The 140130-nt window shown below is 41.1% G+C and overlaps 2 protein-coding genes across 3 annotated transcripts in view; one reads left to right on the plus strand and one right to left on the minus strand.

Moving 5' to 3' along the window:
• Positions 1-10343: 10343 nt before the first annotated feature.
• Positions 10344-120114, plus strand: LOC137625924 (GRIP1-associated protein 1-like). Of its 2 annotated transcripts, none has more exons than XM_068356934.1 (16): positions 10344-10423; positions 21178-21244; positions 29174-29370; positions 40164-40274; positions 52523-52683; positions 72560-72663; positions 87843-87993; positions 88685-88887; positions 92018-92175; positions 92940-93086; positions 93300-93515; positions 93638-93715; positions 94547-94709; positions 100310-100419; positions 112134-112323; positions 117427-120114. In XM_068356934.1, exons 1-16 carry the CDS (start codon positions 10385-10387, stop codon positions 117669-117671), a joined length of 2340 nt encoding a protein of 779 aa, XP_068213035.1. In that variant the 5' UTR covers positions 10344-10384; the 3' UTR covers positions 117672-120114. The 2 variants fall into 2 exon arrangements, with proteins under 2 accessions (XP_068213035.1, XP_068213036.1); XM_068356935.1 differs by having other exon boundaries at positions 117430-120114.
• Positions 120115-130355: 10241 nt separating this feature from the next.
• HLH3B (Helix loop helix protein 3B) overlaps positions 130356-140130 on the minus strand; it is a 31543-nt gene continuing 21768 nt past the window's right edge. Inside the window, exons 2-3 of the mRNA XM_068357221.1 lie at positions 135266-135500; positions 130356-131410 (exon numbers count right to left, since the gene is read on the minus strand). Of these exons, the coding sequence (XP_068213322.1) occupies positions 130557-131410; positions 135266-135500 (1089 nt within the window). The 3' untranslated portion in view covers positions 130356-130556. The remainder of the gene's footprint in view (positions 131411-135265; positions 135501-140130) is intronic.

Raw genomic sequence — 140130 nt, forward strand, 5'->3', positions numbered from 1 at the left:
GGGTCAGTTAGGGATAAAGATAGGCGGAAAACTACGCCGATTCCTAGCTGGCCTCTGTGACCTAATTAACAAAAAATTACTAACAATGGAAAGTACTCTACGAGTCTAAGTCGCCTCTTACTTTATTTCCAGCTTTTTAAATCTCTTGTGTCCGGGTCAGTTAGGCTTAAAGGAAAGACTTGCAAAAGTATGCCGATTCCTAGCTGACCTCTGTGACGTAATGTGCTGATTCCTGGCTGAGCCTGTCTGGGCTCAGTGAGGTGTAAAGGCACATCATAGCGCTCATGCGCGATTCACGCTGATTCCTGGCTTACTTCTGTGACTCTGTCACGGGTTGGTTACAGTGTTAAAGGCGTGTTTTGGAATATCCGGTTTCTGGCAAAAGTCGGAAACCGGCTAGTAAACGGTTCCTTTACCTTATGGCGAGGGACTTAGAACCCCCTTCAAAATAAGGTTTCAGGATGTCGGGGTAGTCTCAATGTTGGGGTGATCACAAGCCTCTTGATTGTTACTACTTTGATCCGCTCTGGTTTGGGGTTCCAGAGACGCTCAAGTGTTGGTGACATGTGCTCCCAAAATGTGCTCGCAACACATGGAGGTGGGTGCATGGTACCGATCTTGTACAGTGGACGTCCCCCCTGTCTCGAAGGTCATGACCTCATCGTGGTGAGACAGTGGCAACATGCTTCATACATGGTGTGCTTCAATACACTACAAAATTTTATAAGCATGGCTAACTATGACCATAACACCATTGGTTTAAAGTCTCCTGCTTGTACTGAAAGGGAAAAGCACCTTTAGAACTTAATGATAATATTTCCTAGGGTTGAAATAGTTTCAACATATTACATTAGTATCAATAGCTCTAAAAAAAATGCAAAGGGGGATAATACAGGAATGGTGATACAGTAGATTAAGTGGTACTTTTTTGTTGGTTTATCTTGAAATGAAATAAATTTTGCAATTTTAAGTCAAATGACTTGATAGAACTTTGGACTTGATGGTATTTAGGTAGGTCTTAATGTGTCAGGTATTTTGGGGGTAAAAAACTTGATTGCATAGAAGTATATCTTAAGGTACAAATTGCTGTATAGTGGTCAGGTTCATAGAAAATTTCGGTAGGCTAATTCTGAAATCCTGGTTAAAGTAAGTTGTGAAATATCAAAGTTTTTATATAATTATCGAATGTGTAGTAGTTTTTAGGTACTTATAAAAAAGGGATTGTTTTAAAGAGTTTGGGAATGTCTTCTACCCCGTATATATTTGTAAAATAGTTTATTATTTTTCCTGTTTTTGTAAGTTTGGACCTTTATGATAACTTAAATATGATAATTATTTTTTTTAATTGTTAAATAATCTATAAACTGCATACTAGCTGTCATAATATTTCTATGCAAATCCTCTAACAATTATATAAGTAAATAACTCGCTGATATTGACATATCTTTCTCCCTTTCAGGTAACAGATTTGGCCTTACAAGGTGGTGTGGTTGGCAGCCATTTTGAGATTCTTTTACACTTTTGCTGTAAGATGATGATAATATCCTGTAAAAATTTCAGCCATTAACTGTTATTTATCTACTGCAAATAAATGTTGAAAAGAGTATTGACTTTTTTTTGGCCAAAAAAACATTTACTTTTTTTTCTCATTTTAGGAAAAGTTACTTTGTTGTTCCTCCACCCCCCCCCCCCACCCCCCCCCACCCCCCCCCCCCTCCCCCCCAACCGTTCTGGATCTGACCAAAGGGTGCTCAATTATTGTAGAATAAGTACTTAGAATAGTTTGTTTATTTTTATATTTAGATTTTAGTTGAATATTTTTGTGGTCATTTTTTTATACTTTTTTTTAATCTATTTGTAATAAATATCTATTTTGGACTTGGCCTTTATCTATTCTTTTTTTATATTAAACAGTCTTTGAATTTTTGTTTTATTTTAGAAGGTATTGAATTGGCTTCAAAATTAATTTTTAATGAATTTTTTTTGGAGCGGGTCAAAATCGACCCATCGAAACCTATCCAAGGTGGTGAAATAACAATACTTATCCAGGGTTATTGAATTGTTATTTCTAATAATTATAAGGTTGTTTAATTGATTCGTATAATTAATTCTAATATGAAATACTTCTTGTTGTACTGTAAGGAAACCTTAATTTTAGGAAATACGTTATTCAAGTTTTAGTGATAAATTTTGTATCCATTTTAGCACTTTTTGAAAAGGATGTTTATGGCACAACAATTTATTTTTGTTCTGATTTCAGAGATAAACCTGATTACTTAAAAGACATAGCAGCTCTTCGAATAAAAGGTATGTCAAAAAAATACTACAGTATATTATTTTAATATTAATTTACTACTTGCCATGACTAGCATAAAGATAGAAAGTCAAGCCTATTGCATGATTACTTGTTGGGGTTTGGTAGATTTAACCCTAGAAGACTGTTGTGGGTAATTTTTACCTTACACCCATTTTTTTCATGGACGCACAGACTTATGGGTGGATGCATCCCAGTGGGTCTTTGTGTAGCTTCATATGGCTGTTAGCTCTCATGCTGGAAGGTAGTGTATCCGCATTCGTGCCATCTTAGGCCTGTGTATGTTTTGCTTTGGTTAAATTTTATCCCATAACATACAAACTTGTATGGTTAATATTTACCCAATATCCGTGATACCATACAAACTTGTGTGGATAATATTTACCCCAAAACCGTATTAAAATACTAACATACGAACTTATGTGGGTAATATTTTTCCCCAAACTGTTCTTTGTTGCCAAGTGAAATTGAAAATTAAGATGATAATGTTGAAAGAGATTTTGAATAGCTCTGAAACCCTCTAAATGTGATGTGGACAGTGATGAGTTTGATGAAATGGAGTTACAAAGAAGTGCGTGCAACAGACACACCTACAAAAACACCTCGCAAGACATGGGGTGTCCAGTGTGTAGGCCAACATCACCAATCTTCCACCAGTAACCCGCAAGATCCATGCCTGCCTTCTCCCTCTGCTAGCTCGGCTGTGAAGGCTGTTGCTAGGTACCGTAAAAGGCTCCAGAGTGTGGCTGTTCAATGTTAGAAAACTAGTCACTCCTGCTGCTTGTGATGTCTTTGCTGCTGTCCGCGCTGTCTCTGCTGCTGCCCGGGATGTCTCTCCTGCTGCAAGTTTTTAATCTTTCACTTTTTTTTTTTTTAATTTAACATTAGTTTTTTTTTTATTTTTCAAATGTTCTCACTGGACTATCAGAACATAAGACTAGTAATTTATGGTCATTCTATGTTCTTAGACAGTTTGTGATGTAAGCAGGCAAACTTTCATTGATTCCTAATAGAACTTTATTCAGCAGCCTTCAATATTGCCAAAGTTTTTTTCAACTTTATAGGGTATTTTGATTTCAGTCTTTAATTAATGAAAAGAAAACAGGTGACTGTACTACCCAGAGTAGCCCTTCATGGAAGAAAAGTTAAATATATTGACAGAGTAGCCTAGTCCTCTGGGGAAGAAAATAGGCATAAGGACCCAAAGTAGACGGAGATATATATAAAGAAAGTATTGATAGTGATAGTCAAAAAGTAGTCCTCTATATAGAAAGGAAGCAACAGCCAAAGCAACGAATTAGATATAATGAGTTAGGTATCATTGCTAATTTATGAAGGTATGCTAATGGTCAATTGCAGGAGACTTTAGCCAAATCCTTTACTAACATTCTCTAAGAGTCTATATCACTTATTACTTTACTTCCCACTTTTTATCTCCAAGGTCCGGGTCAGTTAGGGATAAAGATAGGCGGAAAACTACGCCGATTCCTAGCTGGCCTCTGTGACCTAATTAACAAAAAATTACTAACAATGGAAAGTACTCTACGAGTCTAAGTCGCCTCTTACTTTATTTCCAGCAATTTATCTCCAAGGTCCGGGTCAGTTAGGGATAAAGATAGGCGGAAAACTACGCCGATTCCTAGCTGGCCTCTGTGACCTAATTAACAAAAAATTACTAACAATGGAAAGTACTCTACGAGTCTAAGTCGCCTCTTACTTTATTTCCAGCTTTTTAAATCTCTTGTGTCCGGGTCAGTTAGGCTTAAAGGAAAGACTTGCAAAAGTATGCCGATTCCTAGCTGACCTCTGTGACGTAATGTGCTGATTCCTGGCTGAGCCTGTCTGGGCTCAGTGAGGTGTAAAGGCACATCATAGCGCTCATGCGCGATTCACGCTGATTCCTGGCTTACTTCTGTGACTCTGTCACGGGTTGGTTACAGTGTTAAAGGCGTGTTTTGGAATATCCGGTTTCTGGCAAAAGTCGGAAACCGGCTAGTAAACGGTTCCTTTACCTTATGGCGAGGGACTTAGAACCCCCCTCAAAATAAGGTTTCAGGATGTCGGGGTAGTCTCAATGTTGGGGTGATCACAAGCCTCTTGATTGTTACTACTTTGATCCGCTCTGGTTTGGGGTTCCAGAGACGCTCAAGTGTTGGTGACATGTGCTCCCAAAATGTGCTCGCAACACATGGAGGTGGGTGCATGGTACCGATCTTGTACAGTGGACGTCCCCCCTGTCTCGAAGGTCATGACCTCATCGTGGTGAGACAGTGGCAACATGCTTCATACATGGTGTGCTTCAATACACTACAAAATTTTATAAGCATGGCTAACTATGACCATAACACCATTGGTTTAAAGTCTCCTGCTTGTACTGAAAGGGAAAAGCACCTTTAGAACTTAATGATAATATTTCCTAGGGTTGAAAGAGTTTTAACATATTACATTAGTATCAATAGCTCTAAAAAATGCAAAGGGAGATAATACAGGAATGGTGATACAGTAGATTAAGTGGTACTTCTTTTGTTGGTTTAACTTGAAATGAAATACATTTTGCAATTTTAAGTCAAATCACTTTATAGAACTTTGGACTTTATTGTATTTAGGTAGGTCTTAATGTGTCAGGTATTTTGGGGGTAAAAAACTTGATTGCATAGAAGTATATCTTAAGGTACAAATTGCTGTATAGTGGTCAGGTTCATAGCACATTTCTGTAAGGTAATTCTGAAAGCCTGGTTAAGGTAAGTTGGGAAATATCAGTTTTTATATAATTATCGAATGTGTAGTATTTTTTAGGCGCGTATAAAAAATAGGTTTGTTGTAAAGTGTTTGTGAATGTCTTCTGCCCCCTATGTTTTTATGAAATAGTTTATTATTTTTCAGGTTTTTATAAGTTTGTACCTATATAATAATTCAATTATGATCATTATTCTATTTCTAAATGCTAAATAAACTGCATACTAGCTGCCATAATATTTCTATGCAAATCTTCTAACAATTATATAAGTAAATAACTCGCTGACATTGACATATCTTTCTCCCTTTCAGGTAACAGATTTGGCCTTACAAGGTGGTGTGGTTGGCAGCCATTTTGAGATTCTTTTACACATTTTTGTTGTAAGATATAAAACAATATCCTGTAAAAAATTCAGTAAACTGTTATTTACCTACCACAAATAAATGTTGAAAAGAGGATTGATTTTTTTTGGCCAAAAAAACATTTACTTTTTTTTCTCATTTTAAGAAAACTTACCTTGTTTCCCACCCCCATCCCCCTTCCGCCCTGGATCTTACCAAAGGGTGCTCAATTATCGTAGAAAAAGTGCTTAGAATATTTTCAGTATTTCCATATTTAGATTTTAGGTGAATATTTTTGTAGTAATTTTTTTATACTCATTATTTTTAATTTGTTTTTAATAAATATTTATTTCGGACTTGGCTTTTATTTATTATTTTTGAGTATTAGAACATTCTTTGATTTTTTTTTTTTATTTTAGGTATTGAATTGGCTTCATAATTAATTTTTAATGAATTTTTTGGGACCAGGTCGAGGTTGACCCATCGAAACCTATCCAAGGTGGGGAAATAACAATACCCATCCAGTGTTATTAAATTGTTATTTCTAATTATTATAAGGTTGTTTAACTGATTTTTGAATAATTAATTCTTAATATGAAATACTTCTTGTTATACTGTAAGGAAACCTTAATTTTAGGAAATACAATATTCAAGTTTTAGTGATAAATTTCGTATCCATTTAAGCACTTTTTGAAAAGGGTTTTTATGGCGCAACAATTTATTTTTGTTCTGATTTCAGAGAGAACCCCGATCACTGAAAAGACATAGCAGCTCTTCGAATAAAAGGAATGTCAAAAAAATACTACAGTATATTATGTTAAGGTTAATTTACTACTTGCCATGACTAGCATAAAGATAGAAAGTCAAGACTATTGCATAATTACTTGTTGGGGTCGGGTAGGTTTTACCCTAGAGAAAAAAAAAAGTTGAAATTTTTCAGGAATATGCCAACATTAACGCCACTAATCCTTTGATAAGATTTTTCATTATTGCTGTTGTAAATTCTAAATTTTCAACTTTTTATCAAAATGATACTATAAAGTACCCTTGACAGAAAATGCTAAGAAAGCTTCTGCCTGGATCATATCTGTAGTTAATTTCAATACTATTCTTCCCTTTGAAATGACAAATGCTGTTGAAACCTTAACATCTTTAATGTTCTGTTTCAGATGAGAAATGTTGCCTTTGATGACATTGGTCCACGATAGTACTTGGAAAGAACATTAAACGAATGTTAGACCTGTTTCTTGGCCTTAGAAAAGACTTGGCAGAAAACTACTATTGGGAAAAGTTTTTTAACTTGGGTTATCGATGTCGGGAGCGGAATGATTGCACCCAAGTATGATAGTTGCATGCATCATATTATTGCCTACTCCTATAAACAAGGCAGTACAGATCTTATTACAAGGTTCTGTCCGAACTCTTCAGAAGTTGCTGTGCCTCTGATTAATATCGCCAGCCCTAAGACTGATGCCAGTGGACAGATCATCAACGTGCCTTTGAAGCTATCAAAGTTTTGTCTTGAAGTCTTCGTTTTGAAGAAATCTGAATCGGACAAGTGGTTTATCAAAGGAGAAGCTAGTGATGTGGCTGAAGGAGCAGTTTTGATGCGGACCAGTGACTATAATGTACTACACCAGATTTCTTATTCAAGTAAAGTGAAGCCGCCTCAGTTCCTAGAGTACAGTGGAAAAGGAAGCTTGGGTTCTCCTTCATGCTCTTGAAAAATATTGATTCGTATATAAATCATCTAATTATTTCTTGTATACAAAATTAATAGATAATCCATCTCTTGTATAGTTTTTTTTCTGACCGTAATCCATTGTCTTTTGTAAGTAAAATAAAAAAAAAATTCAAAATTAACTCTTGGTCCTGCAGCAGTATAACATTGGGGTATTTCATATCAAATTTAAGATTAATCTCTTTGCTGATATGCTTTCCAGATGTTGATATCTGCTTCTGTATTCAAAAATTCTAACCTATTAGTTTGTTACTTGGATCTACAATGTTGTCTCCCCTTAAGGGGAGGGACATGTTAAGAAGTATCTTGATATTTGTCTCTTTTTGTGTTCAATATGTACTTTCATGAAATTTATGTCATTGTATTGAACTGTTATTGTTTGCTTTTGGTTATTCTTGCTGTTATACTTTAATAGTTTTAAGTTTGAATTTGTTTTAAGAGTAGATTCACTGAGTCTGTGTAACTGTAAAGGTTTAATTCAATCATCTCCAAAGTATTTCGTAATTTGCTCTAGCAGGAATTGGTTTTTATGTCATCACTTTATTCTATTAGTTGTGCATTAAAGTTTTCATGTGGTGATTTGAGTATTCAAAGATAAACCTAGATTTATGTAAAGTATTTCTACATACAAAGTCTTATTCAAATATAAGTTAGGTTGAGTTTTCCTTTAGTTTTTGTCTCCATTATCATATATTAAATCTTATCATTGCAGTCTCTTTTTAGACAGATACAGCATTGTTACCAGTAGTGTAATAACATATATATATATATATATATATATATATATATATATATATATATATATATATATATATATATATATATGTATGTATATATATATATGTATGTATATGTATATGTATATATACATAAATTATTTGTATGTGTATGTATATTTCTATACAAACTTAATTCTTTCTTTACTTGAAAAAGCGCATAACTCTTGAGGTTTTCAGCAAGGTAGAGGGAGAAAGATCATTGGCCTTTAGTGAACTCTCAAATGGTAGAAATGTCCCTTGGTCCAGTGCAACCCTTTCAAGTAGGAGAAGGGTGCGAAGTATCTCACGATAATAAGTAAATAAAGCTCTTGAGTTTAAAAATCCAGAGTACAGCTTGACATCATGGAAACTTAGTGTCCAAAATGGAACTAGGATGGCAAATTAGAGCAGCCTCTGTCAGTTCTTGTAATATATGGCCTGGATATGTGTATTCACTGAAAGAAGACTGACTGGATTAAAAAAAAAAAAAAGCCTTGGATGGAGGAACGTAGTTTCTACATTCTGGGAGAGAGCAAGGCACTCCATATCAGCAAGTAGGTTTTTTTATTTTCTTCATTTTTCTCTTGAACTGATAATAGGGAACACACTGCTTGAATACAGATATACAAAAGCATACTTGGACATCTTCCTGTGGAAAATATCGCAACCAAATTGACCATTTTAGCAATAAATAGATAATGTAAAAAGTGACTACTGGATGACAGATCAAGACCGAGACCTGATATAGGAAGCAACGACAAATTTTGGTCTCGACACTTGAGACACTAAGTTGAAGACCAGGAAACGTAATGCAAACCTACCTCATAATTCCCAGATATGACATTGAAAAACTATGATAATACAAGTAGTGAAAGGGATTATGTTATAGTGCTGACATTGTTATAGAGTGCTGAAACAGATTTGCAGTCTTAGAAATATTAACTGACGATGACGTAGAGATAGATTTGAATATTTATTATATAAAAAAAAAAGTTGAAATCTTTCAGGAATCTGCCAACATCACAATCAGACAGTTGGAGTGAAGTAAAACGAAAGAAATGGTTGAGTTGTGAAACATGGAAACTGATAAAGAAGAGAAGAATAGAAAAACTTTACTTTGAATCATTAAAGGAAAACAACCGATATTTGACCTGATTAAGAACTTAATATATGTACCTTGATAGTGAAGTAAAGAGATGATTTAGAAGAGAGAAAAGAAGGTTCATAGATTCTACTGCAGATAAGACAGAATATAATAATAATAATAATAATAATAATAATAATAATAATAATAATAATAATAATAATAATAATAATAATAATAATAATAATAATGATAAAATCAGTACAGTATATGATTCAAGCTCCTTTAGTAACCAAAGTGTCTGTCATTATTAAGTCTATCTGAACTTATGTCTTCTTCTTTGTCTACAGCCTTTACCCTAAGTGGGTGTCACTGTTTCGTATAAGCCTTCTCCACCCTCTTCTATCTTTTAATACTTTTCCCCGCATGTCATTTGCTACTTCATTTTAACATCGGAACTTTTACTATGTAGGGATCGTCGGGTTTATATGAAATACTGCCATCTGAAGCAATCTTGTCTCAAGACGCTTTGCGTAGAAAATAAAATAATTCATTTTGTTTTTGCACAAGAATGAAAATAGCAATCTGCTGACTTATGGAACCTGTTTTAGATATCTTAGACATATAATAATGTATGAAGGACAGCAAATTCATTAATGTATACTCTACTACAAATGTGTTTTTATATGATTATGTATATACGTATCAACATAAATGTTTCCTATTGTAATGTAATAACTAAATCCTTATATATGGACCGTACATCTTATTTTAATGTTCTATTTGTCATTTATTCTTCTTTCAAAGACATTGCCCTATTTATGAATGCAACCAGATCCTTGCTAGGATTTTACAACGTACCTTCACTTATGTCTAGTTTCATTAACCATCCTAATTTTAGGCATTAAAATAAATAATCAGTAGTATCTCCTTCATCTTTGCAAAGGTCACACAAATTATCTGCATATTTCCCAATATATTTGCATTTAAATTGAACATATTTAATCTTGTCTTCATTATAAGGGATTGCCTTATCCAGAAATCCTTAAAGACCCATTTCTCTGTTATTTTAGCGACTGCAAATTCTCCCCAGATTGACAAGAAGAAGAAGAAGATATGACAGTCACAGATGCAGGGTTGCCATTCCTACGATAATTATCGTACATGTACGATTATTTTAGGTCCAGTACGATGTACGATACATACCTTAGGCATATACAAATGTGTGTTTAATTAAACAATTATACTAAAATCTTTTGAAATAAGTCAATCATGTAACACCCTAATAATTATATTGAAACTGTGTACGATAATTTTAGTTGAAAAACGACAATTTCAAGGCTCGTGTACGATAATCCTGTCGAAATAATCTGGCAACCCTGCACAGATGATCGCAGGAAAACATAACAATGGCGCAACTGGACCCCGAAGATTTTGGAAAACTACAAGTAATATATGATGTAATTCACTGTTTTATATTGCATGAAATGAAATAACGTTAATACCGTAGTTACTTTACGTTTTTCTCTTGATTTTGATGAAATGGCAGTTGGTCAGTGCTATGGGAACCTTCGTAATTAGTAGGTTAAGCTTACTAAGCTTTCTCGGACTCGACGGCTCAAGCTTGGCAAGTACACAGATTACATTAGGTGCATGAGTATGTTCAATACTTTCCGTGGTCAAAGTAAGCTAGAATGTCCAAAAATAACTGTTAATCGTGACATGTCACGATAATTGGGGAATTCATGATAGCGACGAACCTTGTATAAGTAATATTCATAGGCATTATATATTACCTGTCAAATATTTTTTCTTATGTTAAATCTTGTTCTTTATGGGGAAAATTTTCTGGCATTATGAGAGAAGAAATATTTTTAATAAAAAACGGACCTTTATTTCCATTGAAGTTGAATTAGTAAAACTTCAAAAGTTTCGGTAGCATGTACCGTAGGGAGCCTTTGTATGTCAGCGGCCAGTTCCTCCCTTCTGGAGTAAAGGGTATTATTGTATTGTATTACAGGGCAATGTAACCTAGGGAAAAAACTACTTGTTTTTTATAGAAAAGGGTCCGTTCTCTTCGAAAATGACAGTCCCTGTTGTAAATGAATAGTTTCAGAAAAAAAAAAATATATATATATATTTATATATATATATATACTGTATATATATATTCATCGATAATGGGGGACCCCCAGTGGGAACTCGAGGTTTTGGGTGGGGAAAACACACTGGGGAAACATTATATAATGGTAAAACAAGCCTTTTCTTCTCTATACATTACCACCTTGGATGTATAATAAACCGATGAAAAAATATGCTAATTATCTATATCCTATACTAACGGTAAATTAAAATTTTTGGATATTAGGACAGAAAAATATTCCTGGGGTGTATGTACGATAGCGGCGACCTGTATGTATTATTATGTCTAACTTAAATACGGCAGTGTAAGGGGGGTCGTATGGGGCCGTTAGCCCCCCAACCCCCCGTTAGGTAACTAGGTAAGGAAATGGCTTGTAGGTTAGGTTAGGGGGAAAGTTTAGGTTAGTTGGTGTCCATATTTTACGCTAGCTGGAGGAACTGGCCGCTGATATACAAAGGCTCAGATAGAACTTCAAAAGTTTGGGTAGAATGTACCGTAGTTTGTTGGGTAGGCAATATCTTTCTTACTTCTTGTCAAATCTTTTTTCTTTTTGGAGAAAATGTTCCGAGCCTTTGTATACCAGCGGCCAGTTCCTCCAGTGAGCTTAGAATATGGACACCATCTAAACTAATCTTCCCTAACCTAACCTAAAAGCTGTGTCCTTACCTACTTATCTAACGGGGGGACGGGCGACCCCCCTTACACTGCTGTATTCTTAGTCAGCCGTCATCATATTGTACTTACAGGTGGCCCCTATCATGCATACACCCCAAGTGTTCTTTATTAAATTCTGATATACCATAACATGAAGTTATTTTATAATTTTACATATTATGATTTGCCTTTATCACGACAATATTTTTTGAGTCCAGCCTGGTCCGCAAGTTACGGGTAGCTCCTGCTTAGTTTAAAACTTAACTGATAGATAGAGCCCGTGTGATCCCAGGATATAAAGCGTTCATTTAAACTATTAATGCTGCCTCATCCATATACATTCTTATTTCTCGGTTAAGTTTGCAGTTGGTTGGGACATGTCCTGTCCAGTTGCATTTAATAATACTGTAATGATGATTATGAAATGTTAGGTAGGGAATAGGTCGTTATAATGCATCAGTTGCCTAAGCCATCGCCAGGTTACTCGATCGTAAAATTTCCCCCAACCATTGCTTCCTGACTGACTAAGAAACACCCGATGGGCAGCGCTCCATTCGCCTATCAGCTGGGTGGCGCAAGCTGGAAAAGTTACTGATGCTCGGACTTATGTTTCCGCTAATCCCAACAATCTTCATTCCTAACCCCTGGTTAAGATTGGATTTCGTTATACAATATGTATAACCAAATGTTAAGTTAGGCAACATCTGGTTAAAATGTTTAGGATGTCAATCAGCCAACCCGAACTAACCATCCTTTTCCTCGCGCTTGTAGGTTTGCTTTTGTTTGCTGCGTGATTTTAAAAATCTTAAACCCCCCCCCCCCCCTCCGCAACTCAAGATTGACCTGACCAACATCGGCTTTAACAATGCTAATCACTATGATGGACAGAAGCATGCCCTATAGTTTTTCTTTGACCGATTTCGTTGAATTTATTACTCGTATTGATCAGCTTGATGCTTTGAGGACGATAAGGTTTTTAGACTTACGGTACTTTACACGAGTTACCCCAAATTTTTTCTTTTTGAATTTCGTGAAGAACTGTTAGGGGATTTTAGTGGTCCCTGTGAAGTGTGTAACATAGATAATGGCTTAAGCGACTACAAATAATAACCTAATTCTGAGTAACATTTTTATTATTACAGTGTGGTAAAGATATAGTTTAGAGTGGTGCCCATTGCTTTTATTGTGTAGGAGAGAGATTTATTTGTGAATCACTTTTATCATAATGTAAGGATTTATTTGTTATTTCGTTTTAGTTTGTGACCTAGGAAAGGAGTCCGGGGTCCTGGGACTTGCTCTCGGCTAGGGGTTGTGACCTGGGAAGGTTTGTGTCCGGGAAGGTGATCTGGGGGCTTGACCCTCGGCTAGGGGTTGTGACCTGGGAAGGTTTGTGTCCGGGAAGGTGATCTGGGGGCTTGACCCTCGGCTAGGGGTTGTGACCTGGGAAGGTTTGTGTCCTGGGAAGGGGTCTGGGGCTTGCTCCCGGCTAGGTGTTGTGACCTTGGAACTACTAGGTTAGGTGGGTTTAGGGTTTATGTATGATAGCGGCCACCTTTGTGTATGATGGCAACTGACTAAAAATACGGCAGTGTTAGGGGGGTTGCAGGGGCCCCCATGTTTGGTAAGTACGTAAAGACACGGCTTGTAGGTTAGGTTAGGGGGGAAAGTAAGTTTAGGTTAGTTGTTGTCAATTTTTTATGCATGCGGAAGGAACTGGCCGCTGATATTCAAAGTCTCTGTTGGTTTGTTAGGTTCTGGGGCCCTTTACAAATCTCATCAGTGTTTAATAATCACGTTTTGTCCTGTTTTCGCACACCCAAAGTCCCAGGTTCCCATCTGTGTCCGTTGGGAAGGTGGGGTTCCAACATGTTATACATCGAGTGTTCCGAGTATGTAAAACATTGGGAAAAAAGAGCGTAATTTCAGTTGATTTGATATCTTATGAAATGCCATGCACAAAACTAGGTAATTACCAGTCGGTTGTTTACACCTTGTTAAAGGTTTTAACTGTCTTGTTCCAGCTCCACCGTTATCCGCTTTCCTATAGCAAAGGACTTAGGTTTGATTAAAAGGAAAAAAGCAAATTAAATTTTAAACTTTTGATATTCTTATGCTATTATCATAATTTTCTTATTGAGAGTTATAACTTTTTTACAAGATACTGCTTATAGTGAATGGTGGTGAAGATTCTTTGTAATATCCCTTTTGACCCCTCCTGCTTTCATTTTGTACCTTTTATATATCATTTGTTACATTTCCTCACCTCCCATCTAGCCATCCAGCTTTTTCAACTCTGCATCGCTCCTTTTTAATTCCATTTTCTTTATGCAAGTTTTTTTAATTTCTTGTTAAACTAATTCTTTACAGTAATAATTGTCTAGTATTCTATGATAATAGGGACATCAGTAATCATTCTAGTTTGTATTACAGTAATTTTCAATATTAAACTTACCCGATAATCATGTAGCTGTCAACTCCGTTGCCCGACAGAATTCTACGGAAGGGATACGCCAGCGATCGCTATACAAGAGGGGGGTGTACTCACAAGCGCCACCTGTGGCCAGGTACTGCAGTACTTCTTGTTGACACCACCTCAATTTTTCCTCTGTCGTGCTTCCGGCAAGACGTTCATGGATACGCTTATAATTTTGGAGTCTTGTTCACGGTTTTTGGTGAAGTATTGCTCTAAGATTTCAGCTTTCGCTATTCAGGAAGTTTTATTATTAGCTTAGCTAGCTTTTGGAATTAATTTGATTAATTATGGTGACGAAGAGAGTATGAACTCTCTTTCACCTTTTAATGGCCGACCCTTCCCTTAGACGGAAGTGTTGGTGTCTAAGAGAGTATAGACTCTCTTTCTTAATTTTGCTTAACAAAAGTTATAGATTTATTTTTTTTATCTCTCCGCCTTTTATAGGCCTCTTCGATTAACTTCCTTTTATTATAAACTTATTAAAATTAATTTTTATATTTGTTTATATTCGACCTTTCCTAATAGTAGGCGGTCTTTTCTTGGTACCGAAGTTAATTAACATTGAGCCCGTCATTTCGGTTTTACCTGTTTACATATTATGCTATTTTAATGTTTTTGAAAGAATTTCTTTGATAGTCTCGTACTGTTTTCAAAGTTGAACTAACGTTTTGTTTTGTCTCTGCAGTTGTTGACGTTCAGAACGTTCAACTTGCGCTCTATCGTTACGATAGAGAGAGAATTTTCACGGTGTCACGTTGCAGTAAGAGTAACCGTTTCTAGCGTTTTGTTCATTCTTTCTTAGCTTAATGGTTTTAATTCTAATAAAGGAACTTTTTATTTGGGAAATATTTCAGTTTTTTTCCTTTAACAATAATATGTTTTAACGATATATATGATTGGGCTCTTCTCTCAGGTTCTAAGTCAAGAGGGAGAGAGAGAGAGAGATAGAGACGGAGGGAGAGAGAGCTGGATAAACGTTTCGTTCAAGCGAGTAACGTTGTTATCGTTTTTGCCCTTCTCCCTAGTCTCTTTAGGGGAAGAAGGTAAACGTTTCATGAGTTTTATTCTTGTTCTCAAGCTTTATGCGGTGAGAGATTTTATACGTAGTTTATTTGATCTAGTGTTTAGTCTCTTTCCAGCCACTGAATTATTTATCTTTCATTAGATTTTTCTGTTACATTGTAATTCTGTTTTCGCAATTACTAACTTTTAAGGAAGGATAGAATTGCGTGTTTCAGGTACAAACCACTTAAAGTTTCGAGTTCAGTGAAATAAGTGCAAACAGAAAATCAAAAGTGATAAGTGATTAGCGCAAAGTGTGTCAGTGTTGTGCGTGAGGGTACTTCTGTGCGTGCCAGTCGTCCTCCCAGTCCGGGACCTCTTGCAAGCTCCCAAGCCCAGGGGAGAAGCAATGTCGAAGGGCAAAAGGGTTCGGCAGGCCTTGATCGGCGCACAGAAGTATCCTCGGTGGTTGCGGGCGTGTCTTACAGAGACCGTCACTCCCACCCGCAGACGATTGAGCCCTTATTTTGCTCGTCTGCAGAAGAAATTTCGGGGAGAAAACGCTGGACTCAGGTCTCAAGACCTCTTAAACGTAAAGTCCAGACCTCTAGAGTTCAACAACCCGGATACAGTCATTGGGTTAGCTCTGACTCTCCGCAGTCATCAGGTGACTGCACACCTCCTAAGAGAGGTAAGGCGATGCCTCAACAGACCTCATCTTCTGTTAAGGCTTTGCCTCAACAGACCTTATCGTCTGTTGATCCCAAGATGACTTTGCTGCAGTCCATGCAGTCGCAGCTTGCGGTCTTAATGCGTGAGTTTCAGGCTGAGAAGGTTACACCTCCTCCTGCGAGCGCTCCGCCTCACCGCAGTCCAGTCTGCCAGGCGTACGAAGTTGAGGTTCCTCAAGCTACCTTACCGCGTTCAGAGTTGCCAGTTACCAGCGTTGTGCAGCAACCTTAACCTTCCTTAAGGCAACCTCAACAATGGGAGCAGGAGTCTTATGCCTTGAGGCAAGATATTCTTGCAGTTAGACCATCTTTGAGGCTACAACCTTTTGAGGTACGACAACCTCTACCATCCTTGAGGCAGCCACCTCAGCTCTCGCAGCTGCTACCTCAACTTTCCTCAAGGCGAGAGCCTCAACTCTTGAGGCTAGCTCCTCAGGAACCTCAACTCGTGAGACAGGAACTGCGTTCTGCGCAGCCGCTACCTCAACTCTCGCAGCTCACACCTCAAGAACCTCAACTCGTGAGTCAAGAGCCTCTCTCTGCGCAGCCACCTCAACCCTTGAGGCAAGCGCAACTCTTGAGGCAAGAACCTCATGCTATGAGTCAGCCACCTCAACGCATGCATCTGCCACTTTCTCCTCAACTTGAGCCTCTTCCCATTCAACTTTGAAATAACAAATGACAATAATAACACCTCATTACTTTCATAACTTGCATTTGTAATCATATACATGTATGCCTACACAAACATTATGATAATGGAGGTTATTCGTATTACTTTAAAAAAAAAAAAAAAAAAAAATATATATGTATTCCTTGCAATATATTTTTAACAAATCGCAAATATGGCAAAATATCTTCAAAACAAAAATGAATCATGAGTTATGAATGTAATGTAAATATTATGTTGATATTAAAACCCCATGCAAGCATGCATGAAGTAATGCAGTGTTGCCAACAGGGCGAGTTTCCCTGTCCTGAGGTGAAGTAGATTATAGATCGTATATTTGGTGCAGCTTAATTCTACGATTATCATGCCGGCTATCAAATTCATCAACAAAACAGTCTAAATCAATTCCCTCGGCACGTGCACTTTCAATGGACAGTAATGCGATATTACTCAATCTAGCACTGGTCATGGAATTTCTGAGAAATGTTACACGCCATGCAACATGCTCTGCTTCTCTTACAGCATGCTCTACATACAGCATGCTCTGCATACAGCATGCTCTACATACAGCATGCTCTGCATACAGCATGCTCTACATACAGCATGCTCTGCATATCTTACCGCATGCTTCTCAGTCACACATCTTTGGTTGTTGCCAACTCACTAGACTGTCAAGCAGTTTCATAACGTTGCCTTCTAGTCTGCTGCTTTTGCACCAGTGAAACCCTCACTGAGAGAACTTAGCTTTTCTCGGATATGGTCCCTGTAGATGAGAAAGTGCTTTTCTCCCTCCTTCTGATATTCCCTTGAGGACTCTGTCATTTGGAGAGGAGCCTTTAGCTGCGTAGCCTCCTATGAACTTTTATTTAAGCATAACATGCTTCCAGGGAAGGTAATGGTTCCACTTCAGTCGCTAACCCCGTCTGTTACCACACCTGCTCCCATAGACCTTGAGCTGTGTTGCAAGACATGCAGTCCAAGCTTAGTCCTTGTTAGAGGATTTTTTGTTTACGGAGTCAGTGTGTCACTGGGAAGACGTTCAACAACCAGCAGAAGTGACTTGTTGTGACGCAGTGCGGCAACCTCAGCAACCCGATAAGGAGTTGTCTATACGACCCAGACAGTCTAGACAGCTTCGGGTTGTCACTGTACTTCCTCGCTTCCCCATGGTTGACAGTTCACAGACTGTGCAGCAGTACCATGATCTTGTGTCCGGCTCCGTCAGACGACTGGCTTTTAAGAGCTCCCACAAGTCGTCGCTGTCTGGAGATTCTCAGATGGACTATGGATCTGACCAAGGAACTGGGCCTCCTGGTCAATTTTGAGGAGTCTCAGCTCGTCCCATCCCAGACCATTGTCTACCTGGGTATGGATCTTCAGAGTCGAGCTTTTCGGGCTTTTCCGTCGGCCCCAAGGATCTTCCAAGCCCTAGAATGCATCCAGAGCATGCTGAGAAGGAACCGATGCTCAGTCAGGTAGTGGATGAGTCTAACAGGGACACTTTCATCGCTGGCCCTGTTCATCGTGTTAGGGAGACTCCACCTCCCCCCCCTTCAGTATCATCTAGCTGCTCACTGGATAAAGGACATGACGCTAGAGACGGTCTCAGTTCTTGTTTCCGAAGAGAGGAGGTCTTCTCTCGCGTGGTGTAAAACAGCTTTCTTCTCAAGGAAGTCTACATTTGGCTGTTCAGAAACCCGACCGCCGTCTCCTCTCGGACGCATCAGACACGGGCTGGGGTGCGACTTTGGACGGACAGGAATGCTCGGGAACATGGAATCAGGAGCAAAGGACACTTCACATCAATTGCAAGGAGTTGTTGGCGGTTCTTCTGGCCTTGATAAACTTCAAGTCCCTCCAGCTTAACAAGGTGGTGGAGGTGGACTCTGACAACACCACAGCCCTGGCTTACATCTTCAAGCAGGGAGGGACTCTTTCGTGGAAGTTGTTCTAGATCGCAAGGGACCTCCTCATCTGGTCAAAAGATCGAAAGCTCACGCTGGTAACAAGGTTCATTCAGGGCGGTATGAATGTCATGGCAGATCGCCTCAGCCGGAAGGGTCAGGTCATCCCCACAGAGTGGACCCTTCACAAGAGTGTTTGCAGCAGACTTTGGGCCCTGTGGGGTCAGCCAACCATAGATCTGTTCGCTACCTCGATAACCTAGAGACTCCTGTTGTATTGTTCTCCGATTCCAGACCCAGCAGCAGTTCACGTGGATGCTTTTCTGCTGGATTGGTCCCATCTCGACCTGTATGCATTCCCGCCATTCAAGATTGTCAACAGGGTACTTCAGAAGTTCTCCTCTCGCAAAGGGACACGGCTGACGTGGATTGGCTCCGCTCTGGCCCGCGAGAGAATGGTTCATAGAGGTACTGCAATGGCTGGTCGACATTCCCAGGACTCTTCCTCTAGGAGTGAACCTTCTACGTCAACCTCACGTAAAGAAGGTACACCCAAACCTCCACGCTCTTCGTCTGACTGCCTTCAGACTTTCGAAAGACTCTCAAGAGCTAGGGGCTTTTCGAAGGAGGCAGCCAGAGCGTTTGCCAGAGCAAGGAGAACATCCACTCTCAGAATCTATCAGTCTCAAGGGGAAGTCTTCCGTAGCTGGTACAAGACCAATGCAGTTTCCTCAACCAGTACCACTGTAACCCAGATTGCTGACTTCCTGTTACATCTAAGGAAAGTAAGATCCCTTTCAGCTCCTACGATCAAGGGTTACAGAAGTATGTTGGCAGCGGTTTTTCGCCACAGAGGCTTGGATCTTTCCACCAACAAAGATCTACAGGACCTCCCTAGGTCTTTTGAGACCTCAAAGGAACGTCGGTTGTCCACTCCAGGCTGGAATCTAGACGTGGTCCTAAGGTTCCTTATGTCATCAAGATTTGAACCTCTCCAATCAGCCTCTTTTTAGGACCTCACATTAAAAACTCTTTTCCTCGTGTGCTTGACAACAGCTAAAAGAGTAAGTGAGATCCACGCCTTCAGCAGGATCATTGTTTTCACATCTGAAACGGCTACATGTTCCTTGCAGCTCGGTTTTTGCTAAACGAGCTTCCTTCACGTCCTTGGCCTAAGTCGTTCGAGATCCCAAGCCTGTCCAACTTGGTGGGGAATGAACTGGAGAGAGTACTTTGCCCAGTTAGAGCTCTTAGGTACTATCTAAAAAGGTCTTAACCTTTACGAGGACAATCAGAAGCCTTATGGTGTGCTATCAAGAAACCTTCTTTCCCAAGTTCTAAGAACTCAGTTTCTTACTATTCAGGCTTCTGATTAGGGAATCACATTCTCATGTGAAGGAAGAAGACCTTGCTTTGCTGAAGGTAAGGACACATGAAGTGGGAGCTGTGGCTACTTCAGTGGCCTTCAAACAGAACCATTCTCTGCAGAGTGTTATGGATGCAACCTATTGGAGAAGCAAGTCAGTGTTCGCATCATTCTATCTCAAAGATGTCCAGTCTCTTTACGAGTACTGCTACACCCTGGGACCATTCGTAGCAACGAATGCAGTAGTAGGCGAGGGCTCAGCCACTACATTCCCATAATCCCATAACCTTTTAACCTTTCTCTTGAATACTTTTTATGGGTTGTACGGTCGGCTAAGAAGCCTTCCACATCCTTGTTGATTTGGCGGGTGGTCAATTCTTTCTTGAGAAGCGCCGAGGTTAAAGGTTGTGATGAGGTCCTTTAGTATGGGTTGCAGCCCTTGATACTTCAGCACCTTAGAGTTGTTCAGCCTCCTAAGAGGAACGCTGCGCTCAGTAAGGAAGACGAACTTATTTAAGGCAGAGTAATGGCTCAAGTCGACTTCCTTACCAGGTACTTGTAATTTCATTGTTATTTTGAATAACTGATAATATGAAATACGGGATACTTAGCTTCTTGATATACATGTACACTGGTTTTCACCCACCTCCCTGGGTGTGAATCAGCTACATGATTATCGGGTAAGTTTAATATTGAAAAATGTTATTTTCATTAGTAAAATAAATTTTTGAATATACTTACCCGATAATCATGATTTAATTGACCCACCCTTCCTCCCCATAGAACCAGTGGACCGAGGAAAAATTGAGGTGGTGTCAACAAGAAGTACTGCAGTACCTGGCCACAGGTGGCGCTTGTGAGTACACCCCCCTCTTGTATAGCGATCGCTGGCGTATCCCTTCCGTAGAATTCTGTCGGGCAACGGAGTTGACAGCTACATGATTATCGGGTAAGTATATTCAAAAATTTATTTTACTAATGAAAATAACATCTTTCAAGTTTCGAGCTGCTCCTACTTATTTATATCTAATCCCAGATGTAATATTATGATATATGTTTTATTCTTTGTGTGGAGTAATAACAGCTAGTACTTTTGAGTGTTGTGACATGTAGGTTTATGTTTTTTTTTACCCGGTATATACACTAGTGAGTGTCAATTAGACTTTATAGGATTGAGTATGAGATTGTAATAGGTTTATTCTATTAATAGACTTTTTTTTTGCAACTATTAGTGACAAAATTGCTCCATTTATTTACAGAACCAGCTTCTTGAGCTAAGAGAAAAGAACTATACCTTGGAGGATGCGCTTCGCAAGAGTAAAAAGGGTATGTTACTTCTTTTATTGTGGTTAACAATTTGCTCCTACATTTATACAAACCCTTGTTCTTTGGTAGCAATATGATTTTAGCAAACTTAAATGCGGCTGTTAAACATTTATAACCAGTCGTCGATAGTAACTGGTGGGTGGCAGGGCATCCCTATCCCCCCTGCTAGTTCACTGAATAGCCACTTTGATTTCTGTTGCAGAGAAGTACTGTACACCAGATTCTCTTACCTTGACCAGAGCATGGCTGCTATTAATATTTTATCTTAAGCTTTTCAGATTGTTATGGAGGCACCTCGTGTAGGCACACTGTCCGGAGTTTGTAAACCTGTCCATAATTGCGGTAGGGTTATGTGAGTTGGACCCCTATTCTTTATACCCTTTTAGCAAGGGCAGGACTGTTTGCAGTCATATCCCCTGTGACGAGTGCAGGGCCTGGCCACCTTTGCAATTGACGAAGTATAGCAGAAGGAAGAAGTTCAAGAGGGATTCTTCGGCTTTGGAGTCTTCCCCCAAGCCGAAAAAGTTCTTGGTCTCTCTTTTTTCATCCTCTGGTGCTCTGAACTCGGCCCTTTCTTCTGTTTCTCCTGCTGGGGAAAGACAGAAGGAAGGTTAATCGACTCTTCCCTCGGCGCAAACTTCGGGATAGCTGGACTTTTTCCCTTCCCACATCAGAGGTATGGGGCTCCACCCTTTCTCTTGTATAGATCATTACATTGGTACTCTGATGACAACTCCTGTAGGCACCAATCCATGTGCATGTCTTGGCTTTCGTTGAGTATAGAGGGTGTTCCTTCAACAGAGAAGCTTCTTTAGGCCTTAGCTGTTTCTAGAGTGCCCAAGCCTACTACTTGATGTCCCCCTGTATAAGGAACCCTTGATGTCAAGGAAGTCGCTGTTAATGTTTGTTACGGTGCATATACAAACCTTCTTTCTTTACCTAGGATAGATGACAGCAAAGCTAAAGTACACGGCCGTTAAAATTTTATGATGTGTAAACAACCATCCGGGAGTTATTAGTCGGTAGTGGGGGAAACAACTGTGCCAGCTAGCAGTAAGGAATCGAATGGGCAGAGCTGAACTTGATTACGATGTTGGCTCGTTTCATCCCGGGCTACAGGAACGTAGTAGCAGATAAATTGAGGAGGAAGACTCGGTTAGTTGTTGTCAGAATGGTCTTTATGTTCTCGGATGGGGACAGAGATCCTGACTTAGTGTGGTTCTCCGACAGTGGATCTCTTCATGATCTCCCTGATCCACAAGCTCCGGATTTATTGCTCTCCAGTTCCAGACCGAAAATCATAGTTCGAGAATGCGTTTCAGCATCTGTGGGATGACGACCCGGACGTATATGCCTTAACTCTGTTTTGCCTGTTCAGGGTTGTAAATTGAGTTCGAATAACACCAAACCTACTGATAACTCTCGTATCACCGTAGTGACTGTAGAGGGATTGGTATTCGAACCTAATGCTCCTCCTAACAGAAATCCCAAGAGAATTTCTTACTTTCCCCAACCTGCTACACCAGATCTTCCACAGTGTAGCAGAATCCTTCCAACTTCATGCGTGGATGTTATCCAGCATCTCATCTCAGAGAAAGGGTTTTCATGAGAGACTGTGCAACACATGTCTGGATACATCCGCAGATCCTCGGTATTAGTTTACCAGGCCAAGTAGACCATCTTCCTTGGTTGGTATCATGGGAGGGGTGTCTCCCCTTTCAGAGACTGTGTTTCGTTAATCACTGATTTTTGTTCTATCAGCAAGGAGAGACTCTGCTCCATTTCAGTGGTAAAAGAATATTGCTCAGCCTTGAGCGAAATCTATTGATTAAAGGGAGTAAAAATTTCTTCTGAGGAATTTTCAATGCTCATACAAAGTTTTGAGCAGACCTATTCAGTTGAAGCGAGTCCGTCATCGTGGAACGTTGTTAAGATTTCACGTTCCTTGAAGAGGGCACCCTATGAATCATTGAGGCAAGCCTCTGACAGAGACCTTCCCCTGAAATGGTTTTCCAGCTCGCTTTAGCTTTGGCTAAATGAGTCGGTGAGCTCCATGGTCTTTCATACATCATTCATTCAAGGAAATGTAGGCAGGTCTTGCTGTCTTTCATTCCTTTGGAGCTAAAAGTGTATGTAACCAAAGGTCCTGATCAGCTGTTATTGTGTCCTGTGTGAGCACTGACATGCTATCTCAAGCAGCAGATGAAGACCGTTAGACCGCTCCTGCAACATCTCTTCATGCGCATGGGGAGAGTGAAGAAGACGATCTCATGTTGGCTATAAGAGGTTATCGCTCTGACTCTCACTTCCACTTTCACGGAAGAGACGCATGTTACCTCTTTAGCTTTAAAGAGGAATTTCTCTGTGATGCAGGTTCTTCCGGCAGGTGTTTGGAAGCGTCGGATGACGTTCACTACTTACTACGGGATGTGACCCACTGGTCCTTAGATATATTCTCTTTAGGACCTGTTTTAGCTGCCTAGCAGGTGGTATAGCGGCCTCAGCCCCTCTCGCAGGACCAGTAACTGTGAGTTGAGTGGTGAGGTTGCGAGTAAGACAGGAATGCAAGTAAAGAATAATTGGCCTTTTCTTTTCCTTTCAATCTTCCCCCTCTCTTGGTGTAACAGGTTCAAAAGACCTTGCCAGCTGGACTTGATCTGATAGTTAGATAAGCCCAGAGGGTTTGTAGCTATTCTGTGCTCAAGCAGGAAGAGGGTTTTCCCCATACTCCTTACGATGGGAAGTGTGATGTAGCCAGGCAAACCCATGCATAATCTTAAAATGGCCGACAAGTTACAACATCAGCAAACCCATTTTTTTTCCAGGTTTACGACACAGGATTCTGGCTTGAGAACAACCCTCAAAATCCAGGACCATAAAACCCTCTGGTATCTCCTGGGTTCACGAGGTGTGAGGAACCCTTACTCTTACAGTATCCCAGATGCTCGGGTTAAGTTTCCAGCCATTTGGAACTGGGACTTCTTCCCGCCTAAGTATGAGTCTCCTATATATGTGTAGGAACAAATTGAATATTTGTAAAAGTAATTTGTATATTTCTTAACTATACAAACTTGAGTCCTTTACTCAAACTTTCCTGCCAACACCAACCCTCCACAAAAGTCCTGGCTGCCTCCCTGCTAGCTATGGACAGGTAACTACCTTCTGATTTACACTTTGTTATAATTTAATCTGCCATGCTTCATCTTTGTTGCTATCTATTCTCCTACAGTAAAGGACTTCAGTTTGTATAGTTAGGAAAAATACAAATTACTTGAAAGAAAAACTTTGTGGTTTTTCTGTTTTCTCTTTTCAGTGTTTACGAGTGATTATCTTTGGCGGGGATGCCTGAGATGCAGACTTGCAGGGGGTTGTCTGGCTGTAAGTGCAGCACCTTCATGTTGAAAAGGGAGACATATCCCCACCTTTTATGCCTGGCTTACAGTGGACACTCCTGTAGCAAGGCCTCACTCTGCAATGAGTGGCAGGAGTGGCCAACCTCCCAGTGGGAGGCATACAGCAGAAGGAGGAAGAAGAAGTTGAAAAGGGATTCTTAGCCCTCAGGGTCTTCTTCGAGGTCGAAGAAGTCCAGACTTCTCTCCCAGTCCCCCAGTATGCTCCCTTCTAACCCTTTCGTGATGGTTTCCTCTGGAGGCTGCTCAGCAAGAGTGATATTCCTTTTAACTTTTAAGGTAAACCTTGAAGCAGGTAGACCCTCCCGTTCTCCCAAGAGAAACTGGGTGGCCTGCCCCTCGAGGGAAGAGACATATCGAATGTGTTTCTCAAAAGTAGATTTGCTATGAGGAGTCACACCTAAAATTTTGAAAGAATCATACAGGGTTAAAGAAACATTATCAATGCTGAGATCCGGATGTTGAGGAGCCACTGTCCTCGACCTACTTGCAATTATACTTTGATGTTTGTTAGAGTTTAACTTAATACCCCATAATTTGCTCCATACACTTGATTTTAGTTAAATCTCTATTAAGGAATTCAGCAACCCCAGATCTACATTCAGGAGATAGAGTTGATGCAAAGAGTAGAGTAGCATCATTTGCATACGCAACAAGCTTGTTTTCTAGGCCAAACCATATATCGTGTATATAGCATAAAAAATAATGGGCCAAGAACACTACCCTGAAGAAAGCATGTATCACATTCCTATACTCACTATGGTGTCCATCAGTAACAAATGTTTGCCATCTATTACTTAAAACTTCAATAATGATGCTTAGAAAAGACGCAAGCACTCCCATCTGTTTGAGTTTGTAAACAAGGGCCTCATGATTAACACAGTTAAAGGCAGCACTAAAATCAAGGTCAATCGTACAAACTTTCTGACCACAATCCAGGGATTTCTGTACAGCATTTGAGATTGTAAGAAAGGCATCACATGCTCCAAGACCCTTATAAAACCAAATTGCAAACTATGGAACAGATGATTACCTTCAGCAAACCTATTTAGATGTTTTGCCAAAAGATTTTCAAAGATTATATATAATATGGAAGTTATGGAAATTGGCCGATAATCAGGTGGACGTGAGCTACCACAAGCACATTTACATAATGGAGTAACATTGCCAATTTTCCATCAAGTGCTAACTTGCAGAAAATAATGGGTAACTTAGGAGCTGAGAAATCTGCCCTTTTTATAAGAAATAAAGGAAAATACCATTACATTTGAAGTGTAGCTACTTCTCATATATGCTTTAGTTTACTTATTATTTCTTTACTTGCTTTTCCTGTTGCAGCCCTTGGGCTTGTAGCATCCTGCATCTTTATCTAGTGTTGTAGTTTGGGTAATCATAGTTATACAGTAGGGTCCCGAATTATGCGAGAATTTGGTCGATTAATGACCTCGTGTAAATGGAAAATCGCGAATTTCGAAACACACAACTAACAGAAATAATTCCATTGCGGCCATGGCAACCAGCAATTTGCCTATTCAAATGTGTTTACTACTCATTTCCAATACTTTCTTTGTACTATACTGTATTTCTTTATAATATCAAATTGTTTTTGTAAATAAATAAAACATTTAATATACTTTAAAGTTCTAATAACTTGAAAAATGGTTAAAATTACAACCAGGATAGGTGTAAACACCATATATTTCCCGTTATAACACAACCCAAAATACAGACAAATTTTAATGTTTGTCATATCTATTGTATAATACAACTGGTGAATAGCAAAACCATCACTCTATAGACTAGCTTGTTGTATGATTGAAAATTCAGAATTATAAAAATAAAGGCGATTTTATATCATGCGTTTCCTAAACACGCTAAAAAGACAATAGAAAACGACAACCAATGTTTTGTTTACGTTTATCTCTGATCACAACGAAGAAACAGACGCATTTATACATCTGTGTTTTTGAATTGACAGCAATTTTACCAAGTATAGATTATATGTTGAATTTGTTATTACCAATGTTCTAATTATTTTTTATTAGAACTTTCAAATAAATGAAATGAATGCCATTTATGAAATGTTTTTCTTTATGATGCCACCTGAAACGGAAACCTTCCATTTGTTTACGATCCATCTTCGATCATAATAAACAAACGAATGCATTAAACACACATGATCTAAGTCATAACTAATGATATTACAAACATTTAGTAAACATTATGTTATTAAAAATATTTTACTTACCGTATCCATATAAATTCCTAAATTCGTAGCAAAGCTGGAAATTTTTTTTTCCTTATGCGTTTAATCCACAATAGCAAACTGCCGCTAATGACAGAGTGATAACTTACGATAATTCTAAACTGTTACGAAAGATAATTGTCCTTTCCATATCCAAAATACTTTTCCTAACTTCAGTTATAAGTCAACTTGTACCCACCTCAATTATGGATCCATATGCAAAAAAGGTAAAAGAAGAAAGTACTAGGCCTATTTTTAAAGTCACCGAACAATTAGGTTACCGCTATAACGTTCGATGTGAGAGAGAGAGAGAGAGAGAGAGAGAGAGAGAGAGAGAGAGAGAGAGAGAGAGAGAGAGAGAGAGAGGGATGGTTTTAAAGTACTAAACAATAAATATGATAGGTTATAACACATTGGTGTTTATGTAATATTAACTGTATAGATGGTTTGAATAAGTTAAGAAATGGTGTAAACAATTCTTTGTTATTGTATTCGCGCGGAAGCTAGACATCAGCTGATGTGATCACAGCCAAAAGTAAAACAAAAATAAGTTAGCAATACTCGATTTTTAAAACACACCCGAAATTTAACAACATAAGTACATGTTTTATTATAGCGCAATTAACATTTAAAGAGTAAAAATTTTCTGGAATAGAATGGTGTTTCCTAAAAAATAGTGGTTTGCGGACGAAATCGGTTACCGTATTTTAAGCTATGATTGAAATGGATGTATACACGGTATAATTTTTTCGTTTTGTATTTAATTGACACTTCAAGAAAACCGATTTTGGTTTCTTCATCTATTTGTAAGTATTGTATAACGAGAGAGAGAGAGAGAGAGAGAGAGAGAGAGAGAGAGAGAGAGAGAGAGAGAGAGAGAGAGAGAGATATGACGCAGAAGGTTACAGACCTAGAACAGGGGAGGATGAAGGTGGGGGGGAGTGATGAGATAGGCTGGGTGGACTCGCAGGGGAGACGGGGGAAGGGGGGATTTGGTTGCCAGTGGCTAAAAATAGATTCTGAAAGACGGTAAAGGGAAAAACGAATCCCATCGAATAAACAGAATAAGGAAAGGGAATAAGATCCAGAGGAATAATAGATATAATGGAATGAAAATGACTAGATGGTGTTAGTTGTGATAAGAATAATTTAGATATTTGAAATAAGAGTGTCTGAGGAGGTATAGAAGGAATTCGTGATAAATACAGAGGAATATCAAAGGATACAGTTAGTTTGCATTAAAGGGTTTGTTATCGTTTATCGGCAGTGAATAGCCTAAACTTCGGTAACGAGTCGTCAATATTTTGTCATATTTTAAACAGTATACATTTGATTTGCAAACATTGGTTTTGTAGAGTAGACGGTAAAATAAAATCTAGAGAGAGAGAGAGAGAGAGAGAGAGAGAGAGATTTGATGGCAGAAATCTCTCTCTCTCTCTCTCTCTCTCTCTCTCTCTCTCTCTCTAGAGTAGACGATAAAATAAAATCTAGAGAGAGAGAGAGAGAGAGAGAGAGAGAGAGAGAGAGAGAGAGAGAGAGAGATTTGATGGCAGAAATCTCTCTCTCTCTCTCTCTCTCTCTCTAGATTTTATTTTACCGTCTACTCTACAAAACTAATCTTTGCAAATCAAATGTATACTGTTTAAAATATGACAAAATATTGACGACTCGTTACCGAAGTTTAGGCTATTCACTGCCGATAAACGGAACCCAGTCAACTCGTGAAAACCTTGAACGCCCAGAGGGAAAAATAAGGCTTTTAAATATACTGTACTAAACAAAAATAATGCTTTAATATACCATCATTAACACTACCATTACAATTATCGTAAGGTTGGAGAAAGATAAAGATTGCCGAGAACGTAACCACATTTCTGTTTACATTTTGTCAGCTGGACTCGCACAGTTAACAGTTGATTTCATTGTTGATGTGGAATTTTATCCTTAAATAGGCTATTCATTATGAAATTATGTTAATGAAATGTAATGTTGTTATTGTTTTGTAACATTTATTATAAATCACCGTATTTAGGGCTACCAATATACTTAAAAAGACAATAGATTTGATACATTTTGTAGTGCTTGACTCGCGAACTTTGAACAGCCTCGCAGATACAGAAAATTTATTTTTGAAAAATAGCGATCGCGGAAAAGGGGAATCGTGGAATTCGAACACGCTTAATTCGGGACCCTACTGTAGTAATAATGATAGTAATATTGTAATGATATTTGAAGAAAACAGCTTTAAGAATTTAAAATTTTTGTTATTTCCAGGGTTGGTTGATGCTGAAACAAGGGTTCGTAACTTAGAAGATGAGAACAGTCGATACCAAAAAGTCATCCAAGCGTCAAAGAAACACTCCGAAGCCGAGCTAATGGTTAGGGATAATTGCTACCTCCGGAATAAACTTCGTGACCAAGAGGAGGATTTTAGATTACAAAACAATACACTACTTCAAGAACTCTCAAGGGTAAGTACTTTATCAATTGTATTTTTCATGATTTCATGTTATTAATTGATGTTAAGTCATGTAAGATTTCAAATATTAAGGGTTAAAGGTAAAATATTTAGTTTGGTAGAAAAATGTTGTTGCCCCAAAAATAATTGCGGTAGAAAAATGTTGTTGCCCCAAAAATAATTGCATTACACCAAGCCATCCCGTCTGCTGTTATTCTGCTTTATACTATAATGTAGTGGTCTATTCATTAAAAGAAAGTTACAATATAAGAATAAATGGGACAAGAAATTCTCTAGACAAATAGATTCATACAATCAGTCCTCTTTATTCATGAATTTTATCTTCGTGTGTTCGGTTTTTTACAGTACAGAGCACCGTAGACAGTAGGGTCCCGAATTATGTGAGAATTTAGTCGATTAATGGCCCAGCATAAATGGAAAATCGCATTTTTCGAAACACATAACAGGAATAATTCCATTAAGGCCATGGCAAACAGCATCTTGCCGATTCAAACGTGTTTACAACTCATTTTCAATACTTTTTATGTACTATACTGTATTATTATAGTATTAAATTGTTCTTACAAATAAATAAAACATCTAAAATGTTTTAAAATTTTAATAACTTAAAAAAGGTAAATCAGTTGTTGTTTGCGGATGATACTGTACTGGTAGCAGACACAGAAGAGAAGCTTGACCGACTAGTGACAGAATTTGGAAAGGTGTGTGAGAGAAGGAAGTTGAGAGTTAATGTGGGTAAGAGTAAGGTTATGAGATGTACGAGAAGGGAAGGTGGTGCAAGGTTGAATGTCATGTTGAATGGAGAGTTACTTGAGGAGGTGGATCAGTTTAAGTACTTGGGGTCTATTGTTGCAGCAAATGGTGGAGTGGAAGCAGATGTACGTCAGAGAGTGAATGAAGGTTGCAAAGTGTTGGGGGCAGTTAAGGGAGTAGTAAAAAATAGAGGGTTGGGCATGAATGTAAAGAGAGTTCTATATGAGAAAGTGATTGTACCAACTGTGATGTATGGATCGGAGTTGTGGGGAATGAAAGTGATGGAGAGACAGAAATTGAATGTGTTTGAGATGAAGTGTCTAAGGAGTATGGCTGGTGTATCTCGAGTAGATAGGGTTAGGAACGAAGTGGTGAGGGAGAGAACGGGTGTAAGAAATGAGTTAGCGGCTAGAGTGGATATGAATGTGTTGAGGTGGTTTGGCCATGTTGAGAGAATGGAAAATGGTTGTCTGCTAAAGAAGGTGATGAATGCAAGAGTTGATGGGAGAAGTACAAGAGGAAGGCCAAGGTTTGGGTGGATGGATGGTGTGAAGAAAGCTCTGGGTGATAGGAGGATAGATGTGAGAGAGGCAAGAGAGCGTGCTAGAAATAGGAATGAATGGCGAGCGATTGTGACGCAGTTCCAGTAGGCCCTGCTGCTTCCTCCGGTGCCTTAGATGACCGCGGAGGTGGCAGCAGTAGGGGAGTCAGCATTATGAAGCTTCATCTGTGGTGGAAATGTGGGAGGTTGGGCTGTGGCACCCTAGCAGTACCAGCTGAACTCGGTTGAGTCCCTGATTAGGCTGAAGGAACATAGAGAGTAGAGGTCCCCTTTTTGTTTTGTTTCATTGTTGGTGTCGGCTACCCCCCAAAATTGGGGGAAGTGCCTTGGTATATGGATGGATGGAAAAAAGGTTAGAATTACTACCAGGATGGGTGTAAATACTGTATATTTCCCCTTGTAACACAATCAAAAATTAGTACTAAAGTTAATAAGTTTGTCATATTTGTTGTATAAGACAACTGGGGAATAGCAAAATCATCACTGTATTGACTAGCTTTTATTTTATCATTGAAAATCCAAAAATAACGAAATAAAGGCGATTTGATATCATGCGTTTCCTTAGCACGCCAAAAAGCACAATAAAAACGGAAACCATTGTTTTGTTTACGTTCATCTCTGATCATAAGAAGAAACGAACGTATTTACACATCTGCGTTTAGGTTAGCTATTGCAGCAACAGCTATCTTATATGATTATATCATGATTTTGTTATCACCAATGTTGTTTTCCTTAATTTTCTCAGAATTTTGAAATAGATTAAATGAATGCGATTTATATAAAACAGAAACCTTCCGTTTGTTTACTGTAAGCTCCATCGTCGATCATAATGAACAAACGAATGCATTAAACATGTTATCAAGGTGATAACTAATGATATTAAGAGCTTTTAGTAAATATTTACACCCTGTTAAAGTTTTAACTGCCCTGTTCCAAATTTCACTGTTATCCATAACCTATAGGTAAAGGACTTATGTTTATATACATACATATACCAAGGCACTTCCCCCAATTTTGGGGGGTAGCCGACATCAAACAATGAAACGAAAAAGGGGACCGCTCCTCTCTACATTCCTCCCAGCCTGACAAGGGACTCAACCGAGTTCGGCTTGTACTGCTAGGTTGCTACAGTCCACCCTCCCCCGTTATCCACCACAGATGAAGCTTCATAACGCTGAATCCCCTACTGCTGCTACCTTCGCGGTCATCCAACTATATGTTTATATAGTTAGGAAAAATAAATTACTCTAAAAATTATCATTTTTATTTAAGTAAAGAATATGTTTTCCTTGCCTTTTAACCCTGAAATCTCATAATGGGGGAAGGGACGTTCCTGTATAAGTTAATCTATGTGCTTAATTTTCTAAATTAGTACCAGTGGTCAACTTTGTTTAAGTGAATCAGTGTGTAAGGAAGTCAAATTGTCATGTTAAGGGTCGAAAATAGTTCTTAAAATGTCTTGATTTTAAAAACAAAAGGCCATAAAATGAATTTGCTTTTACCTTTCACCCAATTATGTCATTTACTTACGTGTCCTTTTACTGTATAAAATCTGTATTTGTTCCGTAACCGAAATACAAACCACGCTATTTACAAAGGGTTATTACTTTTAGCGTAGCTGAAATGGCGAGCCATTAGAATTTAACGAGGGTGTATTACCCCCGCGCTAGTTAGCGGGGGGGTAGGGGAGTGGTAGCTAGCTACCCCTCCTCCCCCTCACACACAGGTGAATACTCACTTTCACTTTTGGCTCGGACTGTGACAGACGTCTCTGTCTTGGTCCTCGCTTGGCAGCCATTGTCTGTTTTGTCTTTACTTAATCGCTTACTTTTCTTTTACTCAATATATATGTAAACATGTTTTCATGTTTGTATATATATTTGAGTATAGAAATAAGTAAGTTTCCTTTTCAGATGTGTGTGTGTAGTGTACGATATCTACGTGGAGGCCTCGGCAGTTAGGCCACCACGGCCTAATTTTATGGGTTGCGATCGAGTTTGACTTCGGTCTTTCTCTCTCTCTCTCTCTTGAGGTCGTTCACCCTTTTACTATGTTTTACTACGCCCTTGTAGCTTCCTTCCCGTGTGGGTGGGGTTGCTACGCCGTACATTTTGTTTCAATTAGTTTATGAATCTAATTGTAGTTGTTAATTTTTCAGCTTGTAGAACGATTCCTTTCGGGGTTTTCGTTTTTTTCTTTAGTGTTCATTCATTTTTAAATTACATAATTACATAGTTACATAATTATAATTGTTATAATTCTGTTTTGGTTACAGCTCTCCTTCCGCGAGTGTAAGTGGTTGTGAGGGCACGTGCCTGTTGTGTAATTCTTGTTCCTTTTCCTCGGGATTCCTCTTCGGAGCCTTCCCGGGGGAATGAATGTGTACTAATATTATTTGTTTTTATTTTTTTACAGTTACCGATCTAGTTCGTTTCTGTAATAGAGCAACGGTGTGAGCTGTCTGGTTGAGTCCTGGGGATTCGGCTGTTGCTGCCTCCCCCCTTGTATTGTCGTCAGGGGCGTGTCTCCTTCTACTGGTAGTACTCCCGTGTCGACGGACAGCTCTCCAGTTCATTTTAGAACAGTCAGGAGGCTTGCCTCCTTGGGCGGATAACTTTCCTTCCGAGGGAAGTTTTTTCCTGTCCAGGCTTGAGCTTTTCCTCTTTTGGGGGGTTCTTCTCTTGCCTTTTTTTCGTGCGACTATGCTCTTGGTGCTGAGCGGTCGCACCTGCAGTTTCGCTCAAGGGGCTGGGCAACTGCAGGAGCTCCTCTTCGGAGGATTGCCCCTTTTAGGTCACTGGCTGACCAGTCTCTTCCACGAAGTGTTTCTCTTTCGTTCGCGAGAGAGTACACTCATAGAGACTCCTCTTCGGAGGTTTCTTCTGTTGCTGTTGCTGTTGGCCTCCCTCGCCGTAAGGCCCTCCGTCCGCCTCGTCGTAAGGGCCTCTCATCTCCCTATAAGGGTGCTTGAGGCGCCTTTTTGAATCTCCGTTTGCAGCCTACAACTTCTTTTTCTCGATCTTCCGTCTTGGTGCAGATGGACAGCAGTCTAATCTCGTCTTCCGACGGGCAACGGTCTTCCCGACGGACAACGGTCTTCCCGACGGACAGCGGTCTTCCGACGGACATCAGTCTCCCGGCGGACAACGATCCCTTCGGGGCTAAGGGTTGCCCCCACGGGGGTTCTTCCCTTGCGTGTCAGGGTTTCCCTGCGCGCCCTTCTGTTCGTCAGCGCTCTCCTGTTCGTCAGCGCTTTCAAGATGATCTTCCCTGCGGTTCCTGTTACGTGCCCTGTGCGCCCACGTTCGCCCTCGCGATCTAGAACTTCGGTTCAGGTCGGGGTCAAGGACTCTTCTTCTTTGCACAGGCTTCCACGCGTAGCCTTCTGCTCGTCAGCGATCATCAGCTCGTCAGCGATCATCAGCTCGTCAGCGATCATCAGCTCGCCAGCGATCGTCAGCTCGTCAGCGATCATCAGCTCGCCAGCGATCTCCGGATCGCCCACGTGTGTTACAGCTGGCACGCCAACGTTCTCCAACACTTCTGAAGGAACATGGTTCGCCAGCTACTAGCTCAACTGCGGATGCTGATCGCCATCGCGCGACCCTCAACTGCAGATGCTGATCGCCATCGCGCGACCCTCAACTGCGGATGCTGATCGCCATCGCGCGACCCTCAACTGCAGATGCTGATCGCCATCGCGCGACCCTCAACTGCGGATGCTGATCGCCATCGCCCGACCCTCAACTGCAGATGATGATCGCCATCGCGCGACCCTCAACTGCGGATGCTGATCGCCATCGCGCGACCCTCAACTGCGGATGCTGATCGCCATCGCGCGACCCTCAACTGCGGATGCTGATCGTTATCGCGCCATCGCACAACCCTGAACGATTGCCCGCTTACGCATGCTGCTCCTCATCGCACAACCCTGAACGATCGCCCTCTTGCGGATGCTGATCACCATCGCACCCTTTCACGCGATCATTCACCTGCGCATGCTGCTCGCCATCGCACAACCCTGAACGATTGCCCGCTTACGCATGCTGCTCCTCATCGCACCACCCTGAACGATCGCCCTCTTGCGGATGCTGATCACCATCGCACCCTTTCACGCGATCATTCACCTGCGCATGCTGCTCGCCATCGCACAACCCTGAACGATTGCCCGCTTACGCATGCTGCTCCTCATCGCACCACCCTGAACGATCGCCCTCTTGCGGATGCTGATCACCATCGCACCCTTTCACGCGATCATTCACCTGCGCATGCTGCTCGCCATCGCACAACCCTGCACGATTGCCCGCTTACGCATGCTGCTCCTCATCGCACAACCCTGAACGCTCGCCCTCTTGCGGATGCTGATCACCATCGCACCCTATCACGCGATCATTCACCTACACATGCTGCTCGCCATCGCTTACCGCCAGCGATCTTCTTCACCTACGCGGCAGCACGATCCCTCGCCGTCACGCCCATTCGCCTGCGCGCCCGCGCGATCGCTCGCCCGCGCGATCGCTCGCCTGCGCGCCCGCGCGATCGCTCGCCTGCGCGCCCGCGCGATCGCTCGCCTGCGCGCCCTCGCGACCGCTCGCCTGCGCGCCCGCGCGACCACTCGCCTGTGCGCCCGCGCGACCATTCGCCTTTGCGCGACTGTTCGCCCTCGCGCGACCATAGTTCGCGGCGAATTCCACAGCCGGTGGTAGCAGCAGGGACGCGTGCTCCTAGGCGGCACTCGGGATCACCTCCATCCAAGCACAGGTTGGTAGTGCAGGACGAAGACAGGTCAGTACAGCATTCTTCCCACCTTCTTTTCAGGCAGGAACCGTCGTGTCCTCTCCAAAGGATCGCCCGATCCCTTTCACCTTAGCGAGGATTTCGGACTCTGTGTCCTTGGAGCAGCAGACATGGTTTGATCCGCTGGCACGGGCGTTAATGAGGTTTATGAAACCAGCACTCACCGGCCAGGGTAACAAACCAGCGGCTGTCTCTCCTACGCTGAAGAGAAAGAGAGGAGTGGACTTCGTGGTGACTTCCCCAAGGGCGAAGTTGGTTCCCAAGAGGTCGGTCTCGAGGGTCCCCTCTCCTGCACGAGTACTCTCTCCTTCTCCCGCCCTGGAAGGATTTTTGGCGGGGGGGCTTTCCGTTGAAGATTTCTCCATCGGACAAGGGGTGACTGCTTACCTCTTCCTCTGGGAGCTTACCAGGTTCTTTCCCTCCTCGGTTACGGCCCGAGGTTTGGTTCAAGGAAGCTACAGGAAGATCAAGGGTACTTTCCTCCTCTCGAGCTCAGGCACCTTGGCCTTTCGTCGTTAAGTATCTACTTGCGGACAAGCTCGATGTTGTACCATCTGGACGCGCTGACTGAAGGCTTCATTCGGGTGTCTCATCTGTGGAGGTCAACGACCTCAGACACCCTTCCATCCTTGAGAAGAGTTTTGTCTTTGCCCAAGGACAGAGACTTAGACGTCTGCTGTGCGGAGTAAATCGACTTCCGGTTTCACTCCTCCAAGGCGCTTTCTTCCAGACTCTGCAGGGCTCCAGCTCCCTTTTCTTTCAACCACGTCGGCCCAAGTTATCGGCTACGACAACTGGGACAAGGTGTCCAATTGCAGTTTCCTCCTGTCAGGAACAGATGGCACGGGAGACTCCCCCGGGGGGGCATAGTCCTAAAAGGAGTTCACGAACTCTAGGATTGCAGGTTTTTTCGCTGGGAGGATGCTTAAGGTTACTCATCCGAATGACAGCTTCCCGATGCCCATTCCCGCACAATCTCTGTGAGTAGCCAAGGATATCGCGCCTGCCGTCTCTGTCAGCGAATTCAGTGTCTCTGAACCTCTATGCCATAGCATCAGCAGAGTTGCCCGGTTGGGCAGAATGATCCATACCTTAGGCGAAGGTCTTCCTTAGGATCATCGACGGCTTCACCCCCGGCCCCCTCAGTCGATCCTTTCTTGTAAGGAAGGATCTGAGAGGGGATGTCCATAGTCGACCTCTCAGCCCTGATCAAGTTTGTCGAACAAACTTCGGCCAGCGTAGACCAGCAGAATCGATCAGACTGGTAACGAGGCGACAGGACTCCTTTAACCCTGGATCGGAAGGACGGGTACTTTCAGTTTCCATTCCATCCATCTTCCAGGGTGCTCGTCGAATTCAGCCTAAACTGCAAGTATTCCTGCTTATGATGCAGTGTGGCTATCCCGCCGTGGCATAGCAGGTTTGTTTCCCCAGAGAACTCTCCCTGCCTTCCTCTTGGCCGCTCAGGTGCAGACTTCCGCCTCCTCTGCTGTTTGGAGGGCTGGTCAACTCCGGTAGGCTCGGGTTTCGACCTTCTTCAGCGCCGGGAAAAGCTTCCGAATGCTGACCATGAGTGTGGGCTCATGGTATTTTGCTTGGAGCCTTCTCTTCCTCTGCCTCAACATCTGGAGTATCTGGCCATGATATTGAGTCAACCGCCTTACCACGTTGGAAACCCCGCTTCTCGTCCGTCCAGCGAGGTTAAGCAACGTCGGTACTTGGATGGGTGACCACCTGGGGACGCCAGATTCTGTTACCACATCCTCCGAGCCTTCCTTTCGGTTCACCGTGGCAAGACTGAGGAGAGTCGCAGTACCTGTTCTCAGTCAAGCAGAGTTTTCAGCCCTACCTTGGAACGTTTCCTAGTTCTTCTTTCCTCATTGACCCGTTTATAGTCCGAACGGTCGCCTCAGGATAAGTTCCATGTGGGGCGATCCAAGTTCCGGTGGCTTCAGGCAATGTTTAACCGGACTCCCTGGCCCTATGGGACCAGCGGAACTATTAAACCTACAATGGGTGTTGACCTATGGAGCCTCTTGATGGTAGTGAATATTCTCGTCCTTTCCCCACATTCTTGATGCGGTTCTCGGACTCGTCAAAGGAAAGGGGGGGGGGCATGTTCCGGTCCAGGCCTATGGTCAAGACCTGAAGGATACCTCTCCATCATTCAGGCAGGCTTAAGGGCCTTAGTCTGGCCCCTCTTCAGATCCTACCGCTCCTGCCAAGTCGCCCCGTTGCGTGTCGACTTCATGCTAACCAGCAGGGGACGCATTTTCACACCTTCACATCTTGCAGTAGAGATATCGGGATGATTGAGATTCTCTCAATTCCACCATCGGCTCTCTCATTCCAGGCAGGGGAATGTTTCTCTCAGACTATCCGAGCAGAGCCTCATAGAGAGAGTGTACCTAGGGGTCTTTGACCTTGGGTAACCAGCAAGTGCTGGTCTGGGGGACCTGATCGCGACAGCTTGGAACCTCAAGCTTCCGCTAGTTTTCCCCCCAGTCTCAGACCCCGAGACTCTGGCAAGATGCATTCCGGTGATGGTGGGACAACTTCGACGCCTGCGTCTTCCCTCCTTTTTGTCTGCGGACAATGGGTCTCAACAAAACCAGGTTGTCTGTCAACCTTTCAATGGGAGAGCTCCACTGGGACTATGTGCAGAACGGTTTCTGGACCCTCTGCTTCCCCTGACGGAACTCCCGGGAGAGCTTCTCCCACGGCGCAGACTACTCAAGCAACCACACTGCGACATCTCTCCCGAACCGGGGCGTCGCTTCGGCTTCATGCCTGGAGACACTACGCTTCCTCCTCTAGAAGAGACAACCCGCTACAGTCGCGGTACGGAGGTCGCGTCATCTGCGATAGTCATCCACAGGGGTCTCCCAGGCAAAGTGAAGAGTCTAAGGTGGTTGGTGCCGTGGGAGATATACCTCTTCCCGTGAGGCCTCTTCTCCAGCAATAACGGTCTTATTGCCTTTCGGCGGGAGGAAACTCCTTTCCGCTCTTGGCAATGAAGCCTGTCGCTCAGCCTTTCCCTGACCTTCAGGCTTAAAGGAATAACTTTTTCCTGCCCGCTGGATCTATCCTCGCTCATGCGAAGCTACGATCGTCCCTGCCCTAGTCGGAGGAAGACCTCCAACTTGGAGCATGGCTCGGACTTTTAGTCCTTTAAGAGATCTTCTCAAGACCCTTTTACGACAGGCCTCGGATTGTATTCCGCCCTGGGTCTTCTGCTCACTCTGGCCACGGCCAGTGTGTAAGCAATCTTCTTGGTCTCTTACTACTCCCCCCCTTTCTAAGGAAGAGGGGAAGGCAACATTCAGGCTCGCTCCTGAGTTGTTGGCTAGACTCAGAATCTGTGGGTCCCGACCCTTCGGTCCGATTCATTCAAGATTTTGAGTCTCCATTCTGTGTCTGATGTCCCAAGACCTTCTCTTTCTTGCCAGTACAGGAATCGAGAGGTTAGCGCTGGGAACAGCTGCAGTTTGGCCTCAGTTGCAGCCGATTTGGGAACACAAGGAGGACATGGGGGGAGAGTCACCAGTATACCTCTTCAGCCCGGACTCAAGGACATTCATCTCGACCTGTCTTCAGACCCTCCCCCGTCACGTCGCCCTACAGCACGATGTTGGATACATCGCAACGTCCCTCGCCTTCGAGTAATACTACTCTGTGACGCAGGTGCTACAAGCTGGAGTCTGGAAGCGTCTGATGACCTTCGCAGCCCGCTTCCTGCAGGGCGTGACCCACAGGAGTCTCGATACGTTTTCTATCGCTCTGTGGTGGCTACACAACAGCTGGTCTAACCTCAGGCTCCTTTTTGGACAGGTAGCAGAAGGTTGAGGGCATTGTTATCAGGTTTTAGTCTGCATGAACGAAAGAAGTATGTCTGGCCCTTACTTCTTTCTTCATCATCCCCTCTACGGGGAAGCAGCATCCTGGTCTCTGCATAGCTGACCTCGAACCTCTGCAGGTAAACCATGCTTCCTTGTGTTCCGAGTATTGAGTCAATACTGTCGCGTCCCCCATACCCTGACGAGGTGGTATTGGGAACGTCTTAACCCAGAGTTCCTTCTGGAACTCCAGGTCAACTGCCTAAGACGGGTCACACTTCTTCCTTCACACACAAGCTTACATAGGCCACATGGTTCCTTGTGGTGCAAGGAACTTGTGAGGTGCAGGGACTCCTTTTCTCGAGTGCGACTCACTCGGATTCTGAGTCCCCGGGTAAAGCCAAAGCCAGTATGGCTGGGGACTTTCCACCCTTCCTAAGGGATAAGTCACCCTTTGTAAATAGCGTGGTTTGTATTTCGGTTACGGAACAAATGACAAATTCGAAGATAATTTGTATTTTTCCTAACCATACAAACCTTAGCTATTTACACATATTTGCCCGCCAGCCCTGTCCCCCAAGACAAGTCCTACCTCTAAGTGAAAGTGAGTATTCACCTGTGTGTGAGGGGGAGGAGGGGTAGCTAGCTACCACTCCCCTACCCCCCCGCTAACTAGCGCGGGGGTAATACACCCTCGTTAAATTCTAATGGCTCGCCATTTCAGCTACGCTAAAAGTAATAACCCTTTGTAAATAGCTAAGGTTTGTATGGTTAGGAAAAATACAAATTATCTTCGAATTTGTCATGTTTCTTTTCTGATTTTTCGTTTTTCCTTAGCTGGTCGGAGAAAATGAGAGATACGAAAGGCAAGTGAAACTGTTGTGTGGTAACCAGACCATCGAAGATACTCCAGATGGTGATCATGGATGCACGGATGATTCTAAAGAGGTAAGTTCTAACGGATGATTCTAAAGGGGTAATTGTTCCGTAACCGAAATACAAACCACGCTATTTACATTGGGTTTACCTTTTAGCGCAGCTGAAATGGCGAGCCATTAGAATTTAACGAGGGTGTATTACCCCCGCGCTAGTTAGCGGGGGGGTAGGGGAGTGGTAGCTAGCTACCCCTCCCCCCCCCCCTCACACACAGGTGAATGCTCACTTTCACTTTTGGCTCGGACTGGGACAGACGTCTCTGTCTTGGTCCTCGCTTGGCAGCCATTGTTTGTTTTGTCTTTACTTAATCGCTTACTTTTCTTTTACTCAATATATATGTAAACATGTTTTCATGTTTGTATATATATTTGAGTATAGAAATCAGTAAGTTTCCTTTTCAGAGTTGTGTGTGTAGTGTATGATATCTCCGTGGAGTCCTCGGCAGTTAGGCCACCATGGCGTAATTTTATGGGTTGCGATCGAGTTTGACTTCGGTCTTTCTCTCTCTCTCTCTCTCTTGAGGTCGTTCACCCTTTTACTACGTTTTACTACGCCCTTGTAGCTTCCTTCTTGTGTGGGGGGGTTGCTACGCCATACGTTTTGTCTCAATTAGTTTATGAATCTAATTGTAGTTGTTAATTTTTCAGCTTAGAACGATTCCTTTCGGGGTTTTCGTTCTTTCTTTAGTGTTCATTCATTTTTAAATTACATAATTACATAGTTTCATAATTATAATTGTTATAATTCTGTTTTGGTTACAGCTCTCCTTCCGTGAGTGTAAGTGGTTGTGAGGGCACGTGCCTGTTGTGTAATTCTTGTTCCTTTCCCTCGGGATTCCTCCTCGGAGCCTTCCCCGGGGAATGAATGTGTACTAATGTTTTTTGTTTTTATTTTTTTACAGTTACCGATTTAGTTCGTTTCTGTAATATGGCTACGGTGTGAGCTGTCTTGTGGAGGCCTGGGGATTCAGCAGTTGCTGCCTCCCCTTTGGATTTTCGTCAGGGGCGTGTCTCCTTCTACTGGTAGTACTCCCGTGACGATTGACCGCTCTCCAGTTCATTTTAGAACTCGGGAGGCTTGCCTCCTTGGGTGGGTAACTTTCCTTCCGAGGGAAGATTTTCCTGTCCAGTCTTGAGTTTTTCCCCTTTTGGGGGGCTCTTCTCTTGCATTTTTTTTCGTGCGACTATGCTCTTGGTGCTGAGCGGTCACACCTGCAGTTTCGCTCAAGGGGCTGGGCAACTGCAGGAGCCCCTCTTCGTAGGATTGCTCCTTTTAGGTCACTGGCTGACCAGTCTCTTCTACGAAGTGTTTCTCTTTCGTTCGCAAGAGAGTACACTCATAGAGACTCCTCTTCGGAGGATTCTGCTGCTGCTGTTACTGTTGGCCTCCTTCGCCGTAAGGTTCACCATCCGCCTCGTCGTAAGGGCCTCTCATCTCCCTATAAGGGTCCTAAGAGGCGCCTTTTTGAATCTACGTTTGCAGCCTACCAACTCCTTCATCCGCCCTGGTGCGGGCAACGGTCTTCCCGACTGACAACGGTCTTCCCGACGGACAACGGTCTTCCGACGGACATGTCTCCCGGCGGACAGGCAACGGTCTTCCGGCCTGCTCCTGCTCAGTGTTAGCGCACAGGCGCTCTCCTGCTCATCAGCGCTTCCTGATCGCTAGCGCTCTCCTGTTCGCCAACACTCTCCTGTTCGTCAGCGCTCTCATGATGATCATCTCTGCTGTTCCGGTTGGTTCCTGTTACGCGCCCTGTGCGCCCACGTTCGCCCTCGCGATCTAGAACTTCGGTTCAGGTCTGGGTCAAGGACTCTTCTTCTATGCGCAGGCTTCCACGCGTTGCCTTCTGCTCGTCAGCGATCATCAGCTCGCCAGCGACCTTAGACGCGTCAACGTTCACCTGCTCGCCAGCGATCTCCTACCTTGTCAACGATCGCCATCGATCTGCCACGCGTGTCAGTTCCCCTGACCACCATCAGTAGCGATCTAGCGCTCGCCTGCTGTGTACCACTATCTCCGGTAGCTGAGTCTTGCCGTAGATCTTCCTCCTGCTCGCCAGCGCTCACCTTTTCTTCTGTCCTTATGTGCGCCAGCTTTCTTCAATCGCCAGCGCACATCTGCGCGCCCTTCTTTGCCGCGCACCAATGGGCGCCAACGGGTTTCTGACCGTCTAGGATCGCCTGATTAACAGCTGGCTTCAGCGCTCACCTTTCTGATGCACCTGCGCGCCTTCTGTTAGCGCGATGCGCGCTAACCATCACTAGTCTCTCTCACGTTGGCAATCGCCTATGCACCCGCGCGATTCTTCAGCTGCTCGCTAGTGTTTTGTTAACGCACCACCGCTCGCCAACGCGCCGTCGCTTGCCGACGAGCCATCGCTTGCCAACGCTCCGTCACTCTCCTGCGGGCTATTGCCTCGCCAGAACGCGCCATCGCTCGTCAACGCGCCATCGCTTGCCGACGCGCCATCGGTCTCCCGACCGCCTGTGCTCACACGCACGGCCACACGCCCACGTTCCTGCGCGACCGCACGCCTGCGTGCCTGCACGTCTACTCTCATGCGCGACCGCGCACATGCTCTCCAATGTTCTCCCGCGCGCGAACCAACGGTATTCCACCGCGCGAACGGACGGTTTCCGTCGCGCGGACGGACGGTGTTCTGTCGCGCGAACCGACGGTGTTCCGTCGCGCGAACCGACGGTGTTCCGTCGCGCGAACCGACGGTGTTCCGTCGCGCGAACCGACGGTGTTCCGTCGCGCGAACCGACGGTGTTCCGTCGCGCGAACCGACGGGGTTCCGTCGCGCGAACCGACGGGGTTCCGTCGCGCGAACCGACGGGGTTCCGTCGCGCGAACCGACGGGGTTCCGTCGCGCGAACCGACGGGGTTCCGTCGCGCGAACCGACGGGGGTTCCGTCGCGCGAACCGACGGGGTTCCGTCGCGCGAACCGACAGTGTTTTTTCGCACGAACGTCGGCTTAATTCTTGCAGTATCCATTGCTCGCCTATGGGTTATCACTCGCCGACCACCAGCTCTCGCCCTTCCTTCCACTCTCGCCCTCCTTCTGCGCTCCTTCGCTCACCTTCGTTTGCGTTCCTGCGTGACCGCGCATGGGCGCTTCCACGTTCGCTCACGCGCATGGGCGCTTCCACGTTCGCTCACGCGCAAATCATTGATTTACCATCGCGCGAGCTCCAGGGCGATTGCGACCACGATTCCCATTGGGGTTTTCGCAGCATGGCCAGCCTGGCGAGTTCCAGAACACGGCCTCACCCCGTAAACGCAGAGCATGGCACTTGCAAGAATAGGAAGAATCTTCAGGGAGGTCTGAGCAACACTCCTCTTTCCAGAACCTGGGTTAGCCCTTCCCCGTCATTCCCTGGAAGGATTTTTGGCGGGGGGCTTTCCGTTCGAGATTTCTCCATCGACCAAGGGGTGACTGCTTACCCTTCCTCTTCTCCACCTCGTGTAGGGGGCTTACCAGGTCCTTTCCCTCCTCGGTTACGGCCCGAGGTTTGGTTCAAGGAAGCTACAGGAAGGTCATGGTTACTTTCCTCCTCTCGGGCTCAGGCACCTTGGCGTTTCGTCGTTAAGTATCTAACTTGCGGGCAAGCTCGATGTTGGACCATCTGGACGCGCTGACCGAGGGCTTCCTTTCGGGTGTCTCATCCGTGGATGTCGACAATCTCAGACACCCTTCCATCCTTAAGAAGAGTTTGTTTGTTCCCAAGGACAGAGACTTAGACAGCGGCTGTGCGGAGGAAGGCGACTTCCGTTTTCACTCCTCCAAGGCGCTTTCTTCCAGACTCTGCGGGGCTCCAGCGCCTTTTTCTTTCAACCACGTCGGCCTAAGTTATCGGCTACGACATCTGAGACAAGGTGTCCAATTGCAGTTTCCTCCTGTCAGGAACAGATGTCACGGGAGGCTCCCCGGGGGGGGGGGGGGGGGGGGGGGGGGGGGGGGGCATAGTCCTAAAGAGAGCGGCAGAGTTAACGAACTTTAGGATTGGCACCCCCCCCTTGCAGGTTTCACACTGAGAGGATGCTTAAGGTTACTCATCCGGATGACAGCTTCCCGATGCCCATTCCCGCACAATCTCTGTGATCAGCCAAGGATATCGCGCCTCCCGTCTCTGTCAGCGAATTCAGTGTCTCTGAACCTCTATGCCATAGGGTCGGCAAGAGTTGCCCGTTTGGGCAGAATGATCCATACCTTAGGAGAAGGTCCTCCATAGGATCATCGACGGCTTCACCCCCGGCTTCTTCAGTCGATCCTTTCTTGTAAGGAAGTATCTGAGACGGGAGTTCCGTAGTCGACCTCTCAGCCCTGATCAAGTTTGTCGAACAAACTTCGTCCAGCGTAGAACAGCAGAATCGATCAGACTGGTAACGAGGCGACAGGACTCCTTAAACCCTGGATCGGAAGGACGGGTACTTTCAGTTTCCATTCCATCCATCTTTCAGGGAGCTCGTGGAATTCAGCCTAGACTGCAGGTATTCCTGCTTATGATGCAGTGTGGCGATCCCGCCGTGGCATCGCAGGTTTTTTTTCCCCAGAGAACTCTCCCTGCTTTCCTCATGGCCGCTCAGGTGCAGGCTTCCTCCTCCTTCGTTTTTTGGAGGGCTGGTCAACCCCGGTAGGCTCGGGTTCGACCTTCTTCAGCGCCGGGTCAAGCTTCCGGATGCTTACCATGAGTGGGGGTTCATGGTATTTTGCTAGAAGCCTTCTCTTCTTCTGCCTCAACATCTGGAGTATCTGGCCATGATATTGAGTCAACGGCCTTACCATGTTGGAAACCCCGCTTCTCGTCCGTCCAGCGAGGTTAAGCAACGTCGGTTCTGGTCGGTACTTGGATGAGTGACCACCTGGGGACGCCAGATTCTGTTGCCACCTCCTCCGAGCCTTCCCTTCAGTTGACTGTGGCAAGGCTGAGGAGAGTCGCAGTACCTGTTCTCTGTCAAGCAGAGCTTTCAGCCCTACCTTGGAACGTTTCCTAGTTCTCCTTTCCTCATTGACCCGTCTATAGTTCCGAACGGTCGCCTCAGGATAAGTTCCATGTGGGGTGGTCCAAGTTCCGGTGGTTTCAGGCAACGATTAACCGGACTTCCTGGCCCCTATGGGACCAGCGGAACTATTAGACCTGCAATGGGTGTTGACCTATGGAACCTCTTGATGGGAGTGGATATTCTCGTCCTTTCCCCACATTCCTGATGCTGTTCTCGGACTCGTCAAAGAAAAGGGGGGGGGGGGGGGGGGCATGTTCCGGTCCAGGCCTATGGTCAGGACCTGAAGGATACCTCTCCATCATTCAGGCAGGCTTAGGGGCCGTAGTCTGGCCCCTCTACAGATCCTACAGCTCCTGCCGAGTCGCTCCGTGCGCGTCGACTTCATGTTTCTGGCGTGTTCTAACCAGCAGAGGACCCAATTTCACACCTTCACATCTTGCAGTAGAGATACCGAGATGATTAAGATACTCTCAATACCACCATCGGCTCTCTCATTCCAGGCAGAGGAATGTTCTCTCCGACTATCCGAGCAGAGCCTCGTAGAGAGAGTGTACCTGGGGGTCTTTGGCCTTGAGTAACCAGCAAGTCCTGGTCTGGGGGACCTGATCGCGACAGCTTGGAACCTCAAGCTTCCGCTGTTCTTCCCCCCAGTCTCAGACCCCGAGACTCTGGCAAGATGCATTCCGGTGATGGTGGGACAACTTTGACGCCTGCGTCTTCCCTCCTTTTTGTCTGTGGAGAATGGGTCTCAACAAGACCAGGTTGTCTGTCAACCTTTCAATGGGAGAGCTCCACTGGGACTATGAGCAGAACGGTTTCTGGACCCTCTGCTTCCCCTGACTGAACTCCCGGGAGAGCTTCTCCCACGGCACAGACTACTCAAACAACCACACTGCAACATCTTTCACGAACCGGGGCGTCGCTTCGGCTTCATGCCTGGAGACACTACGCCTCCTCCTCAAGAAGAGACAACCCGCTACAGTCGCGGGACGGAGGTCGCGTCATCTGCGATAGTCATCCGCAGGGTTCTTCCAGGCGAAGTGAAGAGTCTTCGGTGGTTGGTGCCGTGGGAGATATACCTCTTCCCTTGAGGCCTCTTCTCCAGCAATAACGATCTTATTGCCTTTCGGCGGGAGGAAACTCCTTTCCGCTCTCGGCAATGAAGCCTGTCGCTCAGCCTTTCCCTGACCTTCAGGCTTAAAGGAATAACTTTTTCCTGCCCGCTGGATCTTTTCTCGCTCATGCGAAGCTACGATCGTCCCTGCCCTAGTCGGAGTGAGACCTCCAACTTGGAGCATGGCTCGGACTTTTTAGTCCCTTAAGAGATCTTCTCAAGACCCTTTACGACAGGCCTTGGATTGTATTCCGTCTTGGGTCTCCTGCTCACTCTGGCCGCGGCCAGTGTGTAAGCAATCATCTTGGTCTCGTACGACTCCGCCCTTTCTAAGGAAGAGGGGAAGGCAACATTCAGGTTCGCTCCTGAGTTGTTGGCTAGACTCAGAATCTTGGGGTCCCGGCCCTTCTCTCCAATTCCTTCAAGATTTCGAGTCTCCATTCTGTATCAGATGTCCCAAAACCTTCTCTTTCTTGCCAGTAAAGGAATCGAGAGGTTAGCTTTGGGAACAGCTGCAGTTTGTCCTCAGTTGCAGCCGATTTGGGAGCACAAGGATGACACGGGGGAGAGTCACCAGTATACCTCTTCAGCTCGGACTCAAGGACATTCATCTCGACCTGTCTCCAGACCCTCCCCCGTCACGTCGCCCTACAGCACGATGTTGGATACATCGCAACGTCCCTCGCCTTCGAGTAATACTACTCTGTGACGCAGGTGCTACAAGCCGGAGTCTGGAAGCGTCTAATGACCTTCGCAGCCCGCTGCCTGCAGGGCGTGACCCACAGGAGTTTCGATACGTTTTCTATCGCTCTGTGGTGGCTACACAACAGCTGGTCTAACCTCAGGCTCCTTTTTGGACAGGTAGCAGAAGGTTGAGGGCATTGTTATCAGGTTTTAGTCTGCATGAACGAAAGAAGTATGTCTGGCCCTTATTTCTTTCTTCATCATCCCCTCTATGGGGAAGCAGCATCCTGGTCTCTGCATAGCTGACCTCGAACTTCTGCAGGTAAACCATGCTTCCTTGTGTTCCGAGTATTGAGTCAATACTGTCGCGTCCCCCATACCCTGACGAGGTGGTATTGGGAACGTCCTAACCCAGAGTTCCTTCTGGAACTCCAGGTCAACTGCCTAGGACGGGTCACACTTCTTCCTTCACAAACAAGCTTATGTAGGCCACACGGTTCCTTGCTGAGCAAGGAACTTGTGAGGTGCAGGGACTCCCTTTATTGAGTGCGACTCACTCGGATTCTGAGTCCCCGGGTAAAGCCAAAGCCAGTATGGCTGGGGACTTTCCACCCTACCTAAGGGTAAGTCACCCAATGTAAATAGCGTGGTTTGTATTTTGGTTACGGAACAAATGACAAATTCGAAGATAATTTGTATTTTTCCTAACCATACAAACCTTAGCTATTTACACATATTTGCCCGCCAGCCCTGTCCCCCAAGACAAGTCCTACCTCTAAGTGAAAGTGAGCATTCACCTGTGTGTGAGGGGGAGGAGGGGTAGCTAGTTACCACTCCCCTACCCCCCCCGCTAACTAGCGCGGGGGGTAATACGCCCTCGTTAAATTCTAATGGCTCGCCATTTCAGCTGCGCTAAAAGGTAAACCCAATGTAAATAGCTAAGGTTTGTATGGTTAGGAAAAATATAAATTATCTTCGAATTTGTCATGTTTTAACGGATGATTCTAAAGAAAAAGTTTTAACTGATGATTCTGAAGAGATAAGTTTTAACAGAGGATTCCAAAGAAAAAGTTTTAACTGATGATTCTGAAGAGATAAGTTTTAACGGATGATTCTAAAGAAAAAGTTTTAACTGATGATTCTGAAGAGATAAGTTTTAACAGAGGATTCTAAAGAAAAAGTTTTAACTGATGATTCTGAAGAGATAAGTTTTAACAGAGGATTCTAAAGAAAAAGTTTTAACTGATGATTCTAAAGAGATAAGTTTTAACAGAGGATTCTAAAGAAAAAGTTTTAACTGATGATTCTAAAGAGATAAGTTTTAACGGATGTTTCTAAAGAGGTAACTTGATGATTCTAAAGAGATAAGTTTTAACGTATGATTCTCAAAGGGTAAGTTTTAGAGATAATTGTTTAGGAACAGCAGATAATATGTTAGTTTATGAAGTTTTGGAAATTAATATTTGAAGATATCAGTGTTCTACTGTATGGGTAGAAGGAATTATTTGCAAGATTTGCTGTTTTTTTTTTTATCAAACTTTATCCCTTTGTTCTTATTATCACTTGTAATTGGTAAATAATTGATCAAGAACAGTCTGAGAAGTCTCGTTTCATTGTTTGTATGTGACTTACCTATTTGAAGTTGTTATCGATCTTAACCCTCTCATGATACTGGGTACAGTATGACAATATTGCTGTTAGGGCAAAATTTACACATCCGCAGAAAAATTAGTTTCTGCTACTCGGTGTGGCCAAACTATAATAGATACCGTATTAACTTCCAGTTTCTTGCATTATATCAAGGAATGATTAAACATTTTAATGACGTAAGCAACCAGAATATCTTTGCAATGATAAGAGATATTAAAAATTAAACATGAAAATTTTATGAAAAACATAAGATAATTTTATAAAATTTTCATAAAAAATAGATTTATTTGTTCCTACTCTAATACAAACCTTCGTCCTTTACTTAGAATAGATAATAGCAAAGCTGAAACACGGCAGTTAGAATAATAACAATGTGTAAACAACCGGCAGGTTGTTATTTTTGATAGCGAGGAGGCAACTGTCCCCCAACAGCTTCCTGACAACTCGCTTAGATTTCAGCCATCGGTGAATGCACAGGTTCTTGCTGGCTGGAACTTTTGTAGCAGGATTTTTTAACAGTTCTATTTTTCTCTTTCCAGTGTGTTTGGTGTGAGTGACTGTTAATTGAGGATGGTTCCTGTTACGCGGGAATGTCTGGGGGTGTCGCCAAAGACCTGTGACACTTTTATAAGTGCTCCCTTACAGATCCTCATTGGTTATGCCCTTCATGCCAAGGGCATTCATGTTCTCAAGTGTCACCGTGTTCTGAATATTGGGAGTGGCCATCCTCCCAGTGGGAGAAGAAACCTAGGAGGGATTCTTCGCCTTCGGGGTCATCTGCAGAGTCGAAGAAGGCCTGGGCAGCTTCTTCCAACCCCGCTTTCAGGTAGTAGGTTGGCCAAGGCACCACCTGCCTGTAGAGATACTATTGTGAGAGTTATTGGGTCCTTTGACTGGCCAGACAGTACTATTTTGGATCCCTCTCTATCTGGTTACGGCTAATTTATCCTTTGCCTACATATGCACCAAATAGTCTGGTTTATTCTTTCCACATTCTCCTCTGTCCTCATGCACATGACAACATTGAGATTACCAAACAATTCTTCTTTGCTCAAGGCTTTAACCACTGCACTATAATAGTTCAATGGCTACTTTCCTCTTGGTGAGTGTAGAAGAAACTGTAGAATGAACTTTTCTAGGAGACAACCACTCCGAAATCAAACCAATGTTCAGTAGTCTTGGATAGTGCCTTAGCCTCTGTACCATGGTATTCTACTGTCTTGGGTTAGTTCTCTAGCTTGAGGGTACACTTGCACAAATTACTGCACTGTAATTGTTCAGTGGCTACTTTTCTCATGGTAAAGGTAGAAGAGACTATATCTATGGTAAGCAACTCTTGTAGGAGACGGTCGCTCGGAAATCAAACCAATGTTCTCTAGTCTTGGGTAGTGCCAAATCATCTGTACCATGGTCTTCCACTTATGAGGGAGAGTTGGAACATTGTTTATGCATTGCCTTGACAGTCAGTCATGTTCTTACGCTCATTTTCACTTTTACATGGGCTGTCAACCCGCTGGCATTGACAGGCCACTGATTTACAAAGTATCAGGATGCTCGTCCTCTACATTATCGTGCTCGGATGCAGCAATCCCAGTTTTAAAGTTTCATCCAGTTGAAGTGACTTCCACTCTCCTATGTAAAGAACTTAAGGTTTGTATTTTGTGTAGGAAATAATGACAAATTTGGAAATAATTTGTATCCTAACAGTACAAATCTAGAGTTCTTTACACATACCTTACCTGCCATCACCTACCACCGGAGAAAATCCCAGCTACAATCAAAGTGAAGAAGGTATGAGTGAGGGAAGAGCCGGTTCTTCTCCTCGATACCTCTGGTAACAACTGTAACGATTGTTGATATTTTGTTAGAAGTTTCATAGCCGTATGACAGCTTGCGCTGATCTCTTCACCCATTTAAAAACTCCAGGTTTGTATTGTTAGGAAAAATACAAATTACTTCCATGTTTGTTATTTTTATGTAACAAAATTTACTATAAAGTTTTTTATATGGAAACGTTGATTTGTTCTGACATGAATACAAACCCTTGTTCTTTACATAACAGAAGATAACAGTACAAGCTGGAACATGGCCATAAAAACTTTTAATGTGGTGTCAAAGACATCACCGGTTGTTACCAATGGGTAGCTGGAAAACAGCGCTCCCCTGCTCACTCACTACAACTCGACCCTAATTTCAGCCATGGTTGAGAGCGGACGTTCTTTTCCATGTTCCTGGAACTGGCTTGCCTAATATTTTTTTATTTTCCTTTTACAGACATGTGCAGTGTGAGTGCTTGAGGATGGACGACGTGCAGATTTGTCCTGTCGTTGTGGATTCTCACTGGCTTTGCCCTACATGCAGAGGACACTCTTGCATATAGGCTTCTCCATGCCAAGATTGTTGGGAGTGGCTATCCTCCCAGTGGGAGCGGTATGGCAGGGGGAGGAAGAAGTCTAAAAGGGATTCTTTGCCTTCAGTGTCTTCCTCAAAGTCAGAAAATTTCTGACTTCCTTCCTCTCTTGGTACCCTGCCCTCGACCTCTTCTTGTTTGACTTCCACCGGTGGTCGATTGCACAAGAGAGGTGGCCGTTTAACCCTTGGGTGACCGTCGGGTCAGGAAGCTCTTCCCGTCTCCCTTAGTGAAGCAGTAAAACCTTCCTCCCTTGGGGAGTTTGCATCCTAAGACGCATTTCTTATGTCTTTCCTTGGGACTTTCGGGTCCCCAATCGAATGATAGGCTACTGGAGGTGTTGGTTTGTAAGGCTTAGCAGGACAGTGTTTGCATTCCTGCAGGCATTGGCTTCAGCCCTTCTCCTTATAGAGGCGACAGGAGGGAGCCCCCTCCTGCCAGGTCTCTTCCCCCCAGACCTGCGTCCTCTGCAGCAGATCCTCTCCCATTGTAGGATCTGCGAGGTAGCGCTCAGGCGAACACTCCCCCAGCTGGTGGGCAACTGAAGACCTTTAGGTCTCAGGGCAGGGATTTCCTGGAATGAGGAGAGAGCGAGCGGAAGAAATACATTGACTCCAACCTTCATCACAGGCGTAAAATTACTTCCAAATTTGTAATTTTTCCTGACCATACAAATCTGAGTCCTTTATTCATACTTTCCCACCATCACCAACCCTCTAGAAAGTCCCACTGCAATCGAAGTGACTACTCAGTGAGCTACCCACCCTTGGCAGTTAACTACTGACCAACTACCTATACCTTGCTATAAAATTTTTACTGCCATATTCCAACTTTGCTGTTATCATTCTCCTAGATAAAGAACTCAGATTTATATAGTTAGGAAAAATGAAAATTAATTCCAAATTTGTTTTATATATATCCAATTTGTGCATGTGATTGTTAAATTTAAATTCTATTTCTAACATCTTTAAATTACTAATTTCTCAACTATAATAGCAAGTAGGCAAAATCAGTAGTGATTCAGACATTTTGAAAGTGGAGTAAAGTGGGCATTTGGGGGAGACTAACAATACAGCATTCTTGTTTTTTATTTTATAAGTTTAACTATGTATTATTCTATAGGTATAAAAGTTCCCTGAACCTTAGGAGTTTAACAAATAACAGAGCCTATGGTAAACCAAACTAATTAGTATTTGTTATTAATAAGAAGAAAAATAATACATTGTTTATTTTATGTATATGGAGCATTTGAGTAAGTGCAGTACAGTATATAGTTTACTTATGTATGGTAGTTAGTTTTGCAATATTGGGAGTGGTCATCTCTTTATTTCACTTTTATTTTCGTGAGAGAGTAGAGCCTTTCTGACAAGTAATTATGTCTATTATTTCAGGTTCTACGGTTAAGGCTGGAACTAACAGATATGGAGAAGAAACTGCATGAAAGTGAAACTCGCTTACAGGCTGAAACATCAAGCCTTAAGGAAAAGATATCGGCTCTTAATATCCAGGTCACTCAGTTGAGAAATGTTTTGAAAACACATTCTATACCAATGTAAGTTAGATTAGAGTCACTGGTGCTCACAATGTAAGATATTTAACCCATCAAAATTCAGCTGTATTACAATTATATTTATTGAATGCCTTGTACAGTAATTAGGTTTGCTTCAACGTAGATACAAACCCTCCTCTATTTATAGGGTATACTTCCGGCGCAGCTGAAAGACAAGCCATGATCATTTTAGTGAGGGATAACTACCCCATCCGCTAGTTAGCGGGTGGGGCGTGGGGTAGACTGGCTATCCCGCTCACTCACACCTCTCGGCTGAGTAACCACTTTACTTTATGGCTCGGTAGAGGACGGACATGCTGCCCTTCTCTCCCGCAAAGACTTGCCTTGAGTGTTTTTCTGTTTTTTTTGTTTTCTTGTGTGTTTTTGTTTATCTTACATATATATGAGTATATGCAGAAGAACCATACGTTGTTAGATACTTGTAACTTTGCTGTTGACAACCTATCCGACTGCCTCCGCCGTAAGGGAGTTGTCATTGCCGCCCTCCCTGCGACTGTTGGTCGGCAGGTTCTCAACACTGCCGTGTGTTTGTTTCATTACTGAATTAAAGTGTATAACAGTTCAGCTCCCTTTCGAGGAATTATCGTACAAAGAAGGTGACTTATTCCCCGAATAGTGTTTTTTGCGCATCAGAACATGAATTGTAATTGATCACAACTTCCTTTTTTCACATGTAGCAGCGACGTAGAACACAAGGCCGAGTGCTATGGCTGCTCTGTTCGTTATCCTGCGCTCCATGTGGTAGCTCGTGAGCTGTCCTCGTTACGAGGTAGCATTCGCTGTCAACCTACAACTTGATGTTACTCCTTTGAGGGGAAAGACAGAGTGATTTTTTTTACGCCTATGCTTTTTTCCCATAGAGCTGGGAGAAAGCTTTACTTAGGCTATTTCCTCTTGCAGGAGGACTTCTCTCTCGTTCGCGAGAGAGATTTTTACGCCTACGCTTTTTTCCCATAGAGCTGGGAGAAAGCTTGCCTTAGGCGATGTCCTCCTTTGGGATGACTTCTCTTTCGTTCGTGAGAGAGAGTTTCTTATGCCTATGCTTTTTTCCCGTAGAGCTGGGAAAAAGCTTATTTTAGGCGATGTCCTTCTTCGAGAGGACTTCACTCTCGTTCGCGAGAGATATATTATTACTGTATGCCTATGCTTTTTTCCCATAGAGCTGGGAGAAAGCTTGTCTTTGACGATGTCCTCCTTCGGGAGGACTTCTCCCTCGTTCGCGAGAGAGATATTTTACGCCTACGCTTTATTCCCATAGAGCTGGAAGAAAGCTTGTCTTAGGCGATCTTCTTCGGGAGAACTTTCCTCTCGTTCGCGAGAAATAACTTGTCGGAGCATGCTGATCCACCAGGGGCGGTGGCAGAGCTTTCTCCAAAGCAGGTTATCCCTTCAGGGAAACCTGTCTCTCGTCCTCGAGAGAAGACCGCCTCTGGGCATCGGTGGTCCCCCGTTACGCTTATGGTTTTCCTTCAGGGGCGGAGTGAGAGCCTTATCTTAAGCGACATTCTCCTTCGGGAGAACAAACCTCTTATGCGGAGGTGTTATCTTTGAACCTGCTGGTTCTCCTTGATCCTTCAGGTTCTGGTTACGATCACCCTTTGGGGTCTCGTTACGATCACCCTTTGGGCTGGCGTGATCGTTGAGCCTTCGCACTCTCGTTATGTTGATCCTGCGGGTTCTCATGACAGTAGGCTCCGCTCGAAACCTTCGGGTTTCAGTTACGCTGAGCCTTCGGGAACTTGTGCCATCAATCACGCTCACCTTTAGGGGTCTCGTGACAGAGGAACCTCGGTTCCTCGTTATGCTGATCCTTCGGGGTCTCGTAACATTAGTTATGCAGAACCCTTGGGCTCGCGTAAATTTAGTCACTCTGACGCTTTGGTGTTTTGTGACAGGAAAACTTCGGTTTCTTGTTGCGCTGACCCTTCGGGGTTTCGTAACATTAGTTACGCTGAACCCTTTGGCTCTCGTAACTTTAGTCACTCTGACACCTTGGTGTTTTGTGACAGGGAAACTTCGGTTTCTCGTTGGGCTGATCCTTCGGGGTCTTGTAACATTAGTTACGCTGAACCCTTTGGCTCTCGTAACTTTAGTCACTCTGACACCTTGGTGTTTTGTGACAGGGAAACTTCGGTTTCTCGTTGGGCTGATCCTTCGGGGTCTTGTAACATTAGTTACGCTGAACCCTTGGGCTCTCCTAACTTTAGTCACTCTGACACTTCGGTGTTTTGTGACAGGGAAACTTTGGTTTCTCGTTACGCTGACCCTTCGGGGGCTCGTAACATTAGTTACGTTGAACCCTAGGGCTCTCGTAACTTTAGTCACTGACACTTCGGTGTTTTGTGACAGGGAATCTTCGGTTTCTCGTTACGCTGACCCTTCGGAGTCTCGTAACGTTAGTTACGCAGAACCCTAGGGCTCTCGTAACTTTAGTCACTACAACACTTCAGTGTTTAGTGACAGGGAAACTTCGGTTTTTCGTTGCGCTGACCCTTCGGGGTCTCGCAACACAGGCTACGTTAGGCTTATGGTCTCTCGTGCCCTTTATCATGCTGATCCTTCGGGGCCTCGTGACAGAGAAACTTCCTTTTCGTTTGCGCTGATCTTTCGGGGTTTCACAACGCTGTTCACGCCGAACCTTTGAGTTCTCATGATCATAGCCATACTTATATGACAGAGTTTGGGGACTCTTGTTGCGTTGACCGGTCGCGCTCACACAACACAGGCTATCGTGAACCTTCGGGTGAACGTAGTAGTGAGTACTCTCGCCACACTGAGAGCTCTCGCGTGCAAATTGGCGTGCACAACCAACCTTTTGCGCGCACGACCTGTTTGGCGTGCACAACCAACCTTATGCGCACACAACCAACCTTATGCGCGCATGGACGATCTGGCACGCACGATCGGTTTGGCGTACACAACCAAATTGGCGCGCATGATCGAATTTGTGTGCACGACCAAATTGGCGCGCACGATCGGATTTGCGCGCACGGCCGATGTGGCGTGTGCATCCAATTTGGCGCTCACAACCAAATTGGTGCTCTCGACCTTTTGGGGCACGCACGGCCGATCTGGCGCGCGCAATTGGATTGGCTCGCACAGCCGATGTGGCGCGCTCGCACGACCAACTTGGCGCGAACAACTCTTATGACAGAGGTGTACACGAGTGCACAAGAGTTTTGCTCTCATGACATGAGTTTTCGAGCTCTCGTCCCGTGAATTGTTCGCGCGCGCTCATCGTCATTAAGAGTTTTGCTCTTATGACAGAGGGATGCCTGCTGCCTGGGGGTTTGCGAATCTCTACAGGTAACTGTGAAACAGTTCCTTTGGGTCCTGGTCACGTAGCACGATTCCTGAAAATTCCATCAGGAATGGGTGATGGAGTTCCTGCTGGTTCTCGGCACAACATCCCTTAAGGTCGTGGGAGGGGAATTTGCAAATGGATTCTGAACCCCTGGGCTCTGATCCGAATCTCTCGGTTTCCGCGATCCAGAGTTTTTTCTGGGCACTCTGTGGTCGACCTCCCCTCCCCTGCGGGATGGGTCTTCCAAAGGTGGGACTTGATGCGTCACTCTGCACTCCCAGCTGATTACTATATCAGCTGGTCTGGTTTTGCCAGCACCGATTCTTTCGTTTTTTGAGCAAACCACCGTCATCTTTCCTCCACCTTCTCACTTCGGGTGGTTTGGTTAGCAGACGGAAATGAGCGAGGAATGAAAAATTCTTTACATTCCAGTTCATTTCCCCTGACAGGCCTTGCCTGATTTAGACGGTAGTTTTCTCACTAGTGAGAAAGCGTTCGATGGCAACCCTTTCGGGTAAGCGGTCGATGGCAACCCTTTCGGGTAAGCGGTCGATGGCAATTATGTCTGGCCTTCTTGAAGCAAACCCTGACATACGAGACTTCACCCTTTTTGGGAGACTCGTTCCTGAGAAGTTTCTACAGAACTTCAGTGGGTATTGTTAAAACTTCATGAAGGCTGTAGGCCGTCCCGGAGCATGCGCTCTAGCCAAGACAAAACCGTGAGGTTATTGTCTTAAACTCGGTCCTACCGTTTGATGGAGGCAGCCTCCCCCGTCATTGTACCGAGGGTATAACGACTTGCCTTTTACACGATAGGCTTCCGAGACTTTTATTCTATCCTTACAGGGTTATTGTTTCGAACAATTAGTCCCGAAGGAACATTGTTAGCTGACCTTAAAAGAACGATAGCAACAGCGTGGGCAACTTTTCGTTACGTTTACGAACGTTTCAAACCCCACCCACAGATAACCAGACATTCGTTTCTGTGTAATGAACACTGGCTAGCCCCTCACATAAAGAGGAGTGGTAAACCAAAGGGGAAATGATTGCCTCTATAACTGTATATTTTGTTTGAGAACATGTTCGCTCTCATTCAAGAAAATATTACAGTTAGTCAACTATCAAAATTCTTTTGACAATAATGTTGCGATTCGTCGCTCATACATTATTCCCGCAACCGGATTTGTTGCAAACGTTTTCCTGGAGTCAGAGAATACGCATGCTCTAGCGCAAATGGACAAGTACATACAGTGAACCCTCGCTACTTCGCGGTTCGACCATCGCGGATTCACCACTTCGCGGATTTTTTCCATAACCCATATATATACAGTAATATATATATATATATATATATATATATATATATATATATATATATATATATATATATATATATGTATGCATGTATTTATGTATATATGTAATTATGTATATGTGTATACATATAAATATATATATATATATATACACACACACACACATATATATATATATATATATATATATATTTATATATATATATATATATATATATATATATATATATATATATATATATATATATATCTAAAGTAGGAAGATGTGATGTAGTTCTAAGGGAAAAGTATGGGAAATATGTCTGGGTAATAAGCAAAGCTCTACCTCCAGTTTGTTTCTACATTATGATCAGAGATAAATGTAAACAAAACATTGGTTGCCATTTTTTATCGTGCTTTTTAGCATGTTTAGGAAATGCATGATATAAAATCACCTTTAATATTTGTGCCTGGCCTGTTTTAGTTTAGGGTACTGTAGTACATGCATTAAGTGTTCTGTACATTAAAGGGTAGTTTGTTAACAGTACTACGTACAAGGGAAGGTTTTAAAAGTCTGAATATACATGTTGAATAAATAGGTAAATATGGTGTCACTACTTCGCGGATTTTCACCTATCGCGGCCGCGACTGGAACCTATCTACCGCGATAAACGAGGGTTCACTGTATATGCGTACAAGCGATCTTTCTGCCAATAAGGGCTATGTACATCTTGCAATTAGAACTCCGTTCTATTAAGTTGTATATTTACAGTAGGGTCCAAGAATTATGCGAGAATTTGGTCGATGAAAGGCCTCGTGTAATTGGAAATTCGTGTATTTCGAAACACATCATGGCGGCAAACAGCAACCTACCCGTCAATTTTTTTTCACTCCATTTCTAGCTTTCTAGCTATATTTATACTGTATATACACTGTGTGTGTGTATGTATGTGTATGTATGTATGTATGTATATATTATATATATATATACATATATATATATATATATATATATATATATATATATATATATATATATATATATACACATATATATATATATATATATATATATATATATATATATATATATATATATATATATACTGTAGCTTTTATCTTAACAATACTGTAAGAAATCCTTCTTATAGATTTTTTTTATAAAATACTGTACAAAATTTCTTTTATGGATAAATAAAACAATAAAAAGTTGTTAAAGTTTTGATAATTTTCTATGACTGTAGTATTTACTACTGTACTATGCATAGCTTACTGTTTTCAGTATTTTCCGAATAATGTAGAATTATTTCCTATAGATACAAAAAACAAAAAAGGGTTTTCAAGGTTTGATACAGTATCTAGCAATAGTTATAAATTACAGTATAGTACTGTATATCCATGATGACACTCCCACACGTAAACACGGCCACTAGGCGCAAGTGTGCACTAGGCTGCTGTACGATAATCTACCGTAATTTTCTGCCAGAAAACATCTAAGCGTCCCCCCTGGACCAGGTTGCCGCTAACGTACCGTCACGCTTTTTTGCCCTGAGCGGTCATTTCACTAATGATAATTTTTCAAAGTTAATATCATTTCTTTATGCTTATAATTCGTAATTATAGTTAAAAGTAGGGATATTAATTAAATGGTTGAGTAAAAAACAATTAATACTACTATTATTTCATTTCAAATGGCTACATAATACTGAATATTCTAATGGGTTCTTTTTATCTTCAATCGTAAATCTTACGCCTGGATAAGCAACAAAAGGAAAGGGATAAGTCTCTCTCTCTCTCTCTCTCTCTCTCTCTCTCTCTCTCTCTCTCTCTCTCTCTCTCTCTCTCTCTCTCTCTCTCTTCATATCGTTTCCTGTATAGTTTTCAAATATGTTCGTCATACATTTGTACATTATTTATCCACTTTATTCTCTCTCTCTCTCTCTCTCTCTCTCTCTCTCTCTCTCTCTCTCTCTCTCTCTCTCTCTCTCTGCGTTTCCTTTCCCTTTATAGTTTTGTGAAATTTCGTTGTCCAGTCATTCGGTAATGAGAAGTCATTTTCGCTTTCGGCATCGAAAGAAAACTTTGTTTCTTCAATATACTCATCACTGGAGGATTCAGAACTTGTGCTCTCATTATCAAACAGGTTATCATTATCAAATTCCTCAACAAGAATATCATTTATTTCATCTAAAGAAATAACCTTCCTCTTTAGACCGTTCATTACAAAAGGAACAACAAATAACCACTTATGCATGAACGCCCGAGCGCACAGATAGGAAACCAGTTTCTAACATCAAGCTACTTTCAGAAAAATAGTTGCCAGACATCATATAAGTTTCTATTCACAGTCCCCATATGCTGAGAGTGTTGCCAAGTGGTGATCCTATACTTACTATACGAGTAAACGTAATATCACGAGACTGACGGCTTGTAAAAGGCAATTAAAGTCATGAACGGAATATACAGTTGAAGGCGGTACCGAGTAGATCGTGGTGAACGGTTTATCACGTGGGTGACGCTTAACAGGTTAAAAAAACATTTTATATAGTTCGGTATTTTCTCTATCCATCCTCTCCCAGAAAACCTTCAAATGTGAATTATCGGAATGTGTGCAGATCTTGACAGTGCGATAACTAGTTAGCGACTGAGAATAAAAAAAATAAAAAGCCCGATTGACGATGCTGATGAAGAGGATATCGAATACCGATTTTTCCCTAATTGATTTTTTCTACGTTCTGTCTAATCCAATGTACAGTACATTCTTATGTAAAGGGCGAACCCCAACATTTCTTGATGCTGCTACACTTTAATTATAGATATTTTACCACCTATTTATAATCTTTATTTATAATAACATCTTTAGTAAAAGCTCTTCAATATCACTTTCAGAAGTAAATGCGTTTATGATCGACGATGAAACGTAAAAAAAACATTTTCCTTTTAAGGAGGCGTTTTTTAGGAAAAAAAACACGAAACAAAATTGCTCATATTTAATTTATTTTGATTTTCTAAGGATAAATAAAACAACATTAATTATAACATTATTATTACATAGTACCTGGTAAGATATCTTTTGCCGCAAAAGTTAACCTATAGACAGATGTTAAAATTGGTTAGCGAGTTCGTTATGATTGGCGATGGAACGTACTAAACAAAGTAATGGGTTTGGTTGTACAGTAGTGACATGTTTGGCAGTAGCATGATATAAAATAGTCTTTATTTAATTTAATTTTTGGTTTCAGAAGTACTATATAAAAGAATTTCAAACAATTTAGATGAAACGGAGCACAACGCACTACTACTGGATGATAGCGGTAGTCTTGCACACGAAAGCAATAAAGGTGTTCCCATGACGATGCTGTTCTGTTGATTTTTTTTTTGGAAACTTTTCAATATTTCAAATGGCACTGTTGATTTTGATGGTTTTTAATTTAAAGTTTAATGAATAAGAATTTTTCACCATAATCACAACGGAAGTATAAAAATTAATTAGTACAAATATGGAATATTATACATATAGGTGTTGGACAGTTAGGCTAGCCTAGCGACAAGTTCACACAACAGATGGGCAAACCTTAAAATTTTTTCATCCAAAACTAGTCTTAAAATGTTTGAACAGAAATCTTTCTCTCACATTCTCCCCCTCCCCTTCTCAGACATCGGGAAACCATCCCCCCCCCCCAATACAATTAAGAAAACAATAGATTTCCTACGGTTCGCGGTGCTTGACTCGCGGATTTAGAATGCTCCTCGCAGATACAGGAAATTTAATTTTTAAAAACTATCGATCGTGTAATTGAGGAATCGCGTAATTAGAACACGTGTAATTCGGGACCCTACTGTATATCCCTTACTGAAACCAGGTTATTCAGTACATTACTTGGCTACTTTCCTGTAACCAGACATACGGCATGTATGATCCGCCTCCTTATAGGCATTTTTTCCTTTCCCCCGATCGGAAGTCTTAGTCTCCTACAAAGGCTCTGGCTGGAAATTTCTCATAAGCATATCTGTTCCCTAGTAGGGAACATTTAATATAAATGCTAGGTTACTGATCGGAGACGGGGAAGTACGAACGTTTTTTTCCTAAGTAGGAGAAACCTCCGTTACGAACGTTTTCAACGTTCTCCAACTGAGTTCCAGACACGACTTTTATGTCAAACTACACATGTATGCTTGTCATGCTCACAGTTCGGTGTTACTACTCCGTAGTAGGCTTATGCTCTTTACCCACCCAACAATAGATTGAAGATACGTCTCAATCTCCTCTTGGGTTTGGTTGGACGAGTTCGGTGATTGCCGTACAGTCTCTTGTCCGAAAAGCGATCTCTATGGAGTACTGATTAACTGGTTTTCCGTTTGGTATTGGTCTTATTCGGCCAACCACACTGGTTTAGTGGCAGTTGGAGGGAGAACAGGCTGTTCCCCTTCGTTGCAAGAACGTGCAATTAGTTACATGTCTCGACATCATCTAAAGATGTGTTTATTGCTATGCACTCCCCCCCCTCACCGCTGGACAATCCGCGGATGATGGGTGGCAGACGAGAGCTTCTGTAAAGAGGCCTTTCTTCTCGTCTTCCCTCTGGATCTGATGCCCTCTTTTATGCATCAAAAGAGGGGGGGGGGGGGATATGCCGCACCATTTTAGCCTCGTCCGTTGGCCCGATTCTGAAAGGTACCAGCATTCACCTCTCTTAGAGAACCATCTAGCAGTACAAAGCCTCAGATGGACAGAGGATAACTAGTTGCCCCATCTGCTCGCGTCATTCCTGGTACAGGAATGTGCTTGCAAAACCACCCAGATAGTGGGCTTCTAGTGTCTTGGAATCATCTTGTATCCAACAAAGTCTTAACTTTGTGAGGTCCCCGACTGTGGTTATGCTTGCAGCAGCCCTGATCTTCAGGCTCCCACTTGACCGTTCCCCAGTCGCAGAACACCAGGCCCTCAAACAAGATGTATTCCAAGATCGGTGGGGCGGCCTAGAGGTGTGCCTTGTTTTTTTTCCCCCCATTCGGTCTGGTGAAAAAGTCCTCAGCCAAGTCAGGATCGTCGTCGGCGCCCACTCGTGTCCGAGTATTGGGTTCTGTCGTTAGCCATCAGCTTCTTATCTTTGGGGTGGGTGCTTATGTCTGATGTGGCTGTTAAGTCCTAGTCTGTGGTGGAAGAGTCGCGGACAGTGTTCATAAGGGAGGGTAGGTGGTGGGCGGGGCTGTTCTAATCGCTCTCTCCTTCTTCTCTTCCTAGCCTCCTCATTTTGTCTCCTCCTCTCCTCGAAGTCCACGGTGTACTGTACTCCTCCAGGTTTTCCTGTCCCTGGCTGTTTCTTCCCATGAGGAAGGATCGATGTCAGTTAGAGCCAGGGTGCGCTTTAGTTGATCTTTATAGCGCATTTTCAGGGCTCCTCGTGGTCTGGTGCCCTGGGTCAGTTCTCCGTAGAATATCTTCTTTGGGAGCCTAGATGGATCCATCCTATGCACATGTCCTATCCAGCGGAGGCGGTGGTGGATGATGTTGGCCTCCACGCTGGTCAGCGAGGCACGTTCTTAGACTTCAATGTTGGTGGTGTGGCTCTCCCAGGGGATTTTCAAGATCTGCCTCAGTTTCATTTGTTGGAAGCGTTCTAGGTTTTTAATATCGCTTCTATATAGCGTCCATGTTTCACATGCATACAGGAGCGTGGAGAGGACTACTGCCCTGAACACCATTATTTTGGTGGTCATTGTCAGTGCGTGGTTGTTAAATACGCGGCAGTTGAGTCGGCCAAAGGCGGAGTGGGCTGCCCTGATCCTGTTCTCCACGTCCTTTTTGCTTGTGGGAGCTGATGTTAGGATGCTCCCTAGGTAGGAGAACTAGTCCACCTGTTCTAACGGTTGGTCATTCACTGTGGTATTGAAGTTCGGGAGCATCAGTCCTGGTGGATGACAGACGAGGGTCTTGGTTTTGTCTGTATTGACTTGCATCCCAAAACGTCCGTAGGCAGAGTTGTATGCATCAGCTAACGACTGCAGGTCCTCTGCCGTCTGACCTGGAGTGGCATTGTCGTCAGCATACTGCAGTTCTCGCACTGCACACAAGGTGGTCTTGGTTCTGGCACGGAGTCTAGCGAGGTTGAAAACGCCTCCATCCATGCGGAAACGTAGGTCGACTGAGGGTGTGTCTGGGGGAATCTCGTTGAGCATTGCTGCGGTGTATAGCGAGAAACATGTTGGGGCCAGAACACAGCCCTGCTTCAGGCCGCCGTTGATGGGGAATGGGCCTGAAAGAAAGTTCTGGAGGGCACGCACCAGCTTGACAAAATCGGGTGGGCAGCCATATCTTTTGAGGACAGCCCACATGGCAGGTCGAGGTACTTTGTCGAAGGCCTTTTTCAAATCCCAGAAGATGAACATTATGGGCTGTTGTTGTTCGAGGCTCTTCTCTTGTAGTTGTCGCGCGCAGAAGATCATGTCTATGGTCCCGCGGGAAGGTCGAAAGCCGCACTGGGACTCTGGCAGGACGTCTTCTGCGAGAATAAGGAGGCGGTCAAGGAGAATCCGAGCGAAAATCTTACTCGCGATGCTTAGTAGTGATATTCCCCGGTAGTTGTTACAGTTCTCCCTGTCTCCCCTCTTGAAGATGGTAAGGATGTTTGCATCGCGGAAGTCACTGGGGAGGGTCTTGGTCTCCCATATTTTCAGTATAAGGAGCATCAAACGGTTCCTCAACCCGGGGCCACTGTGAGTGAGGAGCTCCAACGGGATGTTGTCTGGCCCTAGGGCTTTGCCGGGCTTCATGCACTGCAGGGCCTTGTTGAAGTCCTGGATGGAGGGTGGTAGTGCCATCCAGTGACGGACGGGATGCTGCGGGGTCATTCGCAGGAGATCGTCTGGGGTGTCTGCTTGGTCATTGAGGAGGTTCTCAAAGTGAGACCTCCACCTGGCCAGGATGCCCTCACTGTCGGTGATGGTCGTGGCCCCATCCGCGTCCTTCAGGCCGCCCACTGATGACCGTGTGGGACCTAATATTTCCTTTGTTGCTGCATAGAAGCTGCGCAGGTCACGTTGGTCAGCGAAACTCTGTATTTCTGCAGCTTTTCTTTGCCACCAGGTGTACTGGGCTTCACGGATCCCTCTTTGGCAATCGGCTTCAGCCACCTTGTGAGCACATTTGTTAGCTGCTGTTGGTTGGTTTTCTAAAGTCAGGCGTGCTTGTCGTTTGGTTTCAATGAGAAGAGCGATGGTAGCATCATTCTCATCGAACCGATCCTGCCGTTTCTTGGTGGTGTAGCCTAGTGTTTCCTCTGCGGCACGGGCCATGGCGTTTCTGAGGGTGGTCCAGCGGTGCTCAACAGTGGCCTGACCCACGGGGTCTGCGGGGTCTGCGAGGTGACGTTCGCAGGCCTCCTTGTAGTTCTGTGCCACCTGTGGGTTGCGGAGCTTGCTACAATCAAAGCGTTGGTTTGGTACGCTGTCAGGTGCCCTTCTGGGTGGTCGTAGGGTCATCACGGAGAGTCGGGAGATGAGGAGTCTGTGGTCCGTCCAGCAGTCGTCTGCTCCGGGCATGGATCGGGTGATGCGGACGTCTCCTCAGTCTCTGGCTCTGGTCAGGACGTAGTCCAGGGTGTGCCAGTGTTTAGACCGTGGGTGTCTCCATGTGGTCTTTTGTCGCTTTGGTAACTGGAAGATGGTGTTGGTTACAAGTTGGTGTTCTGCACACAGACCCAGTAGGAGTTGGCCATTGGCGTTGCAATTTCCAATGCCATGGCGGCCGATGATTCCCTCCCACAGGCGATGGTCTTTGCCTACTCGGGCATTAAAGTCGCCAAGCACAAGCTTGTCGTTGGCGGGCACTGCCTGGATGGTGCGGTCGAGCTGGGTGTAGAAGGCAGCTTTGTCATCATCGGTTGAGGTCATAGTCGGGGCGTAGACTGAGATCAAGGTGAGGTGTCTGTCCCACGTGATGGGGATGCGGACAGTCATCAGGCGCTCACTGATGGCCTTGGGAGTGAGGTTGTGCTGCTGCACCAGCTGGGAACGGATGGCGAAACCAACACCGTGGATGCGAGGCTCCTCTAGGGCCTTGCCTTTCCAGAAGATGGTGTAGCCTGTTCCAGCTTCCCTGATGTTGCCCTCTTCGGGTAGTCTGGTCTCGCTAAGAGCCGCCACATCAACATTGAAGCAGGCTAGCTCCTTGCAGATGAGGGCTGTACGTCGTTCCGGGTGGTTGGTGTTCGTCACGTCTTGGAGGGTGCGGATGTTCCACGCACCTAAGGTTAATATTTTTTCCTTGTTGTTTCGACCGCATTAGTGGGATGTCCGCCAGCCGCAGTGAGCTGACCAGACGGGTTTGCCGTGTCCGATGTTTACCCCACCTTTTCTAGGGGCCTCCCCAGTTGGGCTGGGCTGCGGTGTCCTCAATAGGCCAGCCCAGTCACGGGTCCAGCTGCCGAACTCTGGTGTCACGGCACCGTCACCAGAGAGCGGCTGAATCTTAGACTCACCGCCTGAGTGCAGTCGTGGGCTAAGGGCTTCCAGCTATCCAGGCCTGCCCCCTTCACCCACGGTGCTGTCGCCTCAGGACTTGGTGGTGGTGATGATGATGATGTTGGTGAGAAAGAGATGAAGAAGGGTGGAGGAATCGACAGAATGCCAGTAGCTGGGTATATTGTTTTGGGTGGTCGTGGCTTTGCAACGGCTACGCACACACACTTGGCCCACATCGTTTTCACCGCGGCTCAGGACATATGAGACAGGTGGCTTCTCCGATGTTGGTTGCATCGGGCTGCCGGGTTCTTGTTATGTCAAGGCCTGCCTTGTTGCCTGCCCGACAGGCATTGCCCTCTTCCGCCGGCTCTGGGTAGCTCCGCCGTTGGGGTCTTATTTGGTTTGATTTTGGAGTTTTCTTTCTCCTAGCCTTTGCCTATCTGAAATAAAGGAAAAGGCCTATAGGGGTCCAGTCTTGGTCTGGTCTCTCAGAACTGGCCTTAGCGGTATGGTTGAGCCTGCCAGGGTGGATAAACTACCCCACCGCCATTGCCCAGCCCATCATTGAGACACTCAAGCCCCTCTACTACAGCAAAGTGCTGGACCATCAGAGGGGCAAGTCAGGATAAGCAAGGTCTTATCAATGACTCCAATAGCTTCGCTATGGCATCCCGCAGAATGGTTCCCAGACCTTCTGCAGCCCCTGACGGAGCTCCAATAGCTTCGCTAGGGCAACCTGCAGAATGGTTCCCGGACCTTCAACAGCTCCTGACGGAGTTCCGAGGGATCTTCCTCTGCGGAACGATCTTCCAAGCAGCCACATGTTAACACTTTCCTAAGCCGTAGCTTTACTTCGACTTCACGCCTGGGACATTTCTACACTACCCCTCTCAGAGAGGCATTTCGCAACAAGTTACGGAAAAGATGTCTAGGCTCCTCAGACACTTTTCAGCGGTGGTCTTCCAGGCGAAGTGTTCGGTCCTTTGTGACTGATGTTGTGGAAGGGGATTCTCTCCCATCGATGCCTTTACTTATACAAGTGTGAAATAACTTGTCCCCCGTCGGATCTCAACCTCCTCCTGGAATCGCGGTTCGGGTCCTTCAGTCTCTGAAGGCCCCTCTCTATGAACCTTATGCCCAGCAGCAGATCGATTCCTTACACGGAAGACGGTCTTTCTACTCACTTGGGCTTTTGACCAAGATAGTTAGTGTGTTGTATGATCCATCTTCTGATGTCTCCTACCCTAGGAGACGGGAAGAAGTAATCCTCAGCGGCGTCCCTGAGTGGATTGCCAAGACTTAAAATCCGAGTGGGCTGTACCCTAGGTGCAGCCCATTTCGAATAAAGTGTCTTTGTTCGGTAACCAGAAACCCCTCAACTGGGGTTTTACCCAGTGAGGAGTCTGTGAGGTTACCTTAGAAGAACGATACCAGCTCGCCCCCGTGTGTCGGCACTGTTAACCAGCACGGGGAAGGTCAAGAGGAGGACCTCAAGTATTTCCTTCCCCTCTGGGATCGGAAGGCAATTGAGGTTACTCTCAGTCTAGACTCTCCTCCATCCTAAGACCCAGAGCTTGTAACGTCAGTGGCGTTGCTACGTCCCTGGCGTTCAAGAAACTACTCTGTGGTGCAGATATCTGTCTGTATAGATTGCCTTACCTTGTGTAAGACCCGGGCTCTTGCCTGTGGGCAGCCCGGAATGTGCAGATACTTTAAGTGGGCATGTGGAAGCGTCAATCGACCTTCACGGCCCACTACCTGCAAAGACGTAACCCACAAGAACATGGAGACCTTTTCCATTGGTCCTGTGGTGGTTGCACAACAAATGGTGTAAACACCTCAGGCTCCTTGATGGACAAGTAGCAGAGGGTTGAGGGCTGAGGCTACCCGGGTTAGTCTGGGGTGAATGAGTAAGAATGCCTGGCTCCTTTTTTTCCTTTCACCTTCTCCCCTCTGGGGAAAACAGCTCCGCAAGCCTCAGTATAGCTGACCTCACCTCGCTGCAGGTAAGACCCATTTCCCTTGTGCCTCCTAAGTATAGAAGAATACTTTATTACATCCCCAATACCTTTTAGAGGGAGGGTATTGGGTAAGTCTTTAAGAACAATAGGTTTTGTACTCGAGTTCCTATGCTAAAGACAAGCCACACTGTTAGTTCCACTCACACACAAGCTTCTGCAGGCCGCTATCAGTGCATTACCTCATATCGGCACTTTATTTTAGCGAGGGTAAGGTCCCATCTACTATCGATTACAGATCGAAATAGAGAGGACCCCGGGTCATGACCAAGGCCAGTTGGTGAGGACTTCCTCCCTCCTAAGAGTAAGTCACCCTATAAATAGCGGAGGGTTTGCATCTACGTCGGAACAAATAACAAATTTGTAAGTAATTTGTATTTTTCCTAGTATACAAACCTGGAGCTATTTATACAAATTGGCCCGCCACCCTGTCCCCCGAGAAGTCCTGCCATAATGCAAAGTGGTTACTCAGCCGAGAGGTGTGAGTGAGCGGGGTAGCCAGTCTACTCCACCCCCCACCCGCTAACTAGCGGATGGGGTACCCACCCACTAACTAGCGGATGGGGCAGTTATCCCTAACTAAAATTATCATGGCTCGTCTTTCAGCTGCGCCGAAAGTATACCCTATAAATAGCTCCAGGTTTGTATATTAGGAAAATTACAAATTACTTACAAATTTGTTATTTTGAATGGGAATTATGGGAGTTTACATTAATTATTATTTTTCCATATCTCACAAAGTATAGCTGAATCCTATTACCATTATCTTTAGTATTTTAAGGGGCCATTGTTCTTTACCTTATTTTGACTGTAGAAAATATTTAAGTGGTGTAGCCAGTATATACAGAGGCTGAAGTTAAGACCTAATTTGTCAGTTAATGTCGCACAGTACTCCTGATTCATGGTTCCCTTTGCAATTTTTCTGAATATTTGAACATCATTGGTGTTACTTTGACCCCAAGCTATTCTGAATATTTGTACATTATTTGTGTTACTTTGACCCCAAGCTATTCTGAATATTTAAACATCATTGGTGTTACTTTAACCCCAAGCTATTCTGAAAACTACATTAGAACATTATTAGTGTTACTTTGACCCCAAGCTATTCTGAATATTTAAACATTATTTGTGTTACTTTGACCCCAAGCTTTCATTACTACATCACTTGAAGAACGTATTATCAAAGGTAGCCTGGAAGGTAGGTTTTGCTTGTAAGGCTGCTGCTTCCTAATATGGAGATTTTTGGGCTCGAGCCATGTCGTCCTGATGGAAGTTCCTTCTGGCAACTTATACAGTATAATATTTCTGCGATTGATATTACAAGAGAATTACCGTCAGGTATCATGGGGTTCCAACCCCCGGAAACGACTATCCGAAGATATCGTGTATAATCAGGGACGTATCCTAAGATAACCATAGATATCTGCACCCTAAACAGACCTTACCCAGTCTAATCCACTAAGGGGAAGGATAAATAAGGACCCGTAACACATCCTATCATCTTCAAGTGCCCCTATTCGTTCCTGTCTTCCATTCCTTTGATCGCAGCTTATGGCTACAGTTCGGTTGATTTTGTAGGCCCTTTTTTCGCAGTTTTTGTGAAAATTTTTCATATGGAATGGCTTCCTCTTTTTCGTCAAAGGCGTAATCTTCGAAGAAGATACATGTTGAGTTCGCTGGAATATACTGTTATGCAGCATCTTGTCTGTTGGACACAATGGCTCACAGTGTTGGTTTTTTTTCTCAACAGTAGTTATGATTCCTCTTTTGTTCTTACGCAAATACAAACCTTCGTCCTTTATTATTATTACTATCCAAGCTACAACCATATTCGGAAAAGCAAGATGCTATAAGCCCAAGGGCTCCAATAGGGAAAAATAGCCCAGCGAGGAAAGAAAATAAGGAAATAGATAAACAATGAGAAAAAATTAACAACAAATTATTCTAAAACAGTAACAACATCAAAACAGATGTCATAAATAAACTATAAAAAGACTTATGTCGTGCCTGTTCAACACAAAAACATTTGGTGCAAGTTTGAACTTTTGAAGTTCTACTGATTCAACTTCCTGATTAGGAAGATCATTCCACAACTTGGTCACAGCTGGAATAAAACTTCTAGAATACTCAAAGAGTTGGGAGTGGGTGGGTGGTTTCTTAGCATTATTATTGAATATTTAAGTAATAGATTGCAAAGAGTTGTTGTTTGTGGGCACCATAGTGAGTATAGGAATATGATATCTGGTGTTGCAATAGTCAAGGGCTCACCTCTGAGGCAGCCGCTGAAGAGAGATCGAGACAACACGATAATAAACCCTCAACCTACAAAGGGGCGGCGGAGCAGACCCAGCCCTTTCGTTGCAGTCGACCCAACAACAGGAGAGGATCACCCTAGAAGTGGAAGTCCCCTCATTGCACCACTAGTGGGAGGATGCACAAGTTGGCGGATGAGGTTGTAATTCCACGTGACAGAGCCTTGTACGGTAGAGGTCCTACATTTAGTATACTACCTCCCGTTCACAGACTCACCCTGCTCTTACCCTGTCCCTGATGTATTTGAGCGGCTCCGACTAATACATGGTTTTTCAGAAAGAGGTTGCAGAGATGTTGGGAAAGAAAGCAATTGAAGAGATGAAGGACTCGTCTCCAGGGTTTTACAGCAACCTGTTTCTGGTTTAGAAATTCTGGAGGCTGGAAGTCATTGACCTGTCCCATCTGGACAAGTTTGTCCTGCAGATGAAGTTCAGAATGGAGATGCCCAACGTGTTCCTGCAGGCAATACTATGGTACAGCTTCTTACTCTCCATATATCTAAAGGATACTTATTTCAAGATTCCAGGCCACCGGAACTCCAGAAAGCACCTTTGGTTCTTCTTGGAAAAGAGGAGATTCCAGTTTCGCATCCTTCGTTTGTCTGTCCACGGCTCCAATGGGGGGTTCACAAGTGTTCACGCTGGTGTTATCTTGATTACACGTGATGGAGATAAAACTTCTTCGCTATCACAATGACTGGCTTCTGTTAGAAGAGTCAAGAGGCCCATCTTCTAACCTGCCGGAACTTATTTCTTGAGTTTTGTCAGGATAGGGGGATCATGATAAACCAGAAGTCTTATCTCACCTCAACCCAACGGATTGTTTATTATTATTACTAGCTAAGCTACAACCCTATAGTCAATTCTTTTTAGTGAGCCAGATTTGCACTGACTCGCAGGGATGCCCTTTTAGCTCGGAAAAGTTTCCAGATCGCTGATTGGTTGGACAAGATAATTCTAACCAATCAGATGGCAGGAAAATTTCCGAGCTAAAAGGGCACCGCTGTGAGTCAGTGCAAATGTGCCTCATTAAAAAAAATTGAGTATAGTTGGTAAAGCAATATGCTATAAGCCCAAGGCTCCAACCGGAAAAAATAGCCCAGTGAGGAAAGGAAATAAATAAAGGATATAAGAAGTAATGAATAATTGAAATAAAATATTTTAAAAACATTAACAATAAAATATATTTCATAAATAAGCTATAAAAGGACTATGACAGTGGAATGAGAATAGAGACAGTCCAAGCAAAAGTCTTTCCATCACAGGACAGGTGCAGAGGTTGAGAATGGTGTCAATTCCCTTCTTAACCCCCAATTGCTTACTAGCCAAGCAGTGGCAGAGACTGCTAGGACACCTAACCTCATTAGAGCATCTAGTCCTGCACGGTCGGTTACATCTACGTTCAGTGCAGTGGGCCTTTAACCCTTTTACCCCCAAAGGACGTACTGGTACGTTTCACAAAACTCATCCCTTTACCCCCATGGATGTACCGGTACGTCCTTGCAAAAAAATGCTATAAAATTTTTTTTTTTCCTATTTTTGATAATTTTTTGAGAAAATTCAGGCATTTTCCAAGAGAATGAGACCAACCTGACCTCTCTATGACAAAAATTAAGGCTGTTAGAGCAATTTAAAAGAAATATACTGCAAAACATGCTGGGGAAAAAATAACCCCTTGGGGGTTAAGGGTTGGAAATTTCCAAAGAGCCTGGGGGTAAAAGGGTTAAGACTGTAATGTTTAATTTCTATATGGAAAATTACTCTTGAATAGAGTTATAAAGCTTTCAGTTTGTTCCTCTTTCTTGTCAACATTATCCGGTTTATTTACATTCCTAGCATACACCTTCTGTAGGTTCTCAAATTCTCAGTTTTTTTCTTGTCATGCTTGTGTCACCCATTTCATATTCATTCTTTTCATTTGCAAATTTTTTATCTGTTGCCTTCATTTTAACTTTCATTTTCCCAATTTTTTATCTGTTGCCTTCATTTTAACTTACATTTTCCCAATATTTTATCTGTTGCCTTCATTTTAACTTTCATTTTCCCAATTTTTTATCTGTTGCCTTCATTTTAACTTTCATTTTCCCAATTTTTTATCTGTTGCCTTCATTTTAACTTACATTTTCCCAATATTTTATCTGTTGCCTTCATTTTAACTTTCATTTTCCCAATTTTTTATCTGTTGCCTTCATTTTAACTTTCATTTTCCCAATTTTTTATCTGTTGCCTTCATTTTAACTTACATTTTCCCAATATTTTATCTGTTGCCTTCATTTTAACTTTCATTTTCCCAATTTTTTATCTGTTGCCTTCATTTTAACTTTCATTTTCCCAATATTTTATTGGTTTCCTTCATTTTAACATAATTTCCTTGTTTGATTTTTATTTCTCAAAGTTATCTTCTTAAAGTGTAATTTCAGGGTCTTTGAGTAATTTAATCAGATCCCGTTTTCTCCTTTTATTCAGAGACGAAGGGGAAATAAATATCGGCTGTGGCGATGGAGTGAGCTTCAAAAAGCTCTCCCTGCATGATGATGATGGCCTGGAAAGTGACATGGAGAGGCCAAATGGTAAGGAGGAAGTTGTATTAATTTTTTTTCTATTTTATATAACAGGTGTACCAGAGTATAATAAGTACAGTGTCCCGATATTTGAAGGACATAATTTCAAAAAGTAAATATAATGTCATACCTTGCCATGCACAAACTACTCGTACTCATTTTTTATGTGTGAATGCAAAATATGTAAGAAAAACTGTTTAAGAAAAAATCCTCAGTGCAAATTCAAAATTCTTATGGCATGAAACATATTTGTTCTTAAGCATATACTGTACAAAGCTTCATCCCTTAAAATATGGATATCTTTTCATTGGGTCTGGAATGGCCATTGAATTGTTAACAGGGTAGTTAGTACACTAATTGGAAAAGCTGCAGAGGTAGAGAGTTGAGGTTTAGGTGCAGGCCTCTCTACCTTTTTAAAGTACATGCACAGGTTTATTTGCTAGGATTCCATCCACTTTTCTTCCAAGATCTCCTTGTAACAGCTCACAAGATCCATGCCACCTCCTGAACACCTTCATAAACCTTTCCATGCTGAGATTCTGTTCCTCAAACTTTGCCATTGCTCCCTCTAGCAGGGCAGAGCATTCTGCCTAGGGCTTGGCTGTAAATGTTTTGGGCTCCAGGATCGAGGTGTCTTCCTCTTCTACAGTCATCTGGCTCAATGAGCCCCTCAGCAGACATGCCTCACCATGAGATGCCAAGAGCTCAGTGACATCATCAGCATCCACCTCAAGATCCAGCTGCTTACTAAGGTCAAGAACCTTCTTGGTGACAGCCTCAACTGTCCTTTCAAAGTCAAATGAATTACAGTGAACCCTCGCTACTTCGCGGTTCGACCATCGCGGATTCACCACTTCGCGGATTTTTTCCATAACCCATATATATACAGTAATATATATATATATATATATATATATATATATATATATATATATATGTATGCATGTATTTATGTATATATGTAGGTATGTATATGTGTATACATATAAATATATATATATATATATATACACACACACACACACATATATATATATATATATATATATATATATATATATATATATATATATATATATATATATCTATATATCTAAAGTAGGAAGATGTGATGTAGTTCTAAGGGAAAAGTATGGGAAATATGTCTGGGTAATAAGCAAAGCTCTACCACCAGTTTGTTTCTACATTATGATCAGAGATAAATGTAAACAAAACATTGGTTGCCATTTTTTATCGTGCTTTTTAGCATGTTTAGGAAATGCATGATATAAAATCACCTTTAATATTTGTGCCTGTTTTAGTTTAGGGTACTGTAGTACATGCATTAAGTGTTCTGTACATTAAAGGGTAGTTTGTTAACAGTACTACGTACAAGGGAAGGTGTTAAAAGTCTGAATATACATGTTGAATAAATAGGTAAATATGGTGTCACTACTTCGCGGATTTTCACCTATCGCGGCCGCGACTGGAACCTATCTACCGCGATAAACGAGGGTTCACTGTATCGGCAAACTGAGAGTAAAGCCTCTTCCAGTCGCTATTCATGACACTATCCATGTTGGTTTGCTTCACCTTATCCCAAGCTTCTCGGATGTAGTAGGATTTCCAGAACATCTTGAGGGTCATGTCTTCTGTTGGCTCCAAATCCATAGCAATTGTCTTACAGAGGTAGTAGGCCTTGAAGGAAACAATTACCTCTTGGTTCGTAGGCTGTAATATTGTAGTAGTGTTTGGGGGTAAGTAATCCACCTTGACATCTCTATGAAAGTCAGCTGCTAAGTTGGCAGGGTGACCAGGCCATGGTCCAGCAATAGCAGCATCTTAAGGGGTAGGCCTTTCTTAGCACAATACTACTCAACCTCAAGCACAAAGTGGTTGAAGAACCAGTCCTCAAATAGCAAGATGGTCATCCATGCCTTCTTATTAGACTTCCAGATGACCGTAGCTGACTTTTCTAAACCCTCTTGAAAGCCCTGGGACTCTCAGCTTGACACAAGCATAGACTTCAGCTTGCAGTCACCAGAAGCATTACCCCTAAAAAGCAAAGTCAGTCTTTCCTTGCAAAATTTGTGTCCTGGTGCCATCTTCTCCTTAATGATGTAGGTCCTGTTTGGCTTACACTTGCGAAATAAGCATGTCTCATTCACATTGAAGACTTGTGCCACACAAAACCCACGTTCCATAATATTCTCAGCCAATGCATCAGGGAATTCACATGCTGCTTCATTATCAGCACTAGCAGCTCCACCTTGTACTTTGAGGTTATGCAAATTAGCACGAGCCTTAAGTCTCATAAACCACACCTTACTAACCACAAGCTCATCACTTTCATTCCCTTCTTCCTTTTTACTTTTCAAGGTCTTGAATCACCATAAGGCTCACTGATACGCCACTGATTCTAGTTGTCCATCAAGATCACTAATAACCTCAACATCTCAGTTATGAGACCACAGCATTGTTATGTACTGTAATAATGGTCTACTTCATAGTCACAGATCCTTTCCCATGCTCAAAAATGCAATGTTCATCTTTGATGATAGTCACAGTGGTAGAACAACTAAGGCCTAATGCACGACCTATGTTTGTAAGGGTCTCCCCTTTTTTGTTTCACTTCATTATAGCCACTTTTATTTCCATTGTAATGGCTTTCCTTGTCTTGGATGCACTGCCATCGGGAGAGTCTTCCTTATGCTTTCCATACATAATGTAAAGCAAAAGAAGGGTACAAAAACATGAAAAAAGAATATCATTACCAAAATTTGTAAGCTGAGACAGCAAACTGATGCTAAAGTGATGCAAATTGCACTACTAAGTGGTCAGGCAACGTCATTAGCTGCTCTGCATGGGCAAATAGTTTGGCCTATTGTATTAACGAATCAAACATAGTTGCTCGAAAGTGAGTTACTCTGAGTTTTTTAGCACCTTATGGAAACCCGTTCATAAGAGCAAATCATCGTAACTCAAGACCGCCATAACCCATGGACCTCCTGTAATTTATGTCCTTTTGGAAATATTTATGAACCACACAAATAAAACCACTTGTTCCTATGCAAATACAAATTATTGTCCTTTATGTAGGGAGCAGTCTTCAGAGTGTGAGCCAAACAGCTGTTAGTTAACGAGAGGTGAGAGCGAGGGCAACAAGCTCTGCCCCCTTACCTGCCAAAGTCTCTTTACAGTACTTAAGTTCTCAGCTACACTGAGTACGAATATACGGATACCCCCTCAAGCTAAGTTTTCATTTTCTTCATGAAATGAATACTGGAGATGTTTGAGGGAGTCGTTACCAGAAAAGTATGTCAAAATTATTCAGATGTACAAGAATGTGCATACTAGATTGAGAAGCAGTGTTGAAGAGACACATGGATTTGAGGTAGGAGTTGGCTTACACCAGGGGTTAGCATTTACTTTTACTTTGATGGCTGCTTTTCCGGTCCCATACAGCAGGGGAACCCCACTCTCTACAGGACCTCCACTGTCGTTTTACCTTGTTCGTTCAGAGAATTTAACATTTCATATCACATATTGTTCATTTACTGTTAAATTGTAGCTGTCAAAAGACTCATGAAATAAGAAAGTCTTCAGTGTCCTCTTGAAAGTTTTAATGTCTTCAATCATTCGAATGTTTCGTGGGAGCTTATTATATAGTCTCGGGGCTGCATATTTAAAGGCTCTGGAGCCTAAAGTAGACATATATCTAGGTTCCAACAGTTTGAATCCATCTGTAACTATTCTCGTGTCGACACGATTTGTTAGCTGCGCAATGTGTAGCAATTCTCTTAGGTATTTTGGACGCCCGGTTCTGATAACTTGGTGGGTTATTGTACATATTTTAAATTCAGTTCTCGCTTTAATCGGCAGCCAGTGCAAATCGATTAGTATAGGGGTGATCCTTTCTCTAGGTGCTACACCTTTTATCAGTCTTACTCCTCTGTTTATTATGTTTTGTAATTTCTTAAGTTGCAATTTTGGTAAATTGTAGTAGTCAATCCTGGTAATAACACAGTTTATCACAAGTTTCTTTACAGAATTTTCGTCCAGGTACTTTTTTGTAAACGCAATATTTCTTAGATGATAACGAGCCGTTTTTATTATATTATTTATAAGGCATTTAGAGACAGGTTACAGTCAAGAAATACACCTAGATCTCGAACTTTACTAGATATCGGCACCGAGTCATTATTTATTTTCATTTGAATATCACCTAAGTTTCTCACGCTGTTTCTCTTGCCCACCGCCATGAATTCAGTTTTGTTCTCATTTAATTTTAGTTGTTTAAATGTCATCCATTCTCTAACACTATCAAGGATTGTTTAGAGTTTCAGTAGTGTCATGTATATCATTTATGGAGAAGTAAAATTATGTGTCATCTGCAAATAGTTTAAACTTCACGTCCTGCCTTTGTAGCATTTTCGATAGACCAATAGTATAGATGCAGAATAAGATTGGGCCAAGTACACTCCCCTGGGGTACCCCTCTGTTTAAGGGTTCATATGATAAGAGTTTCCAATTTGTACACAGTAATTTCTACCAACCAAGTAGTCTTTTAGGTATTCGAAGGCTTGATCTTCAACGTTGATGGACCGTAGATCATTTAGTAGCAGTTCATGCACCACTGTATCAAAAGCAGCACTGAAATCGAGCAGTATTAAGATACCACATTTATTTTCATCCATCATTTCTAGCATATCATTTACAACAGAGCAGATGGCTGTCTCCTTAGAGTATAGTTTTCTGTAAGCAGATTGGTTGTCAGGCAAAGCTTCTATTACTTCTAAGTGGCTGACTAGTTGTTCAAGAATTACATATTCAAGTACTTTTGAGACAAAGGATTGATTTGAAATAGGTCTATATGAGCTTAATTCCTGGTAGTCCAGTGCATTTTTCAGAACTGGTGTGACTATAGCCATTTTCTCAGATTTAGGAAACTTACATTCATCAATGCTTGCCTTTGCTATTATCATTATTTCGGCTAGACTAGAAAAGTCTCTCTCTCAATTACTTCAGATATTGGCATAGGATCGATCGCGCAGTTTGTTTTCTTTGCTCTCTTGATAATTCTGGTGATCTTATCTTGTGTTAATCCATCTGGTAGCTTCTTTTCTTTTACATTTCCCATTATACCATTCTGGAGACGATATAACTTATTTATGTCTGTTGCTGCTTTGGGGATCTTTCTCTTATAGTATTCACATTTTTCCTTCTTAGTTGGTAGTTATATTGATACGCAGCAGTTTTGTATTCTAACTAAGTACTTTCAGTTTTTAACCTATTTCCCTTTCTTTCTTTACATCTTTTTTTCTCTCTTTTTTACCAAAGTCACTCCATCAAACCAAGGAGATTGGTCTTTTACGGTTATAGTCTTTTCAATCGGTAGGCACATGGTATCATATTCACTTTTACTCACTTTATTGTAAGTGGTCATAAGACAGTTAGCACCCTTAGCTCCTAACAGACGTTGGTCATCATGATCACAGGGAATGTTGATAGCATCATTTATTATCTTTGTAACTTCTTCTATAAATACGGTAGGAGAAAAATTTGATTCATGTCTAAAGTTTATTTTCTTTACTAATGCATGTTTCTGTAGAGGTCGACTAAACGTTATAAGTTTGTGTACTGGGGGGATAGTACATTTCTCTTCGACTTTTATATCAGATACAATATTATTCATGTCATCACTTATAACTAAGTCTAGCGTATGCCCAGTTAAAGTAGTCGTGCAGTCGACATTATTCAACAGTCGATATGATTCTAGTAACTCACTTAATCCCAAAGCGTCAGGATTTGATGTGTCATCCATCCAAAAATTGAAATCTCCACAGATAACTAATTCATTTTTCTCCATGATAATCATGTCAATGAGAGCACCGAATTCTTCAAAAAAGATACTAGAGTTTGTTCTAGGAGGTTTGTAGATTGTTACAAAGGATATTCTTCTATTTTTTGGCGTAAATTTTATTTCTATATATTCAAAGCTTGTTACACTAATTCTTTTCAACGTTTTGAGATTTGAGTACCTTTTATGAATAAAGAGTTCGACACCCCCATCAGACCTACCTTCTCTCGGTATGTGAAAGAAGGCATGTGTGGGGGTTGGGGGGGGGGGGGGGGCGTCATTTCAGTGATCTTTGCCTTGTCAAAGTTATTTAGCCATGTTTCAGATAATAGTAGCATATCTAAATATTTCTCGTTAATCAATTCTCGAATTTGAGCAGTCTTATTACCTACAGATTGTATATTTACATAGCCACAGTTTATGATAATCATGATCAGTATTTTCCGCTAGTCTTTTCAATTCCAAGTCAAAAGCATTGCAGTCTTTAGAATTTACTGTATAGTCACTAGGTCTGTTTAACTTTGTGCAGTTTATACACTTTGACACTTCCGAATTACACTCCCTGGTGGAGTGTCTCCCTGAACATTTCACGCAGACTTTATCTTCATTCTTAGACTTGCAATCTTTTTCAAAATATCCATACCTCTGACAGTGGTAGCAGGTGATCACGTGGTACCTATCACTGTGTTATAGATACCCCATTGTAACGAAACTTTGTCCCCATTATCATGAATAGCCCTCCAAACTTCGGGATCACATTCCAGCACATGGTGGGTCCCCCCCCCCAGGCATTTTTCTTCAGGACTACACTTATCTAATCTATATTTTGGATATGGGTTTTAGTTTAACGAGTTTTATCGTTTCAGTGTCAGCCACCAATGTCTGAGTTTTGTTTGCTGCCTCCTCTTTGATCATATTGTTTGCAAAGTTTACAACAACATTTCCATTTGTAGTTGATCTTGTGTTAAGTATAGGAATGTCTTTTAAGTGCTTGTTCAACCTAATGTTTTCATTCAGTAATTTTAGTTGTTGTATTAGTTGATTTAATTATAAACAGATTTTTTTCCTTAACTTTGTCAGCAAATGTCAGTTTCTCCGGTTTTGGGTCTATCAATGTTTGAAGTGTTATTTTGATTGATTCCATATTCATGGCAAGAATGTTAACTTTCTCAGTGAGGTCGGTGATCTGGGTGGAATATGCTGCGTCTGCGCCAAGGTTCGCAAATTTGTTTTCCAAGTCGTCTATTTTCGCATCTTGTTCGTTCAGGGCCAGATTACTCATGTTTACATCTTCCTTTAATTTTGATATTACTAAATTGTTTTGTCTGGCATCACATACGCAGTGAGGGCATAACCAATCTAGCCCATTCATCTTCAGCATCGTGATGGATGTAAGGGCCAAAGATCTTAGAGAAGCAGTTCCATGGTTATATGCAGATGACATAGTTATCTTCGCAGAGAGGAGTTGGAGAGGTGGAGATCAGCACCTGAGATAAGAGGAATGAGAGTAAGTAGGTCAAAGACTGAATACATATGCTCGTATTACTGAGGAGGGTGGATATAACATAAGAATGGATGGGGAAGAAATGAAGGGAGTACAGAAATTCAAGTACAGTACATGGGGTCCATAGTAGAGGCTAGTGGAAGAAATCAGATCCAGGCAGGACAAAACAACTGGTGGTCTGCATCTGGGGTCCTGTGTGACAAGAAGGCTCCCCTGAGATTGAAGGGAAAGTTTTATAGGACATTTGTAAGACCAGCTATGTAATATGGAATAGAAACAACAAGAATGAGGAAGACTGAGAAAAAGCTGGTTGTAGCAGAAATGAGAATGCTGAGGTAGATGTCTGGAGTAATAAGGAAGGATAGGATTAAAAATAAGTTTGCAAGATGATCAACAAAATTAGTTGAAGTATCAAAGAAAATACAGGAAGGAAGGCTTAGATTTTATGGACATTTGTTACGAAGAGATGAACATCATGTTGGAAGACATGGGGGAAGATTTGCTATGGAAAGGTATTGACGAAAACGAAGAACAGAACAGAAATTGATGGAGATTACTCATTCATGATGGCAACCCCACCTAGAAATTGGTTAAAGCTGAGAAGAACTTCTTGATTGTGTGAAGCAAGAACTCAGTGTGGGAGAATGGATTTACACCCAGTGTTTTTGTTAAACTTGCTCTAAATTCACACTGTGTTCCTGCTGAGAGTATGCCTGTTCTCGATTGTCCCTATGTGCCGAGTGTAGGTTGTGGCCTCCTTGCCATGGCAGGCGTATGTTTTGGTAGGGTGAAAGAGAGCTTTGCTTCGCCCTTCCACTTACCAGGTGCTTCTGCTTTTGGTGCCCCTTTATATTAAACTTCCCTCATCAACCATCCTTCTCAGTCCAGAGCTGAAGGGTCATAAGTGAAGAGACTCTGACAGTTAAGGGGATGGGATTTCTCGCCCTCACTCCCAACTGTTGGTAACTACCTCGTTAATTATTTTAACGGCCATCCAGCTAGCATGTCGAAGGCTGTTATCTACATAAAGGACTCAGGTTTGTATAGCTAGGAAAAATGCAAACTGCTTAATAGATTGATATGTGATTATCCCCATGTTTCCCAAAGTAAAATAAAACCTCGTTGGTGTGTAATCTCAAAAATTATTATATTTGTGAGATGAGGGGTTAGGATTAAGTTGGTAGATGTACGTAACTCACTTGCAGAGTTTTATTATTATTAAATTTTAAATATTAAACTTAGCCGGTGAATATATAAATAGCTGACGTCTCCGACGGCCCGACAGATTCCAAAAAACTCGCGAGCGATCGCCATGAAGGTTGCGGGTGTGCCCACCAGCGCCGACTATCGGCCAGATACCGCATATACTTCTCAACCACTCCAGTTCTTCTCTGTCGGTGTCACCGACAACATTGGTTCCGCTCTAGACCTCGAGTTTTCTACCGAATTGGTGAAGTACTTTGTTTTGGGTTTTATTGGCTTTCACTGTGTTGGTGTGTTCCTTCAATAAAACTCTTGAAACCTTATTTGCTTTTTGTTTTTTGTTGATGAACTTGGCTTTACTTTGGATTTTCTCTGGTTTTTCATAATGGCTGACCCTTCTCCTGTATATTGCAAATGTGCGAAAGATTGTAACAAACGTCTTCCGAAAGCCTCTATCGACCCTCATACTGTTTGTGCTAATTGCCGGGGTAAATCCTGCCAATTAGGAGATCGGTGTGAGGAGTGCGTGGTTTTGTCGGAATTCGAGTGGTTAGAGTATGAAAAGTATACTCGTAAGCTCGAAAGAGATAGGGTGAGGAGAAGCTCATCTAGATCTTTAGAATTTTCCTCCTCCCATGCCCCTGAACCTAATCCTTCCCCCGTAGTGGTAGTTTCTGAACCCCCTATTAGCACTCATGAACCTTCAATGCGCGATATGTTTTTAGCTATTCAAGCATTAGGTGAGAAGGTTGAAACCTTAGCCTCGGACAGGAACCAGCTTATGTCCGATGTTAAGTTGTTAAAGAGTCAAAGTGGTAAAGTAGAAAATCAAAGTGGTAAAGTGGAAAGTACGCAAAATGTGTTTAGTGTTGCGACCGAGGGTTCGTCTGTTCGTGCTTGTCGCTCCCCTAGTCCGAGACCTCTTTCAGGCTCCCCTGCACCAGGGAGAAGGAATGTCGTAGGACTTAAGGGAGCGAGAGGTGCAAACCGACGTACAGACGTTCCCTCTATGGTATCAGACGTTTCTCATCAAGAACGTCCTTACCATAAGACGGGGGAGACTAAGTTCTCCTCGTCTTCCGACGACTTGCCGCATAAGAAACCTTGGCGTAAGGTTTCTAGACCCTTAAAGCGCAAGTCAGTCCCTTCAGGACAGGTCCAGCGTCCTGGCTGTAGCCATTGAGGCAGCTCTGACCACTTTCAGTCATCGGATGGCTGTTCGCCTGTTAAGCGAAAGCGTGACACGGAGTCTGAGGGTCTCGGTAGGTGCGATGATTTGCATGCACAGACGTTACCGACGTCACGGCCCATTCCGACTCCCGTTGACCCGAAGTGGGTTGTCCTGCGGGACATGCAGTCTAAACTTTCCTCTTTAATGGAGGTTTACGAGCATGAGCAGGTTCGTAAAGATCCTTTGCTTGCGGTTCGCCAGTCCGACAAGCGTGACTCTGGCCTTCAGCCGCCTAAACGAGTGTTTTCTCGTCCTTATGATGTTAGCGCTAACGTTTCTAGTGCTGTTAAACGCGATTCTGATCGTGTTCCTCGTCATTCACGTCAGTCACGTGACGTGGAACCCCTTTTGCCGCAGTCTCAAGGTGACGTTCAGCAGCTGTCGCCGCAGCCCCGCACTGACGTTCGTCGGCCAACTCCGTTGCCCCGACGTGACGTTGAACGTCTGTCACCGCAGTCGGGTGTTGTTTTTCCTGCGCAGACCCTGCAGTCAATGCAGTCTCGACGTGATGTCGAACGGCAATCGACTCAGGCTGTTGTTGTTTGTCAGTCACAAGACTTTCAGTCTTTGCAGCCTCGGCGTGACGTCGTTACCGCAGCTGTTGCTGCGGCTCCGTCGCATGTTGACATAGCCTGTCAAGCGTTGCCGCCTCGGCATGTCTCTCCGTATCGCGAGACTCGGCAGTTGTCGGACGAAGTTCCGTCGGATGAGGAAGTCGTTGATCCCCTTCCAACTGATATTCCTTTGGGGACTCTTTCGGATGGAGAGGAGCCTAAGGTTGCTCAGCCCTCTCTTGATTTTAAGAAGATCATGCTCATTTTTAAGGACCTTTTTCCTGATCATTTTGTGTCTGCTGCTCCTCGTTCGCCCCCATCGGAGTTCACGCTGGGCCTAGCTTCTTCGACTCCGTCGTTCACAAAGTTAGTGCTCTCTCGCTCTTCTAAGAGAGCTTTGCGTTTGTTGGGCGACTGGTTAATGACCAGGAGGAATTTGGGGAAGTCAGCTTTTGCTTTTCCCCCTTTCAAACTGGCTTCTCGTGCGAGCGTCTGGTATGACACGGGAGAAGTTCTCGGCTTGGGAGTGCCTGCCTCTGCCCAGGGAGACTTCTCAAGCCTCGTAGACTCTCCTCGTCGTCTGGCCATGAGACGCTCGAAAGTTTGCTGGTCCTCTTCAGACCTAGATCATCTCCTCAAAGGGATTTATCGGGCCTTTGAAGTTTTCAACTTTTTGGATTGGTCGCTGGGAGCCTTGAGTAGGAAGATCTCGTCAGCAGACCGTGATGTCTCTGTTCAAATTATGTCCTGCATGGACAAGGCTATTAGAGATGGCTCGAATGAACTCGCTGCTACTTTTACAGCAGGAGTTCTTAAGAAGAGAGAGACTCTTTGTTCTTTCCTGTCTGCAGGTGTCACTCCTTGTTAAAGGTCAGAACTACTCTTTGCGCCATTGTCCTCTGCCCTGTTCCCGCAGCAGCTGATTAGAGATATCGCAGCGTCTCTTGTACAGAAGGATACTCATGATTTGATGGCCACGTCTGCGCGTAAGGCTGTACCTTCGTCCTCTTATGTCAACAGACCTAAATTTGATACTCCAGCGAAAAGGTTTATCCCGCCCTTTCGTGGCAGAGCTCCCAGTAAGGGAGGCTCTCGTGCCGATAGTAAAAGGGGTAAGAAGCGAGGATCTAAATCCTCCCGTGGCAGAGTCTGACTGCCCACGTCCTCAGACAGCAGTAGGGGCCAGATTGACCAACTTCTGGCAGGCCTGGGAGAAGAGGGGTGCAGACCGGGAGTCTGTTTTGTTGCTAAAGGAGGGTTACAAAATCCCTTTTGTACGGAGACCTCCTCTAGTAAACGATCCGATAGACCTCTCTCCCAGGTATCGAGAGGAGTCAAAGAGACAGGCATTACATCTGCAGGTGTCTCAGTTGTTAGAGAAGGGGGCGGTGGTGAAAGTCTCGGACCTTCAATCCCCAGGTTTTTACAACCGTCTCTTCCTAGTTCCAAAGCACACAGGAGGTTGGAGGCCAGTGCTGGATGTCAGTGCTCTCAACGTTTTTGTTGTCAAAACAAAGTTTACGATGGAGACCACCATATCCGTTCTAGCAGCAGTCAGAGAGGGAGACTGGATGGTATCTCTCGACTTGCAGGATGCGTACTTCCACATTCCGATACATCCAGAAGCTCAGCCGTATCTAAAGTTTGTATACAGGAATGGGGTGTACCAATTCCGAGCACTGTGCTTCGGCCTCAGCCCTGCTCCTCTTGTTTTTACGAGGCTCATGAGAAATGTAGCAAAGTTCCTACATTTGTCGGGGATCAGAGCCTCCCTGTACCTGGACGACTGGTTACTCAGAGCGTCGTCCCGTCATCGCTGTCTGCAGGACCTACAGTGGACTTTGGATCTTGCGAAGGAGTTGGGCCTATTGGTGAACATAAGAGAAGTCTCAGCTGACTCCCTCCCAAACGATTCTCTATTTGGGGATGGAGATACAGAGTCTAGTTTTTCGGGCTTTCCGTCTGCCAACAGGATCGAGCAAGCTTTGCTCAAAGTCCGTCTCATGCTAGAAAAAGACCGTTGCTCTGTGAGAAGCTGGATGAGCCTCCTAGGGACGCTTTCATCCCTGGAACAGTTTATCTCTCTAGGGAGACTTCACCTACGCCCTCTCCAGTTCCATTTAGACTCCCATTGGAACAAGGAGAAAACTTTGGAGGCGGTCTCAATTCCGATCTCCGAACCAGTCAAGACTTGCCTGGCCTGGTGGGACAGCAATATAAGACTTCAAGAAGGTCTGTCTCTGGCAGTCAAGAACCCAAACCATGTGTTATTTTCAGACGCGTCGGATTTGGGTTGGGGGGCGACTCTGGACAGTCTGGAATGCTCGGGTCTTTGGGCGGCAGACCAGAGGAGCCTTCACATCAACTGCAAGGAGCTGTTAGCAGTCCATTTAGCACTGACGAGTTTCGAGAGTCTGCTTCGAAACAAGGTGGTAGAAGTGAATGCGGACAATACCACGGCCTTGGCTTACATCTCCAAGCAAGGAGGCACTCACTCCCACGCTCTTTTCGTCATCGCAAGGGACCTCCTCATCTGGTCAAGAGATCGAAACATCTCGCTTTTGACGAGGATCGTCCAAGGGAAGTTGAACGTCTTGGCGGACTGTCTCAGTCAGAGAGGTCAGGTGATCCCTACAGAGTGGACCCTCCACAAGGATGTGTGCAAGAGTCTTTGGATGACTTGGGTTCAACCCACCATCGATCTCTTTGCGACCTCACTGACCAAAAGGCTCCCGACTTATTGCTCTCTAGTCCCAGATCCAGAGGCGGCCCACATAGATGCCTTTCTGTTGGACTGGTCTCACCTGGACGCTTACGCATTTCCACCGTTCAAGATCCTCAACAAGGTGTTGCAGAAGTTCGCCTTTCACGAAGGGACCAGGTTGACGTTGGTTGCTCCCCTCTGGCCCGCGAGAGAGTGGTTCACAGAGGTACTTCTATGGCTGGTAGACGTTCCAAGGAGTCTGCCTTTACGGATGGATCTCTTACGGCAGCCTCACGTAAAGAGACTTCATCAAAGCCTCCCCGCGCTTCGTCTGACTGCCTTCAGACTATCGAAAGATTCTCAAGAGCTCGAGGATTTTCGAAGGAGGCAGCTAGAGCGATCGCGAGGGCTAGAAGATCCTCTACCATCAAGATGTACCAGTCGAAGTGGAAGGTATTTAGAGATTGGTGCAAGTCCTCCTCTATTTCCTCCTCCAGTACCTCTGTAGCGCAGATTGCGGATTTTCTCCTGTATCTGAGAAACGGTCGCTCCCTCTCTGCATCCACCATTAAAGGCTACAGAAGCATGTTGGCTTCTGTTTTCAGGCATAGAGGCTTGGATCTTTCGAATAACAAAGATCTCCAAGACCTCCTTAAGTCTTTCGAGACCTCTAAGGAGCGTCGTATTTCAACTCCTGCTTGGAACTTAGACGTGGTCCTACAGTTCCTAATGTCAGACAGGTTTGAGCCTTTAAATTCAGCCTCCCTGAAGGATCTTACCCTCAAGACACTTTTTTTGGTGAGCTTGGCTTCGGCTAAAAGGGTCAGTGAGATCCATGCTTTTAGTAAGAACATCGGCTTCTCGACAAATAAAGCTCTCGACAAATAAAGCTATATGTTCTCTTCAACTTGGTTTTTTGGCCAAGAACGAACTTCCGTCTCGTCCTTGGCCTAAATCTTTTGAAATACCTAGTCTTTCAGAGATCGTAGGTAATGAAGTTGAAAGAGTGCTGTGCCCCGTTAGAGCTCTTAAGTTTTACTTGTCTAGAACTAAACCAATACGAGGTTGTTCTGAGGCTTTATGGTGCTCCGTTAAGAAGCCCTCATTGCCCATGTCTAAGAATGCGTTATCATACTTTGTTAGACTTTTAATCCGGGAGGCACATTCTCATTTAAGTGAGAAGGATCGTAGTTTGCTTAAGGTCAAGGCTCACGAAGTGAGAGCAATAGCGACTTCGGTGGCATTTAAGCAAAATAGATCCCTTCGAAGTATTATGGACGCGACCTTTTGGAGGAGCAAGTCGGTGTTCGCTTCATTTTACTTGAAAGACGTCCAGACTCTTTATGAGGACTGCTACACACTGGGTCCATTCGTTGCAGCGAGTGCAGTAGTGGGTGAGGGTTCTACCACTACATTCCCTTAATCCCAATATCCTTTTAATCTTCTCTTGAAATGTTTTTAATCTTGTCTTGGGTTGTACGGAAGACTAGGAAGTCTTTCGCAATCTTTTTGGTTTGGAGGGTGGTCAAATATTGTTTCTTGAGAGCGCCCAGATTAAGGGTTTTGATGAGGTCCTGTTATAGGGGTGTTTGCCCTGGATATAACAGCTCCTGGGAGTCTTTCAGCATCCTGAGAGGATGGCTGGGCTTCGTGAGGAAAGCGGACTAATGAGGCAGAGTAATCATCAGAGTCAGCTTCCTTACCAGGTACCTATACTTAAGTTGGTTTTTTATGAAATATTTGTCAAAAACTCTTGAACATATACACCTTTATTGTAATAATACTGGTCTCTGCCCACCACCATGGGTGTGAATCAGCTATTTATATATTCACCGGCTAAGTTTAATATTTAAAAATGATATTTTCATTATAAAATAAATTTTTGAATATACTTACCCGGTGAATATATAATATTAAAGGCCCTCCCTTCCTCCCCGATAGAGACCCTGCGGACTGAGAAGAACTGGAGTGGTTGAGAAGTATATGCGGTATCTGGCCGATAGTCGGTGCTGGTGGGCACACCCGCAACCTTCATGGCGATCGCTCGCGAGTTTTTTGGAATCTGTCGGGCCGTCGGAGACGTCAGCTATTTATATATTCACCGGGTAAGTATATTCAAAAATTTATTTTATAATGAAAATATCATTTTTCAGAAACTCTGCAGCAGTATCAGGAGAGAACTAGCCAGTTGCAAAGTGAGGTGGAAAGGATAAATAGTCAGCTGTGCGAGGAGCAGGAAAAGGTCTCAAGTTTAATTGCTGACAAAGAGAAATTGGAAGAAGATTTGAGGAAAGCCAATGAAAGGTATTTATCAAAAGGTTGTTTTTATCTTGTAGTTTAGCGTATGTACTGTAGATTCCCATTAAGAATTAGTCATACCAGCAAACGGTCTTTATTATACAGCTAACAAATAACTAGGAACAAACATTTTGGTATCTTACAATAAAATCAATCATTAGCGTTTATTTGAACGGCATACAACATACAACATCCCAGTTCTAAAAGAAAAAACAATTAACCTTTACATAAATTAGTTAATTGGTCTGATTATATCTGCCTCATAATCTTAGTTGCCATCGTACTCTGGATGGTAACCATGAAACCATATATTTATTTTTAAATATTGGGCTGTTCCATTTCCATTCTTGAGGTGACACTTGTGCACACTTTTATTTACATATTCTATTTAGATTTCAGTACTTTTTTAACTTCATTTTGACTACTGCATATGCATTTTTATCAGTACTTATATTATTAATCATTATAACCCATTTTTTTTTTTTCATTAGTTAATGTATACTGTAGTCATTTGAAATATCTCCATTTCATTTGTTTTGTTCCCCTTTCATGAGGCCATTCTGTTCTGAGGAGGTTTACCTTGTAATTCATTTTCTGTGTTTGTTTTCTGAATAAGGTTATTAAGTTATCTTTTAATAGTATAATCAACTTCAAATGTTTTGGTTTGGGCTCTTTTACTTATCTGTCACTTTTACAGAGGCGAACTCGGTGAAATCCAAAAACTGTTGCAGGAAGCAAAGAACGATTTGATTCAGTCAGAATCCACGTTGAAAGAGAAGACCAGTTATTGTGAAAATCTCTTGAAGGAATTAGAAGAAGCAAATCTATCTCGTGAAAGTGCATCGGAGAAGCTTCAACGGGTTGAAGCTTTGCTGTCGGAAAAAGAAGACAGAATTAAGGGTATGTGCTCACTGCGTTTTTTTTACATAAAATTGGTATAATTATTAGTAGCAGTTATATGAAGTAGGTAAGAAATGTGGCCTCATCTCATTGAACGTGGTACTTTATTCTTGTATCATTTGTTCATATTTTGGATGATGTGAGTGCACTTTTTGAACTCCAAGTTACTGTATTTGAGGCAAATATTGCCCACGTTTCTCCCCTCCCAAAAAGGTTCATTAAGTAGTCCCAGGGTTTTGTATGCAAAGTCAAGGTATCTGGTAGGCTTATGTTTACATGAGTGTCATAAACTAATAATACTTGGTAATTTTTAATTTTTTGATACCCTAATATTATTTACTTAGACATAATCATCGTCATCATTATTAATATAATAATACCTTGACCTACAAGTGAATTAATGTACTAGTTTTCTGAGCTAGGAGTTGTAACTTGGTTGATTTTGCTTTGTTACACGAGCAAGAAATTGTTATACGAGTTCGGGACACCGCGGCCCAATGGCATAGTGAGGAGTGACGACATAGCAACCCCCTCAAGCCTCCAACACGCTCTCTTGTTCTCTTCACGTGTTCACCTCGTAGAGTGAACACTGTGATTCGTTGTGCTTGGGACATCTTGTTTTGTGCTTTGTTAGAATTCCTAAAAACTTTCTTGTAACCATACCTCCTAAAGAAGTAAATGCTAGTGACAATAGCAGAGAAGAAGGGGATGATGTCCATTGATTTAAAATGTCAAATTATTAAGAAACATGAAGACAGTGTGCTAGTAAAGGCCTTGGCCAAGCAGTACAAGCGTTCAATGTCTGCGTTCTGCACGATTTTGAAGCAGAAGGAATTGCTTAAGGTTAAAATGGCATTCAAAGGCATTTTAAAGCTCCGAACGTATATTTATTCATGAAAAAAGGGAGAATCTGCTCATGGTGTGGCTGATGGAGAAGCAGCTCGCAGGAGATAGTTTAACAGATGCTGTAATCTTTGAGAAAGCACAAGCGATTTATTCGGATATGGTCACATTACTTGTGAACGACTTGTATTTCTGTGACTGCCAGTCCCAGGTATAATACATCAGGATATCTATGATTCAGCTCTTTGAGGGTAAACTGGTCTAAAGCGATTACTTCCACTAACGTAGCTGATAACAGAAACAAGCAAATGTTGGAAAGTCAGTTGGGATTGCTGTTGTCACTTAAAGATTCTCCCAGACCCCCTAGTTTGTTATGTAATTATAAAGATTTTGAGAAAAAATAGTGTTATTCATAATTATATCACTCCAAATACAAGAAAATATTCACATTTATATACCACTCAATACAGATCAGTGTCTTAATAGAAAAGACAAAGGCTTATTATCACACAGATGTTTGAAAATTTCACTTGTGTAACTGGATTAGTCTTAAACTTACTCTCCCCGGTTATGTAACTATAGGGGATGCTGTATTTTGTCTTATATAACTTGATGCATATTTTGCTACTTTGAGATATATCTTCTTGTAGATACAGCTATACTGAAATAAATTTATCAAGGCCACCTGCCTCCTTTCATAAAAAAAACCTCCTCAGAAATGGCATATTCCAGGTAAGCACAGATAACATATTCAAACAATTTTTTATGAAAGTAATGGCTGTATCGTCAGAGTTGAATTTGTAACTCGCTTTGTTCCTACGTGGGTACAAACCTTTCGTTCTTTAAATTATGGAACTTGTTTTTAGAAAAGCTCAAACATCCGTTGTACACATTGGTGTTTATGACCGATGTATTTTAATGTTGCTACTGATCTTGAAATATTTTATGTTCTTATTCATTACGTATAACTACTGTACTGTGCTATAATACCTCAGGATATGAAATTAATTAATTCCGGAGTGGCTTTCGTAACATGATTTTTTTTTGTATAATACAATAGAATGAAATAGAGCCAAATACATTTAAATAATTCAATACCTAACCTAACAGTGGGAATTTTCATATGGCTTATTTGCTATTTCCTTATCTCCTTTCAACCCTGAGCTGCTTTCCCTGGTGGAGCCCTTGTGTTTGTAGCATTCTGCTTTTCCAACCATACTTGTAGCTTGGCTAGTGATAATAATAATAATAATAATAATAATAATAACAGTTAATGAGAAACCAATTTAATACTATCAGCCTTCCGACCATTAATGGAACTCCATCTGTGGCAACTGATGCTAATTTCTTGACAAGAATGTTAATGCATTATAAATATATTCACCAGTTGACATCCCAAGCAAAGTTAAAGCACTAAAAAAGTCTAAACTACCATAATCATTATCATCATCAAGCCTAATAGTGTATAGCAAAGAAGTTGAGAAGCACTTCCAATATCAGTGGAGTCATCAACTGCAAGTGACATGAAAAGAATGCCATGAAGAGTTGGTGCTTACAAGCACTATTTTAACAACTTTTAAAGAGCAATGCCAGACATCTCAGAGCACAGACTTTTGTGCTTCCAAACACCAGTTTGGGAACTCCTGATCTAGACTAATCTGGTGATGTGATATTTTGAGTTAGAGCCTAGGGGATATAAGTTTACTCGTTTCCATCTATTGCAAGTTCTCCTCAGGGATCCTGGAAGGACATCGCCATTTTTCCAAGGCTCTCAGCAGCCACCACAGGATAATCGAAGCAATCCCAATCATGATGCCCTTCCAAAGGAATTCAAGATAGAGACAACTGGCTAAATCTAACAGAGGCCCTTTGCGTCAATAGGTGTAGGAGGAGATGATGATGATGATGATGATGATGTTTATGTTTCTATCTGTGTGTTTTTCAGGTTTATGTTTAGAGATTTTGTAGTTACTGAAAAGTGAAGTTTTTTCCCATGTCTTTTGAAATTGAATGATGTATAAATTATTTTAAATTGAGTTTTTGCTTTCCAGCAACCTTTGACACGAGGTAGAAGACTTGATTATATAGAATTAAACTCCTTTTATGAGATAATGTTTTCAAACCATGCTTTTACTATTTATTTGTGACTCCAGTGTAGGAGATGTACGGAGTATTTACAGAGTTATAGGCCTTCAGTGTAACAAGAGTTTGTGTATTAATAGATTTTTCTGTTTTATTTTTTACCTTGATTTTTGTGAATAATGATTTCTTCCTATTTCTTTCACAGACTTAGAAGGAAAAATGAATGCCTTAACTCTTGAGAAGGATGAATTATTATCACAAAAAGAAGCGACCGAGAAAAAATTAGCTGAACTTGGAGACGAGCTCTCAAGATTTAACGAAGAGTTGGAATCTCAACAGAATACACTTAATGAACAAACGAAGGTTAGCGTTTTGAAAATGTATCATACTCAGCCGTTTACATTATTTAGCCCTCTGTCATTTTTCAGCTGCACCAGTTGTGATTTTGATATACAGTAGAGACAATGTTCCTTTTACGATTTTGAGTATGACAGTGGTATCAAAGGAGAATACTGTATCTTTTTACAAGTCATCTCTTTGGAAGTTACTAATACCCATTAATTGGTTTCATAATGAACTATTAGCATTATGGAATTTTAGTTTTGATTTGTATTCAATTTATGAAGCAAAAGGGGGACTTTGTTCTGAAACTATTCACAAAAGCTATAAAAACTCTACGGTCATCCCTTATCATTCGGTGGTTTAACATTTGCGAAAAGCTCTGTTATATAAATGCAAATGTAACTGGATGACCATATAATTTATGTATTGTATATTGCTATCAGGCACAGTTGTCCCTTTACATTGCATTAATATTCATTTGATATAGAAATTAATGACACTTCAGTACCTTATTCTTCAATGGTAATAATCTATTTGTCAGGGTCTTTTTTTTATATCAATGACGAACAATGAAACGTTTGAATTCACCAAATTTTGTTACATTAACTCATAAGAAACAGCATTGGAAGAATCAAGAGAAAACATTATCTTAGTACAAAGTTTTTTTCCTATATTTCACAAAATAGTCAATATCTGATTATTCCTGTGTTTAGCATCACTTTTCTAGTTGATATGAAGGTGAAACAACTGTTACATTCTTTTCTCACTTGTTTGATATTTTCCAGCTTGCAGAAAGCAGAAAACTTCTTATGGATGAAATGAAACAGCATATGGAAGAAGAGAGGCAGTCCCACAAAATGGAACTTGAAAAAATGTTCAATAAGCACAAGGAGGAGCTCAGTATAACAGCTAATGAAAATCAGCAACTTAAGGTTAAAATTATTGCTTTTTGTATTGTTTACTTGAATGATGTATGTAACCTGTGATTATTCATAACATATTCTTATGTATTTTGAAATTTGAATTTACCTTTACAATAACGATAATTTTATTTATATCTCCAGTGAAAGAACATTCTTGAAAATCGATGTGTATGTTTAAGAAATATTGATGGTTTTAATTATCTGGAATAAATATCCTTACAGGACAAGCTCCAAGACATGAGTGGGAAATCGAAAGATTTGGAAGATAAAGTTGAAGCGTGTAACCTTGAAAAAACCAATTTGGAGGAGAGGATTAAGAAACTCTCTGAGGAACTGGAAGGAGAAAAGAAATTAACAGAAGAGGCAGCAAACAGAGTTACTGCAGAAAAGATTCAAGAAATGGAAGAAATGAAACAGAAGTTTGATGATGAACAAAAAGTAAGTGGGAAACATTATTCAAGAGATATGATATAACTTTTTGTTCGTTTTTCTCTATATTTTTCACATAAAAGATAATAGATTTATCATGTAAAATCTGTTATCATATATACTATTTTCAGGATCTTTTGACTCAACTTGAGATAAGTAACATTCAGAGACAGGAGCTTGAAGAATCTGTTGAAGCGTTGAAAAGAAAGGTATGTCACATTTACAGTACAGTATACATACCTTAGTACCCAACACATAAGGGGAATGAAGTAGATGCTGGTAGTAAACAAACTGCCTTCTTTGGTTCTCGCTTACGGGGTTATATATGGCTTGGCCGGACAGTTATGTACTATGCCGCCATCTCCTCCTCCATTAACATCCTTGAGGAAAGTCTGTGTTTCTTCCGTACCCTTTGGCCATTTACACTTCATCTATAAATGTAAAATAAATATACATACATGAATCAATGAAAGGGAATTACCCAAGGAACATGCTGACATACATTTTAAATGAAAATGTGTTGTGGTCTGAACAGAAGATTTATTTATTACTTAGTTCTCTTCACCTCATTAATTATTACTGAATTAACTTTTGCCACACTGTGAAGGAATATACCAGATGTAAAGACAATTTCTTTCTCGCTATGAACAATTCATAATAACATCTGTACAAAGGTTTTGATTCTAAATGAAATGAGAATTACATTATACTGAAGAAATGCACTGCATCCTTTGAGTATCTTGCAGGTCAAGTGACTGATACAGCCTGTACATTACCTATCAAGATGTTGAAATGATATGATTTATTTTGGTGGTGGTTGATAACAGTTATTCACTAAACTTTTGAAATAATTATAATGAAATATGACTATAAAGGTAGAGTTGACAAAAAGATGTGCATTTAGTATCATTTACATTTTACATGTAATCAAGTGAAGTAGAGAGGCTTATGCTAGGTACATTATAGTTACATAGTGTTATTTCTTTTTAGACCGTTTCACATAAGTGTAAGATTTATTTCAAGTGATTGTTTTTGTCTAGGTTTCTGATGGGGAAGAGGAGCAACGTATTCATGAGCGCAAAGGCCTCACTTTGCTTAAAGACCTGAAGAAACAACTAGCTGTTGAACGGAAGCGTGCAGACCGTCTACAGGAAAAGCTCAGCCAGTTGCTCACTGATCCAGCACAGTTAACAGCAATAACAAGTATGTCTTTATTTTAACCATTGTTCCTTCATCATTGTAAAAAGGGCAAATGTTTATTTTGGCAATTTCCCTCTACAGTACAACCTCCTGAACCACTGATTCTCCAACTACAGATTCAACTATATGCTATTGAACTTTTGATACCATTATGACAAAAGGAAGGGTGGGGCACAACAATGGATTATTTTCGCCTGTCGGTGAGATGGTCGAAGAAAGAATCAATATGGGCATAGATCTTAGCAGTTCTCAAGACCCTTCAGACTCAAGAGTCTGGAAATATGGAAATGCTTGGTGGTTTTTTTGTCAGACAACATGACAGTTATGACATTAGGAAGGAGCGGGAAACCAGGTCAGAATCCCCATTTCGGAAAGCGAAAGTACTTTTATCTTGGATGGATCTGAGGGGAATAATCTTTGTAACCCTGTTTATTCCAGAAAAATTGAACATATTAGCATATTTAAGCAGCAAACAGCAGAGACTACCAAAGGAATAGTCTCTACATTCTTTAATGTGTCAAGAAATATGGAGTTGGTGGGAAGACTAAATGTGGATTTGTTTATGACCTATTTCACCAAGAAAATGGAGGTAGTTTGCTCTCCAGTTCCAGATCCCTTAGCAATGAGGATAGATGCCTTGATACAGGACTTGTAGAATCTGCATCTGTACGGCTTTCCTCCATTCTCAATGATTTTGGTTGTAATAAGTTTAGGGTATCTTCAAACAAAAGGATGACTCTGGTTGCTCATATTTGGCCTGGGAGAGAGTGGTTTACAGATCTGTAGCTTCTGTTGTCAAAATCTCTTAAGGAGATTGCCTTACCGTATCAATTTTCTAAGGTAACCTAATTTTTTTTTAGGTAAATTCTTCCAAACTCTCATGTTACATAAAGCTGTATAGAAACTGTCCTCCATATTCTCAGAAAAAAATTATAATTAGGTCCTCTAGATTTCCTATTTCGGTTCCAAAATACATTCTACTAATATTTTGTACTTACGACAATGGAATGTGTATTTTGATTACTACAGGTCAAGTAATGTTTCAGTAAGAACTAGACTGGATAATATCGATAAATTTTTGTGTTTCTTATTTCATGAAAGGAAATTCTCTATTACAGCCATTAAGGGTTATAGGTACAGTTGTAATATCTTACTCATGTATCCAGAATTATTATTGGGAATTATTATGCATGTTTTCAGGGCTTTTGTTATACTGTAGTTTCACAATATTTAAGTGGCTCATGTTTTGAACTTTTTACAATTTTTCTTTTAAAGATTTCACTGCTAAAATGCTTTCTCTTTCTCAAGGGGTTAACTACTGCAATGGGATTGTTCAGTGGCTACTTTCCTCTTGGCAATGGTAGAAGAGACTTTAGCTATGGTAAGCAGCTCTTCTAGGAGGACACTCCAAAATCAAACCATTATTCTCTGGTCTTGGATAGTGCCATAGCCACTGTACTGTGGTCTTTCACTGTCTTTGGGTAGAGTTCTCATGCTTTAAAGTTTTTATAATTTATGTATGAAATATTTATTTTGATATTGTTACTTTTCTTAAAATATTTTGTTAATTGTTAATTACTTTTCTTGCATTTTTCTTATTTCCTTTCCTCACTGGGCTATTTTTCCCCGTTGGAGACCTTGGGCTTATAGCTTTCTGCTTTTCCAACTATAATAATGATAGTTTTGGCCTTTGCTAAATTTAATAGCGAACTGCAGGCTCTTTCCTATAATGTGGGTTTTTAGTGTTGAGAAAAGGATTTCTTCTCTCTTACTGGCCTTCAGGTTTAAAAAGGATTTTGAGATGAAAGGTAATACGTTGAAGAATAGATTTCTATTCCCAATGAGCTTTATTTGGACAAAACTAAAAAGAAATTGGTGGAAAGTTCCAATTTTTTTTGTGGTGTTAGTATTTCAGGATGTTCCGGACCTATATTCAGACTAACAAGTCTGTAGGCCCTGCTGTGCCTATGCGTGATGACATCACTAAATGCATCGCCATTTCAATGCCTGATGGCTATGTTACCATATCATACAATATTGCGCGTTCAATTCGTGCTACCACAATTCAGGCTCCTGTAGGAATGGAACACCCTCACATTCGTGTCCCATTGTCAGGAAGTTTTGGTTTGTATCCACCAACAAGCTGGTTCTTATTTGAATAATAAACCTGTTGCTTTACCACGCTGCCTTCATACTAGTACCTTGCCTAATGTTTGTAATGCTTCAAATTTTACGCAATATTTGGAATGGCTAGAGAATTATTTTTCAGATGAATCTTCTCTTTAGGTTCTAGGCTTGAAAAGGGTGCCGGAAACATTTCCTCCCTCTCCAAGAGTGGCAGCCCCATCTGCAGCAGATGACGTCACAATTATTAAGTGTCGTAGATGTGGTCCTTGTAGAAGGCACGCTAAATGGCTTGCCTCAAAAAAATCCTTCTTCTCTTACAAGGCGAGTTCAGAGAAGGAACTCCCTGTTACTCCTTCGCTCTGCTAGAGGTAGACACCCATATGCCAGGAGTGAGCTCGACTCTTCTTGATCTTTCTTTGCTTCCTCTTCTCTCCATTCACTGAATGTTGGAAGAGAAAGGAAGGACGTTTAAGGAAAAGTAAAATCTTCTGATATGACTGTGGAGGGGGAACCATCAATTACCCCTAAAGTAGAACCACCCCTTGATCATTGTAATATTACCATTAATAAATCTCCAAAAAATCTCACTGTGCTGGCAGGCGCCAGCTTAGCTGATATAGCCGACCTAGAGGTTCTGATGTCTGGTTCGAAAGCATCAGATTTCTTTAAAATCATGAGTTTCTGTCAATTGGATGGCCTTGGTGAGGCCCCCTCATGTGCAATCTGCTAATAGGCAGTGTGTGATTGATACAATTTTTCCTCAATCTCAAAGTCCTAAATGAGTTTGATGTGGCACTCTGATCAGCCTAGAGATGCACTGGACTCGTTCAGTGCCCAAGTCTCAGCATCAGAGAACTTATTAAAAGCTAGCAAGTCCTCTACATTATCTCCCTTAGGCTTTTCACATGAAAGGAGGTTTTATGTTCACTTTGGCACATTTCCGAACCCACTCCCTATTGATGCTGTCGTCGTCAACCTGGTACCGACTGCACCAGGGGACGAATTACTTAACCTTCTCTCTATTCTTTAGTTGCCTAAACATGTAGGTAGCAGCTATGTCTGTCATACAAGCCTATTCTTGGCTCAACCATGGGTCAGGAACGCTTTCACGCTTTGCGGTAACTAAAAATCTGCAGGACAAGAACGTCTTGAAACAGTTTGAAGACCTCTCGAGGTCAGGAGCCAAGGCTCAAGAGTTCTTGCAACATCCAACTATCTCCTGTCTCCCTTTGAGGAAACTACATCCTTTAAAAGATGCAACGCCATCTTAGTCAGATGCTTGAAGCAGTTATCCCCTTGGGACATGCTCTGCTTACAGAATTCCAACCTGGCGATTTTCTCGTCGCTTTTTCCTCCATCAGATGCTCCACAAAGGTGTCCAGAAACACAATTTTCTTTTGGCTGAGGAAAAAAATTATGAGAGCATATAAATCCTCAGAGGAAGTGTCACCAGGGACCCCACATAGTGCACATAATATTCATGGTCTTGCTGCAACCAAAGCATTCCGCAAGAAGCACTCAGTGGTCCAAGTTTTCAGAGTTGGTGTCTGGAAAAGGCAGAGCACTTTTACGGATCACACTACCTGAAAGTTTGTACTCTGATCTTTTGACTTTTTCTTTAGGACCTATTGATGCAGGTCAACAAATAGTCTAACGTAAACTCTTATGGGACACTCAACTGTTTTATCAAGGTATCAGTTATTCTCTTCATTATAAAGGTATGAATGTTGATCAAGTCTCATTTTGGTCACAAGACGGATCTGAAGGTCTTGCTTGGACGACACCCTAATGCAGGATTCTCTTTATAAATTAATATATTATATATACTACATTAGCCTGATGCTTAATGTTCATATGGCTTTACCTGTCTTAGACTGAACTTAAAGGATTGGACACTACACCCGTACCTCTTTACGAGGTGGCTAAACCGTCCCTGAATAATCTATTTTTTACTTTAGGGTTGTAGCGGCCGATGTGGAAACGTCCCTGACTGGGGTTCGAGTCCCGCTGAAACTCGTTAGTTTCGTTGGTCGCTGCAACCTCACCATCCTTGTGAGCTAAGGAGGGGGATTGTTTGGGAGAGCCTATAGGTCTATGTGCCGAGTCATCAGCAGCCATTGCCTGGGCCTCCTCTGTCCTAGCTTGGGTGGAGAGGGAGCTTTGGTGCTGAGTATATGTATATATGGTCAGTCTCTAGGGCATTGTCCTGCTTGACAAGGCAATGTCACTGTCCCTTGCCTCTGCCATTCATGACCAGCCTTTAAACCTTTAGCTCCTACTTATACTGTATGTATCTGTATGTACTTGTAATTATCAGAGAGTGAATACTACCTCTTAACAGACTCCCCACCTCCCCTAGGAAGACTCCCATTTAAATCACTTAGAAGTTTGTATCAGCGTAGGAAGAATCTACAAATTTTTCAAACAATTTTTTTCCAGGCTATACATATCTAAGTCATTTAATCAAAGGTCCCGCCTCATCACACAAGTCTTTGATGAGAAGAGAGTGACACAAGCCATACAGCAGTGCGTAACACTGCCATGCAGTGGGGTTGCCAAGCAACCTGTTATGGTGTAACCAAACTCTTTCTTTTATCTGGTCATGGAAAACAGAATGAGTAACCCGTTTAAATGACTCTGGTTTGTATGGCTAGGAAAAATAAAAATAGTTTTTCAAATTTGTAGTATGTCTTTATTCACCTGATGTTCATAAACATGTCCCTCCCTCGACCTCCCCACTAGCTAATGGTGTCAAGAGGCTATTTAACTATACTCAATTTTCTTTAATGAGACACATTTGCACTGACTCACAGCGGTGCCCTTTTAGCTCAGTAAAGTTTCCTGCTATCTGATTGGTTAGAATTATCTTGTCCAACCAATCAGCGAGTGGGAAACTTTTCTCAGCGAGCGGGAAACTTTTCCGAGCCAAAAGGGCACCCCTGCGAGTTGGTGTAAATCTACTTCACTAAAAAGAATTTACTATAGTTTTGATGTAAGAGACCAAAAACGTAAAGGATTCACCCCGTACCCACACACATGTACAGTATTACCATAACCTCTGTATAGATTTAGTGCTCCATTAAAGGGGCAGGGCTGTTACAAAGAAAGAAAAATGGGAAGATTTCTAGTTGTAGGGAAAATATCAACATTTAACCAGCTTTGAGATGGAAGCATTATGTATGGAAATAATTTTATTAAAATCCCATTATTCCACGAGTTAGAAATAGAATTCTTATTTGAAACTTTTCATAATACAAATTTCACATAACTGCTGAGCTTGGATCTTAGTTGTAATGTATGCATTTATGATGTGTCCTTACATAGTGATCCATTGTTAGGCTTAGAAAGTATATTGAAGATTTTATTCTCATTACTCAGCTCTGAATTATGTAATTTTACGTTTAGATTTGCCACAGATTTTTATTCTATGTTGTAACTTCTGTATGACAAATTTTAAAATCATATCACACTTGCAGCTATGTCAGAAGCGGGTGATGATGTCAGCAGTGTGTCGTCTTGGTCCATGGTATCGGGTGAACCACGAGACTCCTCCACCAGAGAAAACAGTATAATTGTTTCACCTCAGGTATGTATCCATATACAGTATATAAGTTTTAATAGGTAGATACAGCATATATATTAGGGAGGAATATAGGAATTAGAATGAAAAGTGTAAAGGCATCATACAAGTGGAAGAAGGAAAGGATCAAGAATGTAGTGTAACTATATTGAATTATTTTTAAGTAATCTATATATTACAGTACATACCCATCTACACAAATGAGCAAAGAAGTCCAATATTTTTAAGTTCTCATAGACCAGTATTACTGAGTAGCTTAAAGCTACATTCAGCTGTCCTCCCCAATAGTACCTTCAACAGCTTGTCATTTTTATAAATAAATCAAATAGGAATACAGTGAAAACAGGGCAATGATGGGTTACAAATACATTTGATGACTGGTGCATCCCATTAATAAGAAAATTAGTATTCTATCTGAGCTGCTAATTTCATTGTGTGATTGAATAAGTTGTGGAAATGCAACCATAAGTTTAAAAATCAACCCAAAGGCATCTTGAATACATATTTGATATAAACAACTGATTAGCATAAGATCATTTTTAAAGCTGAAGTGAATAAGGTAGATTATTGAATTAATAGATTAGAAATATATTTACACTCATTCAATCAATTCTGTATTATATTATAACTTGAAAGTGAATTATAGAAGTAAAATTCATGAATTGATGCAACAATATAAGTGAATTTACCAGTTTCTAAGCTCAATATAAAATTCCCAGGTAAGTTTTCGTGTTCCTGAAATCTACCTGACAGTTCAATCTCTTTAAATAAAGAAAATTGAGGTGGATCCTTCATTCACAAGCAGCCAAGCATTTTATCATTTGTGCATCTTTGACATTGTTCACTGCTGTCCTCAAGCATCCAGTCATTTTGCTTTAGCAATAATTGTTTGTATGAAGTGTTACCTGCTCTGTTTTATCTTAATTAATTTTCCTCTTCTAAAGGCCAGTTTACACGGGAATAGTTCACTGACGCTAGTAAATAGCAGCAAGTAAACTCTAGGATTGTAAGTGTTTTCGCGAGGACAGTTTGCCTTTGCATACGGAAAGTTTGTTGACGCCAGTAAACTATCCCTGTGTAAACGGTCCTTAATGTATATTTGCTCAAATAGGATATGGTGATTAGAATATAATTCAGGGATTTTTGGAGAGTGAGGAAATTGTCACCAAACCGTGGATAGTTTTCACCCCTTCTGGATGGTAATTATCCAGAAATTTATTCTCACTGGTATTTCTTATATAATTGAATAGGAGGGCACCTAGTACAGTTCTGCTTTAAGTACGTATAGCATAGGGTTTATATTCATTGCATTCAATATAATCTTTTTTTATAGAATATAGCCATATACAATAGGTGTCTATATGTGCTAGCTCATTAGCAAACTGTGGGATAACTAGATTTTCTAATAAACGTTTTTCATTCAAACTTTGATTTCTTACTCTTCTCTCTATGTGCTTAAATTTTTCACTTAAGGTTTACAAAACTAGTTTTAGTGATGGTATTTTGTCCGTTATTTTTTTTTTACCAAAATGAAATCTCCCGGATAGTGATCTGGTTGAACCAAATAGTGATAATAATAATAAAGCAGTAAATTATTATGATCGGTTTCAAGATGTCCCAGCAGTGAATCACTGGCCTCATTCTCTTGCTCTTGAAAAAATTAACCCTTTTTTTTTATATATATCAAGGAATTTGGTTCAGGGATGCAAATGGCCAGGTTACAGGGCTCACCTTTAGCACCATCTACTGCCGTTCCAGTTCGTTTGTGGGTAAGGCATTGCCAGTACCACTTCTACTCTTGCAACGGTCGTTTTACTACCCATTGCATACTTAGGTCCTTCATTGGTTTCCACAATCTTGGTGCTGCTTTTGTAAAGCAGAGGTGCTTAACAAGCATTGTCAATACTTTTCTGAATTCTGTGCAATGCTTTAATAGAAACGCCATTCTCTCCTCTCCACCTCTCCCATTGAGACGAGAGTGCGCTAGACTAAGGGAACGATTACTGTCAGCAAATAATGGGATTCCCTTTATTAGTGAGGCAGATGTCCCCAGGTGTAGCCATAAATAGGCCAAAGTTTAGTTCTTCTCCATAGTATATTAATGAAGTGCTTTACACTACCAAATTCACTTTTTAAGACACAGGGAACCACTCCTATCAGAACTACAGCTATAGCCCTTTTATAAGTGACTTCAGATCTAAAAGTCATGACGAAGACTCTTACAGTGCTGCTTCAATGTTTTTCTAATGCAGCTCAAAATTTTTTAAACCTTGACAAGAACTGTTACAGTAAACAGCTCTGTTCTAGCCTTCATTGTGCTTGGGTACCTTTAGCCGTGATGAGAGCTGCTTTCCAGAGCTCTTTCAGCTTTTATGGTCATATTTTGCCAGCACCTCTGCTTACCTCTCCAGTTGTGTACTAGGTGAGGGATTACTGTACAGTATTGGTTTGGGTTTGTAATGAAACAAATTTAGATTTTTTTTTTCTTTTTCATGCAAACCATTACTTGATTATAATCTGACTTTGTTTCAATGCAGATACAATTCCTCCTCCTTCAATAGGAAAATGATTTCAGCGAGGCTGGGAACTCAACTGTTAAGATCTTATAACTGGAATCAGCCCTCCTCTCGCTTGCTGAGTAGCCACTTCAATTTCAGCCACCAATGGTAAACAAACCTCCTTTCTGTGCAACTAAACTTGGCTAATAAATTTTCTTTCTATTAAATTTTCAGTGTGATTGGTTGCTTTTTACAATGGAGAAACCACGTGTGCGCATGTGGTCCTGCTCTATTATTCCTGTCCATAGGTGTGGAACATTTATAAGCAGGAGCTTGGTGCATCCCCATTCATTGTGTCTTTCCTGAAGAGGCCATGGCTCTAAGGAGTCATCTCCCTATAAGGAATATAAATCATGGCTGTCATCACAGTGGCTTGATAATGGCAATAGAAGGAAAAAGAAGACTAAGAGATACTTCTCCTCCAAAGTCTTCTTCAAAGTGGAAGCGTTCAGCTAAACCTGTCTCTCCTTCCTCTGGTACTCAGGCTTCTGAATCCTCCTTCACCTCTCTCCAGTGAGGTTACAGAGAAAGATGGTCACCTTAAATTAACTTTATCATAAGGTCAGACGGAGTTGGTCTTACCCGCTTTCCCTAAATAGGTGTTTAGTCCCAAGCCAGTTTAGAATAAGCCTGATAATTTTTCAGTTAATAACCCAGCTAGAGATGATGCCCTAAGGAAATTGTGGCCATCTCTAGGCATCCTGACAGTGGTTAAGCTTATGTTAGCTGAAGCTACCGCTAAACCTAAAGTTTCCTCACCCACCAATCCTTCTCCTGCAACCCCCATAGAGGAGAAGGCTGACGTAACCCCATCAAGCCTGCCAGAGACCACAGAAGATGTAGTTGAGGACACCCTGGCTTAAGCTAAGTGGGTTAGCAAAATCTACGGATTGTCATACTCTGTACAGTACGTCCTACCGAGGGTTTTAGGAAAATTTCTTTTTCCTTCGGGCAGGAATTCATAGTAAAACCGTAGAACCCCACCATTGATGACCCTAGATTTGAGCCCTTTTCTATTTCTTCACTCCAAGATTAGTAGCCTTTTTGACCTGTGTGGACACTTAAGACGCCACCTGAAGCGCACTCTACCCTTTAGGCCACAGCACCAAACCTGTTTATCAGTACAGGGAGGAGTAAGAGTGTAAGAGGAAAGTCTGAAAGAACACCATCTCCTTCTGTCTGTGAAACACAATAGCCAGAGAGCAGGAACATCGAGTGGATAGACACGGCAGAACCATCTCAAGCTTGCTTTCAGGAAGTCAGTCGAGTGGGAGTTACTATAGCCTTCAAAAGGAACCTGTGAGTAGAGCTAGTTTTGGAGGCAGGAGTCTGGAAGTGCCAGATGACCTTCACAGCCTAAGTGATTATACCCACAAGACTTTCAACATGTTCTCTTTTGACCCAGCTGCTCAACAAGTAGTGTAGTGTTCTTAGTTCCTAACAGGGCAAGAAGCATCGTGTCTATAATAACGGTTGCAGCATCAGTCGAGGTTAAGAGGAATAATGTCTGGCCTTTTCCCTCTTTTCTTTCCTCCCTTGTGCAGCAGTCGACACATTATGTTGCTGGAATGGACACTGAAGCAAGTAATGGACCATACTGAGCATTATTCTATTTCATGTAACTGAGCACTAACTTATCATATGGAAAAAGTAAAAGTAAAATCCCCCTTGGATGGATATAAATGTAAACCCATTCATCTATATTATCTTTACATTTTCAATATTAAACTTAGCCGGTGATTATATAAGCTGCAGCTCTGCTGCCCGACAGAAAAACTCTACGTTCAAAATACGCCAGCGATCGCTATGCAAGTAGGGGGTGTACATCAACAGCGCCATCTGTCGAGCAGGTACTCAGTACTCAATGTAAACACAGAACCAATTTTCTCTCTGTCGTGCCACCGGCAAGACCTACTAAATTCGCTATTGCTTACTGGATTGGTTTTCACATATTTTGGTGAAGTACACATTTCTAGTTTTGAGCTTTCACTATGCAGGTGTTTTATCTTCATCTCAAAACTTGAACTCGTTTTGGATAGATTTAATTATGGTGACAAGGAGAGTATGGACTCTCTTTCACTTTTAAATGGCCGACCCTTCCCTTAGACGGAAGTGTGTTTAGGTTTTTAGTAATTTTGCTTAACACGTTATAGATCTATATATTTTATATCTCTCCGCCTTTATTAGGCCTCTTCGATTAACTTTCCATTTATTATAAACATATAAAAATAAATTTTTATGTTTTGTTTATATGCGACCTTTCCTGATAGTAGGCGGTCCTTACTTGGAACCGAAGTTAATCAACGTTGAGCCCGTTATATCGTATTTAGCCTTTAAAGAATTTAAAACTTTTTAAAATTTAATGTTTTATGAAAGAATTTCTTTGATAGTCTTCGTACTGTTTTCAAAGATGAACTAACGTTTAGTTTTTTAGACTACGCAGTTGTTGACGTTCAGGACGTTCAACATGCGCTCTATCGTTACGATAGAGAGAGAGTGTATCACGGTTTCACTTTGCAGTAAGAGTAAATCGATTCTGACGTTTTGTTCATTCTTTCTTAGCTTAAATGTTTTAAATTCTAAATTAAAGGAACTTTTTATTTGGAAAACCTTTCAGTTTTTTCCTTTAGTCAAATAACATGTTTTTTTGACGATATATAATTGGGCTCTTCTCTTAGGTGCGAAATCAAGAGAGAAAGAGAGAGAGAGATAGAGACGGAGGGAGAGAGAGGAGAGAAAACGTTCCGTTCAAGCGGGTAACGTTTTTCTCGAGTTGCTCTCGTCCCTAGTCGCTGTACGGGGAGGAAGGATAAAACGTTTTTAGTTTTTTATTCTCGTCCCCAGGCTATGTGCGGTGAGAGATTGAAAACGTAGTTATATGAACTAGTGTTTAGTCTCTTTCCCAGCCACTGATTTTTTTATCTTAAAATATGTTTTCTGTTTTTTGCTGGTATTAATGAGCTTGCATTATACGACTGATTTCGCAATTACTACCTTTTAATGAAGGGTAGAATTGCGTGTTTCAGGTAGAAATCAGTAAAAGTTTCGATTTCAGTGAAATAAGTGCAAAACAGAAAATCGATAAAGTGATATGCGCAAAGTGTTACAGTGTTGCGTCCGAGGGTTCGTCTGTTCGTGCCTGTCGTTCACCTAGTCCGGGACCTCTTGCAAGCTCCCAAGCCCAGGGGAGAAGTAATGTCGAACGACTTATGGGTTCGAGAGGCCTTGATCAACGAACAGACGTTTTCCCTCTGTGGTTTCGGGCGTATCTACCCAAGATCGCCCCACCCACTCTAAGACGAGAGAGCCCATTTATTCCTCGTCTGCGGAAGAGGTTTCTCGTAAGAAACCATGGACCAAGGTCTCGCGGCTTATTAAGCGCAAGTCGGTCCTTTCCGCGCAAGTCCAACGGCCCAGTTGTAGCCACTGGGTCAGTTCGGACTCGCTGCAGTCTTCCGACGACTGCTCACCTCCTAAGAGAGGCAAAGCGGTACCGCATCAGGCAGTCACACCGTCTGTTGCCGCACCTGCTCCTGTAGACCCTAGTGGTCTTTGCTGCAGACCATGCAGTCTCAGTTAACGTCATTGATGCAGGACTTTCGTGCGGAGAAGGTTGACACTGCACCAACCTCTAGCCTACAACCAACCACGGTTGTGCGTCCTGTGGACGCTGAGGCGACCTTCTCCCGCACTCCAAGAGAGTCCCGCCACCCATGCGTTCCAGTGTACCCTGCCAGCCGCATGTTGACGTTCAGCGACACACGGAATCTTCCGTTGACGTTCGCGAGGTACAACAACAGTCTAAGTTGTTTTGTTTTGACGCGGTGCGTCAACTTCCGCATTCTAGAGTTGTTTTGACTGCTCAGTCTAGACAGTCAAAGCGGTCTCGAGTGGACACTGTACGTCCTCACACACCTGTTGTGGTTGACAGTTCAGTTGTTGACAGTTCACAGACTGTCAAGCAGTTACATGACGTTGCCTTCTGGTCTGCTACTTATGCACCAGTGAGAGACTCACTGAGGTAACCTAGCTTTTATCGGACAAGGTTCCTGTGGATGAGGAAGTTGCTGTTCTCCCTCCTACTGATATTCCCTTGAGGACTCTGTCAGATGGAGAGGAGCCTTAAGCTGCTTAGCCTCCTATGGACTTTAATTAAATCATGATGATTTTTTTAAGGATCTTCGTCCGGATCTTGTAACTGCTGCTCCTCGTTCGCCTAAACGTCAGAACTTACACTAGGCCTAGCTACTTCGAAGCCGTTGTTTTTAAGCTAGTGCTCTCTCGCTCTCCTAGAGAGCGTTATGTTGGCTAGGCGACTGGTTTTTGCACCAGGAGGAGTTTTTAGGGATACAGCCTTTGATTTCCCTTCTTTTAAACTGGCTTATAGAGCGAGAGTCTGATATGACACGAGAGAAGTTCTCGGCTTGGGAGTTCATGCCTCTGCCCAGATAGACTTCTCAATTCTGGTAGACTCGCCCTGGCGCCTAGCCAGGAGACGCTCCAAGTTGTTTACAGGTCAACTTCTCAGCTTTTGTCAAGCCTTTGAAGTTTTGCTGTACTATTATGTCACACATAACAAGGCTTTCAGGGATGGTAAACGGTTCCGCCTCAGTCGCTAACCCCTTTCTGTTGCCACACCTGCTCCCGTAGACCCTAAATGGGCTTTGCTGCAAGCCATGCAGTCCAAGCTTGCGTCCTTGATAGAGGACTTAAATGCGGAGAAGAACCTTCTGGCCAACAACCTTCCAACCGGTCGGTTGTGCGCCCTGTTGACGCTGAGGTAACCTACTCGCGTCTGCCAGTTGAGGTGGTTCCTCCTTCTGGCCAACAACCTTCCAACCGGTCGGTTGTGCGCCCTGTTGACGCTGAGGTAACCTACTCGCGTCTGCCAGTTGAGGTGGTTCCTCCTTCTGGCCAACAACCTTCCAACCGGTCGGTTGTGCGCCCTGTTGACGCTGAGGTAACCTACTCGCGTCTGCCAGTTGAGGTGGTTCCTCCACCAATGCGACCCAGTGTGGGTTGCCAGTCGCACGTTGACGTTAAGCGACGCTCGGAGGTGGTTGTTGACGTTCAGGACGTTCAACAACCAGCAGAGGTGACTTGTTGTGACGCAGTGCGTCAACCTCAGCAACCCGGTAGGGTGTTGACTGCACAACCCAGACGGTCTAGACAGTTTCGGGTTGACGCTGTACTTCCTCGCGCACCCATGGTTGTTGACAGTTCACAGACTGTGCAGCAGTTCCATGATATTGCGTCCGGCTCCGTCACGCATCCACCAGTGCGACCGGATTCAGCGAGTCAGACGTTGCCCACTCCGTTGCCGTTTCCTCATCAGTTTCGGATGAGGAACCCTCTGATGAGGACGTTGCTGAACAAGACGATCAGCCCCCAGCCCTGCTATCCATCCAGAAGATGCTGAAGAATGAACGCTGCTCAGTCAGGCTGTGGATGAGTCTGGTAGGGACACTGTCATCCGTGGATCAATTTGTGTCACTAGGAAGACTACACCTCCGTCCTCTTCTATACCATCTAGCTTTTCACTGGAAAAAGGACAAGACGCTAGAAGCGGTCTCGATCCCGGTTTCCGGAAAGATAAAGTCTTGTCTGACTTGGTGAAAGGACTATATCAACCTTAGAGAGGGTCTTCCCCTAACTGTTCAGACTCCCAACCACGTTCTCTTCTCGGACGCATCGGACGTAGGCTGGGGTGCGACATTAGACGGTCGGGAATGCTCGGGATTATGGAACTCGAGTCAAAGGACAATGCATTTCAACTGCAAGGAGCTTCTGGCAGTACGTCTGACCTGGAAAAGCTTCAGGTCTCTCCTTCAAGGCAAAGTGGTGGAGGTGAACTCGGACAACACCACGGCTTTGGCGTACATCTCCAAGCAAGGAGGGACCTACTCTCTGACGTTGTACGAGATCGCAAGGGACCTCCTCACCTGGTCAAAAGGTCTAAGACATATCACTAGTAACGAGGTTCATCCAAGGCAACTTTAATGTCATGGCAGATTGTCTCAGTCGGAAGGGACAAATAATTCCAACAGAATGGACCCTCCACAAGGATGTATGCAAGAGACTTTGGGCCACCTGGGGCCAGCCAACCATAGATCTCTTCGCAACCTCGATGACCAAGAGGCTCCCAATATTTTGCTCACCAATCCCGGACCCAGCAGCAGTTCATATAGATGCCTTTCTACTAGATTGGTCACATCTAGATCTATATGCATTCCCTCCGTTCAAGATTGTCAACAAGGTACTGCAGAAGTTTGCCTCTCACGAAGGGACAAGGTTGACGCTAGTTGCTTCCCTCTGGCCCGCGAGAGAATGGTTCACCGAGGTACTTCGATGGCTAGTAGACGTTCCCAGAACACTTCCCCTAAGGGTGGACCTTCTACGTCAGCCACGCGTAAAGAAGGTACACCAAGGCCTCCACGCTCTTCGTCTGACTGCCTTCAGACTATCGAAAGACTCTCGAGAGCTAGAGACTTTTCGAAGGAGGCAGCCAGAGCGATTGCTAGAGCAAGGAGAACATCCACCCTTAGAGTCTACCAATTGAAGTGGGAAATCTTCCGAAACTGGTGCAAGTCAGTATCCGTATCCTCGACCAGTACCCCTGTAACTCAAATAGCTGACTTCCTCTTATATCTGAGGAAAGAACGATCTCTTTCAGCTCCCACTATCAAGGGTTACAGAAGCATGTTGGCATCAGTCTTCCGTCACAGAGGCTTAGATCTTTCCAACATAAAGATCTACAGGACCTCCTTAAGTCTTTTGAGACCACGAAGGAGCGTCGTTTGGTTACACCTGGTTGGAATTTAGACGTGGTACTAAGATTCCTTATGTCAGACAGGTTCGAAACGCTACAATCAGCCTCCCTGAAAGATCTCACCTTAAAGACTCTTTTCCTGGTATGCTTAGCCACAGCTAAAAGAGTCAGTGAGATTCATGCCTTCAGCAAGAACATCGGATTCTCATCCGAAACGGCTACATGTTCTACAACTTGGTTTTCTAGCCAAAAACGAGCTGCCTTCTCGGCCTTGGCCAATATCGTTCGATATTCCAAACTTATCGTATGGTTGGAAATGAACTAGAAAGAGTCTTATGTCCTGTAAGAGCTCTTAAGTTCTATTTAAAACGAACTAAACCTTTACGAGGCCCGTCTGAAGCTTTATGGTGTTCAGTTAAGAAACCATCTTTGCCTATGTCAAAGAATGCTTTATCGTATTTTATCAGACTGTTAATACGAGAAGCTCATTCCCATCTGAATGAGGAAGACCAAGCTTTGCTGAAGGTAAGGACACACGAAGTAGAGCTGTCGCAACTTCCGTGGCCTTTAAACAAAATAGATCTCTGCAAAGTATAATCGACGCAACCTATTGGAAAAGCAAGTCAGTGTTCGCGTCTTTTTATCTTAAGAATGTTCAGTCTCTTTACGAGAACTGCTACACTCTGGGACCATTCGTAGCAACGAGTGCAGTAGTGGGTGAGGGCTCAACCACTACAATTCCCTAATTCCATAACCTTTTTAATCTTTCTCTTGAAATGTTTTATTATTGTTTTTGGGTTGTCCGGAAGGCTAAGAAGCCTTTCGCATCCTACTTGATTTGGCGGGTGGTCAAAGTCATTTCTTGAGAAGCGCCTAGATTAGAGGTTTTGATGAGGTCCTGTTGTATGGGTTGCAACCCTTGATACTTCAGATCCTAGGGGTCGCTCAGCATCCTAAGAGGATCGCGAGGCTCCGTAAGGAAGACGTACTTAAAAAGGCAGAGTAATTGTTCAAGTCGACTTCCTTACCAGGTACTTATTTATTTTATGTTTGTTATTTTGAATAACTGCTAAAATGAAATACAAAATACTTAGCTCATAATAATGTAAACAAGTAATGCTGGTCTCTACCCACCCCCCTGGGTGTGAATCAGCTTATATAATCACCGGCTAAGTTTAATATTGAAAAATGTTATTTTTATCAATAAAATAAATTTTTGAATATACTTACCCGGTGATTATATATTAAAGGACCCTCCCTTCCTCCCCAATAGAGACCCAGTGGACCGAGGAGAAAATTGGTTCTGTGTTTACATTGAGTACTGAGTACCTGCTCGACAGATGGCGCTGTTGATGTACACCCCCTACCTGCATAGCGATCGCTGGCGTATTTTGAACGTAGAGTTTTTCTGTCGGGCAGCAGAGCTGCAGCTTATATAATCACCGGGTAAGTATATTCAAAAATTTATTTTATTAATAAAAATAACATTTTTAACAAGATATCCCAGTGTGGATAAAGGTTCTTATATTGAGCCACTTCCTAAGAGCAGAAGCCTAAACCTATCACCTAAACCTTTTTAGGACAATAGATGTGAATGGGAGTCGGCACTCCTGCATTTCTTTAGCTCCGAGTGCACTAACATCCCGAGAATTCATGCCAGCCAGTTTGTTCTTAGGAACTTCTTCCGTCCAAGGGATAAGTCTCTTATTAAAGGCCAACGGTTTATATCCGTGCAGAAACAAATAAAAAATTTAAAAAAATCATTGCTATATTCCCTGAGTATTCAAGCCTAAGTCCTTTCTAACTTAACTTACCACCGCAATTCGCCTTGCAATTCAAAGGCAGAGATCAAAGTGGATACTCAGTAAACTGATAGGGGGCAGGGCTTTTCTGTGACTCACCTGGTAACTACCGACACCTCGTTATATTATTTTAGCAGCCAAGTTTCCAGCTTCAGCTGAAGTCGTACTCCTATTAAAGGACTCAGATTTGTATTGTTGGAAAAAAATACAAATTGTTTTTAAAATTTGTGAGTTTTACATCCCATCCTTGCTGTTTCCTCACAGCTCATGAACCAGGTAACACAAATGGGGACATGATTAACTGCTGGAGACTGAAAATCCTCTCATGCAGCTTCAGTACATCAGGCTGCACCCATTTTCTATCTCCTTCGAGAATAATTAAAGTGTGTGAGACAATATCATTACTACATAAATGGCTTATTATAATCAAGGGGCTTGTATGAAAAACTTTATATTCTTTAGAAAGTTTGTGTTGTAAGCAGAGTGGTTAATGTTCAGTAATTAAGTAATCCGAATTGAAACCCCAACTTTCATTTTGAATTAGAAGACTATAGATTTTACTTGTATGTACATTTTAATAAAACTTTGTAGGGATCACCACCACCTGGCATTGTAACCGAGGAAACTGCCTCTCTTGTCAACCGTGTAACTGATCTTCAGCAACAGAAGTGGCAGTTAGAAGAGAGAATAACCCATTTAGAATCTTCTTCGGCAGCTATGGCTGAGGATATATTGAAGAAATCTGCAATAATTCAACATTATTGCATGGATAGGGGATCAGGTAAGGCCATCCTTGGAATGTTTGAAATTATGCATGATACATGTTCAACATTTTGCATGTCGATATTTAACATTTTGCATGTTGGATGTTTAGAATATTAATAGTCCAACAATTAAAATTTTGAATAATGTGGTATGCTGATTTTATTTTACTTGAATTAAGGTAAGTTCTTTATATTATTGAAATAGGCAAAACAGACAAAAACTAGGCTATAGAAGTATAGAAATATATTGAGGACAAGTTGTCTTCAAAGCAGTGGTAAATTATATTAGTCAGGTGACTTAGAAAAGGCACGGTTTCATGTTTTAGAACTGGTATGAAAGACTGTTAAGCTTCTTTAATCCTATGAACATACAAACCTTTTGTCCGTTAAATAGGAAGATTTTTCCAGCTCGAACTAGTTGAGCCGTTAAATTCGTTAACGAGGTAGTCGACCCAACCCTGCTTATCTCACACTCTGGTAGAGTTCTCATCCGAACCTCCTACATCGCCGAAAGCCCTGGCTATGCGGAGCTAATAAATCAGCCATCTTTATAAATAAACAAAGGAAGAATGTCATTTGGGTCTACACCTCTATAAGCATTAAGGTCCATCAAAAAGAGCTTTAATTTTATGGGAGAGAAAAGATAAACTATTTAGTTTAGCCTCAGGAAAACAGGAATGATGAAGATTAAGTTTCTTGTTACTCTGCTTACTGTCAAACACATAAGCCAAAAGGGTTGCCTTTTCCTTTGGACAGCGAGTGACAGAGCCATTGGGTTCAAGTAAAGGAGGGATTGTTAAGTCTACAACAAAGAGTGCAGATTTAATTGTAGCCTACCACTTATGTTCCTGGGTTGTACCAAAAAGCATTTCTTTTATGGTTGAATCTTATTCCTTTTCAGTCGCATAAAGTCTGAACCACAGCTCTTAGCTGAGTATACTTATTCTAGGTCAGATTTGATCTCTTACCCTTCCAAAGATGATAGGCCTCCTGATTCTCCAAAAAAGCATGTCTACAATCATCATTAAACCTGGGTTTGTTTTTCACTCAGTACTCTAGAACGCTAGAGGGGATATGCTTATCAATTATGCTGACCAGATTCCCATTCAAAAGAACAACAGGCTCAACACTTTTATACAATTTTGACCAGTCAACTTCAAAAGATCTCTCAAAATTCCATTTGGGTCTGCTTGAGATTTTATATATATTATGAGTATGACACATCAGGGACAGGCTGTTCAGTCTTAACTACTGAAATCAAGGTATAATCAGATGTCTCAACTGGAGGACCAACCTGACTTGTTATCACATCAGGGGATTCCATGCATACTAGATCCAAGCAGTTTCCAGACCTATGAGTAGCTTCACTTATGATTTGCCCACACCCTTATTCAGAGGTAAAGTCCAAAGCCCTTAAACCATAGCGATCAGTAGTAGAAACAGAATTTAACCACTCCAAATGATGAGCATTGAAATCACCAACAAAAAACATAAAAGGCCTTTCTATCATCATCATGTATCTTAGCCATAATTGTCAGAAGACAATCGAAGAAGGAATCATACATGTCAGAATTCTAGTAGATCAAATACAAATAGAAATTGTTATGCCTGCCACAAACTTTTATTACCTGAATCTTATGACGTTCACATTCATCGCAGAACATATAAGAGGCAGGGTAATCAGTCCTAATTTACACTGCCATTCCTCTTGTCCTTGTTAGAGCGGTATATGCGTGAGGAACTTTAAGCAGTCTTGCCACCCTAGGACCTTACGCCAATGGAGTGTGATGGGACCATCATTCTCAAGGCTCTTATTCGTACCCCGTATGAGCCTATGAGAAGGTTGTCAGATAGAGATCTGCCTCTCAAGATTGTCGTTTTGCTAGCTTTATCATCAACAAAGAGAGTAGGTGAGGGGTGGAAGGAAGTCTCCATTAGTTTTCTGCCTGGCTTTGTTACCAAAACACAGAGCCCATCGGTGCATAACCCCAGGTTTGAAACCTCCATTCCCTCTGTACATAAAGCGTCAGTTAGTTATCAAGAGATGCTTTTGTGTCCTGTGTGGGCTCTGTGGTGCTATCTGAAGAGGATCTGACCCTCTGTCCTGAATATCATTGACTCTTCATTAGTCCTGGCAGGACTGAAAAATGATTTCAAGGAACACTACCTCCTCCTGGCTTCATGAGACAATCCATGTAGACTACTGTACACCTTGATAAGAGGAACCTTTCAGTCGGCCAGGTGTTGAAGGCTATGGTTATAAAACGCCTGACTACCTTCACGGCCTTTTACTTGCAGGAGTATACCCACAAGTTTCTTGACATCTTTGTGCTTGGTGTCGTGGTGGCTGCTCAAGTAGTTGTGTAGTCAGCCAAGCTCCCTTTTAGTACAGGAAGCATTTCGTCCATGGTAACATGTAAATGTAAGTCTGGAATGAAATATAGAATAACAGGCTCTTCATGTTTTCTGTCCCCTCTTGGGGTCCAAAAGAGTTGAAAACGTTACATGCTAGATCTGACTTGTTGATGGTAAGTTATCCTTCTGAACTCCATTCTTTAATCTAAAGAAGTATCTCCTCCATCAGCTCTAACTAGGGAGAGGATGGTGAAGTTTATACTAACACATTGATGATCATACAATAGGTATATTCCGGACAGATATTCCCTCCAGGGGAAGGAATTCCTTGGATAACCACGTACAATTCATCATGAACTGGCGGGCCCTATCAATCTACTCATCCCTATGAGAGACAGATAGGAGGTGCTAGAGTCGTCTCGTTTGCTCCCTTATGGGTCCAGGTGGATTGACAATTCCAGGGAAGAAAAAGAACAACCAGTTGGGTTGTAAGGGGACTTCCAACCCATCAAGCAGTGAGTCTCCCTATTTAAAGGACAAATGGTTTGTATAAGTGTAGGAACAATTCACAATTGATAAAAGTAATTTGTATTCTTTCCTAGCAATACAAACCTCAGTTCTTGCAAGTTAAACTTCCTTCCTCAACCACCCTCTCAGTCCTGAGCCAATAGGTCAAACTGAAGATCTTCCAACAAGTGGAGGGGCAGGGCTTCTTGCCTGTGCTCACTACCTTCTATTAACTGCCTCCTTAATGAATTCAACGGCTATTCTAACTACCACTGAAAACATCGCCCTGTTTAAAGGACTCATGATCTCTGCTTGGAAATTCAGATTATTTTATTTATGAATAGGAAAATATCTGTATGTCATTTTTCAATTAGCTTTTTTAGTGAACATTTTTTTTTATTGCTAACACGTCCTTTTTTATATTTAATCAACCACATCTGATCCCTTACACAACTTCCTTTTGTCCAACAACTTTAGGGAAAGATATCTAACACTACAATTTTCTGATTCCCTCAGGAAGAGAATATCAGTTTTCTTCTTTTCTTGATGGCATCGTAAATAAACATTTACTGCATGTTTCTCTAAGTTATATTCACCGTATTTCATTGTCTGCTCATTTATATACATACAATTTTTGGTATGGTGTTATGGTTATGCTGGAAGAAGCATAAAGTGTCAGAGACGGTAATTAGATATGCTTAAAGCATAAAATTTGCTTATAAAATACACAGACAAGAATACTGTGTGTGTTGACACTATCCTACTCGTGTGGCCATTTGATAAATGTAGCATATATATTTCTGGATTTGATGGAAGGGGCTCATGACTGCTTAGTAAATACCCCTGAAACATGGTGTTGTCTTTTTGATCTGAAGTGTAGAGGAAAATTACCCCTAAAAGCTTATGCATACTAAAGTGTATTCAACCAATCTTTACAAAAAAACTTTCAAGGCATATTTCTTAAAGCATGAAATTTTTGGCGAACGATTGCTACTACTTTTTTTTAATATTGATTGATTTTTGTCATTCAATCATGCAAAGATAGAGAATTTTGTAACCTACAATTTGTACCGTCAGGTTTTGAAAAGGAAAAAATATCCATAGGAAAAATGTTCACCTTTGATAGGGACTTATATATATTGATAAAATAATAACCAATTTGAAAACAATGCTAAGAATATTTCCAATGTACAACTTTTAGAGCACAGAATTCTCTTTTAAATGGTATTTGAATTCAAAAATAATCATTTGTGAAACAAAATAGTAGGAGGAGTTTGCAGTAACCCCAAAATGCATACCACCTATGCTTGTTTATAGCATGCTGACGGGCAGCTCTTAAGAAGTCTAAAGTAATATCAGGGAGCATGTTAGTTATGTTGTTATACTATGTGTTCTGACTCAAAGGGCTGGTAAATCTCCTCATTTAAAAGGATATACAATGAGAAAAAAAAGCTGTGGTTTACTGGCAAGATAGAAACCCTTTGAATTTATTTGCTGACCTGAATGTTGAAAACATCTTTTTGGTAATGGTTTTGGAGTAGTGCTGTAGTTCTATAAGTGCATGTACCACCTAATAAATACCCATCTTTTTCACAAACTACATCTGCCTTGCTTTTGGTATAAGCCTTGAAAGAGTGGTGCTTAGTGTATTAAAACTATTGTCAGAAGCATGAGGTTGATTTTACAAGTTTTCAGATATAATGACACTTGATAGTGTATTTTTTATGTGATGATGGCCAATTCAACATTGTACAGCATTACTTTGGTTAAAGAAAATTATATCCAATCCTAGGCTACCAGTGTTACAGAACTTTGGAATGGTATTTTTTTTACAAAGTAACCTATGGCAGGGAAGATAAAGAAGATGGTCTGGAATTTGTCCATGAAAGATTAGATATGAGGAGCAGCTAGTCAGTAAAGTAATAGATACGCAAGTAACAGGGCAAGGAGTGCTTGTAAGGCTTAGAAAGTAATGGAAAAGGGCTTTAGTTGACGACCTAGGCTAGACAGGCAGGATGGAAACAAGACAAGAAAATGGAAAAATATCATTGCATGTTAACTCTAACAAAGGATATTCTAAAGAAATAAATTTTGATGATGAGAGTTTAATAATTTGCATAAGAAGGAATAGCTTTTAGTGGCACTTCATGTATCTTGTGAGAATCTTGGAATTTTGTGTTGTGGTAAAAGTGTAACACAAATCTGAATGAAAGCGCTAGTGATGCAGAGTAGATGTCTTAAAACGTAATTATCCTCAGAAGGCTCGTCAACTCCCACGTCACCTGTTCCTCCGGCTCTTGGAGAAAAATTGAACGTCCGCAGAATGCTGGAACTTATTCGCGGCGGAGGGGGGGAAGAATCCGTCAAAGAAATAAACCGGCGACTACAAGGTCTCCTAGAAGAAACACTGTCCAAGAACATCCAGTTGCACCAGGACGTTGAGAACCTTTCACAGCAGGTGCACCAGCTATCAAAATTGGCAGCTGAAAAAACAGAAAGTTAAGAAATGGTAGGTGTCTTTCAGGAAAGTTTTTGAAGACCTGAAATGTAACGGCTTCTGTTTTGTCAGGACTGATTAATGCAGCCTTGGCATAAAATATCTTTGTTCTTCAGTGAATTTTAGTCAATTAATCTCATAATATTTAGCTTAGAAATAGAGCTGATTATTTTTATTGCAAGTCAAGTTTGACGTTCAATTGATTCTTTGATTACAGTTTTATTGTAATAAAAGAGTTTTTTTTAAATTTTAGTTGCTAAAATGTTTTTGTCACACGGAGTTGTATTGCTAATGACTGACGTGCAATACATATGTGATACTTTTTGTAGAATACTTTTTTTGTCTTAGTTTAATAATTAGGAGATTTTTATTGCATAAGTTGTTAAGAACCTTACTCCCAATGCAGTTTTTAACTTCCTTACCTATTTTTGTTTTTTGAGAAAAGATGATAACTTCTTGAAACATGTTTTTGGTTTGGATGAAAGCAGTCACCTTAAAGATGGAAGTTTAGGCTAGAAATATTCAGACAGGTATTGTTAATTTATGGAGTTTTCTATTAATTTCTAAATTTTAACTTCATACTAGCTATGGTGCAAAGACTTTTTAAAATGTAAAATATTCACCTGTTTAATAACAGTGATATTAGTGTAAGTGATGTTATCTGAAATAATTTTAATAAACACTAATGGTACTTGTAAAAATGAAGAACTTTTAGGATCTGACTTGATGGAAAATGAATTTGAGAGAACTGCTTACTGTAATGTGTTCATATAGAGAATCAAAGTGGTTTCGTGAGAAAAAAATGTATTCGACCATGTGATTTCATCTAGTTGCCAATTACTCTATGCTTGTGTCTGATGTTAATGTAATTATCAGTGTGTGTTTATAGATTATATTGTTACATGTAAGCTGAAAGGAAAGGTAAATGGGGTTCTTTTATGAAGGCTTATATTTGTAGACACATAGGAAGTCGGCAACAATGTTCGTTTTGTGATTAAAGTGTTCATGAGGAAAATGTATCTTCTGGTTAGGGTGAGCTGTATTTTTATTGAAGTCCACTGTTCCTGCACAGTTCTAATTTTAAGTAACACCAGTTCTTTAACACGATGGAGGTGAAGTCAGGGTTAAAATGATGAATAATCTTATATTGTGAGATGACAGTTCATGAATGCTGAAATAACCTGTGTGAGCATTTCTCATATTACAAAGTTGTATATTTTTTATTCAATATAATAACTGGTTGATTTTGCATATATATCACGCAATGACTTTTTTCAAGCCGAGAGAAAGATGAATTAATTTTAGCTTTGAGTGTCCATGACTAAATTCCTGACTATTATTAGCCAATTTGAATACTGCATACTAAGTCAATCATTGTGTTTATGATCTGTAATTTCTTCTGTTGGTGAAACTCTACAGACAAAGTTTTAGATCCATATTTCATCTGAAAATGGTAATATTAAACTTCTATGTTTCTGTCTGAGAATGTTCATATTTTTTCAAAAGGTTTGGATGCTATGGATTTTTTGTACTGTTTGAATTGTTGAATGAAATACAAACAATGTGATTGTTTTTTAAGTAATTTAAAGTAATTACATCTCCAATGTATTTTTAATCCATAGATATTGGTTCTTTCTACCAAACAAATATGCAGGTTTTATTTGAAGTCTTTTGAGTGATATTTTAGGAGAACTTATTTTTAAGTTGTAAAGGGTTGTTACACCATATATATATATGTATTGTATAGATTTTATTTTGATATGTTTAGGTAAATGCACTTATGGTAATGAAGAACAGACTAAAAAGATTCCATTTTTCTTGTTTTTATAGTGGAGGCCAATATGAACGGCAATCCATTGGGCTTCTCCAGCCCAGGTTCAGAGAAAATATGGAGAAGTGGGTTGTAAAGAATGGTACTTGACTCCGAGAAGAATTAATAGACTTATTCTTGACACTTTTTCCCTGGTAGCAGTACATGTTAAAGGTCACTTTAGTGTAGAGTATTGCAAGAGTAATAACCTGGAAGGTTCTTAATTTGTAGACAGATTTGGTATTGTTTGTTCTTTGTCAAAATTAGTCTTTTACAGTTATTCCTTTGGATTCTTTTAGGCTGGTTATAGTTTTTATATTATTGAATTTTGTGTACTGTTTCACACTTGAAAGATTGTGTCTGGTACAATGTTTTTAAGATGAGTTTTCTTTCAACTTTTTTGTCCATGTCTGTAGAAGTGAAGGTTGAGAATCATAATACTGTACAGTAATGTATATGATTCAAGTGAAACTGATAGTCCTTGCTACTGTAATACAGTACTGTACAGTATATCATATAAGTGAAAAGAAATAATGCATAGCCGAGGGTATAATCATTGTCTTGGAGAATGGAGGCAAAAGTAACTTTCGATAATTTAAATGTACCATACAGTATACGAGGGGTTACCCCCCCCCCCCCCCCCCCGAAAACCGGAATTCTGTCGTATAATTGCATTAAGATATTTCTACATGTCTATACTTTTATCACCTTCAAAATATTCTCCATGTGAAGCAATGAGCTGTTAGACGAGTTTTCCACTGTACAAAAGAGTTTTAGAACTCTTTTCAGATATGCCATTTAACACCTCTGTCACTTTCTACGTAACCTCTTTTACACCTGCAAAACTTTCCTTTGAGGACTTTCTTCATTAGGGGGAAGAAATCACAAGATCGGGTAAATAGAGATACTGGGTAAGTAGGGTCATGCAATTTTTAGTGAGAAACTGTCTCTCACAAGGCACTGTGTGCTGGCACATTGTTGTGATGAAACCACTATTCTCCACTTTGCTACAAGTGGGGTCATTTCTATATCACTGCATCCCATAAATTCTTCAGAGCTGCCAAATAAAAAGTTTGCTTAACAGTTTGACTAGGAGGAATAAGTCAACATCGTCTTCACTTGGTGCACGTTTTGGATTGTGGTGACGTATGCTTTTGTTGACCGTTGCTTCGTTTCCAGAGCTTAAACCATAGCACAAGCTTTTGTCACCTGTGATGACCTGCAAAAAAGGTCCACATCAACATCAAACTCTTCTTTCAGTTCTTGGCACACATTCATTTGTGACTGCTTTTGATGATCCGTGAGCAAGTGAGGCACCAATTTCGCTATAACTTTTATCATTCCCAATTTCTCAGTCAAAATGGATGCTCCAGGATACACTAAACAAATCTACAAGTTCTTAAATTGTTTGTCGATTTTCCTCCAAGATCAGTTCATATATTTTCGTGATATTTTCATCCGTTTGTTAGGTTGACTGGTGCCCTGAACAAGATTAATCTTCCTGTGATAATTGACTATTCCTAAAGCGACCAAACCTTGTGTTTTGCTCATGGCAGCATCTTTGTAAGCTGTTTGAATCATGATAACTTTTTCGGCTGCCGTTTTCACCAGCAAAAAACAGAATTTCATGGCAGCATGAAATGGAGTGAAACACTTAAAAAATGATGACCTCGGTGAGCAGAATGATACTTAACGGTTGTCTCATGCTGTATCTAGCAGCCAAAGCCTAAACTATTGCAGTTTTGTCCCATTGAAAACTATTTCTGTTACTTTTGAGTACCCCCTCATACGATACTAGGTGTGATTCCTCAGTTTGATGGGTATGAAATGGTGTTAGGCAGTTACTTTGTTGTTTGTGAATTGCTGTAGGTTGTAAATTTTGTTATACAAAGCTTTGCCATTAAGAGTGTCTGAAATGGTTCATGTCTCATGTTCTGTAATAAACAGAATGGTACGGAATGGAATTTAAAGTTTAAACTAGGAAAATGATCATTCAAACTAGATGCAATCAGTAAATAAATATAATGTAGTTGAATTGGTTGTGAATTACTATATATATATTTTGAGAGAGTGTAGGCTTATTATAAATAAAGTAAAATCAAGGGGTTTGTTTGTAGTCGTAATTCTAAGGTCAATATCAATACATATTTACTTTTATTATGATTTTGTTTGAAAATGCCCCTGTGCTGACTTGTAACCCCAAGAACTTTTGGATGATTTTGAGGAATAGAATTCCTATTCTAAATACTAATAACCTCCTGGTATTTAGACAAATCAATAAGTGGATTATTTAATCATCATTATGCCGTAAGCTTGATTCATGCTTAGAAATAATAACCTGAAGTAAACGATGGAGTCTAATGTTGTGGCTATCGGTGGTAAAACTACGTAATGATGCTGTGGTTCCAAATAATTAACGTGCAATTTCATGGTTGACAGTGTTCAGTTTTAGTACCAGAAATGAACTTGGTGGCTGTGCAAGTTAATTTGCTATTTTTAATTAGGCATATATATTGGTATTTGTGTACAGTGAGGAGATTCTATATTGTTGTGAATTAAAGGGTTATTGTGATATATCCAATTAATCAATATTGTATATGTAATATAATCTCAACTAAAAATTTATTTTATTTTTTTATATTTCCCTAATGTTAATAACGATACATAATGATAATTTTACTTTACGTTGGTATTGTAATTATTTATACACAGTACATAATGTGAGATTCTAACGAAATAAACTAATTCACCATGATGTTGCCTTTTACTGTATTTAGTATCCTTTGATAGGTGGTTTATTCAGTTAATTCTTGCTCTTAGTGAACTCGTGAAATTAATAAAATGGATTTCATTTACAGGGAACTGCTCATAATGTGCTGTACATGGCATGATTAAGCAGTTCTACATTTCATTGCAGTGTTCTTATGGCCACTAGCTACACTGCTCTCTTCCTTTTGCTTTTCATTTTTGTGCAGTTTCTTCCCAAACAGCTATTTAGCTTATTTTACATTACAGTTCTTGGCTTGGCTCCGATGTTGATATCTTTCTTAATAGCAAAACCATTTTGAAAAAAAGTTTATCATTATTATTGTACGAGAGGCAAGAGAGCATGCTAGACATAGGAATGAGTGAGCGATTGTGACGCAGTTCCAGAAGGCCCTGCTGCTTCCTCCGGTCGCCTTTGATGACTGCGGAGGTAGAAGCAGTAGGGGATTCAGCGTTATGAAGCTTCATCTGTGGTGGATAACGGGGGAGGGTGGGCTGTGGCACACTAGCAGTACTAGACGAACTCGGTTGAGTCCCTTGTCAGGCTGGGAGGAATGTAGAGAGGAAAGGTCCCCCTTTTTTCTCATTTGTTTAATGTCGGCTACCCCCCAAAATTTGGGGAAGTGCCTTGGTATATGTATGATTATTAATTTTATTGCAGTATTATATTTAAATATTATTATTATTATTATTATTCTTATGTCAGTTTATGGAGTCACTAGGTTACCCAAATGGATTTTCTTGTGCGAGATGTAAAAATGGGATCAAGGTAGAAGGAACTAGACAATCAGGTGTGGAGGGATAAGTTGGAGGAAAAAGAATAAAAGTAAAAGATGGAAAACAAAATTCACATGTGGTTAAGATTACTGTGAAGCAATGGTACCATCTGCAATGGACATAGCAAAGTATACTGTTTGCTGTATGCCCCCATACAGAGAGAGATATAGGTAACCACTGTATCTCAGGATTATATCTTTATACTTTGCGTAGCTCTTCATCACTAGTTATTTTTGTGGAAAAATAGGTTCTTTACGTTTTTAAAGTAGAAATAATACACAGAGAACTAATGGACAGACAGTTGACCTTTTTATACCGCAAGAATCATGTTCTTTCAAAACCAAGTCACATGAGCAGGCAGCAATAAGGTCCAGATTATTCTGATATGCCTTTCAAGTCTGCAAACAGAGAAAAGCACAGCTGCCTCTTCTGGCTGGACAATAACAATCTGTAACTTCGCTCAACATGCTGAACTCAGTCTACCATGTTCCCACACTAGTGATTACTCCAGGATTGCTGAAAGCATCAAGAAAAACCAGCTAATGACTTCCCTTTCTTCAGTTTTTAGTAAGAATGCAGAAGTGGCTGATTGACAATGGGCTCTCCAAAGGAGGGATCCTACCTCCAGGGATCTTGCCATTGGCTAGATCCAAGAACGGTGGGCACTCTTGGAGTAAATGAACACCTCAGGGAAGCGGTTGATGGAAGTAAAACATCTGCTTGGAACCTACTAGAAGTCCAAGCAATGCTTCTGCTATCCTCCCGACAGATTTATAAGTTCCACTAATGGTGAATAACAACAAATCCACTTGTGGGACTGAGCCGATCTGGTCGGTGACTGTCTTCTGTTCAGGGCTTATGATCAATAAGTCGGGCCTATGACACTACCGCATCCTTTCACCAGGAGAAGGGTATAATGTACTACTCTTACACTTTGGTACCAGGGAGCATTTGTATACTAGGGAGAGTAACCAAACCCAGAACGGGATGGTGAGCACACAGTCTATCTTTAAGGTACTGTTGACCATTCTACAAATACTGTATAGGGTTTTATTTAATAATCATTTTAAAATCAATCAGTTATCTTAGATCAAAAGCAACATTTATACTACCACTCCAAACCTTGTCTGTACTACAGGCTATTTGGGGGGGGGGGGGGGGGGATTGCAGTTTGTTTAATACCAATAACTTGTTTTTGGGTATCTCAGAAATCTACTTAGTTCTAGATTCAAAGCAATCTTTCAGGCCTAACTTACCCAGTTTCATCCTTAGCCTAAATGCTCAAGTGGTAACCAAGGGGTCATCTATACCACTCATTAATGGCTTTGGTGGTACACGGTTTATCCCAATTTCAGATCTGTAATATATTTGCTTGTTATATTATTTATAGATTTGTATAATAGCATTGATGGTGATGATAATGATAGGCCTCCACCTTTGGGGAACACAAATTCCATCATCTCTCAATAGAGATGAGCTTCACAAGCTCCAAACATCACTTGCTTCCTTTGTTAAACTATAGAAGAACTGTGAATCCCATTTAATAATGGTAATTCTGGGCATTCACACCGTATTGCCAAACAACCTAACACTCCAAGGGCAATCTAATGTTAAAAGTATATCAATCAATAAGGGTTCCAAAAGTGCGATGCGTTCTACAGATTCGAAAACACACAGTCTCTCGAAGTCTTTACATACTTTAGTTCCTTCTGTGCTAAACCCTTGCAAACTACAACCCTAGTTGCTCTATAAGTAGATTATAAGGCAGAAGACAGTGAATTGTCTTAATCCTAATATTCCTCTACTGGCATAAGTAAGAGCTTCTCATTTGTCTCGTATTACTTATGTGGTTGGCATAGCATATCTTATGATTCCTTTAAACTCTTATAAAGTTAACAAAATTGTAAAGTTTTTATGACATTTTAATTCAATAACTTGTTTGTTTAGCTTTCTGCGCATGGAAAGCATCAAGTTTTGAGTACCCTAATTGAGGAATACGATATTTCATGGCTCCTATTAGCAATTATGTTTCAAATTAGTGTTTATGGAACTGGAGAGTATATATTGCTCAGCTGTAAAGCTTATACACTGTAAACAGAACATCTGCCTTTCATTGCTCATAACGGGCAAGGAAAGTAATTTTAGTCAAGGGGAATTACAGAGAAAAAAGTTGAGGGTCATACAACATTGTAAACGCCACTTTCTCCTCCAATCAGTAAAGTTAAGCAACGTTGGGTCTCATCAGTACTTGGATAAAAGACCGGCTGGGAACACCAGATGCTGGTGTTTTTGGTTTATAGTGGATACCGGTAACAGTGACATGCCATGCCCACTTACCAGCCAAGTTATTGATCAACCTGTTTAGATCTTTACTTTTTTCCAAAGGCCAGTGAGTCTTCTCTTGTTGGTGGTCAATTTGACTTGTTTGCATTTAGGTAACTTCATTAGTTAGGTTTAGTGGTCATAATTACTTAGTATTCCTGCAGTAAGGGTTCTGAATGTTTACTGCGCCTTACAAAGTCGAGTTCCTCCCGTAAGGGGCTCAATTTCTAAAATGACTTTATTCCTGCAGCTTACCCCTTGCATAATTGCAATTATGGTTGCTCTATTTTACATCTAGATTGCAAGGCAGGAGATTGAGTTGGATAGCTTCATCCTTATATCCTATCTCTTGGTAAAGTAAACACTTTTAAAACTAAGTCAATTTAGTTTGGGAAATGGCATTTCATATCTTTAACAATCTTTAAAATTTTTGTTATTGGAGATGTATCAGTTCAGTTGCTAAGTTGCATTATATGTTTAATCCACAAGACAGTACGCTCTCGTTCCCTTACAAGCTCAGTCTCTAGTTCATCACTCATTTACTTTTTGTGGTAATTTCTTACACTCAGGTTTTTATTATCATTATGAGTCAGGGTGGGCTGTGGCACCCTAGCAGTACCAGCCGAACTCGGTTGAGTTCCTCGTCAGGCTGGGAGGAGCGTAGAGAGGAAAGGTCCCCTTTTTTTCATTTGTCTGATGTCGGCTACCCCTCAAAATTGGGGGAAGTGCCTTGGTATATAGATAGATGAGTCAGGATGTAAAAAAGATTTTAACATTATATTGAACTATCTGTATTTAATTGAGAATTATAGTTAATAGTAATAAAAGGTTAATTTTCTAATTAAATGCACAATTATCCTTCTGGTGCTACATCTCTCGTGAGGTGCCGTTACATAGCCATTTACAGTATCTCCCTCGGGAGGTGCCGTTACATATGGTTTCCATCTCGGCCGTAACCCGTGCTAAAAATGTTGCGATAAACTGGATTATCACATTTTTAATGTGTTCTGATGGTTGGTTTTTTCATCAGTTTAGCAACAAGTATCTGCATGATTTCGGAACATATGCAACAAAGTCACTACCAAAATAGTGATTTATTACAAAATATTAAAGAAATATTAGAAAATAGATAAATACTGCATAAACAAGCAATATGTCCTAGCATCATCTGCATGGATACCATTAGTTGGCTTGCTTGTACTGTATGTAGATGGCGAGTCATCAGCTGTCCACCAAAGCAAAAACAACTTGTTGACTCCATTAATTACAGTAAGTGCATTCAAAATGAATTCATTTATTACACATAAATGATAATTTTAGGCTAATATTTCTGTCTATAAAACCTTATATTTTATGTCTGATGTGCTTGAGTAATGTCATTACTGAGGTGTATGAGGGTTGCCAGACTCCCCTCTACAAGTTTATCCTACTGTTAAGATGCAGGGTGATATTTTAGGGCATTTTTTCAGGGAAAAAAAAAAGTGTCTTATGACACGGGAAATACGGTTAGTTTAAATTTTAATGCTAAATAAGATTTATAATTTTCCTAACATTTCTTTGAACTAGCAGAAGCATGCAGCTCCAATGGCATTGTACTAGTCAAAGGCAATGTTTCTCTAAATTTGACGGGTGCAAATGGTGGTAATAGAAATGTAATGCTTAGAATATTCTTTCATACAGACAAAACATTTTTTTGATACAGGCTGCTACTGAAAATTATTTTAATGTTAAATCTCACTTTGGCTCAACAAAATCCAAAGCACTTAATGAAACTTGCGTGACACTGAAAAGCATGGAAGACTACTTTCTAATTAATGACAATACGCAGGTAATCCAATCATTGAAAAAATGCCATAAAATCTTAGGGCACTGTAATGTTAAAGGTGAAGGCTACTTATTCTTGAAAATATATTGGAAGGCACGAAAATAACTTATAAAAGCTATTTAACTGTGAAGCATATATAAAAAAAGTGAAATGTGTCAGTACGTGCACCATGCACTTGGTTGCAAAGCTAAGCATTGACTTGAACTATCTCGCTGTGATCTGTCAGGTTAGATTGAGCAAGCAGAAAATGTTTAAAATATCTGATAAATTAAGTAGATAATTACTCGGGTGTTAGAGTATATGTTTATTTTCTGAGGAATAGGAGTTGCATATAAATGTTAGGCAGATATTTTCTCTTTGGGACTGTTAGAGAAAGATATGTAATAATGAAATAGAATTTATATCTTCTGAATTTAAGAATCTGCTCATTAAAATCAAAGTCAAAGAATTCTCAGCAAATTACTTTCCTCATCAAAATGGAAGAGCAGAAAGATTATGGAGAACTCTCTTCAAAATGTCCACCTTTCCCAAGGGGTCATCTCCTGGAAGAGAACTTTCCAAGGATTTTGAGGAACTATGATGTGAGAGCTTAAGCTTATATTCGCAATAGGTGTTATTTAAGATCATGATAGTAATTTTATGTTATTATTAATGATCACGCAATAATATGGAAAATAAGAAGCAAGATACAGTAGTTATATTTTCACATGATGTTGGGTATATTGACCATACTTATGCTACCCAATGAGCAATCTTTTTAAGACTGCTATTTAGACATGTAAGGTGTATGCTAACCCGCAAATGAAATGTTCAATTGTTGATAATCAGGTTTGAAAGTTTAATGGCCGCTCATGAATGGCAGAGGCAAGGGGCAATAACAAGGGCCAAGGGACTGACCATATGTACATATGATCAGTGCCCAAGCCCCCTCTCCCTCAAGCTAGGCTCAGGAAGGCCCAGGCAGTGGTTATTGATGACTCAGCAGGTAAACTCATAGGCTCAGCCCTAAACCCCACATCCTTAGCTCACAAGTTTAGTGAGGTTGCAGATACATACTACAAGGAAGTATCGCTTGAGCAGCACTCGGACCCCAGGCTGGCAGATTTGCAGACAGGGGCGTTTCCAATAGGCCACCACAAGCCATTCAAATAGCTAAGAACCCTGTACATCATTAAATAAAGACTCAAACATATACAACATCACATTAAATCTCAAAAACTTTGATTTTTTAATTGCATTATGTTCCTTCAAGGGAAACTAAGGCATATATTTTTACAAAGCCTATAAGTAGCCTAAACTGAAATAAGATTCTATTTTATTAAGGGTGTATAATTATGTTTATAATATTTCATTTTGTTGATTTGAACTGGTTGATTTTGAAGTAGAGTATTTGATAATGATCATTAAAGTAAAAAAACAAAATACTTTAATTTGAGGAGTATACAGTATTTGTTTATTCCTTATTAAATTATGTATTAGATATAGTGATTTGTGCAGGTTACTTTTGATTGCACAAACATTTTAGGGCTTACTTGTGTATTTTATTTAAAGAAAATCATTTCAAGTTCATGATTGTGTGTAGGAAATTAACTCGCTCTAATTATGTTAATCAATAGGGTAGTCTCTCCTCCTTTTTCTGTTACTGCTCTTGTAGGGTTTTACGAAGCACAAATCAGTCATGCACTGGCCTTCCGTCTAGCTTAACAGTCTTTTCCTTATACTGCACTGTAGTCTTTATCCATTCCTTCTGGTCTCTTCCCACTTAGCTGTCCAGCATCTTTAACAATATTATTTTTTATGAAAGTCTGTTATAGTAAGTAGTCTTGTTGAATTACTATTATCTGAAAGTAGCAGTCTTAAGATGTTTTATGTCTGATTTCTGTAGTTTGTCTTTGTTTTTAATAATTGATGTCCATTATAGCATTCTCTTGTTGTTTTAATCAAATTTCATCTGGTCAATGTTGCTTGTCTCAGTCCATAAACTTTGAAAAAACATTTCTGAACTGCCACAGGGGTAGTAAATGACAAATGGAATTGGATTTGTAAATGTATATTTCACAAACAATACAGTTATATCTTGCTTTTTGTCATTTTGAAACCTTTGTAATGCATAGCATTTTTATAGCACACGTTTTTATAATTAGATTCTGTTACCGAAAATCTATTTCTTGTTTATTAAATATTGTGGTGTGTATTTAATTTTTAGCATTCTCATGTTGTTTAAATCAAATTTCATCAGGTCAATATTGCTTGTCTCAGCCCATAAATTTTGAAAAAACATTTCTGAACTGCCATAGGAGTAGTAAATGACAAATGGAATTGGATTTGTAAATGTATATTTCACAAACAATACAGTTATATCTTGCTTTTTGTCATAATGAAACCTTTGTAATACATACCAGTTTTATAGCACACATTTTTAGCATTAGATTCTGTTACCAAAAATCTATTTTTTATTTATTAAATATTTTGGTGTTTCATTTTTCTTTTATGAAGTGTGAAAATTGCAAAAAATGACAAGATTAACCTATAAAGTCATTCCTGTTTTGTGTAGTTTTATCATTACTTTCGTTTTTGCTTTATATATGAAATGTTCATATTTTTTTCTTCAGTTCTTCTGCCAGTTGCATCATAAATAGTGAAAAAGATGCTCACGAGGAAAGGGCCCAATACACTAGCAAGGTCAGTCAGTAAATTGCCGTGTTGCATTTTTAATAGTAGAACTTTACCAGGAATTTTCCTTCTATCTTAACTCAAGTTTCAGGAAAGCTTGTGTACGATCTCTGTGTCACACTTTGGTAAATTAATGCAGTATTGTATAGAAATGTGATAGTTTAATATCGTGTTGGGATATTATAGTTGCCATTTTAATTACATCTTATTACTTTTATCATAATCGATAGCTATAGCCTCTGTGCCATGGTCTTCCTCTGTTGTGGGTTAGATTTATCTTGCTTGAGGGTACACTCAGGCACACTATGCTATCTGTTTCTTTATTTCCTTTCCTCCTTGGGGTATTTTCCTTGTTGGAGCCCTTGACTTTAAGCATATGGCTTTTCCAACTAGGGTTGTAGCTTAACTAATATTAATAATGATAATAATAATAATATCACTATAACAGTATCATTTTAATTTTTATTACTGATGCTTAATAGCTTAGTGGTTGAACCACTCTATCGATTATGATCAAATATTTTGTTACATTAATAAGTTTAATCACAAAGTTATACATTGAATATATATGTCATATTCATGGAAATATAGTTTGTATTAATATATTACTCAACACTCCGGTCTCTGCCATTCTCTTGTTTCTACATTGCTTCATGTACAGTAGGTCCTAAGTACTGTACATAAATGGATAATGTCGGTAGTACTGTAATTAAGAAATTTATTTATTAGGTGGATGAATAAGGGTAAGCCCAGACCGAACCCTTACGGCTAGCACGTATGGGTGGTACCTCGGATTGTTAATTGCAGGGTTTTCTAATGGAGGGGATGAGAGGCCCGATGCGGATGAAATAGAGGAGGATGAAGATGATATGGATGAAGATGTCACTGATGGGAGGGGCGGGGAAGGGGGAGATGACGATGCAGTTGCTGTGGATGTGACTGGTCTTTGGGAGAAGATGGTGACTGAAATGGGGGTGGGTCGTGCGAGGGAAGAAGCAGTGGAATATGAGAGTGGGGAAGGGGATGTCGAGGATGACCTTGACATTGGAGGAGAGCTTGGAGAAGATGGAGAAAGGGGCAGAGAGAGGTGGCGAAATCGCCGGGAGGTGTCGAGTGCAATGCAGGGTTCGGAGGGGGACAGAGGAGGACTTGTACAGTTGTTTCTGCTCATCCTCGACTCCCTGCGCTGCGTGTTGTTGTTGTTGTTAGTGTTGTCGTTATTGTTGTTATTGCATAGCTCCCGGTGATGTGGCTGATGAGGGCATAGGTTTTCATCTTGACGTCTCTGCCATTCCAATACGGAATTCAGGAGCTTTATGTATTTGATTGTCAACCGAAGAATTTCATTCTTAGACAATTTCTTGTCAGGAGGATGAGTAGGGACAAGACGTCGAAGCTCAGCAAATGCGCCACTAACATTCTGTTGGCGCCACCGTTCACGGGTATTAGTGAACACTTTCCGAATGGTTCTAGGTGGAGCGGTTGAGCATCGCTCCTCCACAGAGCCACTGTCGCTGGCACTGACATCAACTGCCCTTCCGTTCTCGGTCTCACTGCCATCGCATGCTGAACCTGTTGAAAGAAATACTTGGCGTTACTGCTTGAAATTATTATTATTATTATTACTATATTATTATTATCATTATTATTATTATTATTATTATTATTATTACTTGCTAAGCTACAATCCTAGTTGGAAAAGTAGGGTGCTATAAGCCCAGATGTTCCAACAGGGAAAATAGCCCAGTGAAGAAAGGAAACAAGAAAAAATAAAATATTTTAAGAATGGTAACATCAAAATAAATATTTCCTATATAAACTATAAAAACTTTAACAAAGTAAGAGGTAGAGAAATATGATAGAATAGTGTGCCCGAGTGTACCCTCAATCAAGAGAATTCTAACCCAAGACAGTGGAAGACCATAGTACAGAGGCTATGGCGCTACCCAAGACTAGAGAACAGTGGTTTGATTTTGGAGTGTCCTTCTCCTAGAAGAGCTGCTTACCATAGCTAAAGAGTCTCTTCTATCCTTATCTAGAGAAAAGTGCCCACTGAATAATGACAGTGCAGTATCCCCTTGGGTGAAGATGAATTGTTTGGTAATCTTAGTGTTGTCAGCTGTATGAGGACAGAGGAGAGTACAGTATGTAAAGAAGAGGCCAGACTATTCTGTGTATGTGTAGGGTAGGTAAAGGGAAAATGAACCATAACCAGAGAGAAGGATCCAGTGTAGTACTGTCTGGCCAGTCAAAGGACTCCATAACTCTCTAGCGGTAGCATCTTTAAATGTATAAAAGTTTCGAATTTTAAATTTCTTGGGAATTGCTGAAGGTTGCGAATAGTTTAAGAGTATCGTATTTGCTTATTGTCCCTATATATTAGTGAAAAATGTCTTTACATCTCTTTGGTATATGAAAATGAAGACTCATGGTTGAATAGATTTCCTGTGTTTCATATAATTTATATGTTATTGAAATAGCTGAGATATAGTCAAGTATTAAATCTACTTGATCTCCAAACGATTTTCCATATATGATACTGTAATTTCAATCATTCACTAGTGGTGTATCAAATACCATTCCCTTTGATTTATGAACAAAAGAAGGAAGTCACTGGTTTAGCATAATGAATTATGAGGAAAAATTAATACTGTAATGATGTTGATGATATTGATTATAATAATAATGATACTGATATTGATTTATGAAGATGATAATGATAACTGTCGTCAGTGTTTCAACGTCTTATTTTCACTTTGCAGTAATATAAATTTAAACTGAAAAATATCAAGCCATTTTCTTGGTGATTATGCAAATTAATCCAAAAGTAAGGGAGAACTTATTACATTTTAATGGCCAGACAGCAAGAAGATTAATCTTAGAGTTCTCTTGCTTGAGGGTAGACTTGGGCTCACTATTCTATCTTGTTTTCCTTCCCCTTGTTATTTTGAAGTTTTTATCCTCTTGTTATTTCCAAGTTTTTAACATTTGAATATAAAATTTAATTTTAATATTATTATTGTTCTTAAATTTCCCTTGTAGTTTTTCCTTATTTCCTTTCCTCACTGGGCTATTTACCCTGTTGGAGCCCTTGTGCTTATAGCATCCTGCTTTTCCAATTATGGTTGTATCTTAGCAAGTAATAATAATAATAATGTTGTCACTGTTCTTAAAATATCTCATTTTTCCTTGTTTCCTTTCCTCACTGGGCTATTTTCCCCGTTGGAGCCCCTGGGCTGATACCATCCTGCTTTTCCAACTAGGGTTGTAGCCTAGCAAGTAATAATACATACATACATATACCAAGGCACTTCCCCCAATTTTGGGGGATAGCCGACATCAAACAAATGAAACAGAAAAGGGGACCTCTCCTCTCCTGTATTATAATCCTGTGAGACATCAAAAAGTAATAACAATAATAATAATAATAATAATAATAATATTTCACCATTAGTATTACCTATGTCTCGCAGACAAATAAAATTTTACTAGTTAAAATCTGGCTGTGAATTTCCAACATTTGGAGCTGACAACTGTCTCCTTTACTATCTTTTTTATATTTCACCATCCATATCTAAGTATCAGATACAAACCTTTAAAGAAACTTTTACTGTACTACAGTTAAAATCAAAATATAAATATGTATGTATTACAAATATAACTTATTATTATTATTATTATTGAAATAAATATTTCCTATATAAACTATAAAAACTTTAACAAAACAAGAGGAAGAGAAATTAGATAGAATAGTGTGCCCGAGTGTACCCTCAAGCAAGAGAACTCTAACCCAAGACAGTGGAAGGCCATGGTACAGAGGCATGGCACTACCCAAGACTAGAGAAAAATGGTTTGATTTTGGAGTGTCCTTCTCCTAGAAGAGTTGCTTACCATAGCTACATAAAAAGATAGTTATGGAGACGGTGTCAGCTCTCGATTTAGAATAGTGTTCAAGTGGATTAAAAAATGAAAGTGATCTCGGTTTATCCTGGATGAAGTTTCCTAAATTTCCTAGCTGATCTAGAAAGTCAGGCAACTCAGATGCATCGATATTCTGAAGTAGTGGATAAAAGATATTTAAAATGGTATTCACGTAAGTTATTATTATTTGATAAGATACAACCCTAGTGGGGAAAACAGGATACTATAAGCTCAAGGGCTCCAATAGCAAAAAATAGACCAGTGAGGAAAGGAAACAAGTAAATGAATAAATTACAAGAGAAACATTTTTTTATAAATTCCCCCTTTAAAGAAGAAAATTCTGCTCTACAAATAAACAAAAATAAATTTTCTATATTTTCAAAAGTTAAAAGACAAATATTTTGACTTCGTCTCAAGTTATACCAAAGTGCAAAAGGCTGTGGCAAAAGTTTAATTATTGGGAATAAAATCGTTCTTCTTTATAGGTTCGTGAAATTCCCATTGGATACAGCAGAAATACAAAAGAGATTACAAATACAGAGAATACAAAATCAAAATATTTTCATCTCATCTCATCTCAAATTATACCATAGTGCAAAATGCTATGTGATAAAGGGTTAATTATTGGGAATAAAGTTGTTCTCCTTGATAGGTTCGTAGCATTTCTGTTGGATACAGCACAAATACAGAAGAGATTACAAATACAGAGAATACAAAATCAAAATATTTTTACCATCTCAAGTTATACCAAAGTGCAAAAGGCTATTTGATAAAGGTTTAATTAATAGTAATAAAATCATTCTCCTTTCGAAGTTCATGGGATTTCCATTGGATACAGCAGAAATACAAAAGAGATTACAAATACAGAGAATACAAAATCAAAATATTCTGACATCTTATAATAAAGTGCAAAAGGCTATGTGGTAAAAGTTCAATTATTAGGAGTAAAGTCGTTCTCCTTTATAGGTTCGTGGCATTTCCATTGGATACACCAGAAATACAAAAAAGATTATAAATACAGAGAATACAAAATCAAAATATTTTGACTTCATCTCAATTCATACCAAACTGCGAAAGGCTATGTGATAAAGATTTAATTATTAGGAATAAAGCTGCCCCCCCCCCCCTTTCGAGGTTTGTGGCATTTCTATTGGATACAGCACAAATACAGAGAATACAAAATCAAAATATTTTCATCTCATCTCTAGTTATAATAAAGTACAAAAGGCTATGTGGTAAAGGTTTAATTAATAGCAATAAAGTCGTTCTCATTTATAGGTTCGTGGCATTTCTGTTGGATACAGCAAAAATACAAAAAAAAAAAAATTAAAAATACAGAGAATACAAAATCAAAATATTTTGACATCGTCTCAATTTATACTAAAGTGCAGAGGGCTATGAGGTAAAAGTTCCCCTTTCAAGGTTCGTCGCATTTCCATTGGATACAGCACAAATACGAAATATATTACAAATACATAGAATACAAAAACAAGTGTTTCTCCTCACCTTGTGACCTACGCCATGATAAAAAACTTCTGGAAGACGGTTGGCTGGAAGGGAAGGGGATTCCACCAGAAAACTCTTCTCCATGGTCGTCATCCGTGGTTGAGTCCCTTGTGTCATCCGACAGGTCACCCAGATCCAAGTCACTGCTGTCACCACCACTGCATCCACCCACACATCCACCCACGCATCCACCCACACACCCGCCTATACCAGGGGGTGAGTTTTCGTCATCCACCTGTAAATTATGAAGGTTGAATTACCCTGCTAATTATTATTATTATTATTAATATCATTATTATTATTATTTGCTAAGCTACAACCCTAGTTGAAAAAGCAGGATGCTATAAGCCCAGGGGCAGCAAAAGGATAAATACCCCAGTGAGGAAAGTAAATAAGGAAATATATAAACTACAAGAGGGTATTTAACAATTAGATAAAATAGCTATAAAGTAAATTCATATATAAACTATAAAAACTTTAACAAAACAAGAGGAAGAGAAATAAGATAGAATAGTGTGCCCGAGTGTATCTTCAAGCAAGAAAACTCTAACCCCAGACAGTGGAAGACTAGTACAGAGGCTATGGCACTACCAAATACTAGAGAATAATGGTTTGATTTTTGAGTGTCCTCCTAGAAGAGCTGCTTGCCATAGCTAAAGAGTCTCTTCTACCCTTACCTAGAGGAAAGTGGCTACTGAACAATTATAGTGCAGTAACCCCTTGGGTGAAGAAGAATTGTTTGGTAATGTCAGTCTCGTCAGGTGTATAAGGACAGAGGAAAATATGTAAAGAATAGGCCAGACTATTCAGTGTGTGCGTAGGCAAAGGGAAGATGAACCATAACCAGAGAGACAGATCCAATGTAGTACTGTCTGGCCAGTCAAAGACACCATAATCTCTAGCATTAGTATCTCAACCGGTGCTTGGTGCCCTGGCCAACCTACTGCCAGCACCAACTACTATAAAAGACGAGGGTAGAATTGACCTTATCTGACAACTATACCGTCCTGGCTCTACTCACGGGAGATGCTGGACGCCAGAGAGGAATATTCCGGAGCAAATTACTTCCCAAAGACGTGGTGGTTAGAATCAAGGTCTATAGACCTTGGTTAGAATAACGCATCAACCTAGAACCTAGACATTATTATTATTATTATTATTTTTATTATTATTATTATTATTATTATTATTATTATTATTATTATTATTATTATTAGCTAAGCTACAACCCTAGTAGGAAAAGCAAGATGAAGAGGTGACAGATCGGTGGTCTATATAATCATGGATATATATATATATATATATATATATATATATATATATATATATATATATATATATATATATAAAACAGTATAGATGAGCAGCAGGTTGTTCATCTTGCAGGTTTTGTTGAACGAAAAATAACTTCTTACTTATACTATTTCAACGTTGGTTTTTCCGAGTTTCCTATAGGCACTCTTCACTCTTGGCTCTAAGTCTAATATTATCAAAAACAGCCATTTTGAAATTATTTCTGTTATTTTTCTATTCATTAAAGCGGCTTTTCTGAATTGTACTATCCATAATCATGCTTGACTAAAACCTTAATACATATTTCGTCTAAATGATTTTCTTATATAAATAATAAGTCATAAGTCTTTTTATTGTTTATGTAATGATATATCTGTTTTGATGTTGTTACTGTTTTTAGAATATTTGATTGTTAATTTTTTCTCAAATCGTTTATTTATTTCCTTATTTCCTTTCCTCACTGGGCTATTTTTCCCTGTTGGAGCCTTTGGGCTTATGGCATCTTGCTTTTCCAGCTGGGGTTGTAGCTTGGATAATAATAATAATAATAATAATAATAATAATAATAATAATTTGACTGTTATATATAATACAATTGTAATGGGTAGATAGAGATGGTTTGGACATGCTCTTCGCACTCCCTAAGAGAGATTAGTTCACCGAAAGTTCAGCTGGGCTCCACAAGGCACCAGAAGAGTTGGAAGCTCAAGATAGAGACGACTGGCGAAATCTAACCGAGGCCCTTTGCGTCAATAGGCGTAGGAGGAGATAATGATGATGGTAGATAAAGCGACATTACCGTATAATAAACCTTAAGTTGTTGCCTATAGAGTCGAGGGTATAAAGATTACCTGCCTATGTTAGCAAGTTGGTGTTTAAGAAAATTCAAAAAGTAATGTACCGACAGTACAGCACACTTGCAAATGTCAAATACCAACTCATGTTAACACATAATTGTCAAAATTTAAAAGTATATATATTTACTGTCAAAATAGAATATCCAGCATACATTGGATATCAGCAGCCCAAAAAAGAATAATATACATTGATGTAAGTAGTAAGAAATTAATGAAAACAATAAAAATTCAGCATTCATTGGATATCATATGGAAAAGAATAATCATATACATAGATGTTAGTAGTAAAAGATAAATAAAAACAATGAAATATTCAGCATACATTGGATACCAGCAGTCCAAAAAATAATAATAATATACACATGTCAGTTATGAATAATATTGATAATGAGGTAAAAAAAAAAAAAAGCCAGGAATGACTGGAGAGAATATTTAAACAGTAAAGCAGATGAGGTTGACAAAGCTATGCATTCCGGGAGCGTCTATGGTGTAAGAATCGCTCACTGAATTATTAATGAAATCTCTACTGGGCCAAAGAAAAAGAAGCATACTGTATACTCATGAAAAAGAGAGATTGATTTTTTATAGCCACAGAAGATGAAGAGAGACAGCGTTGGATGGAACACTTTAGTGAGGTCATGAATAGAAGATGCGAAGGGAATAATTTGATTGATATACGTGAAGCTGGTGAAGACCTAGATGTGCCCATGCATGAATTCAGTGTGTTTGAAGTCGAAGCTATCCTAAAAAAACTAAAGAGATGGAAAGCCCCGGGATACGATGGAATAACTGCCGAGATGATATTGGCCGAAAATGAAGCTACTCCCAGACTACTTACAAGATTATTCTTTAGAATGTGGTATGAAGAGGCAAAACCTGATGAATGGAAGTTAGTGTTGGTGAAAATAGCAAAAATAGGAGACCTGACTGATTGCAATAATTACAGAGGCATAACACTTACGTCATTTATGAAAATATATAGTATGCTTATTCCAAGGAGAGTGAAGAGAAAGATTGATGAAAAGGCGAGAGATGAACAAGCAGGATTTAGAAAAGATAGAAGTTGCACTGACCAAATTTTTATTTTGAGACATGTACAGCAATGCGTAGAAGATAGAAAATCCCCTTTTGATGGCATTTTTGGACTATGAAAAAGCCTTTGATAGTTTACACCGGCCAATTTTGTGGAGAGTCCTGCGTTATTATGGAATTCCTCTTAAATATGTAAATTTGATTCAGTCTGTTCATGAGCATAATAAGTGCAAAGTTAAACTCCATCTACCCCTCACAATGATCCCATCCACATATGGCACTCGAGTAATCTCCTATAGTTTCATTTCACACAAAAATAAATAGAATAAAGATATATCAATAAAACATTCCCTTGCGGGTAAAGTTATTTATGTTTCATGAAATTATTATAACTCCAAATGATTAAGATACATAATACTGTATCTTCATAATTTCATGTGAAATATACTGCTACATTACTAAGCCATATGCCATATGGTATCTTTGGCCGTCTTTCGAGAAGGACAGAATATTCCGACGTTAGGGACCACAGTCATTATTATTAATATTATTATTATTATTATTATTATTATTATTATTATTATAATCTAAGCTACAACCCTTGTTGGAAAAGCAGAATGCTATAACCCCAAGGGTTCCAATAGGGGAAAATAGCCCAGTGAGGAACGGAAATAAGAATATAAATAAACTATGAGAAGTAATGAACAATCAAAATAGAATATTTTAAGAACAGTAACAACATTAGAACAGATCATTTATAGACTTCTCATGCTTGAGGGTACACTTGGGGACACTATTCTATCTTATTTCTCTTCTTCTTGGTTTGTTAAAGTTTTAATAGATTATATAGGAGATATTTATTTTGATCTTGTTGCTCTTCTTAAAATATTTTCTTTTTCTTTGTCTCCTTTCCTCACTGAGCTATTTTCCCTGTTGGAGCCCTTGGGCTTATTGCATCCTGCTTTTTCAACTAGGGTTGTAGCTTAGCAAGTAATAATAATAATAATTACGTCAGCCTGTTCAACATGAAAATATTCGCTGCAAGTTTGAAAATTTGAAGTTCTACCGATTCAAGTACCCGATTAGGAAGATCATTCCAAATATATTGTTTATATATGTACTATCGAAGAGAGATTCCGAATGCACACATAAACTGTGTCAATATAAAAGCACATTATAAATTCCTATGATGAAACTAAACCGAAAAAAAAAAAATCTTACAGAGCAGGTAAAAGTATCATATACAAGTAATTTATTATTATTATTATTATTATTATTATTATTACCAGACAAGCTAAAACCCTAGTTGGAAAAGCAGGTTGCTATAAGCCCAGGGGCCCAAACAGGGAAAATAGCCCGGTGAGGAAAAGAAACGAGGAAAAATAAAATATTTCAAGAACAGTAACAACATTAAAATAAATATTTCCTATATAAACTATACAAACTTTAACAAAACAAGAGGAAAAGGAATTAGATAAAATAGTGTGCCAGAGTGTACCCTCAAGCAAGAGAACTCTAACCCAAGACAGTGGAAATGACTTGAATTGAATTCTGTATATTTATATCCATATCTATATTATATCGTTTTGTAGCGAGGAGAAATTAATCTTTTTAAGCTAATTTCTCTTCCTCTTGTTTTTTTTTATAGTTTATATATGAGATATCTAATTTAATGCTGTTACC

Source organism: Palaemon carinicauda, chromosome 33 (genome assembly GCF_036898095.1).
Source record: "Palaemon carinicauda isolate YSFRI2023 chromosome 33, ASM3689809v2, whole genome shotgun sequence".
Classification (NCBI taxonomy): Eukaryota; Metazoa; Arthropoda; class Malacostraca; order Decapoda; family Palaemonidae; genus Palaemon; species Palaemon carinicauda.

Excerpts from the sequence above, each read along its gene's own strand:
- LOC137625924 (XM_068356934.1), top strand. The coding sequence starts at position 10,385 with ATGGCGCAACTGGACCCCGAAGATTTTGGAAAACTACAA. Across the intron at positions 87,994-88,684 it reads TTGAGGAAAGCCAATGAAAG|AGGCGAACTCGGTGAAATCC; the intron begins GTATTTATCAAA and ends TCACTTTTACAG. Across the intron at positions 112,324-117,426 it reads TTGCATGGATAGGGGATCAG|AAGGCTCGTCAACTCCCACG; the intron begins GTAAGGCCATCC and ends AATTATCCTCAG.